At 38.8% G+C, this 129565-nt stretch overlaps 4 protein-coding genes across 7 annotated transcripts; 2 read left to right on the top strand and 2 right to left on the bottom strand.

Annotated features, from left to right (window-relative positions):
- Positions 1-10898: 10898 nt before the first annotated feature.
- On the bottom strand, positions 10899-32744 carry TRAF6 (TNF receptor associated factor 6). Of its 3 annotated transcripts, XR_009958619.1 has the most exons (8): positions 32701-32744; positions 25024-25350; positions 19133-19283; positions 18391-18549; positions 17383-17454; positions 16518-16595; positions 12803-15620; positions 10899-11098 (listed from the first exon to the last, which is right to left on the bottom strand). XR_009958619.1 is itself a non-coding variant. In XM_062577645.1 (7 exons), exons 2-7 carry the CDS (start codon positions 25317-25319, stop codon positions 14739-14741), a joined length of 1638 nt encoding a protein of 545 aa, XP_062433629.1. In that variant the 5' UTR covers positions 25320-25350; positions 32701-32744; the 3' UTR covers positions 10899-14738. The 3 variants fall into 3 exon arrangements, 2 of the variants coding, with proteins under 2 accessions (XP_062433629.1, XP_062433630.1); XM_062577645.1 differs by having other exon boundaries at positions 10899-15620; XM_062577646.1 differs by lacking the exon at positions 32701-32744 and adding an exon at positions 26233-26293 and having other exon boundaries at positions 10899-15620.
- Positions 32745-38832: 6088 nt separating this feature from the next.
- RAG1 (recombination activating 1) lies at positions 38833-42006 on the top strand. Its single transcript, XM_062576280.1, has one exon. It carries the CDS (start codon positions 38833-38835, stop codon positions 42004-42006), a length of 3174 nt encoding a protein of 1057 aa, XP_062432264.1.
- A 7369-nt stretch (positions 42007-49375) lies between these two features.
- Positions 49376-52467, bottom strand: RAG2 (recombination activating 2). Its single transcript, XM_062577284.1, has 2 exons — positions 52402-52467; positions 49376-51735 (listed from the first exon to the last, which is right to left on the bottom strand). Exon 2 carries the CDS (start codon positions 51719-51721, stop codon positions 50123-50125), a length of 1599 nt encoding a protein of 532 aa, XP_062433268.1. The 5' UTR covers positions 51722-51735; positions 52402-52467; the 3' UTR covers positions 49376-50122.
- A 62-nt stretch (positions 52468-52529) lies between these two features.
- Positions 52530-93528, top strand: IFTAP (intraflagellar transport associated protein). Of its 2 annotated transcripts, XM_062576898.1 has the most exons (9): positions 52530-52584; positions 55202-55323; positions 60282-60360; positions 63701-63851; positions 76840-77000; positions 78443-78514; positions 80024-80078; positions 86612-86742; positions 91865-93528. In XM_062576898.1, the coding sequence occupies exons 4-9, from the start codon at positions 63749-63751 to the stop codon at positions 92027-92029; spliced, it is 687 nt and encodes a 228-aa protein (XP_062432882.1). In that variant the 5' UTR covers positions 52530-52584; positions 55202-55323; positions 60282-60360; positions 63701-63748; the 3' UTR covers positions 92030-93528. The 2 variants fall into 2 exon arrangements, with proteins under 2 accessions (XP_062432882.1, XP_062432881.1); XM_062576897.1 differs by lacking the exon at positions 60282-60360.
- The last annotated feature ends 36037 nt before the right edge of the window (positions 93529-129565 follow it).

Raw genomic sequence — 129565 nt, 5'->3', positions numbered from 1 at the left:
TGGGTAAGCTGTCAGGATGGGGAGAAAGGATTTCTCTCACCACCTCCAAAAGCCTGCATGTTACCTTCTAATTAGATGATTTTCTAGATTAAGTCACTTTCCATTGTATCAAATCTGTCTTCCTTCTGCCAGTTTTAGTACTATCTTCTCTTTTTAAAATAAGTGAGTTATTCTCTATGTTCTTACAAATCTGTCATTAACTTACTGAGGGATCTCAGCAGATTTGAGCAAGTGGTGTGATTTTGTTGCTGACAAGCCAAGCTTCTTCAGTTCCCTACTGGGTGGGCAGCAACTTGGTTTATTTTTAAATTTTCTGTCTGAAGAAATCCAGTAAATCTTGCTGTGATTTGGGTGCTGGTGCTGCTGCCTGCATGGAACAGCAGTAGGGTTTGGAATGACTCTCATGTAGCATGTTACCCTTTCTTTTTAGGTCCTGATGGCAGTGGGTTCCCCAGGAGGAATGCTTTTTTGATGCTTGCAATCTCAAGTCTACAAACTGGAAGCTCTGACTTTTTCAGACTGCCTGTGTGTTTACAGAAATAGTTCCTCCCTAAACATACATTTTATACTAAAACTGTTGCATTTATGTAACAGTTATATGAACTTAAAAAAAAAAAAAAAAAGTTCTGATGTAAACCCAAAGTAGCCTCTGTTCATTGTGGCATTATCTGTTTAACTTTGCGTGGTACAGAGTAACCTTCACACTGGCTCTCATGCTTCCTCCTCCATGCTCCTCAGTCAGCCTGGTGCAGTGGTGATGTGCCAGCCTCCCTCCCGTGAGCCACACGCTGATCACGGCTGATCAGCCTGAGCACTGATTCATGGAGCAGCTGCCCCAGGCGTTGCCACAGCCAGCGCGAGGCCACGGTGCAGTCACGCAGCCGAGGAGCTGCTTCCCTAACTGGACTCCCTGCTCCTTCCTGACTCAACACGCAGCTCTTCTCCCATGCTGGTGACCGGGGTTATAGGCCACGGACACATCTCGCTTATCTGATAACACATTACATGGAGGGGAGTTCCAGCAAGAGAAGGGATTTGAGCAGTGTCGTAACTTGGTGAAAGTTGGTGGCATGGATTTGCACTGCCCTTGCCAGAGCCGGGAGTACCTGTCCTATGTTAAGAGTAAAGCATACTGCCCATGCAGGATGCCCGTGCAGGATGCTGCAGGGCCCCCCAAAGCTGACCTGCAGAAAGCAGCACACTGCCTATGGGTCTTTCTCGCACTTAGGGAAGGCTGAAGATGGACAGTTTTTAGGCACTGAAGCAATGTAAGTGAAAGCAAGCTTCTTTGCTCCTTCACAACTGTGAAACTTCGTGGCAGATGGAGATTTGTTCGGCTGTGGAAATTCCAGACAGCAAAAGCAAGTTGCCTTTCCTTCCTATCCCTTCCTGCTCCTGTATTTTCACACCCTCTTGCTTTTCAAAAATCAGGATTGGAGCCATGATCCCCCCCACCTCACCTTGTGCTGGAAACGCCACCACACCACCAAAGGGCGTTCGTTGCCTTCGCCCCTCCTACGTCCGTCTCCAGCCCTGCCTGCCCTTCCCGACGAGGGAAGTTTTCAGCATGAGGTTATTTCGTACAAAAATGAATCGTGATGCCTGCATCGGAGCTGCCACCAGCACCCTCAGCGGGGCAAATTACAGGGTATCTCTTGCTCTTTCCTCTTCTGTAGGTGCTGTGTGATTGAAAACCCTCCCAGGCAGTGAGCGGGAGCAGGAGGTGGTCATTCGTCCCGCGGTGGCGGGCAGCAGCTCGCTCCCGCTTGCTGCAGACCGCAACCTCCTGCTGCCCTGAGTGAGCATCTTCCGTGGGATGGAGAGCAAAAAAACCTGAACAGCTGGAGAAAGGGACGGAGACAGAGCGGAGGTCTGAAAGAAAGAAAGGAAGGGAAAGGAAACGACCTCACAGCTCCTTACGGACCAGCGGCCGCGCTGGCGTGCGTGAGGCGCCCGGCCCGAGTCGGCAGGCCGAGCGGGCTCCCGAGGGGCGCCGCGGAGCCCCGGGCGGGGCGCGGGCGAGCAGCTCTGTGCTGCTCCGAGGCCTCGGCGCGGCGCTTCGCCCTCGCCGTCGCCGGGCAGCCGCGCTGCCGCGGGGAGGACGCGGCGCCTCGCGCTCCCGCGGGCGAGCGCCAGCCGTGGCCGCCGCGGTCGGCGAGCGCGTACTTGGAGCTGCAGCCCGGCTGCAGTCGCCGCTTCCTGCGCAGAGCGACCTGGCAGCAGAGTTGAGGAAACGCGTGACAGAACAAGTGAGAAAACAAGATTTATTCAAGCGCAGAACGTGGCAGGAAAGTCCTTGAACCTCGGCATGCCGTCCAAATTTCCCAACTTCTGTCGCTTAACTCACAAGTCGCTAGCTAAGGAAATCGCTACGGCGCACAGCCAGCCGCTGCGGCGTCCAGGGAGTTTCCCAGAGGGAAGCGTACCTCCGGCAGAGTACGGGAAATTCGGCACGTAAAGTCGGCTTGCTTCTTTCCCACAAACTCTCGGGCTCCCTAGGAAGTCTGCAAATTCTGCTCTTAGTTCAGAGCGGGCAGAGCGTGGTTAGCATTTGGTCTTTCCCCGAGCAAAGAGGAGATGATTCGTCATCTTACTCATTTTCCAAACGCCGAAGGCACGGCTGAAGTGGGATTCTGTTGCTCATCCAGCCTTTAGAGAACGCTTGCTGCCCCCTCGCTATCACAACAGCTTGTGTGGGGGACCAAGCGCTTAACTATATCCACAAAAGCTTCAAAACATAAATGCTAGTTTTTAAAGCAGCTGGAGCAGTGACGGAACAGCGCAGTCTCTATAATACAGTGTTCAGCCTGCATGCGGTAACTGCCGCTTCCCACCTGCGAGCTGGCTGCCCTTCATTCGTTACACGCCAGAGCAAGCACAGCTGGAGACGCAGCGACCTTGAGCACCTGTGTGAGTTACAGTCGATCATCATTTCCACCTGGGAGAGGAAAGGTGTCTGCCAGCTGTGTCAGTTTACATCTCCTCTATATCGAAGTTAAATCCTGCCTGAAGCACCTCACCAGGCCTACTGGAAGCTGCCTGAAGCACCAGATGGAGCAGAGAGGTGAGGTACATTAGCAGTTTGGGGCTGTATTTCTCAAGTCCCAGTGATAAAAGGAAATAGTGATTCCAGTGAAGAAATAAGTGAATTGGAAATCCTCCTTGCTAACTCATGGGGACGAGCTGTACATGGCCAGCACGCTCCCCAGGCCGCTAACAGGGGTGAGCGTGTATAGGAGACACATCTGTGTACAAGTCAACGTATGGGAGAGGGCAACGAAGAAGAAAACGCACAGGCAAAGGAAATCGCTGACTAGATGAATCTCTTCAGTGAGAATTGCTGTAATGTGAGGTGAGGTAAAGCATTAATTATAGCCTGGTCATCAGATTGCTCATTAAACAAAGAGAAAGCAAGCTCCTTAAAAAAAACAACCAACCGAAAACCCAGCTTGAAGGGTCTTTTCTGCCCCAACCTTTCACTGCAGCCTACAGCAGCTCTGCAGTAGCTATAAATTGTAGCAATATTCAGGGAATCACTTTTGAAGTATCTGTCATTAGGCTTCAGAGCTAACTCCCAGTTATGCCAAGAGCTAGTTTGATAATTCTTACCGAGTAATTATTATAGACCGAATAGTAATAGTAACAACCCCTGTTATATTGAAGAATAGATCGGAGTCACAGGATCAGGCTTGCTGGGCTTGAAATTTATGAAGCCAGCTGCACGAGCTCACATCCAAATGTTTCCCTCCGTTGCCATCACCACTGAAAATTACTTTTTAAACATGAAAGTGTGAATTCTGTGAGAATTGCTGAGGCTCCTGAAGACCAGAGAGGCCGGGCATGAGATATGGCGGGTTAAAGTCCGAAGCCGCAGCGGTACCAGCGGGAAGGTAACAGAATGAAATTGATGCATTTAATATACGTTAAATGTCAGCGCAAACCCACCAAACCTGGGCCGCAGATTGCCTTCCCTATGAGACTCCTAGTGTGATTTACAACCACTGTTGCTAAAACCAGCCCTCTTTTCCAATGGGGGTTTTTACTTTGCTACACTAGGCAGCTGTTGACTAATTTATATTAACGGTTCTTGGAGCAGAAGCAAGAAGCCCCCTTCTCTCCTGCGTGTCTGAGAGGGGCTGGCTCACTTTTAGAAAGAGATTGCTCAGCCCCCGTTGTCCTCTGGGCTCATCTCGGCCCCACGAGTTACCATTGGTTTGCGGCTCGTTGCACGTGCGAGAGGCCCCGCGCCAGAGCGTTGCTGCTGCAGGGCGACCGGCCCCCCGGCCGCTCGCTGCATCCCGAGTGCCTGTGGCTGTGATCCCAGTTAGACGTAGTGGTTGTCCTGCAGAGACCCGAGCTAACAGCGCCCGCTGTTGTCGGGTCGTTCCCCTGTCGAAGGAGGACTGTGCTGTGGTCTACGACAGCCCGGCGCTTTGAAATAAAAGTAAATATTGAAGTAAATGATGCCTGGTGGCATTTGTTACAAGCAAACTGGACCCTCCTCCCCGACTCAGCCGAACCTGCCGAAAAGCCCAGCTTCATCCACTCGCTTCGTTAGCTTCCCCGGTCCCAGGTCCAGCTGCCTGCAGAAGCGCTCAGCGCTGGCCCTGCTGGAGACTGGAGAAGCCCCGCTGGCCCCAGGTTTGCCTTTTCCAGTGTTAGTGCCCTCAGAAGCGTGTGAAGCTGGTGAGAGCCAGTCCAGGCAGCAGCCCTCTGCCCACGCGGCCTCGGGGACAGCAGTTGTTGTGAGGACTTGGCTGGCTTTTAAGTAAAAAGCGTGCGTGCAGCCAGTGCTGTGCATCTGTGCCTCGCAGACTGCGTGGGCAGGCAGAGCGGGTATTTGCTTTGCAGCCGTGTTGTTCCCGCTGCACGGGTGTGTTGTTCCTACATTGCTTTCTTGGGGGGGGGGGGGGTTGCCCTTAGTATGGGACACTCGGACAAGTTTCTGAGGGTCTTGAAGGAAAGCAACTTTGTTGCCTGCCCTATGTCACCGAGGCCCTATGCAGCAAAACCCGTACGCCTGCTGGCCCTGCACCCCTCGTGTGCATCGATGTGCCATGGTGCATCTATTAAAGAGCTGTTCCCCACCTGTGGCGTTTGTAGAGCTGCAAAGTGACTCTGAAGGCAGGTGAGTTCATTTTGTGTATGTTGTACAGGGTGCAACATGTTGCTATTGCTGCAGAAAATTGATTTTTAGGGGGAGGAAGGGCCAAGCCCCAGAGGCCTCAGCACCACACGGACACTTGCACAGCTTGTGGCAAAAGCCCAGTGTGCATGCAGAAGGTAATGCTTTCTGGTTAGAGCCGTCATGCTGCTACTCTGTGTATCCGCGCAACTCTTCTCCTGTCCTCCACCCTCCTGGGAGTGCTACATAGGGGTCTGTCTTCTTGCTGAAGTTGATAAAGCCACATTTAACTAAGTAAGTGTTACAGCTCAGCTCTAAACAGCGCAGTGCCAGAGCTGTAAAAGCAGCCAGCGGCTAACACTGATCACAAGTTTCGTGTTGAGCCCCACGTGACTGCCTCCAGGCTCATGACCAGAAAAGATTCCCCAGCCATAACGGTGTGAACTCAGAACTGGGAGACCTAAACCAGCGCAGGTATTGGGTGTGCCTTTAAGTCATGAGAAGTCACCTTACATTAGTATCCAATGCTATCGGCGGGCTCTGCAATAATCCCCTCATAAAACAGAGGATTGCATCAAAACGCTGCCTGACGCTAGGCATCTCTAGCGTTGAAGCAGGCTGAAACCTAATGGGAAAGGCAGTCTTTGGTCAGGGGGCACCTGCCTGTGAAAGCAGCTCTGATGTGATCCTACCATTAAATCTTACTTTTGCTTCAGACTCAGGTAATAGCTACAAAAAACTGGAGGTCTAGTTGGCTGGTCATGAGAAGCCTCCAGCTGAAAGCGTGGATGGGGGGGGGCAGTCAATTATTTAGGACACTGGTCAGCAGGGGATTCTCTTGTGAGAGAAAGTTGCCCATTGACCCTTTCTGAGAATTCAGTGCACAGCTGAATGTGATCATATCTTGCAACTTCGAAGGGAAGCAAGCAAATATAATAGTTAAATGAGCTGTAACTGATCGGTTTGCATGTTTGAAGGGCAATCAGCAGATCATAAAAGCAGGCAAAGGTAGCTCTAAAGGCTGAAGGAAAGATTTGTTGCAATTCCGCTTGGAATCAGAACTGCTTGTTTAGAGAGATTGTTTTCTGTGCCACTTACCATCACTGAGTGCTGAACCAAACACCCATAGGATCAGGGTCCAGGACTGAGAAATGTGTCTGGGAGACCTACAAAGCAGAGTCATTGAGGGCTGGGGGAAAGGGCAGGTTTTGTACTCATTTATGTTGCAAAGTAAGTGTGAAGGTGGAAGAAGATGATAGATCAAAAGCAATGAGAAAGAGTCCTGAGTTCATGGCTTTTCTTTCTCAGACTAATATGACACCACTTCTTGAAAGAGATGGGGAGGAAGGAGTGGGGAAGGAGTTCTCATCTGTGAAAAATTTCACTCAATAAAGAAATTCTGCCAAGAAAAGAGATCTCCCTGCTGGGTGCCAGATTATTCTGATCAGCTAGTAAATATTGCCTCTTGAAACTGGGATTGGTTGATGCTGTTGATACTGAACTGGTAATATTGCTGTTGCACCTTTCAGAAGTGGCAGGAAAAAAAAATGACAAAAGTGTGGCCTACAAAATTATGGAAGCAGAAGACAAGCAGTGCAGTGAACTGAGACAGACTCATATGGAAGGTCTCAGCTGATAATAAAGATTTGATATGATGGGCCCCAAACAGCAAAAGGCTGTTGCAACTGGGGCCAAAATAAAAAAGCTTCACAAATCAAACCTTATGCGAGGTTGAGGCCAAAATGACAGACAGAAAACCTATCATCTCTGTTGAATGCATGAGTTATTGAGAAGACTTGCAACAAATGAGACAACCATCAAACCCTCAGCAATTCCACGAGGACTGCTAAGAAAGTGGTAACTTTTGACAAGGAAGTTTTGTATGTCCTTAAATTAGGTCACTAAATAGTTCTCTGAAGAGATAGACATTCAGTAAGCATTACAGTGCTGGAAGAAGTACAGGCAGAGGACATGTTGCTGGTAATGTGCATTTCCTAATGACTGTCAGCTGGATCTATTGATGCTTTGGTATGTTGGGAGACTTGAATTTGTGGAAAAATAGCAAGAAGAAAAAAAATAAAATTAAAAAAAGCATTGACCATGACAGTTCTGTCAGAGGCAGTGTGAGTGGTCTGTAATGTTTGCCATGTGACTAGCAGGATGAATGTATACTGGTTTGTAGTCTTGCACATTAAGTCCTGCCTAATACTGCAGAAAATTGTTCGAGGAGGCGGGGGGGGGGGTGTGTCTTTGCCTTGTTACAGGTAACTGTGTTTTGCTGGTGGCCCTTAGGAGCTTGCGATGCCAATTTGGAAGCTAGTTCTTCTTTCTGGAAAGGCCTTGGTACTTTAACTCAATTTAATGTCATGATCGGACTCCCAGACCAAAACAGGTGCAAATACATTGGCAAGAAGTAACTGAGAGAGCGTGCGTGAGAGGCTTAGGTGCGTCGTCCTGTACACGCAGGTGTGTGTTCATTCTCGCATTCCTTGTAGTGGGCTATTTAAGGGAAATCATCCTCCCTTTTGCCTGGGCTGCTGAACTTTCGGGGAGCTACAAGCCTTGTCCAGTGATTACAATTAAATTGAGAGAGATAATTAATTTAGCCATAGGATCTTCGATTGCATTTTGATGCTCACCAGCACTCCAACTCTGTTATTCTTGTAAAATATGGTAACACAGCTGTTAAAAAAGAAACAAAATGGCTTATCCTCTCTTGGCTGTCTGCTTTCAGATGTGGATGTGAAGGTGTGGGGGGCACAGATCCGGTTTAAGGAGAGACAGACCTGGGGATGGTTTGGTTTGGACCGAGGGCTGGACTGAGACCATCTTCATTAGGGTAAGAAATAGGCAAAGTTTAATATGCAGCTCCTTTCCACTCGCACTGTTGTCTGAAATGGTCCTGGTCTTTAGCCCCAAACCTAAGGACACCTAAATCTCTCTTCTCAAAAGATACCATCACCTTCTTGATTTGACAAATAAAATTCACCAACTTTGCATTTAAGAACAGAATTAATTGTAGGCACTTCAGTGGCTTGACACAACTGATCCCAAGAGTTTAGGGTAACAGTCACAGGGAGGACTACGTTTGTCTGAAGGCAGAAGAAAATAACAGCAGCTACCCATCACTATGTGCATGGCCTGTAACAGAATCGTCCTGAGTCTGCAGAAAACTCTCTTCTTCAAAGAGCAGGTGAGACAAGATTCATCTCATTGTTTTTTATAGTAGATTAATAATCAATCAGCTAAGTTACATGGAGATTGGTTTCTGTCTGGAAAGTGTAAAAAATAATCCTGAAGATTCACATTTGTATACAGGTCATTATGGGATTTTTTAGCAAGGAGTATCACTTGTGCTTTTACTACGTGGAGAGAATGTAAGAGGTTTTTTTTGTTGTTGTTTTGTTTTATTTTTTTTTTTTGGCCAAACCTGTCAGCATCCCACTGTATTTTGGTGTTAGCCTCTTGCTGCCTTTGATCTTTCACTTCTCAATGTGGTAAAGCCCCCTTCCCCCCAAAAAAAAATTACCAGAAAATGTTTGTATAGCCTATGCGTTCCTTTTGCTACAGGCTGGCATCTCGCTGAGGCAGCTGAGCTGGGGCAGAGTGGCTGGCACCTCAGTGGTAAGCGGTCAGCTCACTCCCAGGGAGCTTTAGAGGAACATGAGGTGCCGAGGGCCTCCCCCCAGCAGCGAAGGACCGGCTTGGCAGGGGCTGCGTGGCAACCTAAATTAACCACGGCCGCATTAGCGAGTGGCTAGTGCCAGCCTGCAATTAAGAGGTGAACAGGACAAAAGAGCAGGCAAGAACAAGCTCCAGCTGTCTTCTGCTGCTACGATGAAACCACTAAACTCGGAAGACTTCACGTGTTGTATTGGCTCAGGGGTCAGAGCACCAGCTGGAAGGGAGGCTCATGAGCCAAGGGCTGGACAGAAGCTAGTAAGGAAATGAAACTCTGGTTTCACAATCTCCGCCTCTCACACAGTTTCAGGTGTTGGTTCCCAGTCCAGCTGAAAGAGAAGAAAAACAAACCACCACCACAGCTTTCAGAGCTATAAAACCAGTGTTTATTGAACAGAACAAATGGCTTCAGACAGCTTCATCGCCAGACAACTAGACAGTGAAGTAAGGCTCCAGGTTTTGAGTGGAAAGATGAGCTTCACGATGCTATAGATCTTAACCTTTATCTGCCCCCTACCCCCAAATACAAAATAGCAAGGTAATTTCATTTCAGCAATATCTTGTATTCTTTCCAACTAGAGAAAATGTGCAGTCTTGAAGGAGGAATGAAAAGTAGAGATGATAATGCTTCTACTAAAACATCAGTGAGGGTAGGCTCAAGCTATGATTACTGCATTAGACCATCTTCTGCTTTCTTGCAGAGAGGGGAGGAAATGGAGTGAATTGAAGAAACACACAATTCTGACTGGATTTTTAAAAAAGCCTTATTCACAAACTGCAAAAGACAGAAGAAATAGCAGAGTCTTCAGGCATTTTAAGACATGACAAGCTTACAGTAAATATGTGCCTCTGTGCTCACAGACATGTAATTTTAGCAAATATGTGAGCAGTTTAACGAAGAGAAATTAAAACTAGAAAAAATCATGAAGCACAGATTCTGAAATTTTGTCTTCCAGGTCACTGAGCTTGTCAGAGCTTGTGAAGGCTGTGGAGTCACCAGGGTCCACTTAGTGCCCAGGCCAGGCTTCCCTTGAAGATGAAGATGACAAGGGCTCCGTGGTGGAAACTGAAGAGGGTAAGGCAGTGGTGATTGTGAAGTGGGTTCCTTCAGTCAGTCTTCCTGCAAGCGTGACCATTTCCTCTGTGAACAGCCTGGGGGAGGTGAGGTGTTTTCTGGCATTTTGGCCTCTCTTTTCTCCCCCCCCCCCCCCCCCCAAAGATACAATAGGCACACTCCATCAACCATTTTACTCATTTCATCCAAACAGGCCTAGTTTCCCTAACCATTGAGTCTGGTCCATTAACCTCCGGTTCTATTGCCTTTTATTTTTTGCACATGGCAATAGCACTCCCAACCCTAATCTGAGATAAAAAGTTCTCTTGACTTTTGTAAAGTGTCTTGAAACAGGCTGAACAGACACTGAATCAAAGGATGCTGAACAAGAGCTTCCGCCCAAACCAGGTAAAGTTTAGCACTGAGTGTATTCACTGGTGATATTATAGCAAGGACTTACCTCCAGGTAAATATCATGAGATTTCCTGATAATTTGAAGGTTTTCAAGATTATACACTTCTAGATTCCTCTTCCCTCCAATGCTGTTAAAAACAAATCCAGAAGCAAGCTGTGGCTGAAAGAAATTAGCAGACTGCCCTGAAGCAAGAACAGCTGTCATCTGAGAGAGGAACTCAAACTCCTGATGATTTCTGATCAGATCCTCTTGCAAAAAGCTTCAACAAATAGTTGTTTTTGTGGCCAACATAATAAGGAAGCAGGATGTGGCCAGATAGGTGACAATGCGGGGTGTTTTTCAGAGCTGTATCTTAAATGACAGCATTGTCACAAGAATACTTACGTTATTGCCATTTACACTAGCTTTGTCTTCTCCTGGTAATGAATAAAGCTAACACTACCCATTATTAAACTACAGTTTTTAATCTTGATAGTATTTGACGGCTGTATGAAACATGATCTCCTTCAGTATAAACCAGTCAACTCTGAAACGCCCAAGACTGAAAAATTATTGGACAGGTCCTGTAGTAGTTCATCTTTCTGAACAGCCCCTGATATGAATGAAGATGCAACATACACTACACAGTTTAATTAGTTTATTTTTCAAAATCCTGTCAGAAATACAGCTGTGCATAATTATAAAATATATTAAACAATCTATTGATACTTCCCAGAGAACAGGAGCACTTCCATTCTGTTCAAATGCAACCAACGCAAACCTTTAATAGTGACCCCAGAATAACCTTTTGTATCAGCCATCAATATATTTGATGAGAAAATATCTGTAAATAAGAACAGGAAGGCCATTTTATTTCATTAGAAGGTTTAACCCCTTGATAGAAAACATGACCAGGCATATCATGAGACCACCGAAACACAAGTCTATACATCTCATGTATCTGATCTTTCGTATATACATGACATAGCAACATTTTCAGTAAAATAAGTTTCCCTGCCCTGCAGGGGAAGACATTCAGAGGCAAAAAGAAAACAGATTTGCAATATATTATACTTGGAAAACTTGTGTCATAGCATCTCTGCAAATACATACACTAAGAATGTCTGACTTTAAATATGTTCAAGACAATAAAAACTTGAAAGATAAAGCTAAGCTACCTTCTAAAATACCTTGAGATCCAATAATGCAGCAAAGTATTACAGTTACAGAGCTAAGGCACTCCATTCCTGAAAAAATGAAACTGGTTCAATCCCCGTATTACTCCAGATTTGCTTTAGGGCTGCATACCCTTCTGCTCAATACACCATAGTATAATGATTTCTCAGAAGAAGAGATAAGATTGGAGGAAAGGAGGAAAAAGAGGCTACTTCACTGAAAGTAAATTTTCACACAGAAACAGAAGCTAGTCTTAAAGTTCAATTAAAGGACAGTAGGATTACATCTGAGATGGTAACAATCTAGACTCAGAAGTTCTTCTGTTAGCTAGAAATGATATTTGTAAGAGAAAGCTCTGGCACTGCACTTCCAGAGTAGTCTGGAAGGCAGAGGAGAAAGAGGAGAGTCAAGTAAAAAAGATGAATAAGCCTTTCATTAACATTTACAATTCATCAAAACAGAAAACTTTATATTTAGTGAATTAGCTGTAAAGGTTTTTCCTGTAGAACTCTGGCATTATAGTAATTTGGCATCAGAGTTTTTCCTGGTAATATTAAGATACAAAACTGGTAAAGTAGCAGCAGTGACTACAGCATTCATATTACTGTGGGTAATACAGTATTATACATGCGCTAGCTTTCTATTTCCCATTGGGTTGTGCTATTGTACAATATTAACCTGATTCACTTAAACCCCTAAACCTGTCACCAAACTGAGTTTCCTCCCAAGTGAGAATCCCATTAGAACTAAAATAAAGCTCAAATCAAACATTCAGCTTCTTGTACTTGCAGGTTTATGATGCAAAACTTCCAAAGGATTAATGCTCTTAGTGGATCTTGGTTATAAACTCTTAGAACACAGAATAGGAGTATTTTTGTTAGTATCACTGAGGCTGAGAGAGGAACTGAGGCAGGAAGAAACTCTCAAATTACAAATCTTTTTCTTACCTTTCTCCTGAAAAAGAGAGAACATTAGTAGTCTTTGAACATCTTCAGAAAAAACAAAAAAACAAAAACAAAACAAAAAAAAAAAAAACAAAAAAGGAGAGAACTATCAGCCTGATAAAGTTTGGAGAACTAAGGTACAGTGTCAAGAACTGACTTCTGTATTTATTGGATCTGGGTTTACATACATTAAAAGTCCTTGGTTAAGAATGGTTTAATTGCTAAGAATGCTTAACTGTAACACTCTCAAACAATTCTGCTAATAGGTTGAGGCTATTCCATGTAACAAACTACTTAAAGAGAGCTTAAAAGACAGTTCTAAAGCATCATCTTTTTGTATTTTGAGTAATATACGCTCACCTGTCCTCTAAGTGCATATAATTAGTCTAAGTAAAATGACTAAAGTCAATGAGACTGTCTGCATTTACCATTAGCCAGGAAGTTCAGGTTTCAGTAGTGGCAATACTCCATTGAACATAATCCCTCTTCAATTAATAGGCTCCATCTGCAAAATAAACTTTATTCAGCTGGATATGATGAAAAAAGTGGTATGTTGCATCCTGGAATTTTTGACCTCATGCAGGTAAGCAGAGAAACCCCCAAATCAATAATATTACAGTGCTCTTTCATTGGCCTTCTATGTATTAAGTATGCACTTTCCCGACATGATGATCCTTTCTGGATTGCTTAGGTGGGTTAGATACCCAGGATGCTTTCAGTATCTTTTCAGTGGCAGTGTCTTAAGTCTTTATGTTGTTTCACTATTTGGATATATAATGGAGTACATATGCTTATGTGTGGCTTAGTTCTTTTTCTGTATCTGTCCGTGTACTTAAGACGTGGAATGAACAATTCCCCCCCCCCCTTTTTTAAGGGCAAAATCCAGAACTTTACCAGCACCATGATAAATTAAAAACTTTTGTTAGCACCAGTGAAATTGAACTACTCAGGTTTGACTGGTCAAAGCTAATTTATATAGCATACACTCAGTATAGAAAACAGTAATACATGCAATTTTAAGAAGCTCATGAATTCTTTAAATAGCACATCTAGTGTTTGGTACATGGGTCAGTATAGAAGCCAGAATTTTCTTCTGGAGAGCAAACAGAACTGCACTCTTACCCTCCCACTAACTGGAAGGCTTTTCTTCCCCTCCAAAATGTTGAGGGTGGCCAGCTCCTATTGTCTAATGTGACAGAGAAATACCTATGACTCCTGGATGTTGATATGGCCAGCTGTCCACTGAGAATTAACAGGAGACCATTGTATGTCCCCAGAATACCATGGACTCACTCGAACAGATGCAATTTTAGGTCACAAGTTCAACTTTGGTGCAAATTCAGGTTTGACCAACCAGGGTTGGGGGAGAAGAGTCTGGAACACTTCATCTAGTTAGTACACACCTTTGCTTGTGTATCCACTCATAACCTGAAAAATGTCTAGCACTAGAAGGAGGTCCTACCAGCACAGAAATATCCCATTCTAATGCTAAACAGTCTCTCTAGCAACACTGATTGATACTGTTGGCCTGGAATACAAACTTACAAAAAGATTGCTCAAATGAAGAGAATGCTTTCAGGAGTGCTTTCAGACCATCCTACATGTTTCTTCAGTAAACTCAACTCAGAGTCATTTAGCCTTCTCCACAACACTACCACACCTTTCAGAAATTCTAATATCAACTCTACATCAACATGCAACTTCCTGAAGCTAGCTTCACAGGAGAGAAGGGTCACAGCATATCTCACTTTAGGTGATGTTGGCAAAGCCTTAATCTGATTTAAGATTTCAAGAGAAGCACAGCCAATTCAAAATTCTTGATGAGTCAATACAGAAACCATCTCAACCCCAAGGCAAATCTTCCCTGGGTCCTGTAAAAAAAAAAACAACCGCCCCTCCCTAAACCCTCAACATTATTAATTTAGCTATTTCCCTGCTACAGCATAGGTACAGCTATACCAAGGCACGGAGGCACAAAAGTTTATAGGTCTTCTCTGATATGACTTTTGTTTCACCAAGCAGAGATGTCCAGGTACGTCAGCAGGATTCTTCTGCGGACAATTAAGCTTTGATTATTAACAACACTTCATTTAGTTAGCTTGCTCCAGAAGTAGCTTACTACATTAAGAGACGATAAGTAATATTTAAACACATGACCCCAGAGGAGAAAAAATACTGTGTACCAGCAACATCAAGTTCTATTCAGGTGAAGGTCAACTACGTTAGCTTGCAAACTGACACTGATTCAGACACTGAATTTTATGATCTTTACACATTCTGTCTACATAAACCAGGAAATATGTTTGTAATCCATGGCTGAAGAACATGACCAGAGGCTCCATTCCTTTGGTTAAGACTTTCAGGTTAAACAGCCCCATCAGTACTGCGAGCTTGAAATCCTTCTCTGCGGAGACTATTCAAGTCCAGACGTGTTAGAACCTCACAACGCACCAGAAGAGTATCATCCTTTACAAAGGTTCTTTGCTTCAAGGTTTGCAGGTGCATGAAAGTCACATAACCAAAACCTTTTGGATTGCGGTGAATTGTTGGTCTCTGGAAGGCTAGTAACTCTGGCTTGGCTTCCATTACTTCTTCATGATTCTGCCTTTCAGGTCCTTCTGATTGATCCAAAATGGAAAGTCGTATTGTGCCTTGGAAAGGCCAAGGCAGATGGCTGTCATATTCTCCTTGCATAGTGTGAACAAACAGAGATATAAAGTTAGCACAACGCTGAGCATTTGGTAATTGGATGTGTAGACGCAAACACAGCTTATAACCTGGTTTTCCAGTATAGAAGCCAGGACTGTGCATCACAACAGGTCGCTCCTCTTCCTGGGCTTTCTGAAGTCCACTGAAGTTCTCAATCTTCCAGATATAAATACCATTACATTGTTGCGCCTCCATTTCAGTAATTCTTCCCTCCAAATTTCTGATAGTACGTTTGAGTTCTGCCATGTGAGTATTCTGAGTCTCCATTTTAGCAATCAGTTCTCTGATTTGGTGATCTTGTCTTACCAGACGACCTTCCAACTGCTGAATAGTTTCTTTGAAGTTTTCGACTTCTGGATTACAATCGTATGGGGCATGTGAGCCTTGGGAGAAGAGAGTAGGCTCAAAGGGTAGGCCATTAATAAAGGGTACAGGATTCGTAGCTGTAACACTGATACTTTGAAAACTCTGAGCCATCATTCTCATGTGAACCTGAGTGAACTCTTGCATATGTCGTGCCAGTTCATTCCTCTGCATCTAGAATTTAATGAGATATAGTATTAGGACTATGTGAAACATTATCTTCAATCATAACTTAAAAACTGGCTCTAAAGAAAACTAAACTACTGTTTGTTTCTCACTTCTATTATGGGAGAGAAATTGCATTGCAAATCAAGGACAGACAATGTGATGAAGTAGCATTTTACCAGTGGAAGGTGCCAAATTTAAGATTACTAAATAAAACAAACTGACAAATGAAAAGAGAAGTGCAAATTCCAGCACACAATTACTCTTTAACTCAGAATAGTGGCATGGTGAAAAAGTGTTAAGATTCCTTCAGTGATAAACTTATATTCAGTATTTCTTCTGTGTTCTAAATCAGCATTGTATTCCCTTCATTGAACTGCTGAAGTGACTTCAGAATACCAAATATAAAGGCTTATGAGAACTGAAGGGGAAAGGATGAATTAAAAAATTCACTCTTAGAAAATGAACAACCACAATGAAGAACATCCAAATAAAATAATTTTACAATTCCATCAAATATTGAGCATTCTCAAGTTTCCTTCATGGAACTCTAAGAACAATGAATGTATTTGGTCACAACTTTACAAGAAATGTTAGAAGAAGCTACTTTATTGGCATGAAAGCTGAGAATATACTCACAGATTACCAAAATTAGTACATCAAACTAATCATCAACAGAGACTTTTTTTAAAATTTGAGAAGGACTTTTGGAAAGCACTATATCAGGCCAAGGGGGAGTGTTTCAGAATTAAAAAACAACAACAACAAAAAACCTCAAACCACCTAACCAGACAAAATACCCCACCACTCATCAGCCCAAATACTGATTTGTAAATGACAAAACAATAGGAAAAACATTTTTAAAATGCAGAAATCTGCAATTAATGATTCTGATAAAAAGCTTACCTTTTCAGGACATCCAAAGGCACTGTAAAAACATGGTACGGGAGCAGTAGGACAATCATTATCATAATGGTTTGGCATCTAGAACAGATCAGACTTAGAGTTAATTTTTGCATCAAGAGTATTCTCTTACAACATTCTAAAAGAATAGCTGCATGGACACTGAATAAGCATCTGAAGTCAGATCAGTTTATTCTGGTATCGTTTCTCAAAGACATATGGAAGTTTTGAACAAAAAGATTAGCTAATGAAAATAATAAGCTTTAACACTTCATTGCCTTTGTTCTCACATTAGGGATCAGCAAGTATTCAGGTTTTCTTGCTGTGATACAAGCCTTTTGTTTCTAGCTTATCCTCAAGCTAGATCACAGTTCATTTCCTTCCTGTCTGTAGCTCTATTTTCATATATTTTAAACTAGCTGTCTCTCGTAATTATCCTCTTCCCTCAAAAGCCCAAGTTAGTTCAATAGCTCTTAAAGACTGCGTTTTCCAGACCCAATTATCTCATTGCTCTGTTTTTGCCTTTGTCTTTACTGAACTCAATCCTGTTTTTTCAGATTAGCTTTCCAATTTCACCATATCATTCTTTATCCTAACTCAGGTCATTAGCTTGGCTTCTATCCTATCCAAACAGAGCATGAATGAGAGCACATGTGAACAAGAGCGTGTGAGCACGTGTGAGAGACCAAGTGAGGGCGAGCACGAGAGCATGAGTGTGTGCGAATGAGAGTATGCACAAAGAACAGAGCAAACGAGGTATGTTTACTAGTAAATGAACTGTTTCTTCAAGTTTAATCTGAGGTTAAATAAGCAAGGTAGATATAAAACATCTGACTCAAATAAGGCCTAGAGAAAGGTAGTTTCTTACCTGCTCTCTGATGAGCACAGTATTGCAATATTCGCAAAAGACATTGGCTAGTGGACAGGTTTGGTCATGAAGCTTAATCATCAAACAGAAAAAAAGAAAGAAAATAAAGAATTAATAATATTACCTCCAGATAACTTAAAAGAATGCTGATCATCTCTGATGAGATGATCAATTTTTATTTAAATTTCAAATTTTGTATTTTGCTGAATTTAACTGTGGAGAAAAAAAAAAAAAAAGACAATCCCTTATTCTGTGTAGCACGTTTCCTATACCTCCTGTTTTTGTCCTGGTCTCAATACTAGAAATTCATAAAGATGCAGAAATTTTACTTCCTAAAGGTCTTATGTTCCAAAGGTGTCCACACATTTCTGAATTTCACATTCAATGCCAAGTGAAATATATTAAAGGATTTTTTTTTCCTGGTATTGCTGGAATGTATGAGGTATCTTTGAGAATTCACAAACATGATACCATATACTTACAATAATCTTAAGAATGCTCGTGATAAAACACATCCATTTATGGATAAAGAAACGGAAGTTAAAAAGGGGACAGGCTGTGCCCAGCCTCACCCAGGTAAAAATATAGAGCTAGGAGAATTCAGAAGTGATTCTTGTCTTGTGTGTTAGCAGATTCCCCCCAAAAGATGCATTCCTTAACGCATTCTTTCTACCTGCAGAGAGGTGGAACAAACTGTAAATGCAGGATATTGTCCTGTTATTTTGGGAGTAGATATTGCCCTCTCTGATGATCAGGCCAAAAATCAATGGTTCTTACACCACAGCCTCTGGACACCACAGGGTTCCCGAGAGCGATGTGTTCTCTCTCATAGTTCTCTCCCCAGATTTCACCTGTTCTAGCCAAACACCCTGGAACTCACAGCTTCTCACTTGTGCAGCACAGAAAGTTCTGCTAGACAAAAAACTTTTTTTTTTTTTTTTTTTAACTGATGTTGCATTTAAAGCAAAAACACATGAAAGGAGATGAATGACACACTTGCTTAAGTACCTCTTTAGCTTCGTAAGCCATCGATGTAGCACAGTTTGGACAACAGACTTGACGCCTAGGACACTCTTGTGTCATGTGCTCTTTTAGGTGGTTCTTCTGGAAGGATCCTTGGCACTGTGGGCACTCCACAGTGGAGAAATCGCACTGCAGCTGGTGGTCCTGAACATGGGCAAAAGAAGGATTTGATACTACAGACAGGTACTAGCCTCTCAGCTGTCTAAAAGAAATTTAAACAACTTGGAATCTTTCCTTCTTGCAAGCAATCTTTATGGTGACTTTACTAACTAATGGCCTGGAACTGCCCCACTACTAAGATGAGGACCTTATTCAGAGCTTTAACAATGCTCTCAGGTAAATTCCATTGTATGATTACCATTATAACAATGTATTATTTTCCAAAACAAGTAATTATTTCATCTAATATATCTGACTGCTTTGAGGGACTATTAAACTGACTTTACGGAACTTGTGTGCAGTACAGATAAAGTTGATGAAAGGCAAACAAGAATGACCTGAAAGACTAAGCTGTATTAATATAATTTTTCATGCACTATGATGTTCACTTGAGAATGACCTAACTACAGGTTACACTAGTCTTAAAAAACAAACAGTTGTAGGCTTGAAAGGACCATATATTGAATCAGATAAACAGGTATCAGGTATGACTACCTATACTAAGTTACTTGGATTTTTACTTTGCCTAAGAAAACATGGTTCCATATTTTTCAAAACTAATTCTCACCTCTAAATGCCTCAACTCCATCTTCATACAGCAGCCCTTGTTGGGACACCTCACCGTTAATGAAAGGATTTCTCGTTTAGCGAAGTTGTCAGGAAAAAGTTGATTTTCAAGCAGAATTTCATTGTCTACTGGACATTTATGACCAGCATCTCTACAACGCAGAAAACAAAAAGATGGAGACAAGGAGAAAGAGAATCCAATTTTTCTTTGCCCATAATTTAAAATGATTTCATACAATCAAGACATTCATGGTCAATTTGTAACACATGAAGATAATATTTGAAAATAATGGCATGTATGCAGCAACTATCAGAAATTATTCAAAATAAATCAGAGAAATTGCTAATACTCACGTTTCACTTGAGGCAGTACTACTGTGATCGCAGTACTGTTCTAATTTAGTAATTTCTAATTGGACAAATGTCCTGCTGGATACTCCAGAAATAAAATGGAGGATGATAGAGAAAAGCTGAGAACTTAGGGTCCCTTTTCAGTAAATACTTTACACAGCTCAGACATCAGAGAAACAGCCCTTTAAAGATTCTTGGACCTTCTCTCCTTTCTTTTGCACTTTACATATATTTCATTTTTTTACAACAGCCAAGCCATTCATACCTGAGAGAGAAGGCAGAGAAGTCTTCTCTTTTCCAGATTAATTTAATCTATTTGACAGAACTTTCTATAAAACCGATTTCCCTGTCTCTGTTTTAAAACTATTGGATCAATTGGTTCCCACTCCAATCTGTGTATTTCTGCACAGTAAGAATGACTAAGAAGGTGACATTAAAACTATGAAATGGCACTGGATATGGGATCAGGTACAGTATCTGATGCCATCTTAACAGCAAACAGACTGGATGTTCAATGCTAACTGGTGAAAGTCTGGAATCTGATGGTGAAGCATAGGTGCATGCAGCTCACACAAAGGAAGTAACAGCGTGTGGCGCTTTGTCGAGTTCTGTTGGCCTGCACAAAAACACGATAATCATCAGAAATGGAAGCAAAAAGGGACCCTCCCCAAATTTTTCTTAAAAAATATCATCACATATTAGCTCATTTCTGAAAGCAGTAAGTCAACATACACAACTAAATCATATAGTTAAGGTGCATAAGGGATCAAAGTTTCTGAGCTACAGTACTAAGTGGAAAATAGCAATAATATGGAAAAATATATGGGGTGGAAAAAACTCAGAGAGCACTTGTGGTGCAAAGATCAAAGGCCAGATCATTGTTTCTGCTTGCAATGGTGGAGGGAAGCAGAACCTAGTGGGCTGCGGAGGACAGGAGGGAATTTGTGTTCTCTGTTGGATAAGGAAATAATTGCTCAGCAAATACTTTATTAGCAATGCTGAGAGAGGAAGTGGGGGGAAATGTTAGACTTTAGAAAGAGACAATGAACTTCCTTTCCAAGGCTTTGCTCTTAAGAGCTAGTTTACCACAAACCTGAGAGTCACTCTCCTAAACAAATGGAAAAAAGAAAATGCTAGCACACCATTTCATCTTGTAGCTCCCTCAGCAGCATGCTGATCTTTGCTACAACCCAGAAACCTTCCCCCAAGTCTCAGGCAAACTTCAGGAAAGCAGTTGTTACAAGTATAATTTGGTTACAAATATCCTACTCAGAAAAGTTTAAGAATAGTTCAGTATGCCTCTTGATAAGAAGACAGCAGCCTTACTTCTACATGCAGAAGTTAACTACATTTAATAACAGCCAACAATAGATTAATTTTAAATAAAGATAACTAGATCCCTAATTTAAATGACTAGCAGTCTGGGGTTAAAACAAGAATGTTTAAGGCTGCTTAGATCTAACCACAAAGAAGATGCTATAAATTTCCTCATCACAGAATTGAGTTTATGCACTTCAGTTCTAATTTATATTGCATATTGTTATTCCTCAGTGAAGGCTTTTCTATGCTGGAATTATTCAACAGGGTTAGCTGTGTCATCCTCAATGGCACCTGTGAAACAACGATAACTTACTCTGAAATACAAAGAATACTCAAGTAATTCCACTGGCAATTAAATTATAGATATGGAAAGTAAAGCCAGAATAATCCTCTTTGAAAAAGTCTGTTCCATGTTTTTAGCAGCTGAGCAGTTTAACCTAGAAACAAAACAGTAGGCATACACCTTAACCGCAGTCATGCAGGTTGTCTGATGAACTGCTCACACCCAAGGCTCTCTTGGCTGTCCCTCCTCAGCTCATAACTCTGCTCATCTGATAACGAAGGGTCTGACACTTTGTGAGCCCTGCTACATGCTCTAGGTTAACGTTGATGTAAGACACAAGAGAAGAAAGACTAGACAGAAATTTAGTTAGCTATTGCATCTGAACTTAGTTCTTCTAAATTTCCAACAAAATATTTTGCAGATAGAAATGCATGTAAACTATTACTTGCAGTTACTTAGGTAGGCAAGCATCTTTGCTACTGTGACTGGTTGAGTTTTACAGAAAGCTTTACTTAAAAAGATGCCAAGGCTTTCTAAGAAGCAATCACTTACTGTGATCAAGTCCATCTGGACTAATCATGCCCTGCATGTGACAAGATAAAAGCTTAAAAAAGCTTTTTTGGCAATTAAAAACATTTAAAAAAATACTTCCTAGTTGCAGGCACAACTTCCTTCAGTTTGGACAATTACAGCCAATACAACTGTGTGCCCAAGCCACAAGAAGGCTGAACAATTAGTCAACAATTACTTGTCCAGTCTGTTACCATTTAAATTTTTCAATCTTGGTGTTCATTCAGAGCAGACAGTGAGAAAATGAGGAAGAAAAACAAGCAATTTTCTTCTTGATCAAACAAAGGCTGTGACAAACCCTTAATAAACAAATACTACTTAACAATGCAAAAACCATTCTCCATTCTCATTTTATTTCTGCACAAGCTTCTCAATGACATATGTCAATATTGTACTATAGACACTATATACCCCAAATTAACAGCCCAACCCATGGATCCCAATTAAGCATCCAATTCAGCCCTTCCATTCAGAGGAGTCTGGCACTTTAAGCACCCTGCTCTACTTTCAACAAGCACTCACTCAAACTGCACTCCAAAGACTGATTTCAGTGGGGGATGAGGCAAAATACTAATTAAACATCTGAAATATTACAGTGATGATTTATAGTCTTCAAGATGGGGGAAAAAAAAAAAAAAAAAAAAAAAAAACTTGCCACCTGGTTCAGTATTCACTGAAGTAGTTAACAATATCCATAGAAAAAGTGAAGTAGAAAGAGGAAAAGGCTAATTCAAGTAAAAGCTTCTGGTTATTAACACTGTTGCAGACTTGCAAATGCTCTGGTAATTTAAAGCGGAAGATCAACCATTTCCCATGCCTGAGGTTTAAGAAGGAAGCTTTTCTACTTATGAGATATGTTACGTTAGCAGCACAAACTTACTGTGGTTCCTCACTAAGTACTGTGGTAAATTCTAACTCATGAGCATAATTTTTCAGCTCATCATCAGAAGCAGTATTAGAAAACATTCTCACTTTAGACACTAAGGTTATGAAAGGGGACATAAGGTTACCTTTGTTGGTAACCTTAAGTTTAGTTATTCTCTCCACCTCCTTTTAAATCTAGGAATTTGGTCGTCTTTGAAGTGTCTGGTAACTAGACATTTCTAAAACTCAACATAGTAAAGCACTGACTAATTTACTTTTAGAATTTACAGATATCATGCTCTTATGGGAACATGAGTTTAAAGATTTCTTACTTTTTCTTTCTGCCACAAATTCCTAAGTTAGAGAAACAGATAAAAATCACTATTGCCAAGAAATACTGCAAGCTCAGAGACAGTAATTAGGGTCTTCTAAAGTTAATGGCCTTCATCAGTACAAAACCTACTTCTATGCTTACAAGCGCATAATATTCTGTCTAATAAGCTCTTGAAAGAATTTAGGTTGGAACATACAAAACAACAGCTAGAAAGGGAAGCCTTAGTTTAAGCTGCTTGTGCCTAGGCAATAGGATACACACAGTCTTGGCTGACAGGTTTAGTGTTCCTTTCATCTTATTTTGTGCACCAAGCTGACTTGCAATGCAATTGGGCAAGGCCTGACTATTTCTTGCAGAAGTAGTAATGTCGTGAATGGGGGGGTGGGGGAAGGGTGATTTCATGATACGGTTAGTGGAGTCCTGAGCATGTCTCAGCTTCCTTAGCAGATCCATGGGACAGTCACTTTTCACAGATAAAATGTCCTACATTTTCTGGATAACCAACTTGCACCCTTTTCTCAAAAACGTTGATTAATTTAATGTCAACAAGAACTGCGCTTGCAAACAAATGCAATCAAGTTTTGCATTTTCTAGAGAGGAAAACAATCTGCTTTTTTGCTATCCTAAGTAGGAATGTAAAATTAAGTTCATCTTTCTGTACTCAGCTCTAACGCTTTCCTTCTTGATCTAAATGGGATGCCATGAAGAAACATTATCAGCGTCAGATACAACAATGACAGAAGCTACAAAGAAACCCACAAAACCACAAAATACTATATTCAGAGACAACATTTGCCAGCAGGCAATTAATTTATGTGAACAGATTCTGAACTAAGGGTAAATGGAAGTTGAAAACAACTACAGACAAATGGAATGGAAAACCGATCAAGAAAGCACTATCCATTCTGCATGCTAAAAAAAAAGTGCCTGGGGAAAACAATGCTATAAAGGCAGTGCTGAAAATAATTTCATGATATTATGCACAAAAGTATGAAAAATAAAGATGAAAATTAACTAATTTTGGCATTTGCTGATTTAAGTATGCAGCTTCAGAGCTCTAAGAACTGCAATGATCTTATAAATATAGCACAGTAGGAGTATTTGAAAACAAACAAACAAACAAAAAACTCTTAATTTCATTATGATGGCCTTGCACAGAATTCAAACTTTAGGTTCATACCAAAGAATGCGACATTTGAGCTAAGGGAGAAACTGGTAAGACAAAATCTGGCTTATGCTGAGGAGAAGAGTCTTACAGCATAATATATAAGCTGTCAATGTGTTCTATTTCTTCCTGACACTAGTGAGACGATGACTACTGTATTCCAGGTTTGTGGGGAGCACATTCTATCTGCTACTGAACCTTCTTTCAAACTCTTTCAACCACTCATTTTCACCAGCTCAGCCTCTTCTTGTCTTCCAAAACTCATTCCCACTCCCCTGCCTGCCACCTAAGTAGCTTTTAAGTAAAGCTACTTTCTTTCCTTCAGCCCAGCAAGCAAGTACGTGATTACTAGGGGAGAACAGAAAGCAGGAATTGCTGCATCTGCACCAAGAAACCTTGCTGTCTGTGGTTACCAAAAGCAGCAATCATAAAGAAAGGCCAGCTTTTATAAACCTGGGTTAAGGTGGAATTCATCTGGAGGATTTGGCTACCAGATTAATTTTTTTAATTTAAGATTTGCTCAGTCAAAATTTTATACTCATAACCTGGGTGAGTTTGTATAAATGGCAAAATAACCAATGCTCTTGCAACCTCCACTGTGTCAAGAACTTGCTTTTTGGGTCCTTCATAGTAAGATTCCACAGTGTGCTGTCCCAAAAGGATTCTTTTATGAATTTGCTTGTAATCCCTTAGATAAAACAACTTATTTACTCTTAAACAAGTTTTTAAGAAAGAACACTAACATACTTATTTTCAGGTAGACACTTGGCCAAAGTAAGTCTGGCAAAATGACAGATATTACTGTTTTATTAAAACTCATGATGTTTTGACTATACATGGTGCTTATTAGACAGCATATTTAATGAATTATAAATTGAAGGAGCAGCATCACAATTCACTGATGTGCACCTTAAGAAGTTCTGTTCAGTTTACACTGCCTTTAAACTGTCTTTCTTTGGCAAGTGAATTTCTTCTTAAAAGCAATTTCTGCAAGTTTTTCTTTACCTTATTGATTTGACAATGCAGCCTTTGCAAAAGCGGTGTCCACATGGTGTCTGCACTGCTTCCCGAAGAGCCATCAAACAGATTGGACATTCATATTTGCTTTCCAAGGGCGGATCAAACTCCACATCATATCCTTGAGTTTCCTCTGAGAAAGAGCTTGGAGGGTTTCCAGTCCCACTGCTGACACTTACACTATCTTCTTTCACTCCAACACTGCAGGCACTGGCCATGGCTGCACAGCAGCCACTTTCCAAGTCTCGGGCTCCACAACTGTTACCACTGTGTAGCAGGCTCATAGTAGCTAATCAAGTATCACTCAGAAATGCTCTGCAAGATGACAAAAAGATGCATTAATTTCAAATATTCTAAGATCTTGCTTTCCAATGAAGAACAAGTCATTTCTACTTCTGACTAGAAACACTGGAACATAGCATGTGCTGCAGATATGGTTCTACTTAGGATCAATGGTTTTGTTTTGCCCCGGTTCCTCTGTTATATATCTTTTTATGTATCTTATGATACATAAGAAAGAGCACTGCATCGTGTCAGCCAAGTTCAAACACAAACATACATACCTTTCTGTGATCTCCTTCACCTGACTACCTAATTTCAATAAATTAAGGAATATTCTCTTTCCTGGCTATGTTTACTCAAAATGTCTCTTTTCCCTTTCAGTATTATTTACTTCTACAGCATTCAAAGATATTTGCATGAAAAACATTGTACAAAGACAAGTTTTATTGAATGAAAATAGCTCAATTCATATTTTCCTTGCAACGAATAAATGTTATTTAACATTTTTTGTATAGAGGGATTTGTGGTACAGGTTTCAAGTTATTTGATAAAACTGGTGTAGGCGCAAGCCCCCAAATAAAACACCACTCCAGATAGCCAAAACAAGTAGATGCTGTGCTGTAAATACAATTCAAATATATAGCAATGCTGACAACATTTTAAAACTGTCAACAGGACTTCGAACTGAGTCAGAGAGAAAGGTAATATTTCTACAGCTCAAAAAACTATCTCCAAATTAATAGTATGCAGATGACTTTCTTGCTCTCCTGTCTTTCTTTCAGTATAGTTTGGAGGGTGGATAGGGGCCATGTCTACAAGAACAGAACACAGAGGTCACGTTTCCCTGAACAGGAGTGAATGGCATAGCAAGGCTAGTTTTTAAAAAATTGCTTACAAAGCAGATTGAACCCATACCTGTGAAATGAGTAAGTGCTGGTGTCCCAAAACTAATGGTTCTACACAGAATGAGGGAACTGTAGAGAAAAATTTAAACAACAATTTTGTCATTTTCATAAACATTTTCTTAGTTGAGCCTCCTGCAGTCAGTTTTCTACAAATGACACTACCCCGAAACACAGAGGCTATCTGGAGGCAAAGCGCCAGGACTGAGGGCACTGTGAGACGACTGAGGGTTACACAGTCAGGCACACAAAACTAGCTGCCCATCAAGCTCAAATTTGATCTTTTGCACAGACAGTGGGAAAATATGATTAATCAAGAACTGATCTGTAAGAGTTGCTGTCCTGCAACATTACTACCTGCAACTTACAGGAAGGTGGGCAGGGAGGGGGCGTAGAGCTGAAGGAGGAAGGGTTAAGGTGATCACAGCCTCAGGGAAGTGACTTTCTTCTTCCTTTATCAGAACTCTAACATAATAAATCATTTTAAGAAAATATTCACAAATAGAAGGATGATTTGTAGGTTGTTTTATCTGGCTATTCATTGTAAGATACCCCAAAGATTAAAACAACAGAAATGCTGATCACGCAAAGCCTCGACTAGTACTTACTGGAAATATACTTTGAACATATGCATAACTACAGAAATGCGCTTTAGACCACCTTCAGGCTAAATAACTTTAATTATAGCAATACCACCCAAGCATGTTTGAGTTGTTTTTTCTTTCTAGTTAACCAGGAAAAAATGTAGATCTATCAAACAAAAAACAGGCGAAGTTACTACATTTAGGTCACTTAAGAGCTAGAATCATTACAGAACTTTTATTGTATGGTGTAAATATGTAACTTTGCATTTTGTAGAGGTAGGCAAAGCCATGAGAAATGGCTTGCGGAAGTGCTGTGTTCCTAACAAATACCATTGAGATACAGAGTCACAACCCACAGTCTGATAATTTGGGGTTGTATTGAAGCAGTCAGCAATGCTTACTTTATACAGAAATAATTCTAGAGCAGAGCCGTCCAGAACTTTATCCAAGGTGTAAAGTTACTTCTGTTCTTTTTCTCTGTCACCCATATATTATCCCTACACGTTATCTAGCATAGTAGGCTTTATAGTCAAGGCTCCTAAGTACAACAGCAATACAAACTAAACATCAAATAACTTCTCAGCAGCTGCTTGAATCACAACCCAAGAACTATGAACTTAGTCCCATGGACCTGAGCAGCCCTGAAAATTACTTAGAACGGAAACAGAAGAATCAAGAGAGAGAAATATTTAGAAAGATGCTCTGTGAAAGAAAAGATTTTTGAGATTGCCATAGGTAGGTCTTCTTTCTCTGGAGAAAAAACTGTTTCCATGATTAAACTAACATAATTTTTAGCCGACAGCAGCTGCAGACAATGATCAATCCACAAGCTATATTTCATGAAAAAAATCACAGGAACTCAATTGGGGCCAACGGAGTAAGAATGCTGGTATGCAGGATACCAGAATCCACAGGTCAATCCAGGCCTGAAAAATGCACATTATTCTATGCCACAAGGGGGTACTTAGTGAGACTAAGAAAGAGAAATACATATCTCATTAGCACAAAGGAATTCAGGAAGTAGCAAGGAGGAAAATATCATAACTTTCCCCAAATTCAGCTGTTATGTTAATTGCAAAGTGCACTGATTGCAAGTCTCTCCCCTTGGACTCCTTCTGGAAAAAAAAATATCCTATCTGAAATACCATTCTTATAAGGAAGAAAACAGGATCTGACTCAGTATACTCTTAATAGCTAAACACTCTTGTAGATTTAAGTGCTGTGCAAGTGGTGTTCTCTTTTCCCATTTACACTGTTCCTACAGACAGGAGCAGCTATGTATATTCAGTTTATGGAAACAAAACTCATACCAGACTCATTTTAATGAATGAGTCAGTGCAACCAGTCAGCATCCCACTCTCATGCAAAAATCCCCTTATTCAGTGATGTACTACACTCTAATGTGGAGCTTTTTGTCTGTATATAAGCAATGGATTCACAAAAATGAGTGTGAGCATCAGTCTCCTCTTTATAGATAGGGAAATGCAGGGACAAAGATGCAATTTAAGCAAGATGATTAAGAGACGAATTTTGAATTCTGCTCACATTTTAAATGGAATTGATAATAGGATTCCTCCTGCTACTCAGCTCTATTTCACCTTATCTATGAGGGAAATTCTCCTCTCCCCAAACATATTTATCAGTGTGGGGCAAGGCACACGTTTCCAAATCAAAATCCACAATGCTGTTGCTCAGACTAATAACCAAAGCCTGATTACTCCACCATAGCTTAAAACAATTCACTCACAAGTTGTAATTATTTTAGTAGGAATTTTCTGTTTCTTGTTGCATTTATTTTTTTTTCTCCAAGTGCAGAAGCACAGATTCAATCTTCACGTACAGAGCAGAGATACAGCAAAACTAACTACTGAAGAGTGTAATTTTAATGTAGATGACAGGCCTTCCACTTGACTCAAGGGAAACAGACACAGGCAGAGCAGGCAATCTGTGAGCCTACTGTAGCAGTTTTACATGTTCTCCTCCTGGGGAATTTAAAATATTTTCAGGCTAGAGGAGGGTCAATTTAAGAATAAAACCTGCTTGGTTTTGTATATCCCAAATTTCATGTCAACTCGCTGCACTTTCTTTTTGATTACAGATTATCAGTAAAGTAAAACTTAACAAATATCCCCTGAAAACCACATCAGTTTTTCTTCCTACTGATAATAGTTATTCCTCTTAGTCTGTGCTGAACAAAGCTGGTCTAGTTAAACACAACTATATCTATACACAAATATTAATTTATAACATCTTGCCATGGCAGAGGCTTTAGAATTTATCCATTTCTTTGACATGGGTGGTGTGATACATTAAGCACTTCAGTAGCCTGTTCTATGACCTTTTATGTCTGGACAACATCAAACCAAAGAGCCTTCACTTCAAAAAACCCTGAAATTAAACTGGAGCATTACATGGTGATTTTTCCCTTTTTTACTGTAAAGCTTTGCAGACAGAGCACATCTGAAAATTAAGTTTGCTAATGCACCTGAAATGCCCTTTCCTTGAGTTAGGAGTGGTTGAGGAGGCAAACAGAGAGTTTGAGTTTGCAAGTACGGTGCTTACATTCCTCTCCCCAAGTCCCGGGGCCCCCAAACGCTGGTGCCTCTTCCCAAAGCAGTAGCTTTGTATTGTGTGACAGCAGAAAGGAAGGTGCTTTCCAGGCCAAATGGCAACAGTCAGTATTTGTTTGATTATCATAAATTCTGCAGAAACCTGGAACACTCCATCTCTAAGGATTCAAAAACCAGACAGGACACAGTTAAGACTATAAGGAGCTTCCATGCTCCTCCTCCAACTTTTAAGATCAAATCAAAATAAAACATTTCTTCAGCAAGTAGCCTGTGCTATGGTGCTATTTATTGTGTTGCATTACAAAGTGATTAGGTTAATCAGGCCAGAACAGCAAACTCTTGCAAGAAAAATGTACCTCGTGATTCACAGACACACACACACACACAAAAAAAAAATCAAACCAGAATCTCACTAAGAAAAAAAAAATCTGTATTTTAAATTACTGTGTGCAGTGCAAGTCCACACTCTGGCTTGTAAAGTCTCATGGTATAACAAAGTTTAAATGAAACTTTTACAGATTTTCATGCTCCACCTAGGAGTTACAGTATTAATCCATAATTTTTCTAAATCGAAAACTTATCACTGGTTCCAGAAGATACCTTCTGACTGCCTGGGGAGTTAGACTTTAATTAGAATAAAAGGAAAGGGCTAGGAGTACACAATTTATTCTGTTTACACTGAAATACAAAGTGATATTTTTATGCACTTGGCAAGGGTGAGGGAACACCATACAGAGTACATTAGCTGCTGTAAAACAGAACTTTTTGAATAACAATGGGTAATATTAAATACAGTTGATTTCCACATTATCTCTTTCTAATGAAATTCATACTGAGTAGCCATATAAATAAGAAAATTAATACAGAAGACTACTCCAAGTCCCTGTCCTTATTTAAGTTCCTAATTAAACTGCTCTCAGCCTGGCTGCTCAGAGCCAGCAGGGGGCAGTGTCTTCAACACCACAGTAACGGAACTGGCAACATTTTTCTTTTTCCTTCTCCTGCCTCATTAAGAACAGCTTTGCACACACAGATTTCTGGGTCATGAGACTGACAGACCAGTGTAGTGACTTTGGATGATTTATTTATGAAGCACTCTTGCAATGCTTATTCCCAAGCATATTAGCCAATACTCTATTGACATCTGATAAGCACCATGCCCAGCGGTATCTGCACAAGCTACATAACTATCATCAGCTTGGCCCCATCTGGGGAGAACCTATAAAGTGACGCAAGTTCACGTTAATTAATATGCATAAAATATTTTCATTTCAATGCTATCAAAAGGTTAGACAAGTAAATGCAATAGGAGATTCAAGCAGAATTGATAATTGCAAAACAACAAATTGTTTTCTTGTAAATGTCTACAAGCATGTTTCAAACATTTTGTTGAGCTATCAACTTTTTTTAACGCAGTAACTGTTAAGACTTCCATGTCTTTTGGCTAACCACTACAATTACTAGTTTTACATGTGACCTCAAAGACTTTAAATAAGAATTCGCCATTTGCTTGGAGAGCATATTGTCAGTCTTATCACATACACATTTATGCGCTTAAGCTTTACTTAAGAGACTAGATGGTGGTATATTCCCAGTTACATATATCCCTTTTAAGTTCTCCTTAAGTATTTCAAAAGGACTTTAACTGTATTGAGCACTAAAAGTGCTATATATTCTATTTAACACAAAAATATTCCATGAATTTTTCCTTGCTAAAAAAAAAGAAAAAAAGGAAAGCCCAAATCCTTTTTTCAATTAAACTTCTAGAGACATTTCATTAAAAACTGTTCAGTCAGCAAATACAAGGGAAGTGCTATTAGTGAGAAGAACAATCCTCTCCTCTTTACTTTGGCAGAGACTTTTGCACAGTGGGCCTGTGTAGCAAACCGGGAACACTTAGGCACATTGTGCCTTTCCACACGCCTCAATAGATCTGCTGAGAATTTAAGATGCTGCCATAATGGGGACAAAGCAATCATTAGGAGAGAAAGCAGTTCAAACAGAAGCAGGGAGCCTTCCTCAGACACAGGGTGACTCAAACTAGATGTACTGATTTCAGCAGGACTAGACATACAATCCAGTTTGAGCACACATGCATTGCGGGACAAGAGTCAAAGCTGGAACTTGATAAAAACCTTGGTGGCTCTGCTTCACCTTCAGAAAAGCAGTATGGCAATGGACAAATGTCATTTCAGTAAAGCAAGGCACAATCTCTTGACTGGAATTAATTACTACATGTCTCAACAAGTAGTCAGCTTGTACCTGGCATTAGTAAAATAATCTGACATCCTGGGAAAATAAATAGTGAACTAAGCACACAGGCCAAAACTGAGTTATTTCTCCTTTTCTGTTTACCTTATACTTACTTTTATTTTCTCTTTGACATGTATGACACTTAGCATCTTGTATGATCACAGCCCTGATTTTTTTTAAAAACATTTGCTTATCTGAGCAGCACACAATAGCTACAGAAAGTTATTTTTCTTGACATACTATATTCATGGAAGTTCAACACATGAAGAAAAAGCATGTTCATCTTCTGACTTTTTAATTGTGAAGCTCTAGCAGCACAACTATTTAACATGTGTGTTTTCCTTTTTAAAGGTAGTAGCACATTTTAAAATAGTTACATTGCTTTAGCTGTTTGCCTTCAATGGCACTTGACTGAGCTCTACGGATCTGCAGCTGCTGCAAAAGGAAACATGGGAAGTGCGATGCCTGCCATGAAAGTTACCCGAGTGCCGCGATAAGCACGCACTTGGGGCTCTCTTCTCCCCACCACAGCAGGGGAGCGAGCTCTGTGGGCCTCTCCCACTGCGCAAAGGCAGCGCTGCTTGTTCGTAGGTGTCACGCAGCGAGCGGCGCCGGCCAGCGCGCACTGGGGACTGCGCTACACGAGCCGACCCCAGGGCAGGGGTCACTCTGCCGCCCTCGCCGCTCCCTTTCCTGCCCCTCTCTCGCTGCAAGCCGCAGCTCGCTCCTTTCCTGACCGTCCTCTCGGCAGCAGCGCGCACACCACCGCGTCCGCGCAGCTCCTGGGCAGCTCCGCCGCGCCGGAGCTTCCGAGGCCGCGGAGAAGCCTCTGCTCGGCCGCAGGGGCCGCCCGCCCCGCCATCTCCGCCGCAAGCCCGAGGGGCTCGGCGCCACCTACCCAGAACCGAGCGGGCCGCGGGCTGCTTCGGGGCGGCGCCGCGCGGCTCCCGCCCCCCGCGCGCCGTTTCGGTTGCGGGGCAGCTCCCGCCGGCCCGGCCCGGCCCGGCCCGGCCCGGCCGCCCTCCCCTCTCCTCCCCAGCGGCGCGGCGCAGCCCGGGCCCAGCCCGCACTCACCGCCAGTCCCGCCGTCGCCGCCCGACGCCACTTCCGCCTTCCGCGCGGCGGGGCGGGGCGGGGCGGGGCGGGGCGGAGCGGCGGCGGCGGCGGCAGCGCCCCCTGGCGGCGCGGCGGGCGGCGGCGGCGCCGCGCGTCCGCGCTGCGGGAAAAGCCTCTCGGGGCGGGGTTAGCTGCGGGCGATTTTCCACTCCGGAGAATTATCCCACCTGGGAATGAAGCCCCGGTGCTGGGGGGAGGGGGGGAGTGTGTGCCTGGAGCCCCCGGCCCGGCCTTCTCGCGCGGATCCGTGTTTGGGACGTCTTCACCGCCTCCGCGCTTCGTCGGGAGAGCGGCTGGTCGGGGCTGCGCGCGGCGGGAGCGCGGAGCGGCCTCGCGGGAGGCGGCGGCGGGGCCGCGGCTCGGAGCCGTCTGGGTGGAGAAGGCGGGACGGTGTGAACGCGCGCCCAGCGTCTGCGTTTCACAGCTCGCCTTCCCCTTGTCCTGGAAATGAACTGTTTGAACGTTTCCTTTGTTATCTGTAAAATGAAAAAAAAAAAAATCATATAAATCCTTACATAGCTTTGTAAAACAGATACCCTTAGCTGGAGAGTTATCCATGGCTGAAAAATACTTTTTTTGTAACAATGTGTAAGGTAGTCAGAGCACTGACCTCCAGTTTATTTTGATTGTGAATCCAAGGAACTTACCAGGGGAGTTTATTGCAAATCTTAATGAAATGACTTTCTTCAGTGTAGTTTCCAAATCTTCATGGTTTATGGGATGCTTAGGCCCATAGTCATATGTCTTAATATCTGCATCATAACATAAAATAATGCAGAAAAGCTTTCTTCCACTTGGTGGTGCCAGTTGCACAGGGAAAAAAATTCCAGCAGTGAATCCGTGCCACTCAAATTATTGGTCAATCATGCTCTTATGGATATAAAGCACAGCTGAAGCTGTAGCAACCTAAGATCAATTAAAACCTTTACTTGCCTGTGGTATCCCTAGAAGATAATAATTCTTCAAGGTGATTTCCTAGGTTGAAATAAAGCATTTGACTATGCTTACATACGCTCAAGTGGCTTCTCTGATAACTGGGTTGCTGCCGCTGTAGTGCTGGCTTGTTTGCACGGGAGCTCTCGCTCCTGGGAAAGGTGGCAAGTAGCCAGCCATTTGGCTGAAGTTTCAAATAAACACCTCAGAGGGAGAAATTTGTTAAACTACTTCTCACAGAGCCCCAAATCCCTCAAACCAAACAATGCATATTGTCAGTGAATTGCATCTGCTCTTTCAAGATAAGAGAAGATGTGATTTGCAGACAGCGATTTTGATTGATATCTGCTATTGCAGCCTGATCTGAGATGTTTTTGAAAAGGTCTCTCCAAATGCTAGTGAGTGAATAGTAAAAATAATCAGGTTGTTAGGAAGTCCAGGCAAAACAGGAAGAGCAGAAGAACTGGGTTCAGGAGTCATCAGATGCTTTCAGAGGTCAATACATACTTTACTCATGGGATGTTTGGCCTCAACTGTCTTAACAGAGAATAACGTCTTATGATTTCTGTTCCCTCTTATGCTGACACTCACGATCAGTTGTTAGTAGCGCTACACACTGCTCGGGATTTTGCCCGAGTCGAAGTTTCAATTTGAGCAAGGATATCAGGGTTTGGCCCTGAACTTGGTTTGTGTTCACCGAGCATTGCTTGTTTTGGTATGAATCATGAGGAGCTGTTGGCTGCTTGGGAGGTACGCAGCACAGCTCAAGCTACTGACTCAGGACTAACCTCATTTCTTTAAGTCTCAACATCTTATGGAAACTGGAAGCAAAGAGTTAATAATAGGAAGGGAATCCCCTCACTCTTTTTTAACCTCTAGCAAGTGCCAAATACTGGAACTTTTACTGCCCTTTCGCTAGTGTCACTTGGGCTGCTGCAGCATCAGTGCTGTGTAGGATGCTGCCAGGCATCCCTGTGTCATCTGAGCAAGCCAGGGCTGCAGCGAAGCACAGCAGCTCCCCGATGGCCTCCTTGTCAGGGCAGGGTGCTTAATAGATTTGGAAATCAAATTGGAATACATTCAGAAATAGTTTTCAATCCTGTAGAATCACAGAGTCTCTTGAGAAAGAACTAGATGATTTCCAGAGGTGCCTCCCAACTTCAGCCATTCTGTGACTCTGTGATTCTGCCCAAAATGCTCAGGTAGGTGTTTATGCTGTTATTGTCGCTACTGCTGGTTCCTATTTTTGGAGTGTGAACTTACATTCACTTTTGGGAAGACTTGATCAATAGCTAAAATTTGCTGCACAGTACTGTGTGTGGAGACTAAAATCTTTCATGTTGCTGTTTTGTGACAGAATTTTGTTTCTTTTTCACTTTGAGGCAGTTTCTGAGTCAGCTGATCTGTAGAAAACAACAGCCTTACATCTGTGCTTCGCCTGAACAGGGACTCTGCTGCTCACCGTCTGTGGCCGCTTGTGGCCCATAGTTGGTGTGTTATGTAAATAAGATACAAGTTATGCAAAATATGTAGCTAGTTTTCATATTTTTGATTTTTCCTCCTTGTCCAGGCTCTTCAAGACCCTGGACATACATCACCAGAGAGGTAGCATCCTTGAAAATGAGATACTGGTATCTGAAGAAAGGACATTTTGTGATCCCCATTGTCAGTTCATCCAAAAGCTGGAAGCTTGGCTGCAGGTGACCTGAGGAGCAGGACAGGGGGACAGTGGCCTTCAAGGAAATAGCTTTGGTGAGTGACAGTGATGTGACCGGACACCAGGTTCTCCTCTCTGATAGATAAGAGTAAAGAAACTTGCTCTGAAACTAGAAAGAAGAAAGCCAAATACAAAACTTTGCTTAAAATGCAGTGCAGGTGTTCCTCAGACAATAGTGTGTACTCATCTCAGAGCTCAGGGGTCTCACACAAGACATTGTTTTTTATGAATTTTGTGGTTAAGCCTCATAAATTGCCAGGTGCCACCTGGATCTGAGAGCTCCGTATTGTGCTGCATTGAAGCAACCTGTGGTTAGCACCAGGGTGGTGCTGGGAGCTGGGAGGGACAAGGATAAATGAGAAAAGCAGCACTGCAGTGACTTTGAAAAGCAGCGGGAACAAAGGAGGAGAGAGAGCACACACAAGAGCGAGCAGGTGAGCTTGGCATTTGGAACAAGCTGAACAGACGTTTCAGCAGCTCTGCAAGCTGACAGTGAGCTCAAGGTAGGCTGGCAGTACTAATGACAGCATCCCAGATGCTTGTAAGACAGCCGAGTGTTGATTCATTTTCCTGTTTTAATGTGCAGCTTGATGATTTTATTTTATATGTGCATCTTCACCTCAGAGGTTGTTTTGTTCACTTCAGTGAGTGTAAGTCTTCTTTGACATGAGTAAAAGTATTACAATCTTGCTCTTGTTCTGAAATAAATGAAATATTGTGAGCTGGAAAGAAAAGCGATTTCTTTTTCCTTTTCAAGATAAAAAAGAGGTGATATTAAACACAGACACAGCTGTCAGAGCCAACTAAATTGCCGTGGCTGGGGTTCCTGGCTGGGAGTCACTCTGTAAGGATCTGAACGGGGTGAACAGTGAGGAGGAAGATTGTTCGGTGTAACCCTCAATGACCCCGCGTTATAATTACAGACCAGAGGCAAATTTGGAATGAGTCACAGGAAATATTCCTGGCACTGGGAATATTTCTAGCTCTCCCAGGAGAGCTGCTGGAAACATTGCTGCCTGGGAGCTAGGCAATTCAAAGCGTTTGATGAACAGCCCATTGGCAACAATTATCTACTGCAAGAGGCGAAGGTTGGGTGACCGGAAGGGACTTCTTTGTCATTTATTTCTTCCAGGGGATATTCAATGAAAGAGGGGCGAAAAAAAAAAGACGTTTGGATTATTCTTTAGCAGAGGTAAACTCTGTCTGATTAGAACTGGAGACTAATAGCAAGAGTTACGCCATGGGCTTGGAGATAAGTGTGGCACGAAGATGACACTTAGTCACAAGTCTGGATGAGGAGAGAAAGTATTAAATGCTGTGCTCAAAATGTGCTCAGTGGTGGCTGTTTCTTTACAGTGAATTAGTCAGCAGCTCTGCTGAGGCACTGCTTGTGGTTTGGGAGATGCTGAAGATGCTGCTGCAGGCGGTGAAACTACACAAAATGGCATAGGGTATTATGCTGAAGGAAAAGATCTGTGGACAGCACAGGGCAACTAGATATCCAATTAGTTTGTAGGTAATCGAGTACATGTCTGTAGGAAAGCAGGACGATTCTGGGGCAAGCTGGTTATTGCTCCAGGGACAGACTTTACCAAGTCTGCTATGGGATGCTGCCATGAAAGGGAAACAGAGCACAGCTCTGAACACATCTGGGCACAACTGCCCATCACAGGTCTATGGAGAGCAGGATGCAGGCAAGCACGTTGCCACGCTTGATCTGCAAAGGATGGCAGGGGACCGCAGTGCAGACAGTGATATTTAGCAATATAGGCAGCTGGACAGAGCCACGCAGGCAGATGGGGACAGCAGTATGGGCAGCTTGTTCTCAGTGGGATGAAATGAAGAGAAGCTGGGAAGAAAATAAACCTTGATTTTTGTTGCCAAGGCCTAACGAACAATTTTGAAGTTAAACACAGCTCTTAAGGCAAGAGCTGAGCGGGCTGATACGTCATTCTGGAGCTGGAACTTATCAAAGCATGCAGTCCTTTCCTGATGGTCTCTGAAAGATGTGCTGAAATGTTGCTTTATGGAAAGGTTATAAATGAAATAATCTCAGAAGCATCCTGAGCATCATCCCTTTAGACCATGGACTGCATGTACGAAGGACACCTTCAGAAAAGACACAGAATAGACATTTCTAGCAGGTTAAGTGAAGTGCTGAGCAGGGATATAATCAGTTAAAGAAACCAAAACCGTACCACATAACTTCTGGTTAAAATTGTATAGCCTTAAAGTATAGTATATATTTGCAGCTCATACTAACCAGATTAGTAAACAAGAAAATACATTAGAAAAGGTAATTGAATCTTCTCTATACTATTTGTTTATTTTTGCACTTCTCATAGCTAGGTAGTGAAAAGTAGATTAGTCAGTTTTGGTTTTGTTTCTGCACAGAATTTTTTTTTTATAAGTTCTGCACAGATTTTTTTTTTTATAAGTCTGATGCAGTAGCACAAAGTTGCAGTGTTGAGGGTGAAAGTCTTGTATTTATACAATACCATATTCCCATGGCAACCACATTGTTATTATTTTTAGTTCTTTTTCTGTGAAAGCTAAAATTGTGGTCAAAAATGAACAATTATTTCAGCTTTCCAATATAAGTAATTCTTAAAAATAGAGTTCTCAGCAGGGTCCTTAAGCAGATGACTAACTTAAAATGTATAAATATTTTCTCTAGAGCAAATCTGCAGCTAGTATAAGTTGCTGTATCTCCTTTAAATTCAAGGGAACTATAGCATTTTGCATCAACAGAGGATACATTCCTCCAGCTTTAATGGAGCTACTCACATTCAGCAAGCATATGCTAGAGCACTTTGCAAAACTGAGGCCTGAAAAAGTCTACATTGGGATTAAGTAGCATGTGCTGCTCTGCCTGTATAGAATGGTGTGTGGGAGACACATTCAGAATCAAGGACCAAAGAGTGGTGAGAGAGTAGTGAAGAGTTAAAGATTTAAATAATATGGCATGAGACAGACAAAAATTTATCTTCCAGCCAACAGTCTCATTCAGTTTTGTATAAACTGAACTGCAAGTCATCAAACTTGCAGCCTGTAATTCTGTTGCCTGTAGTGGATTTACTTGTGGTAAGCTGAGTCAGGTGTGAGTAGAATGGAGCAGATTTGGATATTGGCACCTGATGACTACTCGCTGTATGTGCCTTGGTGTCCTAATAGATAGGTGCATGCCTCAGGGTCAAAGTCAAAATACATTCAAGTACTTACATGAGGTACTGAGCGGATGGCCCTCTCTGGACCTCTCAATTCGGTAGGTGCCATGGGTAAAGTAACTTACATTCAAAGCATTTTTCAGTCAAAGTGATTAGAATTGTTCTCTAAAAAAAAAGTGCTTTATGCACAGGCATCATTATTCATTTTGGAACATAAACTAACTTACAACTTTTCTCTCTTTCTCAAGTGACCTGGTTTCTACCAGACTGGATATGTCAGTAGCATCAGTCCATCAAAATCCAGTCCATCAGTCCAGTAGTATCAGTCCATCAAAAATGGACCTGCCTGAAGAAATTCAGCATCCATATACAAAATTTTCTGAATGGAAATTCAAGCTGTTTAAACTGCGATCATTTGAAAAAATACCTTCTGATGACTCCCAACGCGTAAGTAAGGATCAAGTAGAAGAGGTAGCTTCTTCAGACAAAAGCATTATAGTGCAAAAAGATGAAACAATTCAAAGAGGAGAAAAGTCAGTTTGGACACATATAGACTTAATGGGCAATAGACAGACACTTGAGAAAGATGCCAATGACATGAAAATACGAGACAATGAAGTTCATCAGAATAATCTGAAGCAACTTTGCCGCATCTGTGGAGTTTCATTTAAAACAGATTGCCACAAGAGAAGTCATCCAGTACATGGGCCAGTGGACAATGAAACTCTGTGGCTTCTGAGAAAGAAAGAGAAAAAAGCAACCTCTTGGCCAGATCTTATTGCTAAAGTTTTTAAGATTGATGTGCGAGGGGATGTTGACACAATCCATCCCACTCAATTTTGTCACAACTGCTGGAGTATTATCCACAGAAAATTCAGTAATGCCCTATGTGAAGTATATTTCCCTAGGAACACCACAATGGAGTGGCAACCTCACTCCCCAAACTGTGCTGTGTGCCACACTACCCACCGGGGTGTCAAGAGAAAAAGCCAACCATCCAGTGTACAGCTTGGCAAACGGCTGAAGACCATTGCAGAACGCACTCGAATAAACAAAGGCCTAAAGAACCAAGCACAGATAAAAAACAAAAACTTAATGAAAGAGATTGCCAATTGCAAGAAGATGCATCTCAGCACAAAGCTCCTTGCAGTTGACTACCCAATAGACTTCATTAAATCCATTTCTTGCCAGATTTGTGAGCACATTTTGGCAGATCCAGTGGAAACGACATGTAGACACTTGTTTTGCAGAACTTGCATTCTTAAATGTATCAAAGTTATGGGCAGCTATTGTCCCTCCTGCTGGTATCCTTGCTTTCCTACTGATTTGGTTAGCCCAGTGAAATCCTTCCTGAACATCCTTGATAGCCTGGGAATAAGATGCCCTGTAAAGGAATGTGATGAAGAGATTTTGCTGGGTAAATATGGCCAACACCTTTCCAGCCACAAGCTGATAAAAGAGCGAGAGCTTTACAGTCACATAAATAAAGGTGGCCGACCAAGGCAGCATCTCCTGTCTTTGACCAGGAGAGCTCAAAAACATCGTCTGAGAGAGCTAAAATCTCAAGTCAAGGCTTTTGCTGAGAAAGAAGAAGGAGGTGACATAAAGGCTGTATGCATGACTTTGTTCCTGCTAGCTTTAAGAGCAAAAAATGAACACAAACAAGCAGATGAACTGGAGGCTATAATGCAAGGGAGGGGATCTGGACTTCACCCTGCTGTCTGCCTGGCAATCCGAGTCAACACATTTCTTAGCTGTAGCCAATACCATAAAATGTATAGGACTGTAAAAGCTGTCACTGGCAGGCAGATCTTCCAGCCATTGCATGCTCTTCGTACTGCTGAGAAAGCCCTCCTACCTGGTTATCATCCATTCGAGTGGAGACCTCCCTTGAAAAATGTATCCACTAACACAGAAGTGGGTATTATAGATGGACTATCAGGGCTGCCACTCTCAATTGATGACTACCCCATGGACACAATTGCAAAGAGATTTCGATATGATGCAGCTTTGGTTTCTGCCTTGATGGACATGGAGGAAGACATCTTGGAAGGCATGAAAGCAAAAAAACTGGATGACTATTTGAATGGTCCCTTCACTGTGGTGGTAAAAGAGTCCTGTGATGGAATGGGAGATGTCAGCGAGAAGCACGGAAATGGTCCAGCTGTCCCAGAGAAGGCTGTTCGCTTTTCTTTCACAGTCATGAACATTGCTATAGTCCATGGGAATGAAAACATAAGGATCTTTGAGGAAGCAAAGCCCAATTCAGAGTTGTGTTGCAAGCCCTTGTGCCTCATGCTGGCTGATGAATCAGATCATGAAACTCTGACAGCGATCCTGAGCCCTCTCATTGCAGAAAGAGAGGCTATGAAAAACAGTGAACTGCTGCTTGAAATTGGAGGCATCCTGAGAACGTTCAAATTCATCTTTAGGGGTACAGGATATGATGAGAAACTTGTCCGTGAAGTGGAAGGGCTGGAGGCCTCTGGTTCTACTTATATCTGTACTCTCTGTGATGCCACACGCCTGGAAGCATCCCAGAATTTGGTTTTCCACTCCATAACAAGGAGCCACACTGAAAATTTGGAGCGATATGAAGTATGGAGGTCCAACCCCTATCATGAGTCTGTTGATGAGCTCCGTGACAGAGTGAAGGGTGTTTCAGCCAAACCTTTTATTGAGACAGTTCCCTCCATAGATGCATTGCATTGTGACATTGGCAATGCAACCGAATTCTACAGGATTTTCCAGCTGGAGATAGGTGAAGTTTATAAGAATCCTGATGCATCTAAAGAGGAGAGGAAGAGATGGCAATTGACTCTTGACAAACACCTCAGGAAGAAGATGAACTTAAAGCCTATGATGAGGATGAGTGGAAATTTTGCTAGAAAGCTCATGTCCAAAGAGACAGTAGAGGCTGTATGTGAATTAATAAAGTGTGAGGAAAGGCATGAAGCCCTGAAAGAACTGATGGACCTTTATCTGAAAATGAAGCCAGTGTGGCGGTCTTCATGCCCTGCCAAGGAGTGTCCAGAACTGCTGTGCCAGTATAGTTACAACTCACAGCGTTTTGCTGAGCTCCTGTCTACAAAGTTCAAGTATAGATATGAAGGCAAGATTACAAATTATTTCCACAAAACTCTTGCTCATGTTCCTGAAATCATTGAAAGAGATGGATCCATTGGTGCCTGGGCCAGTGAAGGAAATGAGTCTGGAAACAAACTGTTTAGGCGGTTCCGAAAAATGAATGCCAGGCAGTCCAAATGCTATGAAATGGAGGATGTCTTGAAGCATCACTGGCTATATACCTCTAAGTACCTCCAGAAGTTCATGAATGCTCATAAAACGTTAAAAAGCCAAGGCTTCACAGTTGATCCAGAGGATAGTTTAGGTGATTCCCTACCACTGGAAGGCTCCTTGGAAAGCCATGATTCAGGGGAATTTTAAATGTAATGAGTATTCAGAATTGAGTTCATGATGGTGTCTTCCTGTAAGGAGGCAGTTTCTTTTTCAGGCCTGTGGAGGTACGGGGAAGGTTGAAACTATCGTTTTTGTACTCCCTGTTAAAGATGCTGAGTGGAGTTTAATAAACATCCACTTCTGTTTGTGGTTTCCAGGAAAGGCAGCGCAGTGGAGCATTCACCAGGTGTTAGGTGAGGTGAAAGGGGAAGCAAATGGGAAAGAAGAGTCTTCCGTTTTTTATTGTGGTTTTAGGTTGTTGTTTGTAAGTGGAAAAGCCAAAGTAAAGAAGGTTTTATACAAAGCTGTATTGTGGAATATGATTGTGGATATGATTATGGAGAGTTACAACAGCTGATGAAAAAGTGAGCGTGGCTATACCTTCTGTTTGCATTTTATTTACTATTTTACTATTTACTTTTTAAGAGGGTATGATTATTTTATTGATGGTCCTCTGACTTTTATAAGTAAAGATTCAGCAGTGAGACTCTAGGATAATTGTTTTGAGATAAAGTTCAGGTATTTATATAAAATACTGACTAAAGATGCAAACTTTGATCTCAAAAGCTTTTAAAAATGCTATTTAACATTTACATTGGAGTACTGCCTAGGAGCAGTTAGTGGTCTCACCATACTAGTTTGCTATATGAAGATACAGGAAAGGTAGCTAGAATTTTTTAGAGATATTTTTACTGTAGTCCATTAAACTAAAATGCAAACCATTTTGTGCTCCTAAATCTGAATTTACAATATCTTGTTCTTATCTCGCTATACAAAGTACATTCAAACTCTGCTGTGTACCTTATGGTTTGACAAGCATTATAGATTTATATGGTATATTGTATAATTTTTATTAGTGCAATTTTATTGGGTGAATTCCTGGTGAATTAAGTGTATTGTATACTATGTTTTTTCTCATCAGGGAGATGTCACTTACTCTCACTGTCTCATTTTCCAGATCTGTAAAATGGGAATGATATTTATTAACCTCAAAGACAGTTTGCGTGAAAGATTAGTTAAAAGGTAATGCAGTGCCTTGAAATTACTCAATAGTGTGTTTCACATTATTACGGCAATGTTTAGTTAGCATTGCTCCAAACATCTTATGCTGTATTAAGCGCACTGTTATGTTGGTGGTATTTGCCTTTTCAAAGTGTAATGATATGACTGACAACTGCTTAGATCAGATGAGTTTGCACTTGTAATTCTTGCAGATAGTTAATGTAGATTTTTAGATAAAAATCTATAGATACAGATAAAAGGACTTACACACACACAGTTTACTTGCGAAGATGTGAGATTTGGCCACTAAATTATTCCTGCACGCATTATCTACATATAAGGGGCAAATCTAGACTTTGAATCTGCAAAGCGTTCCAGTGAAAACTTAAATTGAAGTTTGTGAGTTGACCACTGACTGCAAGCATGCTTACAGTTCGTTACACGGACCTGAACACACACTTAGGTGCTCTTGCTGGGTAAAACTCTATAGCCAAGTTTTGTTTTAAAATTTTTTTTAAATATGAAAATTATGAATTTCATTCAATCAAATATTTATGAAATACACTTAAAAGTACCTGACAGACTGGGAGCTATACCTCTAAATCACCTAGCCTTTTAGAACTGTACCTGTAGCTAAGGCATTATGCTGTCTGGAGAAATATTTTTGAAACAAGATTAAATAGACAGACCTAAAAGAATCCTTTTTTTTTTTTTTTGATGTGGCAGGAATTGATTTGTGAGTGTAAGTGAATAACAAACTTAAAGACATAGGATCTGAGGCTTTCTGTAGTAGTAGTCTCTGTTTCATGTTATTTACTGTATCTTTGAGAGTCTGATATTTACTCTTTATGGACAATGAAAAAATAGAGGTAAGTGTTAGTAATTGATATAAATATTAGTATTATGTCTTTCTTTTGATTTTTTAACTGAAATATTATTTTTTAAAGTCTTCTATAATTTAGAATTTATGTTTTAATACAGTTTCTTTAAACATAGTGTAATACTATGTCACAATTCTGGATTGGAAATAGTTAATGCTCTTTACTTAAAACATATATCCTAACACTTATTCATAAGAACTACAGTGCCTTTTGTATGGTTCACTATGTACATCTCCATTTACTGAGTGTTTATTTCCAGATTAAATGATTTCTTTCAACTGTTTGAATAAAACAAGTATTTCCCATAGAGTATAAATACCAGGCTTACATAAATAACATTCTTTACCAATAAATGGAGACAACAAGTACAGCTGTTTCCCATGGAGTATAAATATCAGGTATTCACTAAAGAGCATCCTTTATCAGTAAGGGCAGACATGGTTTGCATTTTTGTTTAGCACATACCTCATCATGCAAATAGTTGCACATATTCTTTTTTTTCCCTCTGTACGTCAATTTGGAATAACTGTATTACCACATGTTTTATCCTGGACTCTGCTTGAATAATATAAGGCCCAGTTTAACCATCCTTACTCACCTCATGGTGATTTTCACTCTAATTAAGTGGTATATACAGTTTACGCTGCCTTTGCACAGGAGTGAATGTCAGCCCCAAGTAATTCCACCCTGTTTATTGCATTACACACATGCCATTGAAGTGACAGACCAGACTCTTCATTTTATGCAAATAATTTCACTGACTTCACTGACATTTTCAAATTTCAAATTAACTTCAACAAGCTGCTTATGCAAAAGCAAGTGATTTTTTCTGACTGTCTTTAAAAGGATTGAGTAAACTTTTATCCACAGATGTATAATTTCTCAAGACTGCATTTATATTCTGGGGTAACTCATCAGACTAAATAGTATATGGATGGGGATGCAGGAGTGCGGTGGCATGTGGAAGCATTCTTGTGTGAAATTTTATTAAGCCATCAAGATGCATTTTACATTCTACAAGCTATGGATGGAATAGCTGACATAAAAAGCTAATACTATCTTTTTCTTTTCTTTAGACTTGAATCTTGTTTAATCTTTTTCCCCATTGTTGACATTTTCTTTGAATCAAGAGACTCTCTTTGAGAGTTTTGAACTCATTAAAACAAACAGCATTGAAACGCTAGGCACCTGCAAGTGAAGCTTTTGTAAACAACAAATAAAATAGAAATGCTGCATGTACACAGGCATGCCTATGAAGGCAAGCAAATTTTGACTGCAGACAGGCACATCATTTGTTTACTTAGTCTACTGTTAAGCTTTTTGATTTTGAAGAGGCTTTAGAAAAGTGGAGATGCTTTTATTCATTTTACTCTTGTGACTCTTCACATTTCCTTTTTAATTTAATACTTGGTACCAAACCTTGCAGTTATTATTTCATGGAGAATAATTTTCTTGCTTTGAAATTGTACTGAACTGTGTTTTTATACAATCATATTATGCATCTTGGTTTGTTTGATTTTATTCAAGGGCTTCAAATTGTTACAAAATGATGTTAACTATGCTAGAAGCCATGATTCTGTCTCACTTTTTTTTGCCTTACAGAAATATTTTTATTGACTGTAAACAAATTAGCCTTGACTTTTAGTCAGGTAGTTCAGAAACAGATTCTGGATGTTTACAGCACTCTACTTTCTGACTTTACTGAGTTTTATTTTGTCTCACAGCACTTCTTTATAATTTTACTTTGTCTTACTGTGTATCAGTTTCTGTATTCATAAAATCTATTTAAAATAAAGGATTTAAGTTCCTGGATTTGTATTTCTTATTATTTTTTCAACCATGCACATTTCATGCTAACAGTCTTACTTTCCATTCAAACTGAGGCTACTTTTCATGTTTAGATTTGTTCTAATATCCAGAGACTACAGCTGTGATTAGAGGCCCATGCTGGAAGCTCCTCTGTTAACAGAAATGAAGATTTCTCTGTGAATCCCAACAGTCCTTTCAGCACCTTACCTCTTAGGCAAGTGTTTGTCAGAAAACTAAAACACTTTTAAAACCAGGTTTCTTTATTCTGTAAATTCCTTTTGCTTCATTCATAAATACCAGCCCAGGGTTTGTTTAAAATCAGCCTTGCACTGTTATATCCAGCCTATTACATTAAGTCTCTTTATTGGCTTCTGTGCATTTGCTGCATCAAATTTTGGCTGCTCATGTTGACTTCAAAGTTAACTGCAAAAATTTCCATCAACTTTTTAGTTAACAATTTCTAGTTTCCATTTTTTTCCACTTAAGAAAATCTTTCTTTCTTCCATGCAATGATATTTCAGGGTCAAAAAAATTATGTAAACCAACTAGTTTGGATGGAATTAATGATGTGTGAACTGAGCATTTAGATGATTAGCTACCTGATTTTTTTTTTTTTTTTTTTTTTTGCAATCAGGTAATTAGACATCTAAATTCTAGACTTTATATTGCCAGCTTAATTCTTTCAGCTGACCTTGAATAAAAAATGTTGGATGAAAAAAGAGAAACTATATAAAAGAAAAAACAAGCCCTGGAAAGTTTAATAGTAAATTAAGATGGTTTAATTCCTTTACTACAAAATCCCTAATAACTGACTGAATTTCACCTCTCAGATATTGTTATTAGAATTAGACTCAGATATAATAAGGCTTACCACCACTCTTACTCAGAGTTCTGTTTCAGGTGACTGAATACGCCATAGTTTTCAAGTGGCCACCCACCTGCAACTCTCAACAATGTGGGTGCTTTTTTACCTTCTGTATCAAACTGAATTTGTTGTTCTTAATACTGATCACAATGTGACAGGACAAATCATAAAGGATATGAATTAGCATCTTTTGTAGCAGCCGCAAGAGAGAGGTCAAGAGGTAATGCATTTTCAAAGCCCCGCTCTTCCTCTAAAGATGGGCACTGTGAGCCAGTTGACTAGGCAGCATACAATAACCACCAAATGGTAGAGGTCCCCCACACACATGGTTGTGGCCAGTGTTCCCGTCTTCGTATGTATGTGTATGTGACGAGAAATCTGAAGGCTTATAAGCTGACTGGCCTGCTTTTTAAAGAAAAAAGCAGGCGCTTCTTTGTGTCACAGTTTTCAAAGGTCAAAAAGAGACACCAAACTGGAGTTTGATTTTCAGAGGCTGTTGCTCAAGCCCTTCTCAGAAGTTAGTCTTCTCTGAAATGGCTTTGGGTAGGTAGTCAAATATGGAAGCACCTATAGCCACCAATCATTTAAAAAATGTAAGCCAGTCCTTCTGTCTTTAATGCATTGGATCTATCAGTAATTAACTCTGAAGATTTCTTTTCAATCTGAATTCAATCTTTCCCTTTTGCTTTGGGCTCCCAGCTGCATTATTTCCCCTCCTTTCAATGCTCCATTGGTGCAATGAGTCACCCTGAGTCACGTCACAAGGCTTAGTGCCACCACTAAAGTTTGTGCTGTGCCCTTCCTTTAGATTAATCCAATACTTCAGGGTCCCTCTCCCAAGCATAAAAATCCAGATATTATTCTCTTAAAAGCTGATAATGACAATACAATGTCCCTAAAATATGACTGAGAACTGACGTGCTGCTTGTTATAGTTCCAAAACACCAAGGTCAGATAAAAAAGAGATTTTCTTGTACTCAAATCTACTTCACTTTACCTTCTAATTCTAATCTGCCTGAAGAAGAAACATCTTTTTTTGATTAGCTGACTTTGAAGACAATCAATGCTCTAACAAGTACATGCCCCCAAAGCATCATCAGAATTATCATGGAATTAATTATTTTCTGCAATCTTTCAAATGCTATGACAAGTGTCATATAATTCATTACAAACTGATGATCATATATCTCATATACATTTCAATCTTATGGAATATTACATTTTATTTTGATTATGGCCACCTTCCCGTTCCTGCAATGACTGTAGTCTCCAAAGTGTGATTTAATGCTTATTAAAGCATTTCTCTTTAGGCCGGGACATGGCTTGACTAAGCAGTTTCTCCCTCCTTCTGAAATAAAACATATGTTTTAAAAAGGTACAGTCCAACGCACAATATACTAATGTCATGGTGTGACCAGGATCATGGTAAAGTTAGACTGTGAACTGCTCTTTTCAGGAGCCTTAAAATAAAGGATAACAATTTAGCTAAGAATCTGAGATGGTTACAAGCTTTAGTCTGGAAACTCAGGGACTATCTTAACATATTGCAACCATGACACCAATAACTGAGCCACCAGCCATTATCTCATGTCACTTCCGCTACCCAGGGTCGAGCTTTTCCTTTGGAAAATGTTTCCATCTTTTTGTTTGTCTACATTAACACTTCTTTAGGACCCATGATTAACCTTCAAAAGGGGATATTGACTATTTAGTTTCACCAGGTTGAAGGGACTTTACATGGGTATGATCTTCATTCATTCCTTGGAAAAACATATAGTGCTAGACTCTGAGCTCAAATAAAATAGCATGACAAAGGAAACTTGAAGGTAGCATTGAAATCCATGAATTTATATCAATATCAAACTGTTGAGAGAGAAGTTAGAAAGTTCCCACTTACAAGCTCTGCACAACCTACAACCTTTCTCAGCATATGACAAGGTTTGAAACTGAAACTTTGTACTGTCAACATTTTTTCCTCTACTGTTTACTTGTGTTGTAAATGTTTTAAGAGGAGTAGTGCACATACACACTTCTGATGATAGGAACACTTAGCTGCATGTGCTGCTTGATAAACGAGTAGCTGCTCAGGACCTGCATGTACTGATCAGCTTGCTGATGGCTGCTCCTGTTTTTTTGGTTTTTTTTTATTCAGGGGTCCAGCATGAGAACTAGACTATGAATACTGAGCTATTATTATAGGATCACAAATGTGGAGCTGATGATATTGATTTTTTGAAAAGATGTTTGGAACAGTAATAAAAATAAAAAATAAAGTCAAGGATGATGAGGCTTTACAAATAGCCAATAAAATATCCGCAAGAAAGTTAGTAAACTCTTGAGCTATTCAACCTTGACAATGTCCTTTTCAATCTGAATCCAATCTCCTTGCACTTTTAGCAGCCAGCTGCACTTGTTTCTACACCTCATGATGCTCCACTGGCTCAATGAGTCATTCTGAGCTACGGTATACACTTTCAGACTCTGACACTCTACTGTCACCCTAGGGGAGCAGAGAAAGAAATGTGAAGCAGAGGATCCAAAGTAAATGATAAGTCTTGCTCATCGGAAGGAACTTCTTCTGAAGTCATTGGGAATTCACAGCATGGAGAAGCTGTGAAGTCAGATCCCGTATCAGAGCTGAGACGGACCTCCCAAGCACACACGCTGTCCTTTCATGGACTTTGGGGTTTATAGTATTCGATTTACCTCACGAATATATGAAAAAAAAGCAAAGTCATTTTTATAATAAACTTTATTAGCTTAGTACTTAAAAAATACACACAAGGCATTTTTTGAGCATAGTGGTTTAAAATAGCAATTTGATTTTCATTATGAGATGATATATTCCACAACTCTAACCAACACTGACATATAACTATTCAGTGTCTCTTAAAATCAAAAACTAATTAACCAGAATTAAATGCTTCATATGTAAACTTTCCATAATGGGAGTCCCTTAATAAAACTGACCCTCAGTGTTTGAATATTTCATTATTTCTGATACCAAGGACTTAAATCATCACTTTTGATTAAAAACAGCTTAATTTCTCTAATATCAGTTCATTACACCAATATAAATGTGGAGTAATGCAGTTATAAATTAGCCCAGTATTTCTAGAACTACTCACTACGACAAAAAATTAAAATGGGTCATATGGTGCTTTTTATGGACAGATGCTAAGACCCGTGAGTACATTGAATAAAGCTTTGTTCTACAAGCAGTTCCTTTAAACTCGCTGGGTATAGCTGGAGAGTGAGTTATAGCATAAGATACAGCATAAATTTATCCATATTGGGCTGTCTGCTTGCACAATGCCCTGTATCAGTGGAGTTCCTATCTTTGTTTTAAGATCTGGATGTTACTAAAACATATATAAGAAGCAAAAGAAATTCTTGAGCTTTGAAATTCACCTGAAATATCGAGATAATTAAAATCAATTAAAAAGATCTCTATGAGCCCAGACATCCATTCTCCTACAACAAATACTAACAATTTTAGACAGTGATTTCACTTTCTCCGAGCCAAGTACTAATCAGTGATTTAAATCTATTCAAATAATCTCCGAAGAAAGGACTTTTTCACTGGCGTTAACTTCATGGCTTTCTTTTTGCGCAGTGGTTTCATGGGTTGTTTTTGCAGTTGCCCCACCTTCTTGGGAGTTTTGAGCCCTTTATTAAGGTCAACATGCTCATTGCAGAAGTACTTGACATTTGCTTCTGAGAGACGCAGAAGCATGGTCTCTGACAGATCCATACACTGTGCGTGGACCCAGTGGCCATCCCCACTGGAACACAGGATCATTGCAGGCTTGTTGAGTTCTGTTGAATAGAAAGGGACCCAGGTGTTAATGTCAACATTGCAGCTGGCAGAGCAGGTGATCCAGTAGCCTGTTTCTGATTCATCTTCTTCATCATCTTCATTGTAAGTGTCAGTATCATCAACATCAAAGCTACTGGCTTCAGCACTAAAACAAAACTCTTCTGAATCTTCAAATGGAGTGGAGTCACCTGGGTCTTCAGCAGAAGTCTGACTGCAAGTTTGGGTTGTCAGTTCTTCCTCCTCTTCTGCTCCTCTACATTTCAAAACGTAGAAGTAGTTTCCATCTGAGATCACCTGTTTGCTGTCCCCTGGAATGCCCAGCAATACGGACCCTTTGCCCATATCACAACCAAACCACATCCTGCAGTGTTTAATATCTGGTGTCCATTGTGGGCTCTCCCTTTCAACAATCTCTATCTTGTTATCTTCTAAAACTATGGTGTTACAAATCAACCTTTTCTGGTTGTCAGACTGATAGCCCCCAACAAGGACAAATTCGGTATCACCAATTTGAGTCACAACAGCGCTTGACACAGATATCCCCCCTGGCAAGATAGTGCAAGTCACAGCTGGGCTGCCCAGTGGGAGATCAACTTTTAGCTTGTATAAGCTGGGGGCCCTGATATTATTTTGAAGGGAATGACCACCCAAAATGTAGACTGTATCATTTCTGGCAACTGAAACATGGAAAGAAAGTCCATCTTGAAGCTCTGGGAGTACGTATGATGTACAGCATCCAAACTCAAAATCAACCAGAAACACAGAAGGAAAACAGTCAACTACGCTATTCCACTTTTCAGTGGTCCTTTGTCCAAGAGGAATATATGATCTACCTCCAAAAATAACACTCATGCTTTTTCCTCGGCTATGAACGACATTAATTGTATGCCCATATCTTGCTTCGGGTACATCACCAGCCAGATCTTTCTCAATGCACTGAAACGTGGTTTTCTTGCTATTTTTGCTTATGAGACTCATAATGTAAATCTTATCAGAAAGATCATTGTTAGGTGTTTTTCCACCATGAATGATATATTGGTACTTATCAGGATCTGCGTTGCCTCTGAGAGTGCAAATAGCAGGGTAGCGGAGAGGAGGGAGATAACAGGAATCCTTAGAGAAGACAGCAGGTTTCATTTTGAGCTCATTCTGTTTTATATCAAGGAGGAAAACACCTGTGGGACAGGATCTCTTTGGCCATCCTTTCTGCCCAAAAAAGAAAATATGCCCATCAAAATTCAGCAGAGAAAAGCCTGGCTGAATCAAGGACGAGTTACTGATGGATGACACCATCTGCAATGACATTACACCTGGTGACTCGGTCATAGTATGATCAGTATCTGCAAAAGAAACACATGAACATGTTTTAAAAACTATGTGAGAATTTAAATTTATAGAAGACTGACTGCATTTCTTGTGTAGGTTTTATCAAATTGGCAACTCAGATTCCCGATCAGTTAGATGGGAATATTGGTATGTACTAAACTTTGTAGGATACTCAGATACCTAAAAAGAGAGAGGCTTCTACCATTTAAGGTATAAATTAAGCAAGAATTGTGCGTCGTTTCTGGAGAATTTTGTAAAAATTACAGATTGTTGGAACTGCAAAGCAAAAATGCCTCGTGCTGGGGATCCTTTACTGCTGACTCGTCAGCCGGTACATGTAGCACAGCAGGAAAGAAGGAATATGCCCAGGAAAGAAGAAGAAACTGGCAGAACAGTCCCAGACACGAGACCATGCTTTTCTGTTTTTTTTTTCATGCTTTCCTGATTTTTTTTTCTTCAAATAGTAGAGCAAGGAGCACGCTCGGCGTCTGCAAACTTGCCACTTGGTGACAACTCTGCAGCTCTAATGTCCGAGCAGGAACAGGGAGTTATTCTCAGGACTTAGTCGGCTTGTTTTGAAAAGAAAAGAAAAGAAAAGAAAAGAAAAGAAAAGAAAAGAAAAGAAAAGAAAAGAAAAGAAAAGAAAAGAAAAGAAAGTAAAAGCCCTCCGAGGAGGTTACCGAGCGGACGCCCGCGGAGGCGCTTAGGCCGCGGAGCCTCCCGCTCGCGCCGCGACGGCCCCGTGGCAACGGCGGCGCCATGGCAACGGCGGCCGCGGGGCCTGGTGGGGCCGGTAGTTCTGGCGGGCGGCTGGGCCCGGCGCTCCGCGCGGCCTCCGGGCAGCGGCCGCCGCGGGAGCGGAGGTGAGTGGGGCCCGTGGGCTGCGGGCGCGGGCGGGGGGGCCGCGGCGCGGCTTGCGCAGGGCCTCCACCCCCCCACCCCCACCCCGGGCAGCGCTTCGTCCCGGCGCCGCCGCGGGCCGCGCGGCCGCCGCCCTGTCCCCGCCGCCCTCGCCTCCCCTGTGGGAAGGGTGGGAGCTCTGCTCCCGCCTGGCTGAGCAGGCGCGAGCGGCGCGGGGAGCGCGGGAACGGAGGGACGCGAACGTTAAGGGCGTTTAGGAGCAGTCCGTCCCAGCCGCACCTCTGCCCGTACACTGTACCGCATCCCTGTACTGCCTGTCTGCGCCCCTTTCTGGGACGTGTACTGCTGGGCTAATACGGATATCTGCCATTAAATGCTTTGAGTCTCGTTTGGGCATTCATCTTAATCTTACATATTCTTCAAAAATCTTCAGATATGAGTATTATTATAGTCTCCATGATGTCATGAAGTATTTTTCAGATACTGAACAGCACTCAGTTCCAAAACTGATGCTATCTGAGGAGACTGAGGTACAAATGGAGTGGGGAAAGACTGACGATAATGATTAAAAGTGAGATTGATAGACACACAAAACTTACTGGTTGAATAAACACACTTAACTCTTTTCGTCCCTGTCATCCCTTAGCACTCTGTGAACTTTAGATAAGTAAGCGGTTCAATAACTAAAAGAATATTTCTCCTGGATTCTGCGACAAGAGTCACTCCTTAGGTGTGTGGTTGGATTGCTTTGGCTTTCCAGGTTGCCCCCAACTAATTGCCATGCATTAGCCCTCAGCATGGCTCGTTGTAGGCTACGCTGGCCTCCACCTCTGCTCGTCCACCACCACTGATTCCTGTGGGCCAGCACTCACTCTTACCTCACCCGGAGCAGTTTCAGGGAGCTAAAGCGGTAAAAACCTTACTTTGTAACAAAGATTTTTCTGTGCCTTTATGGTAATAGAAGCTTCATCTGTTTTGATGACAGTTATCCATTATTTCGTTGTAATGGTTATATCAGATGTAACTCTCAGTCTACTGCAAATTTGACATAAAACTGCTTGAATTTTCTTCAGTGAGCTTATATTTAGGCAGTGCTTGCAGCTCAGCAACTACTTGCAAGGAAGTACTTCTAGTAGCTCCTTTGCTTTGGTTGCTCAATCGCATGCATGAGCCCCGAGTGATCAGATACACTTCAAATGACTATATCCAAATTTTACTCAGATCGATAGACTTTGTACTAAGTGTTAGAATTAGAGAGGATGACGATTCAGGAATGTTACATGAAAACAGCCCCTGTAAACAGGAAGAAAGGGAAAGGAAACTTGGAGAAGTTGGTAGAGGGAAACACAAGTGCCTGTGTTGTGGTGCAGCACCCAGATGGAAGGCAAAAGACACCACAAGAAATAAAGATGGATAGATGGAGATGGGTGGAGTTATATAAACAATTACCAGTTATGATGACCTGACTGCTTCATCATATTTGGTGTTTTCCTAAAAGACGGAGCTTCAAGGATCAGACAAATAAGTGAGAATCTCAGCATTAATTTTAACAAGAATACATTTTCTAATCCCTGTATTTGAGAAATGAACTGTAGAGATCTGAGCTAGAAGCTAAATGAAAGAAGGAAACTCACATTCTACCCTATATTTTTAAAACTAAACTTATGATTCTGTGAGCACTTTTTTTTTTAGTTAGCAGTCGTCTGTACAGCAAAAAGGAATTCAGATTTAGATAGTTTTAATAGGAGAGTTATTTACAGGAGGACCAAATGAAGAGAGAACGTGCTTTTTAAATGCACTAGCTAATATGATTTCAAATGTCTTATAGTGATTAGTATGGAAACAGATAGACATATTTAAAATTATGATAGGTTATTTTAGAAACTTGCTTACCAGTATGTCAGCTCATATGTTTCCATTTTTAATAAATGTTCACTAGAAATTATGGGATGAATGGATTTTAGCAATAAAGAGTAGATTCAGGTGCCTAAACATCAAGTGTCCTTTCATATACCTTCTTGTCTTCAAGCAGCTGCTATGGAAAGCTGCAAATTTCCCATAGGACCTGTGTCCTAGGTTCTAGTCTATCTAGGGTTTATGAATTATCCTTAGGTACCTATGTTTAGGCACTGAGTGACTCCCAAAATGTTTTCTCTTTGATCCTGTATAGTAATTGTTTAGTCTTCAATGTGCTATGCCTATTCTTTGATTAGGCAGTAAAAGCATTTTAAACAGGAAAACAGAATAACGGAATATTGTTATTTAATCTAACTTTTCATATTAGTGTTTATTTTGTGAACATTTTAAAAAAATCATATTCATGACAATTTCACAGCTACTAGAATGCTACCATATAGTGTATGATTTGATCTTACGAACTGTAGCAAACCAAAAGTACCTTTCAGTTAGAAAAAGATATGGTATTTGAACAACTCTGATTAGATACTTTAAGTGAATGGATTCCAAGATAACATGGAGTCTTAATTGCTAAGTGCTCACTGCTGTCTATCAAATTCTGTCAGCAGTGAGCAGTTACAAGTAACTTGGCATGAACACATTGCAGAATTAAATTTATTTTGCAAAATTATATTTTTTTCTTTTTCTTTGATTGTTCTACAGGGTCTCCTTTTGCAAAAGGAAGAGAACATATCCCTGAAAAGCAGCTCCCAAATTCTTCACAGTCAGAATCCTATCCAGATATCTAAAGAGCTTTGAAGTCCTCCATAAAGAGGGTTAAGAATGTGAGTTTTTATATAGTATTTCTCAAAACATTTGCTAACTATCAATCAAGTTTGCTTTGAGCAAAACAATAAGTTAGACGTACCTGGCTGATAGAGGGTTTTTGCGTCCTCTGAAATCTTTCTATGTAATTGGGATTCAAATGTGAGCACTTTGAGGAATCTTCTCTGACTGCACAGGGGGTTTGTGGCATAGAGAGGCAGCCTGATGGAGAGGAATCTGTTTGCTTAATTTGCAGATGTCCTCCTGAGAACTCAATCTACTGTGGCTAACTGGCTGTGACCGTTTTTTTTTTCTTTCCTTCCTTGTCTTCAGATGGCATAACAAGGAACCCACTACCAGCTTTAGAAGCTTTAACTCTTTGAGGTAGAGCCAGAGCAGAGTGAAAGTAGGTGTCTGTTACTTAGATTGTAAATGGCTTGCAGCTTGCACTTCTTTTTGTTTTAATTCTACTCATTGCTAAGCTTGGCAAGCTCCCAATCTTTTTTAGATTTTTTCAGTGGCACTGTAATATAAAAATAAAACCTGAAGTAATTTGTGAGTTTAAAAAAAAGTAATTCTAATATCTAGTAAAGAAAAATAAACCCATGCTGTACAGATTGTTGTATGCTTTCCTCAGAAATCCTCACTGATAAGTAGATTGTGACATTAAAGCAAAGGAGCAAAGGAATTGACAAATGTATGCAACCCAATGAGTAAGGGCTGACTAAAAGTCTAATTCAAAGTCCACTGAAATCATTAGAAATGTTTTTTTTTCTATTTCAGTGGCCCTCTGATCCAACCTGAAAAGAATAATAATACTTTGCACCTTTCTGTGTCATTTTTCATCAATTTCACAGAGCTTTTCCAACAAAAATAATTAGACTCTTCAGTCCTCTTGGAACATACCCTTTGGACAGCTAGTAGTGTAGGGTACAGAGGATAATTTACTTGCATAACAAAGCACAGCAAATAAATGGAAGAAGCTGGAAAACAGCTCGCTCTTCATAGCTCCCTGCTTTTGGTGTCTTGGCCTTGCTTTACCTACCCTTGAATTACATCTGCTGCATAGGATTTTAGAAAGATCTTATCTCCTATTTGAAACTGCAGTGAGAATATAATTAGGAAGATCTTGAAGTGAAATTTGATTAGTAAAGGAAAGCAAACATACCAAATGTTTGTGGAACTTGTCTGGAGACCTTTAAAAACTGTAATATAGATACGATGTGGTGATGTTTCTCATCTGAAATACAATAGCTCCAAGGCACTGTGTCCTGTAACATTCATATGGACCTGTTACTTTATTACTGAAACAAGGATAAAAGTAGACTCTATTGCAGGGTTCAGAGCTAAAGAACTTCACTTCCTCCAAATTTAAGAGTGTTCAGATCAGGTTTATTTCTATCTCTAGTAGTGCCTAGATGATATTTGACAGTTTCCTATCCAAGTGCTTGACATAATCTGGTCCTTGTTACTGTGTGTGATGAAAGGATCTACTGGCAGAAGACACAGAAATATTTAAAAGAAAAATTTCTCCTCCCTTATGTCTCATTTAATATTTTAGATTTATTTTATTCTTCTTCTGCCAGCTAACATGTCTTATCTTTAGAAATTCTTTTTCCAATTACTTTAGATGAGAAGACAGAGAAATTGAAGTTTGTTGGCAACAGCATGTCAGTTCTGGATGAGGAAGTAGTCTGTCCAAGCTGGTCTTCTATAACTGTCAGTGACAAACTGCTTTGGAGGAGCTGCAGCAAGTAGTTTTGGAATAATATATCTGTAAGGTAGAAAAATCATGTTTGGAACTATCCAGTTTATAGCAATAACACCTAGAATTTGCACCCTGAATTTATTTGGCAGCTAACGCATGCAAAAATGTATAAATAGTCGTCTTCTTTACAAATTCTATTTTGATAACATTGACATAGGTAGTCTATTTCCAACAGATTCCTCACTGTCGTTCAAATGCTTTATTTCACTTGATTTTCTTCTGCAGTTAATTACTAAAAATAATACGTAGTTTACATCTTCTTCATTCCAAATCTTATATGTTTGCATAAGTTTAGCCAGCCAGAATGCAAATGCTCTGCTGGAAACATAGCCAAGACCCACAGGCTGAAACCTGTGATAAAACGGCACAGGGAGTCCAATGTCCTAGAGTCTTCAATTTTCTGTCTCACCCCAAAACATTAGTATACAGTATTTAACATGTGAGTGACTGGGTTTTATTTGGATGCCTCATCTAAAAGAGCTGATTAAATTCAGCTGTATTATGGACACTGGGGACTCCTGCAGAGAGTGGCTACTGTGTTTCAGAACAGTGTTTGGTCCACAGAAAATGCTATTCTTGTCGTAGGCCCTTCTGGAGGTCTTTAAAATGAGCAGTGTTCTTGAAGCAATTGGAAATTCATAAAAAACAACTGTCTGATCATGCACAGGACTGAGATAATAGCACTGAAATCAAACAGGATCAATGTGCTTGCTTGCAATTAAAGCCCTTAGATATATCCCTTAAAAGCCCATTCTAGTTGTGTATGAAAGGTGCATGTTTTTGACCATCACAGAGGTCAGCTTTGAGGCTCAGTAATGCACTTATGTAAGCAGATGCAGCTCCTATTCAAGCAAATTGCTGATGCATTAAGTGTGTGCCCTTAAGACCTTCTCCTGCTGAAGGCAGTGGCAAACATCCAGTTGATTTAAACAGGATTAGAGTTTGGCCTTTAGCTATTGCAGATCACATTGAATTGAGAGATGCTGCAAGAAACATCTCTTGAAAGTTTTTGTTCTTTGTAACTGAAACATCTTTTTCATCCTTTAAAAAAAAAAAAAAAAAAAACAGTGGTTCCCATCATTCAATTGACCCACACCTGCTCATAACCAGAGCTTTCTACTGCAAGGTTAGCTCTAGGAGTTGCTGTTGAGTTGCAGGTGGTGGGTAAGGGGAAAGATAAGGGAGAGAAGTAGGGCAGGATTGTATAGCAGGGGGGCTTTGCTTTTGCAGCTGTAGCTTTGCAGATGTCAGGAAGACAAGAGTGCTGGCAGGAAATAGAGTTACCTGCCTGTTAGAAGGTGGCACTTTCTGTGTTGCCCCATAGAGGCATTTACTCCTTGCTCAAGGCAGTTGGGAACCCCTCAGCTCACTCCTTCTGCTTGATCAGCTTCCAAAGTGCTAGCCTGAACTGTTTGTTAAGATACGCGATCACAGCCCATACTCAACAAAAAAAAATTATGAAAGACTGGCTTCCACGTAGTCCAAGTTCCAGCTTTGTATACTTCTTTTCTCCATGGTGCTGAAGAGCTGCACAGTAGCAGCTGTAGTGGTAACACAGGTATTAGTGCCCTGGTAACAGCTGCTGTTGCTAGTGTGGAAGAAACATGGCTTTCTTGGCCGTTTGTGAGTGGTGTTTCTGATGAAGATCTATTTTCACAATTGCATAGACACGACCTGCTGCCAAAAGGGGCAGTCTTACATCTTTCTCTTGATACCACTGCATGTTCTCACTGTCCCCTTGTGCAGGCACTAGTGATTTTGTGGCTGTACAGAAGATCAGAAAACACATGTGTTTAAAACAAGACATACCTATTTACTCTGTTTAGTTTCAGTTTTAGATGGGTTGTTATTTTATCTGACACAAGAAGGGCAATTAATTGCCAGGGGATGGAGAAGGAAAGAGGGTGGTGCTGTCCTTTTCTGGAGCAGCCAACACTTAGATAGGCTTAAGAAGATTTTGACCTCATCACTGGTGATAGCTTACTTTCTTTTATGCCGCTAAATTATCCAGGCCAAAAGAGTCTCTCCAATCAAGGTATTTCTGGTTGAGACCGAAGTGTAAAATCTTTATAGATCAGACGTGTTGAAGAAATGTTTGTTGCTAGTTGGATATTGTGGGTTTTAAGAGTAGGGTTGCTTTTATGTGATGTTAGTTAGATCTAAGGTATTAAAGATTCCTTTGAAGAAAGTAATTGTGACAGGTATAGTCACTGTACTAGCTGTGTAAAGAAAAGGATCAGGCATTGTCCAGTGGTAGCACAGCGTGAGATGTCACAATCATGTAGTTGTGTTGAATATAATTTATACAGACATAGATTACAAAATCTTGGGAACACCAGCTCTGTTTAGTGATCTTTTATATGCACCAACATAATCATCTCAATATAAATATTTCTGAATAACCTTATTTTTACTGAGAATGACTTTTAATAGAACAAGTTCATAGTATGGAAACCTGACTTTAACTTATGCCAGAAATCTCGGTGTTTTTTTTAATGAATAAAACTATCATGTAAGATTTCAGTGAGTTTGTAGAGATGGGTAGCTTACTGCTCTTTCAGTTTAAAAATTCAAAACCTTGATTTTCATTATTTTCATTTTAAGTATTTTATTTAAAAGAAACATAATAAAGGACTCAAAAATGCATTGTAAAACAGGAAGTTGATGTTCCGCCACATTTTTCATTGTTTAATAGAAGTAATAACTGTGTAATTGAAATCATGCTAATATGCAGTTGACCTGCCTCTGTGATTCAGTGCAGGGATTTCTGGTTTGGCTTAAACTGCTGGGAAGATGACTGCATTTTGGGAAATAAAATAGATTTTGCACAATCTGCTGATGATCAGCCAAGCTTAATGAATGATTGCCTCAAGAAACCTCATTACAGTAATTTGGATGGATGATCAGGATTTACATGCAAAAAGAAGAAAGTATACTTGCTGCATGAATGCATCATTTACTGATATTTGACTCTAAAACTATTCAGAGTCAACACAGGGAAAGGATCAGATATCCCTGCCATACTTTCTGTGAAGCCTTTGAGTTACTTTGATACCTCTTGGGAAAAGTATCAGTGGTAGTTACTCCCTAGCAGAAGAACACAGTCATTTCATTCTTAGGTATGGTTTTGTCCAGTTCATAGGTTATGGGTGATTCTAATCCATTATTGTAAATTAAAAGAACCTATTTTTTTTTTTCCTTTTTGTAAAGTTCAAAGAAGTCGTTGCCTTGATGTGGTGAACTAGATGATTGCTGTAGCCTTTTACTTTTGTGGAGCTCTCTAGGAAAGGTGAGAGTCTTCTGGTCAGCCTGGTTTCAGTTGTTCATGTCACAATCCTTCTCTGCAGCTAACACAGTATGGTGTTCATTTAAAACGGGCTCAGGAATCAAGTAGGTGGGAAACAGCAAAAAATCAAGTTGGAATGAAAATGAAAAATGCCAAAACCTTGATAGGCCGAGATAAGTTACTGAACACATCTCTAGTACTATCCAGTCTAAGCATATGTTCAGTTTCAGGAATAGTGGATGTTCTCCAAATACCATTCTCTGTGCTTGCTTTCATCTAGACTGACAAAATAGCACCCTGCAGTTCTTCAAAGTAACTGAAAATAGTTGAGACAGATAGTTGCAGCTCTCTGTCTCTCCTGTCCATTGTATGAGTAAATGGGTGTTATTCTGATAAAACCTCACCTTTTATTAAGATCTGTTTGGTTCTTCCTGTTCGTGGTCTCCTGATTTCTGCAGCCATAGATTAGAGCCTTATGGCAGTGCAAGAGAAGATTAGACCTGTGTTGGGCTTTCACCTCTTTGGTTGCAACAGCGAAGAAACGAGCAGGCAGATGCCAGTAACAATCGGATTTTTCTCCCCTCTTTTCTAATTTAGGATATGTCAGAGTATGAATAGCTAAGTGAGCTCATGTTTGGCAATGTGTTATTTGTGTGTTTCAGAACAGAAACTGAGCAACTGTTGTCTTTAGATTATATGTTATTTCCTTAACCAAGATGGATGCCTTGACATAATTGATAGCAGACCTCATATGCAAGTGTTAGCCTATAACAACTACATTGACCTTAGGGGAGCTACTCAGGGTGGAGTGCTTTAACTTGGATAAAAATTTGATCCATTCCTTTGCAAAAGAGCTGCTAGTCTTCAGAAAGTGATCTTTTCCCATGCTTGGAAATCCAGGGAATTTTCTCAACTTTTTTTTTTTTTTTTTTTTTTTTTTTTTTTTTTTTTTTAAGTAGCACTGTTTTGGTGAAGTTTTTCCCAATGCTTATATATTGAGTGCATGCTAGAGGAAAATACATAGGCTCAGTGAAATACATTAGTGTAAACCTGTAGGGATAACTTCCTCTTTAAAGTACATCATGAGATTTCAGATATTAAATGTTAGATTATATTCTAAGGACATCCAGTACTGCTTTTTTTTATGACGCTGATGTTCAAGATTTTACAAGTGTAGTTTGGTTACACTTTGTCAAGCTGAATTCAGCACTGCACATCCTAGCTAACTATAAGAAGTCAAAATATGGTGTTTTTCCAAAGTCTTGTTGTACTATTTCTCCCCTACAGCTTAACTAAGAGAGGATGTTAAAACCTGAAGTAAAGTTTCCCAAATGCTGTAGAAAGTAGACTGGGCAGCTGAGTAAAAATTCAGCTGTAGCATTTTGCTAAAACCTTAATCTGGACACTTAATCTCAAAGGGATGTTCAGGTGTGTTCAGGTGGCTGTAAAACACAGCATTTACTGAGAAAGCTGGTGTAGTGTTTGCTTAATGATGTAAATCCCCCAAATTGCTTATCAATTTTCTAGCTTACTAGAACATTCTAGAATAAAGAAATCTAAGCTGTATTGCCAACCCTCCTCTGATTTGTTAATAAGTCATTTAAACTCTCTGTGATTCAGTTTTATCAGCTATAATTGAGAATAATATTTGTTTGCTCTTCCTCACAAGACTGCTGTGTTGTTTCAGTAGTGTTTATAGAACACTTGGAGATCCTACATGCCAGGTGCCAAAGAAAAACAAGAGGTTGTTATTACCATTACTCTTGGTTAAATGGATGTATATTTATTTTTCTTTTTAACAGTGGGCTTACAAATCACCACAGTCATTCATACAATGAAATTTATCTCAAACAATGATTGTGATAACTGAGCAATAATGAGGAATAGAAGAGCATTGCTTCCCTCTGAAACCACTACAATTTGCATAAACCACTCTGAGTGTCTAGTAAATGATATTTTGCTTGGTCACTCCACAGAGGGATTAATACTGGCTTGTTTTTAGTAAAACATTAAAAACTTTTTAAACATTCGATCGTGTGGGTGTGCATATGTTTTTATATCTTCAGAACATTAGCTTTCTTTATGAGCTGGCAGTCCAACACAATTAGAGTTTGACATTAGAAACCATGCTTTCTTTTCCTGATAGGCTCTGAACATTTCTTGTTCAATCTTACTTAAATTCTTAAATAAGGTTGACAGATGTTTCTTACTGTAGTTGATCTAAATTTTTGCCACAGAATTAAACTTTTATTCCTAAAAGATGCTTTTTAATGCTGTGATAAATCAAGGGAAGAAACATGGGGCCACATGAAAAGCAACCACTAACTGTATAATGTATTCTTGCACCTTTATCATGATTAATGTGTGCAAACTGGTCATTTACATTTTTTAGTTAATCTGCCACTGTATGAGAGATACCTCAGTTTTAATGAGACCTGTGTTTTAATAATGTGCCAATTATGTATGTTCCTGCCCTGGGCTTTCTACCAGTAGCCTGGTCATATATATATATATATCAAAAATCAGAAATATTATTAAGTATTTAACAATGTTAACAACAGCATTTACACAGTTTTTACAAGCATTGGGCAATGTTAACTTCGACATACTTCACTGACAGCTGTTTCAGGGCCATTACTTCCCTGATAGTTTGCTGAAGTAATTAAGATCAACTGGAAAGCTGTTGCTGACTGACTGAAGAGCTCTCAAGTGAAGAAAAGCATCCAGTGTTCCTTCAGCTCTCTGTATTCTTTCCCTTTGTAGGATGGGATCCATGCTTTCCTCTGTGACTGCCTCATTCCATCAAACCCTCTGTCCTGTGGCCTGTCTCGGTACACATACATCAGCATGATTTAATGTGCCCCTCCAAAACTTAGGTTTAGTGGCTTTGGTGGTAGAGTGAGCAGTGCACCTGCAAAATAATGGATTCAGTCCAAACTCTGAACGTACATGTGTCCCAGTCATAAAATCCAACGTGTTGGTGAGTGGTGTCACTGTTTTGGCAAAGAAGGCAGGGATTGACAGGTTGTAAAACTGAACAACTTAAAATTAGGGGGGAGGAACACTGTTGAGAGAGCTCAGCACTTCTGTGGTCCAGATGCTACTTGAGAACATAAATTTTAGTCAAGCATGAGGCCAGTCTCTCCCTTTACACTTAAAATAACTATGTTCCCTTGAATTTGGGGGGAATTGTTGAGTAAAATTCCAATGAGAGAGATCAGGCCTTCACAAGGAGGGAAGAAAAATCTGCACATTCTGATGCTCATCTCTGTGAGTTAGGGACTCTTCAGTTAATTTGTTTTCTGCCTGCAAAAATATATGGCTCTTTGTTTTTTTATTGCAGAAGCCTGATAAAGCAGATATATCTGTTTGACTATCAAGGTTGTGGATCATGGAAGAACAACTACTAAACAACAGCATCCTTGACCAATTTATTAATAGCCATGAACAGTCATATGAAGAGTTTCTAAATTCATTCACTTACCTTTTGAAAGGTATGTAACCTTCAGAACATACCATTAGAAATTGCAGAAGGAAGGGAAAGTAAAAAGAGAAGCAATGTTATTTACTGCCATTCTGCTATTTACTTGCTCTGTGACCTTAGGCAAATCCTTCTCATGTCTTTGCTTTTCCTATCAGCAGTGGAATCTCTAACAACAAGTTTCCTTGATTTGGTGAACAGACTGCTAAAGTGTAGCTTTAGAGGTGGTTAACAGCAAATTCTGAATCCTTGTGATCCACATTTTGCTTGGGAAGATGGAGCACTATAGACTATCTAGAAGGATAGGTTTGGCTCTTCCTAAATAAATCTTGCATCATCTTTCTAAGGAAGCCTCCATGAAAGGGGAAGAGCGTAGTGAATGTGTATCATTGCAGTACAAGATGGCCTATGGTTGGGGTTGTGCAGTTTGAATGCTTTTGCTGGTTTATTAACACTGGGCTGCTGTGCTATGCTGTGGTACGCACCAAGCTGCCTATACAGATAACTTCGATGAAGGGACATCAGATTAGGGTGATTAGGCTGAAAAGGTCTCATGCTTTGCAGATGAAATGAAAGCATTAGAGGTGGGGCTTGATGCTGATGTGAACATTGCTGAACTATAGGAAGTTCAGATCAGTACCCAAATTCTGCAACTCAGGTTCATTTCTGCTGGCCACGTTAAGTCAAATGCCGTAAAAATGAATGTGAGTTGCATATTACTCAGTTATAATTCTCTTGACTGCAGCTTTCCACTAGGAATGATATCCTCATTTTATTCCAGAAGTACTGTATTTCCCAATTACCTGATGTTGCATGCTCCACTGATTGCTACGCTGAAGTCCTGTCCTTGTCCTTCAGGCAGAACTAAGTGTCAGTCACAGGCACTGAGCAGAAAAACAGTGGGGGAGTGGAAGCTGCCATAGAAATAATCTTATGGCAGCCTTCTGTCTCTACTCTCAATAAAAATAGAAAAGAAAGGAGGCACTGAGGGATGAGATAAGAGGATTGAAAATTAGGTTCTAGTCATCTTTATGTATGATTGATACACTGGGGATAGCTCCTATCTTAAAAGCATGCTGCACATCATGATGCAACTTGCAAAAAGCCTCAGCATGTAGTTCAGTCACTTTGAAAGTCACTACAGCATTTGCCGCCAAGAGTGTATGTATAAAAAAAGGTGGAATTTTAGCTGAATTAAATGCTTAGAAATGCACTTTTCTATGCAAAACTCAGGTTGTTTTTCTCCCATCTTAATTTTCCTTTAAAAATAGCCAAAGGCTCTGGTTTGCTTTATAAAGTAATGACCTGCAAGAATTCCACTTAAAGCACAAGGCATTTTAGCATCAGAACAGTGCAAAAGTACTTTTAAAAATATCACAGTCTTAGTTTCTGTATTTTGCATTTGAAAAATAGTCATTTGACTTTCAACAAAAAATGAAAAAAAACCCTGTGATATCTTAATAAGACTGTCTGTTAGTAGTCTCCAGAACTTTTCGCTTTCATGTCATGAGTTCAGCTATCTACTGTGGAGATAGATTCATGGTTACTATCAGTATATTAAGAAGCAAAAGTAAAATCTGACCATTTTCAGGCTGCCTTTTTGAATTTGACCTGATAATGATCCGTAGACTACATCTTTGCACAATGGGCATTAGTGTTAGAATTTGCACTTGTGCATAATTAAATATTGAGAGATCTATTTGTGTGCACAGATAACCAACGAATCTGTTCAGTTTTGTTTGTAAACATATATGAGATCTTTAAAATAATTCCTTGAATATCATCACCATCTGACAGATTTCTGGCTGTCGTAGCAGTGGAAACAGAAAAAACACATATAATTAACTAGATCCCCTGGATTTCACAGGCTATCATGTTTATAAATGGTGATTTTTACTTCTGCATGACTTTGTATTAGCTCCCTTGCTAGGGATTGCTGGGGTATCTGCACCAGGAGTTTCTTCTTTATTCTGGCAAGTATGTCATAGAAATCTGAGTTCTGAACTAATGTTTAATTTTTCTGCATTTGTTAAATTCACACAGAGTGAAAAGAATAAGTATTTCAAGTATAAAAAACCAAACATCTTTGACTCTTCTGGGATATCTAGAAAGAGCTGTTTGAGACTATGAATGTCAGCCTGGAATATCCCCCTGTGAGCACATTAAGATCTTTTACTAATAGAATATTCCCATTCTTTTAAATATGGAAAACTGAGTTTTAATGCATTTTGGCATCCCTGGCTTTATAGGCTTTTTAAGAATTGCTAATACCCTATTAAAGAAAATTGCATTTTTATAATGTTGTCTTTGTATATCTGAATGTGTAATATTACCTTTGACCTTTGAGTTGGAATAGAGATCCTATTCTTCCTTGTGTTAGTTAAGAGAACTTTTTTTAGCTCTAGTAGAACAAGATTTGGAGACAAAATAAGGTAATTCAAATCTGTATAATTTATTTAGTGATATGTGTGTGGTTTAAATACCACACAGATACACTAAAACTTAGTTGAACCATAAAACCGTATCTTTGATATAATACTTTGATCTTCCTGACTTTGGTATTACTTTGATTCTACTTGTTTTAAAGTGTACTTGTTGCTGTGACAAAATGATAGACTGATTAATGGGTAGATCTCATAGGAAATCTTTTACCTCACTTCTATCAGATGTTAGTGATAGGACATGAATAAACTTACTTAATGTCATTTTAAAACTGAGACAGCATTTAAAGCATTTATATTCCAACAGAAAATGCTTTGCATGTTTTAAATGCATAATATTTAAAGAATATGGCAGCACTCCTTACATAATTGGTAAGAATTTTAATAATTTTTATTGATCCTGTAGTGGATGGACACTTGAGGCTTAGATTGAAATTCTAGTAAGTCTCCTAGTTTTCCTATGCAGAGCCTCGAAAGTGTGTTTTTTGTTGAAAAGGATAACACTGACAAGATGCATAGATAGATGAAAGGGCTGGAAAACCTACTGTAATATAATTTACTAGTTACAGCACAAGACCGGAGGACTGAAATTTTCAGGCTATCTGTAAAGCTTTGCAGAAGCTTTCAGTTTCTGGAAAAAAAATGGCCATCTCTTCTGTGCAAAGCCGGAACAAGGACATTCCACAAGAGGAATCATTTTATTAGTCATTGATTTTAATACATTCGTGTTGCCCTTAGAATCACTGTACCCCTTATGCTTATGTCAAGTTATGTATTTAGTTTTGTTGGTTTGTTCTTTTAGCTTTGAACAATTTGATAATAAAACAGATGGTTGGCATTTACTTTAAGGCTGTACAACTCTACTATGCTGCTTAAGTCAAAAGAAAAATCTTCAAAGTGACATCTTGACTGTGCAGTTGGATTTATCTGTTGACACTTCAGTTCTGTGAGTCCTAAAAAGCCTCATAAGAGTTGAATTTACAAAGAAATTGATGATACAGATTTGTATAGATGTGATCAATGAGTGGGCTCCTCTAGTACTAAACACTTCTTAGAGCTACTTTGGGTACCAAATCCATTTGAAATAGACCCAGTCTCCCCTTAAAAAAGAAAAAAGAAAAATTGCCACACAGGCAAGGAGCTCTTTCAAATCGTAGAAAGAGTGTTTGAAATGTGGTGAGAGAACTGTGAGATCCAGAATTAGCAGGCAGCATCTGCTTGTTTTTCTAAATTCAGAGGAAGATTGGGAAATTCACTGGAGCATAAAATATCTCCGTTGATCTTCTACAGGAAATAACAGTGAAAAATAAAAAAAATGGCCTAAGCAATTACTCCTCTCCTGCTTCTAAAAATATGGGATCCTGAAGTCAGTCAGCTGAATAGAGAAATGCTTCCAGGAACAAAATTCTTATCCAAATCCAAGTTTAAGTTCAGAGTTTTTCCATGGTGCTGGGCATTTAACTGCCGGGATTAATTTCAGTCCCTGCAGCTGTTTAGCTTTTTTCTGCTTAAAATACCTCTTACTGCCTGCCACTGAGTTTGGGTCTTGGGACTATAGTCAGACCCATCTCTAAGTAAACTGAACTGTGGATAGGTATTTTGTAGGCTCAGTGCTGATCTGATACTTTTGTACCTAGCAGGCTGACAAGCAAAGGAAGCTGGAAAGTGACTGACCACTTCCCTGCTTCCAGGTGGCATGCAAGAGCCAGACTCTGTGTTGTTGTGATCAAATTAATTTAATTCCCCAGTGAAGGCTGGGCAATGTATTTAGTTCACAGTCCATTTGACAGTAGCTGTCTGCTTCCTTTTTTCGTTAACCACGTTTAGTAAAAACAACAACTTTAAACTTCCAACATAAGTGCCAGTGAAGGCACTTTACAAATACGAGCTTAACAGCAGAAAGCACAGCAGAAAACTATACAAGAAATGACAGTAAATTCCCTTTAATTTTAAAAATGGACCAATAGGACAGTGCTAACCCCAAGAGAAATTTGCAGCCTTCTTCATATGAGTGGATTTGCCAATAAAAGCAACTAGGCAGTTCAATAAAACTAATTAAATTAATCTGTCATCCCCAGGGAACTTAAACAGGGCATGAAATAGGGAAACAGCATCAATTCAGAGCTTTTTATTGATGTATTTTGCTGGATCATTGGAAAGAATTGGTTAGGAGAAAAAAATGCAATTTTCTATTGATCATAAATTCAGTAGCCATCTCTATGTAACCTTCATTCAATATAGTATAAAATCAATTACTATACAGAACCCCTAAATGAAGATAAACACAAGGATGCAGACAATATATTATTTTTGAAATAATGACAGGGAATCTGTTCTGTGGATATTTTTTGTCCTTAGATCTCAGTGGTATTTACTATATAAAGTCCTTCAGCTCCATTTTATAGACAGAAAAACTAAGGCATGAAGAGGGGAGATGACTAGTGTAAGTTTGCACAGCAGCTCGCTGGCAGCAGCAGATAAGGACAGAGGGACTCTGATGCCCTGAAACTCTGACAGTCCTTGAAAACTGGTGCTTCCCTGACAGCAATTGTTTGTTCTTTTTTGTGATGCCTATATTATTAAGCAGTTTATAAAGATTGTTTCAAATGGATAAAAATTTATTTTTATTCTGTTGCATTTTCTTTTTCTAGAAAATAGAGAAAAGAGAAATCTATAAAAATATCAACAACAACACTACTAAAAATTTCTTTCTACTGTGGTTTACTGGCTATGGATGAATTATATAGTACTATATAAAACAGTAACACAGAATGAACCCTTGTTCTACCTCATCACCTTTCCTTGAAAGACACCAAAGTTCGCTAAATGCAGCAGTTGGCTGTTTCATGACCTTGCAGGGAGGTGAGAAAAACCTGTTATCCTTCCTTCTCAGATTTGGAACTGACACAGAGAAAATATTGTCAGAGATCAGAGCCGTTTAGTGGCTCTGTAGGAAAATCAGAAAAAATTCAGGGGACTTCAAGTTTGCGCAGAACTCTTTATAGAAAGTACTGGGAAGGTTTTCTAAACCTGTGTGCTTTTCTACATTCAGGATGAAATCACACAGAAATACCTAATTTGAAGAAAGTAGATATTTGCCAATCTGTGTCCTTTAAACATTTTCATTGTTTCTTTCAGTGCTCATCTCTGTATCTGCTAGTGCTGAATTGTTCCTGAATGCAACTACAAAGGTTTTCAAACCAATTCCATACTGATTTATTAGTATATCACCTGCTCTTTTAAAGTGTTCCCAATGTATGTGTTTCATGTAGTTTCCTTATGCTAAGGAGAAATTCAAGCACATCTGTGCTTCCTTTGATAGTGAAACAGAAAAACAACTGTAACAAATGCTGTTTCCTTTGGTAATAAACCCAAATACATTCTGTTTCTTTTAGCTAAGTTCAAAGTATGGCTCACTGCAGCCAGGATTCAGAAAGAAGTATGAAGTTCCTGTACACTAAGCTAGGATTTTCCTATTAGTTGCTGTCAAACTTAAAGCTATTCCTAAACTATCTCCCAAATATAATTTCTAAACTGTACTATTTTTTGCATTCAGCAAAAGATAAGGTAGATTTTCTGAAGCCATCAGAGGAAGGCCTACCTTTCTTTATTAACTACTGCAAAAAAATCTTTACTTGTACCTCCTATATCCTGATAAACTCTCAATTTAAAACTGTGAAATGGCACTACTCGGACCTCATCCCCGGTAGATATTAATAGATTTAGCTCTCTTAATAGGAATTTTCCGGTTAATATCCGCTGTGGATCTACCTAAGATTTCTGTCATAGGCTCTTTGAATTTTTTTAAAGATTATTTTCAGTTACTGTCTGTTGGAGGAAGAAGGATTTTGGTCTTCAGCAGGATGGTGAAATGGTCAAATGAACATGTGCTTTGTTATTTAACTGCCTGCATTAAAATATTCAAATGTAGGTTTCTGGCAACAACACTATTGAACCATGGCAGAATAGTATATGTTTTTAAATGATCAGCTGGGCTGAATATGGTATAAACAGAAAATACTACCACTTTTTCTAACACAATACGTAAAGCACAACACAGACATATATATTGATATAGATAAACAACACATAAAACCACAACATATAGGTTACATTAAGGAAGAAAGAAGAGATACTGATACAGTAAAAGAGCAGTTATACTCTTGAAAATCTAGAGCTGAGTTAGTTATGTGACTGAAATACACTTGAGAGTAGTAGTCTTTCTTCTTTCCCCTGAAGGAGGAAAGTCCTTTCCTTCATGGTTTTTAAACATATTGCAGGGAAGTATACAAAAATGGCAGTAAAAAATAGTAATAGTTTGCCCTAAGTCAATAACAGTCCAACTGAAATGACATGCCTCAGTCCATATATTTATTTATCCTAGCTGAGTATATGGCTTAGTGAACCTTTTGCAGTAAATTGGTACTAGTGAGGGAAGAATCAGGCCTATATTACTGAATATAGTAAAAGTTGAATGAAAAAATACAGATAAACAATACTTTTTGCTAAATATTTGTCCTTTAATCAGGGCAAGATCAAAGACATTCAGGGAGAAGGTTGTAATAGCTGAATCTCTGCTCTGGTGTAAACTCTGCAGATACTAATGAGTTACACAAGAGAAAAACTACAGTGAGGGAAAGGGGATGCAGCAGCATAAATGTCATTGTTAATTGAAAAGGAGGTGAAGTATAGAAAAGGAAGACCACCATGTTTGACATTTTGTGCTTCCAAGATGTGATATGTGTATTAATTCACACTCTTGGGCAAGTAAGTTGTTATTTTCTCTGCTTTATAGATAGAGTTGCTTTGACAAAGGAGTTTTGCTTTCCTAGTGCCACTGTGAAATCCCTGTCGCTGAAATTAGTGAGGGTTTTCGCTGAGTAAGATTAGAATTTGGATAGTTAGGGGATAGGTAATTCAGATGGTAAGGGTTAGCAGATATTATATTAGATTTATGGAAAATCCACAGCCTTCTTGCATGCCAGCAGAAGGGCAGGTAGGATACCCCTAGAACACATAAAGCAGCACTAGATGACTATATTTAGGCATCTGAATTGCACCTGGATTACTCTTATTTATTGACAAATATACAGGCCCCTAATATTGAATTCCTCCAGGTATTTACTGTAGGGGGTACTTGGGCTTTTTGTTTGTCACAGAGAGGCAGACAAACTCAGTGTCGATTTACAGTGATTTGTACATTTAAATACATGAAAATAGGAAGGTAGCTCAAGAATGTAAATCAGAACAGATTTTATAGGCTAAGTAAATTTAAAATAAAACACTAAGTGCTGTTCTTAGCTGTATAATACACAGAGGGAGGCTCTACATTTTGACGGAGTTAGTGTAGAACTATGTGAGGGAGCAGGTTTGACTAAATTATTAAAAAAAAAAAAAAAGAAAAGAAAAAAGAAGAAGAAGCTTTAAAATTGTCCTCCCAACAAATTGTTTTTTCAGGCTTGGGAATTTTTGTTTTCTTACGGCTTGGCATTTAGGGTAAACTACCTCAGCACAGTAAAACAGTTTGCATAGTTGCAAATAGGTAAATACAGGTACTTCTCCTGTGCTTACCTATGTCATCTTCTGTTTTGAACGTCCAAAATAATATTTTATGGAAACATTTCAGTGACAAGCTTTAGTCATGTTTTAAAATATGTCTCTTAACACCTTTGGTTCACAGCATCTTTTTGCTGAGGATGTGTTTGAAGAATGGAGATGGTAAATGAACATGAAAGTTGTACTTTTGATCTCTGCAAAAGACAGATACCATGTTACTATGAGTAAAATTATTTTTTTGTTCAGAAGTCCTGTGCAAAGTCATCCTATCATTTGAATCCCAATTGTTCCATTAAAGCATGGCTTAGAAGGGATTTAATGGATTCACAGGCCTTCCACTGGCCAGCAATTTGAGGACAAAGAAGTAAATCAGAACTTATGATAATAGCTTTGCTATGTTATATTTTATAGTTAAATGGGACTGTTTGTCACCCTCACCCAATTTTTATTAAGATTTTTGGAATGAATTCATAGAGGGAAATAACCTGGTAGTTTATATTGTGTAGTCCAGCATTTTTTGCCAAGCCAGGTTTTCCACACTATATTATTGAGTGCTGTGTCTGCTCTTGTTTTGCAGTGTTTCAAATCGGAGGACTTTCATCATTCTTCTGGGGCTAGTATTTCATCTGATAGATTTCACTGTCAGGAAGTTTTTCCTGATAATCCTGATAGCTCTCTTCTCTGGCTGTGTGATAAATGACTCCATTATTCTTTGAAATATGTGCGTGATCACTGAACGTTTTCAAGAGATTCTATTCCAAATTGGAAGACAAAAAGAATTTTAAGCAATATAGAGAATAGATAGATGGACAGAAAGAAGGTATCAAGTGGGATATACTTTCTGATAGAAATATGTTTCTGAAGTCTGCAACATACTTTTCAGTGACACACAGTTACGATGAATATTTCTCTTGAGAGGCTCAGATTTACTTTTCTAGAGACTTAAGCTTGTTATGTCATTGTTAAGGTACAGACAGTGGAATGTCTCGAAAGTAAAACTGAAAACTTTCTGCAGAGTGAATATGTGAGTATGGAGGAACCTTCTTCCTCTGATACTTTTGTTGTGTTTGTATCCTTTAATTAGGGCTTTTGTCAGATGTTTTTAGGCCAGTGTTGTACGTTTGGGTCTTGGCAAGTTGAGAACTGTGACTGTGAATAATGAGTCAGTTATCAGGCTGGGGGAAGGCAGAGTGGTCCTTGCTAGCCGAGACGAGGACGAGAAAGGTTGGAATTCAGAATGTTGTCAGAGGCATGGCATCTTTCTGCAAAATGTAGCTTCTTCAGATTTAGAACAATTTGTGTGAGTTTTTTTAATATAATTTTGATTTAATTCATAGCTCTGACTGCTTGAAGGGAGCCAGTTACTTAGATGCACATGTTGAGAAACTAGAGTTGTCAGTAGTTACTTTGGACATCTGAAGAGTGGACCTCATGGCCCTGAACAATTGTGCTTGAGGCTAGCAATATAATCCTTGTTTCATCCCCCAATTTGTGCGACATAGCCTCATTATGCACGTGATTACTTATCTCTTATTGTGCCTGCAGTGTGCATTTTCAAAACTGCTTTTGGTTGCTTAGATTTTTTTTCTCTTTTCTTTGTGAATTTTTCTCCACTTGCAGTCATGCATCTAGTATCACATTGTATTTGTGACTGTTTCATCAAATATAATATTTGATATTATATAATCCAACAACTCTGCAAAGATCTTAACCAAAAAAAGTTTGACAGCAATTTATGACTGATCTCTTAGGAACAGGGACAGTGCTTCTAGATATAGCCTGGGATGGGAGAATGGCATATAAATACAGAAAATACACTTGATTTCTTATTGGTTCATTTAATCTATCTAGCTTTTTATCTGTGACAATAACTCAGCTGACCAAAAGTATATATACTCTATTAAAATAAGTTTGTGGGCTTATGTGTGTACATCTAGTTATAACTATCCAACTCTGAGTCATAGATATTTTGATGCTAAAAATGATATTCTTTTATTTGGGGTATTCAGAATCTGCATTTTGGAGCAAGGTGGTCTGATTTATATCTCAGTGGAATGTCCACTGGAATATCCAAGATTGGCATGGGTTTGTGCAGAAATATCATTTTTATTCAGAGAATACCAGCTGTATGAATTATGATTCTGATCATTCCAGTTGATGCTTTTTGTCTCCTCGTTGACCTTGCTGAGAAAAGTATGTCTTCCAGAACCTTCTTCCTAGTTCACATACATAAAGCTCCCTGAAGTGTGTACAGTGAGGACACTGGTTCCTCGGTACCTATAATTACACTCTATAGATCTGCTCGTATTTGGCTACATAACTTGCTAATGCAGATATATCCTGAAAGACATCAATATCCTTTTGTGGCTTCTCAGTCTTTCATATGAAACTTTTACATTCTTAGGATAAAACAGGAAGTTCATCCTGTTATTATCTCTATAATAATAAAAGATTGAAGCTTTGTGAGCAGCTTGTCTGATTCTTCCTGTTAAGTTGAGAGGACAATAAGAATATCTTCAAATAGTGGGTGATTATTTTACCTGTCAAGAGTTTCAAAGAGGGCTTCTGGTGTGATACGTCATTTCCACAGCTTGAAAAAGAGAGTGTGTAGGAAGAAGTGATTGCCCATATGTAGTGCTGTTTCCAAATATTGTTTTAAGAAAGTACTTGTTAAAAAAGCAGGGAGAAGCCAGATGTCATATCAAAAGACCTGGGATTTAGGAATTATATCTGGTCTAAGAGTTAAAATCAGTTTTCTAGGTTGTTCTGATTGGTGCAATTTACTTTTTGTGAACCTTAACTCTTATGAGTATAGACCTCAGGTTGTGTCCAGAATGCCAGCCCTTTCAGTATCATAATAACTCGGGCATGGAGCTGTCCATGGGGATTAATAACTCCTTGGGAAAGTGGGCTGCTGAATATACTAACCCTGAGGGCATCATTAAGACTATCCACAAGAACAACTTCAGTGCCCATAACATATAATTATGCCTTCAAAATGTACTGCAGTGTTTCTTATTGTTGTGAAGCAGATTTTTCAAATTAAAAGCAAGAAACTTGTTAAATTCAGCATTTATTTTTCATTAAGAACAGGTGGTGTGAAGTCCATTTGAATTTATTGTCCTGTAGCTGTTCCATATTTGATAACGGAATTTTTAAAACAGAAAAGTTGTGCAGTTTTGTTTTGACCATGATTAATATATCTTCTTACCATGTTGTAAGGAAAAACTATTCAGTATGAGGTCAGAAATCCATACTTCATCCACATACTTGTCCTGATCTCTAATGAGCTCTTATATCCAGTCTTCACTGTTGAGATTTGGTTGGATGATCAGCTAGCCATTTCCTAATTCTGCTGGCTGCTGTGTGCCCTGTGGATTTGATAGGACAGTCAGCAGAGCTAACAGTTGTCCTAACTTTGCTCTTATTGTCAAGAGAATTGTTAAAGGTCTGAGAGATGTCCCAAGCTATCACTGAAAGCCCCACTTTTGTTTTGGAATACTTTCATATTTTCTTTGAGGGCCCAATTAACTATTACTGATGAATAAAATAAACATAAGAGAAGGTATTCCAATCTTTTGTCAATGTACTGTCAAAATGTTTTTCCAGTCTGTCTTTCAAGATCAGAGGAATACCCTAAGGAAACCAACCCTGCTTAAACTTCTGCATTTAATCTTTCATCTCAAGAACTAAACCTCTGGCAACCAAATATCACTGACATGCTGCTGTTTGTTAGTCTGGACAAAAAATAAATACTTACTGACAATTTCTTTCCCCACACAGTAATGTTGCAGGTATAGTGGGGCAAATCAAATAAATGATGCTCTAAGTGAAGATCATACTACAGCTGTTAAAATACTGAAAGCTGCAGTGCCTAGTGATCCCAGTACATCCAGCTAAAACGAGAGGATGTTCTACCAAATAAAGATACAAGGGCTAGATACAGTGCGGGAAGAGGAAAGTAAATCCTTGCTCAGTGTCAGCTGCGGTGTAGGAAGCCAACCTCTGCAATTTGCTTTCTTCTCCATTCCTATACAGATACACATCAGTGTATCTGTTACATGGTCCAAGACTGGTCGAGGTGCTGACAGTGCTGCCTGCAGAAGCATGACGGTTCTGCAGGGGTTGCAGCTGGGCGGATTCAAAGCCGCGATTAATAAGAGCCGTGACAAAGGAACTGCCAAGGCACACTTCCCTGCCAGACAACATGGGCATCTGCCCTGATGGTTTTGAGATTCACACACACAATGGCATGTATTTGGACTGATTGTCAGTTTAAACACAATGATATCAATATATTGAGGTAGAGAATATTAAAACTATCAAGTTGATAATTTGATCAAGCTATCAAGTGATTTTTGTGAATGTAGATCTTGCATAAGCACAGTTGGACTTTCAAAACTAGACATGTAAGTGGTGGAGCATATACTAGTTTTAGGGAATGAGGAGCATTTGGTCTGATCTGGTTTTAATTCAAACAATATACATCTAAGATATAGCAACTGCAGGTGCTCAGTAGCACTGGGTTTTATACTGGTATCGCAAAGAAAAGTATGTGTCTTCATACGTGCTGGTGTTTGTGGTGCTAAATGTAGGCATGAACACAGGATGTGCCATTTTGCATAGCAATCAGGTAATTTTTATACAAAGTATTTAAATAAAAACAAAACTGCAACCTTTCTTATTGTCTTGCTTGTTGTTATTTTCAGCCTTTGGATTATTTTATCAAGCTTTCCATATATTACATAAGGTTTTAAGACAATGAATTCTTCAGTATCAAGGCATAGGTGATACTCTATGCTCTTTAAGTTCAAATTCCATATTCTGCTTTATGATAAAGACTGCAAGATAGATGTCTATGCATCATGTGATGTTTATGGAAGCTTAGAGGGAGAGTGGAAAAACAGCTATGTAAAAGTCAATATTAGATCTAACAAGGTTCATATTTTTCTTTTTTCCTGGATGGTGTATTATGTTATCTATCTGGTGTGAGTCTCCTTGCAGAAGAAGAGGGGAAGCCAATACAAGGATATAAAGTGGATTCCCTAAGAAAAACATTTTCTACATCTGAGTTACCAAACAGAAATAAAGAGGATGATAGCTCACCTGAAAGAAGCAAAGAACTGTCTGTGCCCCTCCCGCCAAAGATGCCAAATGGGAATGAGGTAATGAGTTAACATTTGTCCATGTGAACAAGCATCACATTAAAAAAGATAAAAATATGGGGAGATACACAATCCAAATGCTAGAGGCTGATGGTATTATCCCATCTGAGGCAAATATTTAAAGTACTACTGTAGTGTGTAACACAGAAGTACCTGCAGGGATCACATTTGGCAGTGGCATTTGCTCTACTGAAGAGCTGTCACAATCTGACTGATAAAAAAGGAATCCTGTAAAGAGCATTTTAATGTTTTCACTGCAGGCTGCTGTTAACAGTGGAGGTTGGCATGGCAAGAACGGAGAAAGTCTTGAGAGTGTAGTTAGTGTGGACAGAGTGTGCATAGATTTACTTTGCTTCTTGGGGATATTAGCAAGGATGGAATTCTGTGTTACTGGAACTAGATTGCTTCAGCTACCTAAAGTAAACAGTATGCAGTCAGGAAGCATTTTTAACCTTCTCAAACCCACAAGATTATGGATTTAATGTGTAGGGACAGGAAAACAGTAGACATCATCTAGAAAGAGAAAGGTGGAAATCTGTGAGTTTTCTTGTTAAGAACTTCTGCCTTCCTGCCTGAAAAACAAATGATGGGCTGTGATCAAAAATTCCCTTCATTAAACATTTTATTATAAAAGAAGTAGAGGATCATATTGTATAATGTACAGAGCAACACACTTAAGTGACCTGAAAAGCTGTGGCTACCACGTCAGTCAAAGAGCAAAAACTGTCATTTTTCCTCTGTACTAGCACACGCTTTTGAGGTTGAATTAAGCACAGTTTTTAAAACAATCACTTTCTTTCAGTTGATTATATAATAACAGTGACGAGGATCTTTCTGCCATTTTTTTCATGAAGAATGTGATTGTCTCGTTGGGATAGGCTGCTTTGGGGTCTCTTACTGTAACCATTTGGATGTGAATTTCTGACCCATAAAGCAATGTGCAGCTTCCATTATCCATTCCATTATTTATTTAATGGAACATCTTCATTTTTTGTCTTTGTTGCTACAGAACAAAAGTTGCAGCCACTGCATGTTTTTGTTCAATTAGCAATTTGAGAAACAAATACAGTAATAGTACAATGCATTAGAAAGATTGCTGGCGTAGTAGCAGGAGGAGTTTATAATGCAATAGATTGGCCACTGTAACATTTAAACCTGCCCTGAGGAAAGGAGAGGGAAAAACTACTACGGAAAACAGTGCTTTTGTTCTAAACACTGTTTTTTAGGTATACTGTGATAATACATACTGTTGTTCCAGTGGATTCAGTCTGAACCTGTGTAGTATTACCTATGTATATTCTATTTTAAGGAGTATTGCACTCACTTTTTTTTTACATTTTAAATACAGTGTAAAGAGTCCGTATGTGTAAATCAGTAGGAGCTTTGATTGTGATTTTGGTTCTGTTTCATGCATATAAATATTTTTGCTTGCCTACGTACAGATGGAGATGACTGAGTGCTGGAAAGCTGGTGGCCCTGATGGAAACAATCTCAGTCTGTCTGAAAGAGTGAAGGTGAGGTTTTCTTTGATGTCCTTCAAGGTGGGGATTATGAGGAAAACATGACTAATTTTTGTCTCATTCATTTACGAAGTATTCACAATTTGGGGTTTTTTCTCCACCAGCAGGAAAGAGGAATGACAGCATCACTATACAACGTTTTTTGAAATGTTAATGAATGTGTACTTTTATACTATAAGGGTTGTGTAAGTGTGAATGAGAACAGTGTCAAATCAGTTTGGAAAAAAAGATCTACGAGCATCTGTAACTACTGCATAGAAACACAGAAAATTGTGTGGTGCATGTAGTAAATCCTCCATGGCAAAACTGTTCACAGAGCCCATAACTTTTCTTCACTCTCTGTAAAGGCTTCCAGTTTGAAGATGCTAATTCTGACTTTAAAAAATTGTTGTTTGTGCTCTTCCCCTGTTTTAGCTCAATAAACTAGATCTTTTAGGGCTTTTGGGGGATACTTTTTAGGGAGAATGAGAATTGTCTCAATTTGTGTTCTTTAAATTACTCTCCCATTTGTTCCAAGTCATTATGTTCTAGTCTCTTCTGCAAGGACGGTCTGTTTTCCTAGGCTTTAGCTAAAGTGATCAGAGTTGTGGGATAAGTGAAAAAGAACTCTAGTTTTTGAGTCAGACAGAATCCTTTTAAGACTTTCCATATTTTACAGGTAGCAAGATTGCAGAGTTCCAAAGTTTACAATTTGTAGATGATTATCTCAGCTTTCTACAAACTGAAAACAGCAAAAGAAAACCCAAACTCAAAAAAGAAAAGATGCCATTTTACTTATAGACATTTTTTATGCTTAATTGATCAGGTCAGCTGTGGCTTTGTTTAGCTAAGCCTTCAAAGCCTCAAAGTGGGGAGATTCCACAAACTTCTGGGAAAACTGTTCAAGTGCTGCACGACCCACTTAGGGAAGGAGCTGAAGGAAATCTTTGCTCTGTTTCTCTTCACAGTTTGCTGTTAAGAGTCTCTTTTGAATATTTGTAAGATTCTGCCAGCTTTTTACATTGATCATAAAGGCTAGGAAGGACTTTCGCTCTTACCCAATGCATCTATGCAGAGTGCTTCCTCAAGTAAGAGAGGCGTATTCTGGACATTTTCCATTCAGTTCATCATTAGTATCAAAATAGAAGGATCAGGGTCTCCTTTGCTTATAGCATTTACTGTGTCTGTTTCACATGCAATGAGCTTGCAAAACTGCCGACTAACTTATCATGTAACTCCTTTCTATGAAACTGCTTTATTCTTCCATCTTCCCACAAAGTTCCTGAAAGTTCACTGCAGTTGATATGCCAACTCTGGCAACAATTTGTTGGCTATACTTAAAAATATTTTCATTGGGTTATACATTTCAAAAAGAGCTGTCTTGGAAAAATTCAGGAGGAAATGGAGAAGATGGAGACAATTTAATGATTTTTCCTTTGCTCTAGTTTATATAGAAAGGAATGGAATTCTACTTTCTGATTTTGTCAAAAAAGTCAAAAGTCTGATTTTGGACTTTTCCTGCAGGTGGACAAGTACTTAGATTTGCAAGACATTGACACAGATGAAGAGACATACAGTGGTAGGTTTTTCCTTCATAATCATTGTCTGCCTTTGTATTCAAGTGTATTGATTTTCCTTTTTTTTCATGGCTCTGAGACATTGTTTAGCAGAACACTTTCCCCTCTAAAAAGGATATATTCCCTCAGTTTTTCCAATGCTAGAAAATTCCCAACACCTCAAAATTAAACCATGACTTACTCTAACAGGTAATGAGAAAATGTTTCGAACAGTCTTTATTATACTGTGTCTTGGTAAGAAGCGATTTTTTTCCCAAGATTTTTCAAAATTACAAAATACTTTTTAATAACGTTTCTACATTTTTCCATACTTCTATTTAGTATTGAACTTATTTTGATTATAAAGGGTTTCTCCAAATAGTAATGTTGTTTCTAAGAGAAAGGTCTGTAAAGTGGAAATATTTAATGAATATATTGTCCTTACTCATTAAAATGATTTCATCCTGGGCTTAATATAGATTAGATTAATTTTGAAAGCACAGTGAAGTTCTCCAGGAACTCCAATTGTAGGGATTTCAAGTTTTGTTAAACTATTCCACACATCTATAATAATTTGAACTCTCGTAACTCTAAAAAAGTAAATAGTTTATCACCACCAAAATTGAAGATCTTTTCACGATTAAATCTATTTTCCTCATAGATACCTGTGAGTGCACAAGGAAACCAAGACATACAGATAAAGGGATTTGTCTAAGGTCACTGAAAAAAGCTGTGTCGGAGCAGGATTTTGTTCCTTGGGTCCTTGGTTATTGCCATTTGATTAGTCTGTCTAATCTGTTAACTGTTTGATTAATCTTTGCTTTCTGTATGTCCAGAATTCCCATACAGAAAGTTTACAGGTTTCCAATTGACAAATATTTAGAGCTTGGCTGTAACTCGCAAGACAGCAATAAAACAACCTAAATCAAGTTTACAGCATTCTTTCCTCTAACCCGGGCATTTCAAAATGCAGGGATTAAGATAGAGGTCCTGTATCAAGTACAGAAATCAAGGATTTCTTTTCCACATAGAAGCATGTGCAGCATTTTTTCCCTTTGTAGGACACTATTCTGAGTTCATTTTATAATTTTTATTGGTTAAAAAATGGGGCTTACTGATGGAAACTTAACCTTAAATTTCACTTGTATCATAATGAAATGAGGCTTGTGGTCCTATCTAGTTCAGTGAAAAAATTCCCAGATATCTGTAGTTCAGAACAGGCCACAAAGTTGAATGGTATGTCCAACACCAAAATAGCAAGCAGGACAATGAGTCAAAAAGAGCTCTGATAGAGCTTGATGATAGTTTACAATGCCACTTTCCACACCATGCCTGACTCTTTTCAATCATTTATGTTTATTTGTGCATATGTGTATGTATTTATGCCTGAGACTCAATGTTAATCAGAAATATTTGGAAACACATAGTAAAACAGATTGCATTTAAACAAGTTGAGAATTACAAAAATGATCATCTGCTTGTACTGTCTGAATATCACTTTATGCCAGTATATTTGGAAAATCTTTCAGTTACTGCTTTTATTGGTGATTATAAAAATAATAATCATAACATTATACCATCACTACTGTAGATTATCATTGTGCTAACTACCAGTTTTTTATGTGATACTTGATTTGGCTTTCAGTATCTGCTCTCCTCAGCTCCTCCCATCAGAGAGCATTCTCTGCACAAACTGTCTCAGTGCAGAAGGAAGCCATATCCACCCCAAGCAATCTACAGTGCCCGTAATAACAACATTAAGCATTTATATTGTATTTTATAACCCTGAAACACTGCACAGCCAGGAGCTAATTATTCCTGTAAGCTCTGTAAGGAAAGCAAACAGCATCCAAATTTATACCTGGAAAACACACAGCCTGGGTCTTGCCCAGGGCTTCACTGGAGATAGTTATTGAGTCAAGATGAAAAATTTCCCCTAGCCTCCTAAGTTAGCATGCAGAAAATAGGCCTCATAGTTCGATATTTGTCTTAAATGATAAAATTAACTTGATAGGCTTCATGATTACAGAGGTATAATCCTCACTCCTGTAGACAGCAATGTAACAAAATGCAAATTAAAAAAATGGTATCTCTATTATTGTTTGTAATAATAAAGTTATATAAAATAATATTCCTAATGACCACCTTAATGAAGGATTCATTCTGAAGGACTCTAAGTAGTTTATAAATAAGGCAAAGTGTTACACAAATCTGTAAGGCATTCTGCTGCAGGCTTTTTTATATGCTGCCACCAATATTCAAAGCAAACAGTAGTCTTAGCGTTATATTGGCAAAACAAGCTAGGGCATCCAGTAAGGAATACCACACCTTGCTAATATAATTGCAACAAGATTTTATCTCTACTTTTCTCTCTTCTATTCTGGCAACATCTCAGTATCTCTACTTCATTTAGCTTTAAGAACAGACCAGTTAGCCTAGTTAGCAACTGTACCTCAGTACAATAAATATTCACAGTTAGGGGGAAGTGGCTCAAAGTTGGCAGTGTCAAAAGCATGATAGAAAATAGGTGTTAAAACATCCCATCTAAACCAGTGCTTTGGGGGGAGGCCCTAGGAGAATCACTCTAGTAGGTTTTCCTTTTTTTCTTCTTTTTCTTTTTTTGTTTGTCCTATATGCAATGTCTTTTAAGGTATGAACAGCTGCTTCTTATGAACAAAACAGCCCATAGATTCAGCCAGTGTGCAAGTATACTGTAGCTGTTTTCTGTAGACAGCACTGGGCCGTATGCCTGAAACCAAGGGAGAGCTTTGCATCGTGGGACTTTGGCACAATAAACCCTGACTGGCGAAGTAAAATTGCTTCCCTAAGCCATAGCTTTAACCCGTAGTGTAGAGACAGCATGTGGATGGTGGGCTGTTTAATCTCTCTTTCTCATTAAATTTAATCTCCAACTATAAGTAGCTTAAGGCAATAATACAAATCATCAGGCTTTCTCTTGGGAGAAGGCTTAGGACTAATGTTTTGGCAATAGATTTCCTTTTCAAGACTGCTGACAGATCACCTTCTGCAGGCTCAAAGAATGGTTGGTTAATAATATGGAATATTTGCATAAAACACAAAATATATAAGATGCATATGTGGAGACCTTGAGTGTGGTATTTGTTAAATACAGAGGCAAGTAACAATAGGACTGATAGAATGTTACATGGGTGAGGATACATAGGCAAGGATACCGCAGTCTTGTCTGATCTGGCTTGGAAGCTTCAAATACTGCAAACTTGTTTTTAGAAAGTCCCTATTATCTATAACCTCACAGAAGTTGTAGAGAATCTGGGTGACTTAGTTACTTTGAAGCAGAGGCCAAGCACTACTATTTGATTGTTTAACTAAGCAAATGGTTCTTTGGGCAAATTATATCCATATCTGTTGTTTACCTAATCTGTGTTTTCCCATTTGTATTTTGGACCCATATTTGCATTCAGGAAGATAAGCTTGGGGAACAGGATTCAGAATTAAATTCTGTGGATTTTTTCAAATATGGAGCTCTTCCCCCGCCTGTGAATCTCCTTCTTTTTTTTTCCCCTTCAGTCTCTGCAACCAATTTAACACTGCTTTGAGATGATTTCACACAAGGCAGCTCTTTGGGGCTAACAGCCTGAAGCCTGAGAATCACAGGAGATGGCAAAACCTAGCTTTCAAGCTTTTTCCTTTAGCACTTCCTATCTCCTCGGCTTCCATCAATGCTATTTTTGTCAAATGTAGCATCTGAAAGTGAAAGCCTGAGCTGGTCTATCTATAGCTACACATTGTCTGGGATGCAGTAAAGATGAAGGCATAAAGACTTTAAACTTCTTGACTCTTGTGAGTTTAAATCAGATTTGTACCAACATCTTTCATTCTATAATTTTAATTATTATTGCAATGGTATTAAACGAGCAAAGAAACCAACACAGCAGTGGTCACAGATGCAGTAATCAGTTTCTGTAGATCCATCATGGGGGGGAGGGAGGAGACTAAAATTAAGAGCTCTGTTTCCAAACCTGCCCTGCTACCCCGTGGTGGTCTTGAGTAAGATCCCAGGATGTCACTGCTACATCAGCCAGGGGGCTGATTCTTGCAGCATTAGGAGAGACATTCCAAAACCTCTTCTCAGGATTTTGATATCACTGCCTCCTCAATTATCTCTATATATGGTGCCATTGGCAATATCCAAGGCATTCCTGTTGCTAATTAATCACCTCCACAGAGAACATAATTAGCAGCTTAATTAGGATCATCATCCACTAGTGATGTAGCATCAGCCTGAACCAGCTGTGAGGTACTGGCTGGAACTTACTATAGCCTACAGTTCCTTTGGGAGTCCCACCGAGAAGGAGGACTGTCAAAACTCCCTAATTTTTCTCTCTGAAGGAGTTTCTTGATTAAACATTATCAGGGAAAGCAGCATTTACCGATTAGACTTTCATATGCTGTCACACAGCCAGAATAGAGAGACAAAGCTCATTTCTGGCATGTCTACTGGCAAACAAAGGTTGATTACCATGTTCTTATGGGGTGATTGAAGGAAATTTGAAACATTGTTTGCATTACTAACAAGCCTTAAAAAATTGGAACTGACATTCTGAGTATGACAAGCACTTCTTGCTAAAAGCAAAAATAAATTTCCTTCTGTTGTCCTAATTTTAAGAGTTTTCTTTTTGAGCCACTGCCAAGACTGTTACATAAGATTGCTTCCTGCTCATCTTCTTTCCACAGATTGGCCTGTTGGGGTGGAGCAATGGGAATTAGCTCCTACTACAGAAATAATGACCATTCGGGAGGTGGTACAAACATTTTGATCTCCAGGCCTGCCTTCCTTCATTGAGAGTATATGTTTAGGATGCAGGTTTGCAACAATAGCAGAAGATCCCCATTGCCTTTGGATGAGCACTCACATCTTGTGTCCTGTACAAATAGTTTTGGATTCCAATCATGAAAGAATGAAACTCGCAGTTGCAGAGCATGTGAAGACATGACATATACCTATAGACTGGACTCTGTTTTTCAGAAAGCTTTCTCAAATAACTGAAACAGAGTGAGCTCAGCTACTATGTTGAGAACAAGTACTGCAAGTGCATAAATGGCTAGAGATAGATATAAGTAACCAAGAGAATAGGGCTGAAAGTTGGAAACCACTTGATGTGAATTGTGAGCCAAAAGATGAAAATTTGGGAATAAGATGAGATCTCAAGGGTGTGAACTTCAGCTCTTTATTAAACAACATTCTACTTTAGAAATTAAAAGTGGTTAGCCCTACTGGCTTTGAAATTATATACAAATACCAGAAGAAAAATTGAATGAAGAATTTGATCATGGATTTTTCAGAAGGGCCTAGCTAGGAAATCATTTTTTTCAAATTCAAATTTACAGGAGTATGACAGATCTATAACTCAGCTACTGTTGTGAAGGTGTGCATGTAGAGACACAGGGCCACTTCTTTCTTTTCACACTGGATCTGTGTCCACTCCTGTTATTTCCATTTTTTGACAGTTAGGCAACACTTTGAAAGTTTATTCTGAGATTTCAAGAGGGAATCAAGCTACTAAAATCTAGTATAAAGCTGTAAAGAAACTTGTACATCAGCTAGAAAAAATAGGAGGTATATTTACCTAGTCCTTCAACTAAATTGTGAGACATACTTTCCTTAAATTTCTTCAGAAAAACATTATTGTGAGAAGATGGACACATTCATGCTATAGCAGTGCTGAGATTGATTCATGTTAAAAGATATTTCTAAACCTAAGGCATCTCCTTCAGCACTGCCACAGAAAGCAAACTGTTGTTCCCAGTGGGAAGATTTAGCTTAAGAAAATGTCATTCAGAAGGTCTATGCATTTGTGAATTGTGGACCAAATCCTGCTAGCGTAGAAAGGCATATGTGTCCTCCTATCCCAGGTGTAAGGAAGTCTTCTCAAGTGCCTCTTTTTGGAAAGCTGAGAGAGGAACAAATACCCATGAAATATCCTTAAAAAACAGGGACATCTGGCACTGTATAGTCAAATGGGGGATATTATTACTTTTATCAAGTATTTTTACTTAAAATTTCAGAGGAATGTGGTAAAAGCTTTTAAAAGATTCTTTATGCCCAATGTACAGGTGTTGAAACTCTAGCAAAAGAGAATTGAAATAAACTGCCCTGCTAATCAATAGCAAGATGAGGGTTCAGTTTAGCATTTTGTAACTCCTACTGCAGATGTGTCTGCTCAGGACTTTCTTTCCTTGTTATGAAAGGGATTAATCTAATCCCACATTTTATCTGAATTTAGGAGTTTCTTGATCCAGGGTTTTAGTTCAGCATCCTCAAGAAAGAGGAGTTAGCTATCTATTTTTGATCAAATTTGTTTTTTCTTTAGTATAGTCTATTTTATGATCTAGATTTTAGCCCAAGACTGCATCTGTTTTAAAGAGAACTACCTATATTATATATTAAACAACAATAAGAGTACAGCACCCTTTGACTAACAAGCTCCTGGCTCTGAGCATTGCAGGACTTTAGACATAATTTTGCTTATTTAGATATTGAATGGAAAGATAAAGTTGTGTATTTTGTATTCAGCAGGGTCATTAGTTCTTCCAGGAGAAGTGGAACAGACAGTGACTTGCTGCCCACTTTCTTTTGATCAGCCTATTCTACGGAAGTTCAGGACCTTGCCAGTTATACAACCAGTGGACAACAAAACACAAGAGGTATGAGGTCAGAATTATTTACACACTTTTTTTTTTAACCTTATTTCCCCATAAGAACAGGGGAATATAGATAGAGTATGTGCTGTAAGTTAACAGCAGATTTTAAAATTAATTATGAATTCTTAAATACATTAAAAGACATGAGATAAATACTCTGATAGAAAAGTTACTGTTTTGTGTTGCACACTGCTATTATATAAGCCTACATTTTTTCTTATTTCTGACTTTAAACTTTGTGTAGACTTTTTTATATTTGATTGATGTAACTCACAGAGTACTGAAGTAAACTTTTGCAGTTCCTGACCTTTTAACAATTCATACCTTACATAGAATGATGGACCATTTAATTCCCAGTGATTTCATGATTTTACAACATACTGCCATTCTCATTGGGCTGAATGTAGGAATCATCTTCTGCAACAAACAGTTAATGAATAGTACATCTAATGTGACATTTAAAAGAAAAAAGATTTTAGAATACACTGTGATCAGAATTGGGATTAGTCCTCATGGAAATGTGTGGTCGCAAGGTGCTGCTGAGGAACAGCATTGTCTAGGTCTGTTGTTGAGAGGTTTGCATTATGGAGTCTCAGTCTATTAATCAGAAACAGTCAATAAAAACTTTAATTTAAAATTGCCATTTTCCCTCAGAATTTCAGTTCTATTCAAACTAGGAAAAAAAGGTATGGACTGCTCACAGGCTTATTTTAAGTCATTAAGCTTCCTATCCAAATAGCTGGTATGAGCATTAACTTTCAGGGATGTTTCTGTTGAAAAGAATTCGTTACTGCTCTTTCCCTTGCCTGATCATTATAATAGAATCTGCAGCTAGCTTCTGGCTAAAACTGGGCAATTTTGATAGTTTCATATGTTTATTGATGTCCCATGGGACTTAAATTAAGTTTATAAATGATGTGTGACCAATAAAGAATTGATGTTTTTGCAGTGCATATGATGCCTCCTTTCCTGAGTTCAATTGTGTTTGGCTCTTTGCAATAAACTCTTAAAAACTGACTGTAAAGAACAAGCCTGCTTTGGGAAAAAGTAAATGTTTTGAAATGACCTTTCAAACTGTAATACTCACAAATCTATGAATAAGAATACTCACTGTTTTCTCTAAGCATGGAAGTAATTCACGGAAGTTTTTGCCTTTAGAAATATCCATTGGTACACAAAAAGATCTAGAATGAGGTATTACAGTTTGCTCATCTGGTAACTTTTCTATATTAGAACTGCAAAGGAAAGAGGATTGTAGGAGCCTGCCGTGTTCATAAAGCTATAATTTGTGAGAAATGGATGAAGATCCCACTGCATGCAAAATTCATTTCCATTTGAGAAAAACTTGAGTTAGGCAAGAGAAATTGGGTATTCTTAGACTGACAAAGGGCTTATTGCATTTTTCAAGAATAAAGATGTGTGATTACCACAACTATTTGTTTGGTGTCAGGCTGCTCAATACTTAAGATGAAGGCACTCTTTCCCCTAAATTATACACATATGTGTACCTTCATTTAGACATTATAACTGTGGCCTGATTTTCAGAACTGTCAAGGCTGAACAGGTCCATTTAAAAATCCCTAAATATTCCAAATTGTCACAGCTTTGAAAATTAAGACTTATGTTGCTTATGGCAGGACTTGTTTAGGATGGGAAAAAGATATTCCCTAGAGACATCCCCACTTTGAAATGACACAGTTCTCTATCCATCAAAACAAGCCCATTATGGAAAGGCAAAAGAATGTGACTGCCTAGTCTGTAGTTTGGTTTTCCATGTCCTGTGAAAAATAAACAAAATTTAATAGTGCAATGTAGATATAGGAGAGTCTGTGCTATGGATGTATTTATGAGAAACTTCAGAGGAATGTGTATATTTCTTAATGTATTGCTAGTGAAAGTTTAATATACAAAAATAAGCTCTATTAAGATCCAATGTAATTTGCCTAATTGTTAAAGAAAAACTCCTCTCCCTGAAAATGATTCCTCTATCAAATGCTGTTGGGAAGAGGCTTTCAATAAGAAAAGAGGCTTAGTGAATGACTCAGTAAACTGTCTGTTTTGGCTAGCAGCTTTGCTTTGTATCTCTTCCCTGGTTTTTGGCATAGATATATTCCTGGATTTTGATATATACAGTGCAGCATACATGAACTCCCACAGACCACTGCAAACTGAAATTGCACTCACTCTGTGGTTGAAGTACATTATCACAGCACATTTACCTCCCCTACCCAGATATTTATGCCCTCATCTATTTCTGCTTAATAATTTATTTCATAAAAAATAGTTTTTTAAATTTAACTGTATTGACCGAGTCAGTTTTCTCTTGAGTAGACAATGAATTCATCAGTGTGTGTGTATCCTTTACATAATTTGAATAAGTGAATCATAGAGTGCCCATAATTACACAGAAATACAGGTTTTAGAAGGACAGAATCAAGCTGGTCAGTTAACTGTAACTCCACACATTAATAAAAAGAACCAAGTTGCTTGGTTCTTAATTAATAGACTTTTGAAAGTCTCAACTTTAAGGTATTTTATTTACAAGATTACTTTATAAAACAGCCTTAGGCAAAATACTTCAGTTATTAATATGAACATTACATTCTTTTCTTCTTTAATTTGGACATGCAGGGGCTGTGAATGAAAATGATTCTTTCTTCAGATGTGTCTCTGAGTAAATTACATGGGCAATCTTAAGCAAACTGGCAGTTTTTTAATAGAGCAAAATTCTATTCCCAGAGAGCTTCCAAAAAGATTTCAATTAGATGTTAAATGAGACACCTGGAATTCACATATTTCTTTCATCTCCTTAGGCAACAATAACAAGATAATAACTTGATCAGCTCAGAGGATTCAGTTGTCTTTCTTTTTGCAAAAATGTCTTTCTTTTGAAGTAGATCAGAATTGCAGTTTGCAGTCTAAAAATTTTAGATTGCTTGTCTGCGTGGAAGGTTGAGATGAATGGCTTTTTGGGAGAAGAAGAAAAGAATCCTCAGTGCTTTGAGAGCACACAGATAAATATACAATGTGAATAAACTTTTTTGAATGTGCAATGAATGGGTAACAATATTTTTTTTAACAAAAGTTTTTCCAGTCTTTCTCTACCTCTGCATGAAATATTACTGGAATGAAATGAAGGTCAAGACAAAGGCACAATGAATAAATGTATACTTTCCATTACTATGCTGGTGCAGGAAGGATAGATTTGATTTTGTAGAATCCCAATGAAGGTTTACTGTAATTTAAATTACTATGATTTAAGTTACTTACAGATGAGGCAACAAGCACTGTTACAACCAAAGTAACTGAAAAATATTTGTATATTACATCATATTTTAGAAGGATGTTCTGGCCTTCAGCAAAGGAAATACAAGTATTAATGAAACCCAATTGCTGGTACCCTTTCTGACATGGAGTTTTAGTAAGCTATGCCCACGGGGAAGATGAAACTGGACGTGACTATGGTGAGCAGGTGGAGGAACTGACCATAGCCTTGATGGGAAAAGAGAGCTTACGTGCATGTTTTGCCCCATGTAAGCTTTTTTGAACGTGCTATTTATAAAAATTAACTATGATTTACCTGTGATCATCTGTGGATATAAACAAGACAATGTTTGCATGCTGTATTAATACCTTCTGCTAGACCAGTTCTGTTCACAAAGGTTGATTGCTTATTTATAAATGCATATGGTCTACAGGTCTGTACCTAGGATGATTTATATGCTACAGTACCTATTGAAGCCAGTGTAAGCCAGATCCCTAAAATATTGAACAATATAGACACTTAATGAAAATTCAGCAAAATCAGACAAATATTGCCTGGTGACTCAGACTGTATTACAATTTACTTGTAGTAACAGTAGATTTAACAAGAATGTAGACACTTGCAGAATATTCACTGCCACATCTAACCATCAGGTGCCCAGCCACTGGAGAAGAATCTAGCTACCACCTCTATCACTTACTAGATAGCATTAACTGTATCCACGGACCTTTCAAAACGTTACCAGAAATTGTGTGGGTTATTGCGTTTCTAAATTGAGTAGTAACTGTCAGATGTGGAGTGTTTTTCCTCGTGTTCAACAAAGCAAGTAAATGTATGCTTAACTTCAGACACACAGTCACTGGTTTGAATATAAGGATTCATCAGACATTTGAAAATAAGCATGTGTTTAATTGTTTGGCTGATTTGGGACTGTCGTTGAAACACAGAGCCCTTCAGATCTGCTATCTTTCATGGCTGAAATTTCTAGACATTTTCTACTAACGTCCTCAAAGCACAGGGAGCATTCCTGTACTGCCTGGATAGCGAATACACCTCTCCTGTAGTTCTGGAATTCATTTTCTGTAGCTACTTACCATACCCCTTTTGTGCTGTGGCCCTCTGCAGTTTCTTATCAGTGTACAGCTTGTCATAGTTACTAATTTAAATTATTTTATAAGCAAAGAGTTTCTTCTAAGATATTGCAATGAGAAATTATAGAATTGATATACAATATGTCAACTAAGCAAATATTGGCAAATGCAACAAGACTTTCTGTTCATCATCCAAGAAATCTAAACTAGTCAATCTCACATACCTGAGATAGTTAAAAGAAATTATTAGAACCGAAAATCAGTTAGGTGTCATTCTGCTCATTTTATGCATTTCCTTTGCTGAAACTGTGTTTTGGGAAACATATTGTATTAGTATCAAATGCAAGTACACTCACATTTTATGTAATACTAGCCCAAATTTTAAAAGATATGGAATCTGTCTTTGAAATTTGACATGGTCATATATAACTTGTCCATATCCCTTCAGCCCTGCAGCCCTGTTGCTACAAGTGCTAGAAATGTAATAGATGTGTGCAAAGGAGGTTTTTAGATTCCTTGCCTCAGGCAAAATTAGCTAATGATATTCATTCAGAAACAGTACAGTACAAATGGGGCACATTAAATGGCTTAAATTAGGTCAAATTGAATAATTGAATTTATTCTTTTACTTAAAAACAACTTAATCAGCTGAGAGTGCTGGAGTCTGAAAAAATAGTTTAATTAAATATTAATTAAAAGTTTATACTTTGAGCTTCCTTATCATTACTTGCAGCAATATTATTTATGTATCTGTTTTTCCTCATTGCAGCTACTAGGGGATGATGTTCAGCCATTCTCACTTGATGAAGAATTTGATTACGACAATGTGGCTTTGACTCCTAAGTTTTCTGAAGCTGAGCTGAAGTCCATTACAGGCTTGTCTGAAGAGAAGAAAATGGAGACAGATGTAAAGTCAGCAGGAGCTGAAGACTGAGTCAGAGGCACCTTGCATGGCATTCTGTGCAGTGCTGTTGAATAATGTTTTTAGGGGGTAAATCTAGCTCCCTATTGTACCCTTATTTAATCTTTTTATCTGTGTGGTCTGTAAATAACATCTTCAAGATTGTTTTGTGTGTTCCACCAAAGTGTCTTGGAGCCCTGAGGTTGTTTTCTAGTCCTACTACATGCACAGAACAGAAGGAAGAGTTGCTTGTGTAGTAGCCCTTCAGCCAGCGAGGAAGTATTTCCTTCCCTTTTATACATACGTACATGGACTTGTGCATTCAGGTTGGCTAAGGAGGTCTGGATTTGTCCCTAAATCCAATAGGATTTTTGTATACATCTGTGGCCTTATTTATTCTTAGGCTCCAGTCGTCAGCTACTTTGTTATTTTCCAGGTTGTACAAGGCAGTTGGAAGGATGTCTCAAATGACAGCCATGAATTCCCTTTTCTAGAAGAATCCTTGAGTAGGCTGATGCCTGTATTGCCTCAGGCTAGGCATGCTGGAATAATTACTCCTTAAGACCAACGCAAGCTGATGCAATTCAGAATAGGTGTATGGCTACTTTAACTTGTATTTGATACTGACTCCAGTTCCTGACTAACTCAAGGCTCGTCCTAAAACTGCCTTTCCCTATTTTGTTCATCAGTGCAGGTAAGAACTTCATGCAGCTGAGGAATCAGCCTCTCCTTATCTTTCTATCTATTCAAAGATAAACAATTATACCAGCAAATAAATCTGGGAAATGTGTTTTGTCCCTTCTGGGTTGCTTCAGTTCTGCAGAGAAATAAATATTCGTATTTCCAATAAACTTTTTAAAACAGATGATCAAAATTAACTCTGTGTAACTGCTGATAATTAAAAAATTAACTGCTACTAAAAGTCTTCCAGAAAGAGAATAAAATAGTGATCTAATCTGTTATAGAAATTGGCATTGAAATGCTGTCAGATTTTACATTTTTTTCACAGGGGATGATTTCAGATAGCAGTTTAGGACTTAAGCTTAGCATTGCTCAATACAGGAAGATCTAGAGTTGAGTAAATTATGCATAGTATAGGTGAGAGAGAAGAATCTGCATCTCTAACAAGATAGTATGTACTCTTGCCATGGGATGTTTAGAAACAGCTTTTCTCAGCTTACTAAAGAAACATTGCTAGTGAGGCTTGGTTTAACATTACATTACTGAATTGTATTATTGGTCTTTTTCATTCTGATGTAACTCCATTAGTTAAAGTTGATTGACCAGCATTTTCTCCTTGGCCTATCTCCATTATCGCCGACGTAGGGGACTAACATGATGAATATAGTAAGAGAGCCTGAGCAGGTAGATTAGAGACTGAACCACATGTTGTTTAAATGCTTTGGACGAAATCCATAAGGCCAGGTGCTCCATTGTCAGCAATTTAAAAGAAGAAAAAAAATGCTTTGTTGTTCCAAAGGAAATTATTTGGATTGGTCATTTTGTAGATTAAAAACCCAATTTAAAACCCAAATTTATTTTGAGGAATTTTATTAGAAGGATATAATTTAAGGTTGAGATTATCAAACAACAAAAAAGCAAGCAGTCTTAGCTAAAATGTTTAAGGAGAGAGTTATAAAATTAGAAGTATGTTGAGTAGCAAAGCTGGTTTGTACAGGATCTTGCTGGTAGAAGGTAATGAGAAAGTATTTTTAACATCTACACTCATACTGGTTCTGTAGTTAAAACAGATTTTGATAGAATTGACTTTGTAGCAGATTTTGCTGTTGTTTGAGAAACATCTTTTTGTTTTAATTTGGACTGAATTGAATTGAATGAAGAATTTTGTTGAACCTAGCATATTTTCAGTGAAGATCTTCAGACCTAACTAACTGCAAGTTTTTAGTGAAACATTCAGATAAAAATTCCTAAGTGGATCTATTTATTAATTCATCTTATTCTGTAGAACATAGATGTTGTGTATGAAACATCTGAAATCAGAGGGATAGGAAAGAAGTTCTTCCAAGGGGAAGAAATTGAGCACCACTATACGAAGTGGTTCTCAAAGATCAAAGAACAAAGATACTCAAGTCAGCCTTTAAGAACCTTGGCAGAGATTCCTCTGCCCACAAGAACAACCTTCTTATATACATGGCACAGATACAATAAGGAACCCTAAGTCTAAGAGGCCACTATGTACAGAGATTACAGACAAAGAATCGGCCATAAAAAGAGATAGGCTTTTGTGGGTATGTTGAATGATTCACTGATGATAAATTTGGTACGCTTTTTTATGTGTTTTATAGAAAGGTACAGATCAGTTCTATTGGAATGCTATTCCCACTACAGTCAATGACAGAACTTGTCCAAAGGTTCATAATGATCTTCAGGTCAAATCAACTCTGGAATCTCTAAGTGTACTTTCTATTCATTTCATTAACAATTTTTCCCTGTACATTAGGGATACATTAAGCCATTCAGTTCCTTCTCTCATAGGCAGATGATTCTCTTACCAAATGTTCAGACTATATATTATGCTCTGTAAGTGTTGTTCAGTATATTCATTATATGGTTCTGTTTGATTCGCCACTGCAGAATATCCCCCCAAAATTGGAACCCTTTAATGACATCCATCTTATGCAGAGAAACAGGGATAATCTACTTAGTATTAACACCACTGAGTTATATTTTCACTCTTTTTGAGTATCACAGTGGAGCTGTTTCCTTTCACAGTCTTGATGGATCCTGGGCCATGGAGAGGAGCTTCCTGAGTTCTGTGGTGAATGAAACAGGTATCTGAAGGGCTGTTTCCTTGGCTGGCCGTGATGCAGGCACAGGTATTAATACTCAGAGTTATTCCTCATGGATTTAAGATGAAGAGTCATTATTTGCTGAGTTAATGATAGTAAAAAGAAAACAATAGCAATTAAGAAAATGAAAAGAGGTGCAGACATATCTATCTGACTCAGACTTTAAAGTTTTAAATATATTTCTATTAATGCATGAAGGTATGATTATATACAGTTATTTACACACAGTACCAATGAAAGCAACTAATTCTAGTGCAGAGAGCACTCACCAGATAATTCAGAACACTATGAAGAAGGTGGCATGGAAACAAATACCTGCTCTTACAGAATAGACCCTTTGATCCTCTGGCCTTGATTTTGTGCTGCTATGAATTGGCAGAACTCCACTGAGCCCATTTATATTCATGCAGAGCAGACAGGACTCTGGTATTTACAGTTGTAGCTGAAAGAATATAGAGCCAAATCAATTCCTGATTTAACTTTACTGAATATAAAGCTATGTATATGACCCATTATCTTTATGGGAAAGCATTTAAATGCAGAGCCAATGCAAATGAAATGTAAAAACCGTATCTTAAATTTTCAGTTACTAATCTCATACAGGCCATTTTAGAGTGTTTCTCTAGTGTTGTGTGTTCAGAACATCATCTTTTTGCTTTAACAAAAATATCAGCTATATTTTCTAGTCATGTTCAAATCACAAAACTTGAGCATATACATAGATGCTAATAATTTCTTTCTCTCTTTTTTTTTTTTCCTCTTCATCTTGGCAAGGCTCAAAATGGACTTTGCTTTATCTTGGAATTGTTTTAAAAAGAACTCATATTCTTTATAAAAACACATACTTCATTACAAAGGAGGATTCTCTTAGTGATGGAACTGAGCTTAGATTAGCTCTTCTTGTTGCAGAAACCAAAATAGAAATAAATTCTTAATTATTCAGCAACCCAGGTATGGCATGGCTTGGCTAAACAGCCACTTGGTATCAAATGGTCTACTGGAATAGCAGGCTGACACATATCGTATTGTCTTCTATACCCTTATTTTTACTCAGCAGTCTAAGTGATAGCTTTGTTCCACTTAGGTATGAATTCTTACAGCCCTATAAACAGTTGAACTGACCAAAAAAGCTGAACCAGCAGTCTTGTACTGGGGCTTCATGTACTCTCCAACCTGCTTAACAGCTGAATGTGGCTATTCACCTCTGCTCTGCAGTGCTGCATATGTAAGGACTTGTGTCACAACTGCTGTGAACATATACTTCTGAGGATGCCAAGCTGAAAAGTGATAATTGACACGGGTGAGACATAGATTCATTGGACCTGCTTGCTCCTTTGGGCTGCATGCTGAGCAGAAGGCTTACCACCTAATTCACATCTATGGTTCGGCTTAGGATCACTGAAGTTGCACAGTGAAGTGGAGGAAACCCTTGATGAGAGTTCAGGCTGGCCTCACAAGATGAGTTCCCCTTACCACAGAGATGGGCTGTTGTGATAGCTGAGGGCATTCCCACCACCCTGGCCTTTCTTGTGGCACGGCGTCAGTTAGCACAGGTGGGTGTGAGGTGCTGCATGTGTCCTGGGACTCCTCGCAGAGGCCACGGACCCCTTTGCTGAAAAACAGGTTGGCTGGGCCGGTCCCTGGCACGTGAAATTCTCCCAGATGCTAAATGTCTGCCTGTCCCTTGTGAAAGCAAGAACGACTGTTTTCTCTGAAATACTGACCTGAACTCACCAAATTACTACGAGTTTGGTGAATTTGTCATTGCTGGTCGTTGGAGGTGACATCTTGGTCTGTGTTGGCAAGGTGCCATAAGGCAAAGTTGCATGCATATGAGCTGTGAAATGCCATGGAGTTAAACTGGAGATAGCTTTAGTCCTGGTTTATAAGAAATTTGCAAGAAGAAAAGCAAGTGTTAAAAGGTACTGTCATTTTTATAGACAGGCTAGTTTATTTGCAATTGCAGTGCCCCACAGGCCAGTGGAAATCAATTTTAATGCCTTATGAAAATGTAGAAATATTTGTCTCATTTACAGCACTTCCAAAAAGGACAGAAAATAAAATTCCTCTGATTAATGATCTATAATTTTATGTGCTTTGTGGTGTCTTTTTCAGTACATCTATCTGTATAAACATGTTTCAAAATAATAAGTAAAGATGGATCCGAAAAGATCCCTAAATCTAACTTCACACTGAATTTCGGCTGTAACAACTCTGTGTATTCAAAGCCCTCTTTGATATATTTGGGAATATTCAGATATTTCCAAACTTTGGGGAAGTAGAAATTACTCTAAAACTCTCTAACCAAACATTTCTCAAGCAACCATTTAGTACCTATCCAGACAGCAAAAAGCAAAGGAGTCAGGGACATGCCTGTATAAAAAAACACCTACTGGATCTAACAATTAGAATAACTACATCCTACAGGATGGTAATAATGTTCTATAAAATAACTCTAAATATGGTAGAATTAAATGGAAAACCATATTTTTTTTAGAGAGTGAACCGAATACAAGCACTAAAATACTCTGTTGACTTGACACAAATCTCAAAAATGTTTCAGTGCCCTATTGAAAAATTAATTTAATCATTTAGTAGTTTACTGGATTTACAACTCATTGATCTCTTGACCCATTAAAAAGATAAAAAATTGTGTGGGATTCTTCAGTGTATTTTGTGGCACTGCTAATACCATAAATTAAAGTTTAAGCCTCATCATTTTGAGTGTTATAACAGAATTTGCTCTTTTGTAGTTGTTGTGGTTAGGCATGCTGACACCACTGTTTCTAGAATCAAGGTGTGTACTTGTAGAAAGTATGCCTTAAGTTTACTAGTTGTTTTTGGAACTCATATGCTTTTCTGGTCATACGTATAAAATCGTGTAATAAGTAATATTGTATGCATAATTCTTAAAGGCAAGTGTCATTTATTATGTTGCTTATGCGCCTCAGAATAATATAGCTAGAGGACAAATTCTACCCATTACTTGGAAGTGTTGATTCTGCCATTTAGATTTGCTGCAGATTGCACATTTGTTTTTCAAGAGAGAAATGTTGAAATGCATATTTTCCTCTTCCTTTTTTTTTAATTTTTTTTTGTCTTTCCTATGTCAGATTTACAACTAGCGTCCCTAAACATGACAAGACACTACATTAATCCAATGAGCTATTTTCCTGCTGGATGAAATTCTACAGTAAAAAAGATGGAAGGCTAGTGTCCAGGCCAGGAAAAATCAAAGCACTGTTAGCATTTCATGCACAAGCTTAGCATTTGCAAAGCTTTCAAAAACAATTAGGAAAAATACAAATGATCGTCAGCCTGCTTACTGAATGAAACTGTAATTCCAGACTGCCTTTCTTTAAGTCAGCTGCTCACACTTCAGTTCCTCTGCCCACCAAGAATTGTTAACTAGTGTATGTCAAAAGACAGACTGTCAAAAACACTGACAGCTAGCACAAGCTGAATAACATTTCCTCCATGCGATCCATTTAAGGCTTTTGTTTTGGTTTGCAAAACACTTCTCAAATTCCACAGATATATTTGTCATTCATGAATGCTCATTAAGCAGATTGTATAAAAAATAATGGCCCAGCAGGTATCTTTCTGCTTAAAGCAGGAAGAAGGGCGATAATGGGGAGAGAGGCTGGCTGGACAGCAGAATATCGACTGCGCTCTGTAGGTGATATTTGCTGTCTTGTTTTTGATTCTTTTGCAATATTAGTGTAAGAATTCTGGTTGTCAAAAAGAGCTGGCTGAATTGCAGTTCTGCTCCCCTAAGAAAAAACCCAGATGCATGAATGTGCTGGCAAGGAAGCTATCCAAATTCAACTGGCTACTATTGCAAGGGTAACATTACTCCTTATGGGCCATGTTTTACAAGTTGCTTGAAACTGACGGAATTTATCAATTCACAGGATTAGACCCTGATCACAGATGTCCAAATGAGTGTTTATCTGGTACTGCTTGTAATTTCATACTTCACAAAATTTTGTTTTTGGAATGTATATTTTTTCGATACTTTTCACTTCATTAAGGCTGCCCTATCACCAACAGACCAAGGTCATCTTTCAAAAGTGGAACTGAAAACAAATAACTTGGAGTGCTCTGAACAGAAAGATGGAAAAAAAGAATAAAATCTGCTAGACAAATGAGCTAGAAGAAATGTAAGGGAAGCGGGGAGATGATTTGCTAAGGTCAATTAAAAGAAGCCTGGAAAAGTATTGGAGAATATGCTACAGGGTCAAAATACTGAACCAGCTAGGAGATGGATTTGATTAATATTCTCCCTCTAAGTTTAACTTACATGAGAATGAATGATTGAAATCTGAAGAATTTTACATACGATGGCTATCATTTTGGGATTCCAATTTTTGTAACTGAAAAAAGTATGGTTTAGTTTGGTAGTGCAGGTTCAGCTGAACTGTTCTAGCTCCAGAGTGTCTTTACAAACTGTTGATTCATTCAGAGGCTGGACAATCCATTTATGAACTATCACTGCAGCATTTGCAAAATGTGAAATAGTCCATTATTTAAATACTCTGATTTTCTGAACAGTCTGATTGCATTACAACTGCATAGTAAGAAAGGAGAGAAGGCTTTTTTTCTGCTCTTAAAAAAGCAGTAATGTTTAAGTAAGTTAGAAGTGAGCTTGAAGTGGAACATCAGATCAGAGCCACATTAAGGCTTTGAGAAAAATTGTATTTGCATATGGATCTTGACTGTGTCAAGCATATGGATCTTGAAAGTGTCATGACTTTGTGGCTCAGTCTTATCTCTCTACTTAAATAAATGACGTCACCTTTGATTTAACTTTGGAATATGTGAAAACTTTCTCCAAAAACACTGTCAAATTTATATTTGCAGGGCATGCTTCCTTTACTGTTTATTCTTCTTACCTTTATCGGTCTTTTCTGCCACTTTAGACAGCAATCAAGATAAGATTAACATAGGACAGGATATGGCACTTCTACGTTTTTTCAACACAAGTCAGGAATCTTATCCTTGTTGAGAGCTGAAGAGGCCATTGAAACACCTTTGGTTGGCCACTCATCAATTTGAATAGATGTGTATTCAGTTAAGCCTGTATTTCTTTGCTATTACCCAAATGGGGGTGCTGCTGCAGATTTAAGTTATTCAGAACAGAGCTCAGTTCTATTAACTCAAAAAACATTCTATCTTTTGCTCACTACAAATTCCTCTTGGTACTTCCACTCCGTTGCAGCTGCATCAGAAGCAACAACCAAACATTTGTGTATTAGTCTCTCATATATGATTCCAATTCAGTGGGCATTTCCAGTGAACTGCAGCTTACTAAAAGGCTCCCTCAGAAAAGAAAGTATTTTTTATTTTTCTTTATGTTCCAAAATACACCTTTGTGTAAGCCTGCCTCACCCTATCCTCCCAAAAGCTATGGCTAAGAGGTGCTATCAGTACCTAGACCATTTACCACTTGTTAGTTTAAACTGAATTTTCAATTTTGTTTTTCAGTTCACCTTTGCTAACTTCTATTTTCCAGATGGAATTTTATTTGTAGTGCCAGACACTGAGGAAACAAAATCCATGTCTCTTCAGACCAGTGCCATCCTATTAACATTCAGAAAGACGTTTGCTCATGTGTTCAATAAGAGAGGAAACTGATTGCTGCCTCACAACGAAGCTTCTCTGGTTTAAATGTTAATTGTTTTAAGCACTCTGGAGTTTTCTGTGGCCTCTCGGTCATTTTTTTTATAATGGTTGATACAATCTCTCACAAGAAGGGAGAAAAAAGTACTTTGCTGGCCTAGTTTCAGGTAACCTCTAAAAAGCTCAAGTGGACCAATTACACATAAAAGAACAACAACTTTTGTGAAGCTTCATTTGAATCCTAGAGGAACAAAATGATAGAAAATCAATTAACTTTCCACATGAAAAAATAGCTCATATTGCTAAGCTTTCCTTCTTGATTATGTTTGGAAGCAAATTGCCTTGATTATACCTTTGACGGGGAGGAAAGCCTTTTAATTAATTTAATACATACTATAGCACTGCTAAATTGTATCATGGAACTATTAAGTGGGCCTACACCGATATTTTTGCCCTGTTGAAAATGGATATTGCTCACTTAGTGAGTCATGCTCTTGCTGGGTTGACGCAATTATCTGTTCATTACAGAGCATGTGACATAAAAGCTATTAGGGCGTTTTATGTATAAGGGAGGCTAAATGGAGTAAACAAAAAGCCAATTTAGGTAGAGAGCCTGAAACAAGTTTCCCCTGGTCAGAATTTGGGAGAAATACAAGCTAAACTTCATAGCCTGTACCCACGTTAGAGATTGAACCAGAGGCCAAATTCCAACACAGCCCTTATTTTGGGAATATTCATGCTTCACATCTAATTTGTATTGATCCTGGATTGAAATGAGAAGTGGGTGTGATTCTCCATCACTTCACAGATGACAGGCAAACAGTTGTTCAGCTAGGAACTATTGACATTAAATTTATATAACATTTACAGAAAGTAGCTGCTTCTTAAACCGTAATTTTTCCTCAAGCTCTTAGCTGAAAACAATTTTACTTGCTGTGTTTGCTAAGAATAAGATTTTTAAATGACATTATTAATTCACATATTCAAAATACAACATATATAAAGAAATAATGTAATCTATGTTTTTATGAATAATGTATGTACTTGTATCATTAATAATATACTGTAGCGTTGAAATAATACTAAAGATCATCTTGGTTTGTCTCTGCTGATAATGCAGATTATCTTGTCATGCTGAACTAGTATGACTAGGTCAGTTTAGCTTCTTTGATGGATTTTGCCTATTAAGAATATAATGAAGTGCACAGTGGCTTCTATCCTGAGGTCTGTTGGCCCTTTCCCAGTGAGCTGTAGAATGAAGTATCCAAAAACTAATAAAGGAAAGAAAGAGTCTCCACCAGAGGCTGTTTTTTATGAAATCGCTAATAGCTGTCTAAATTCAGATAAAATATCACACATATTTTTATATCCCAAGGCATAAACAATGAAATTCTGAATTCTTAGAAAAGAGCAAACTGGTCAGGGACCTGTTTGTAAAAGGAGATTAGCATGGATGGTTAGGGAAGGAATCAGGATGGGAGAGGAAGCTCTCCTGCAGCTGTGTGAAAGTGAATCTATGCTAGAAATGAAACTTAGAGTTGAAGAAGCATAGCGATGGATGCTCTACAACAAGACTTGCATATTGTGTGCTAGTGGGTCCTACATTATTTAGAGCTTTGAGTTAATAACGACCATTTTGAATTGTGACAGAATTCGACTGGTAAATGTTCGTGTGCAAGGAGCACTGTCAGATGCACTCTCTAGGCTCGTGTACCATTTAGTTTTGACAAAAACTTAGAGATGAGCAAAGCCAGCAACTAGAATGGCTGCATGACATTCATCTGACATTAGACAGAGAGATGCAATTCGCACCATTTAATTCAGTAACAGTTCACTTTTCTTGAGGACAGTTTCAAATCCACTTGTGGCTCACTTAAGGGATCTATTTGTTGAAAGTATTGATCCAGTAACTGTCCCCTCGCTCTAATCCCAAATGGCTGTCAACAGTCTTTTGGACCAACTGGGGACTGTAGCTTCAGTGAACTAGACTGTGATGAATAGGCTGGATTGACTGAGTGCAATCACTGAATGTACTTGAGAAAAATAAATGTATTTTTTCCACACTGCTGGTATAAGCATATATTTGCTTCTTGCATCTGTGACATAAATGGTCCAATGCAGCCCTGTAACTTCCCATCAGTAGGCATTAGGACAAAAAGATTTTTTTTTTTCAAATTCTTTCCTGTTATCACAGATGCCATACTAATATGTATTGTCTTTAGTTATACCAAGTTAAAAATAGTAAAAATATAATACGCATTCACATTACTGTATTTTGATTGCATTTAGGTTCTATTTTTAATGCTTAGCATTCTTCATCAAGAGAGAATATGTACATTCCCTTCTTATTAAAAGACAAATATAGATGGTTTAGGAACTCTCTTCGTTCTGAGATCAAAAATTACAGTTAACTAAGACCTGATTAACTAAGACCTCATCCCTCCATGAGACAGAAGCGTGGATGAAAGATGGAAACTCTACAAAAGCATAAAGGCAATCATGTATGTCTAACCATTCCTACTATAACTGGAATGTGATTTTCATTTGGTTGCTCTAGGAATGAAACTGCCTCACAATTTCAGCAAAAATATTAAGGCTAATACCTTTCTAAAAAATAATGTGATATATTTCAGTTCTTTAGTTTTCCACTTAGACCAGGGATCATTAGTTAATAACACAAATTGTGCCCCATGAATGTAGCAGACCAATAAGAGAATCCAGGTGTGCTGCTAACTGATTGGAATTGCTTAAGAGATTAATGGTTGTTGGGCAGGGTTCAAGAGAAAGCTGACAAAAGAAGAGAAATATAGACACTAACTAAAAAGTCTTCCCCCCCCCCTAAGAAAAGAAAGATTAAAGGTGTGAGAGCAAATACATGATTCAGTTTGGGAAACTGGATTAGAAAATTGATATTGTGCTCTCTGAGCATTGTGTATGAGTTCCAAAATTCTTTGGTTGGGCACCATTTTCCAGTACCTAAGTCCAAATAAAAAACTATTTTGTTAGGGAGAAAATACTCAGTTATTTTTTTAAAAAAATCTTTTTCTAAAATAACATGGAAAGGAATGTAACTGTATAGATACCACAAAAATAATTCTCAGATTACAACGCATGGTGGCAATGTTGCATCACTTCTGAACTACATTGTGTAGTACTTACCCAGCCAATATTCATTTACTAAACAATAACTAGGTAGATGCAGTAGAGTGGTGCTTTACCCAGGGAATATTATACTTGTACTTGGCAGCACTGATTGTGTTTTCTATTAAAATATAGAGTAAGATTTAGGAAAAATATTGTATTTTTTTTCCCTTTTAGTACTATTGTGTAATTTGAATGTGTGCTAAGCACTGATCCAGTTTAAATTTTGCAGCAATAACAAAGCTGGTATCGCAAAAAGATCTAATTAGCTTTATTGCACAGAACCAACTGTACCTACCTGAGAATAATGCTTAGGTTAGAAAAGAAAACCTCACCCATCAGGCACACAGAGAAATCAGGAACTATGTCACACTGACATTAAAAGGTTTCTCCCTCTCAGAAGAAAGCTTTACTGTTCCAACATGCTAACCATGAACTCTCACTTACAAAAAGATCTCTAGTCTAAATATAAGCTTCCATAAATGCGTACAAAGACATGGTGGCATTGCGAAAGCACTGCATGTATCTTAATAGGAAAAGTTTCCAGTGTAAATGAGTGTGAGTTTCTGGGTTCAGTGAGATGTAGGTGGCTACGGGCACAACAAAACCCATCTGAGCTGGTGCGGTTTGGCTGAACCCTTTTGGTGATCATTTCAGCAGAGGAGCCAAAGGTTCATTCATTTGTGCACCTTCCTCCTCTCTCCTGCCTGACAGGAGGTCTCTTCAGAGGGAAGACTTAGTAAGGGAAGACTTATACTATAGAGACAATACTGACTTCAGAGTATTTCATGTCTGGGGGTTGTCATCTTTCATATTTATCCTGTTTTTGGTGTGCTGTGGCAGTTTCACTGGTTCCATTCGCAAGCCACATTCTTTCGTGTTTATCTCTATATTTGTTGATCTCTGTCTCCTGGCAGACATGCCCTTTTCTGTGCTTCTGCCTAGGCTCAGCTGAATCCTTTTACCCAGTGTGGAATTGATGATTTTCCTTCTATTTTTCAGCCTTTTAGGCCTACACCTGTTATCAGTCATTACTGGGTTATTCCAATTGTCCTTAGCTCTAGGAATCTGGGAGCAAACCCAGCTTTTGCCTTACTCTGAGTGGGAGAGGCCTAGGCAAACAGTGAAGCTGCAAAGGCTTAAAATGACAAAGGCTGAAAGTACCATGCAAAGAGAAAAATGTAACTTGCTTTAGTTAACAAATAAAGCTGTGCTGTCTTTACCCCTTTCTCCTCATTCTATCAGAACAAATGAAAAATAAAATAGAAAAAAAAAATGAAAGCATGAGAGCCATCACTCAAAGCAAGCCATACTAAACCAACTGGTTAGATTTATGCTTGGAAGATTAGCAGTTTCAGATCGGTTGATTCTTATGAGCAAGGCATCCACACAGGCTAGCAAAAAATAAAGATTAGGAATTAAACAAGTATTAAACAAGAAACAAGTCACATCTCTGTTAGTGTTGCTGTAAACAGCAGCTGGCTAGAAACACTGAAAATGTACTGAAATAATTGATACAGTAGTAGTGATGAAACTGATATAACCTTGTGGGGTTTTTTTAAGTCTAAAGTCCTTTATAGGTGTGTATTTCTAGGTTGAAAATCAAGAGACCTATAATTCCATGTCTTTTTATTGATGGGAGGTACAGCTTAAGCAGCAGTGGAGAAAAACTGAATGGAAATTTGCCTTCAACTGCTAATCATGAGCTTGGTATGCAGGTAGTTCCTACACTTAATAAAGTATAAAAACCAAGACCAAGGCCTTCAGAAATAGTCAGGCAGGGAATGTGTTATACCATCCTTTCCAAATGCACTAAATAACCTCTATGTTATGATAACATATTTCTAATGCCAGTAATTTTCAACAAGAGAGATGAATGAAGTGCCTTTGGTATTGTAATTTCTCGAAATATGTTGCTCTTGAGATTCACCTAGAGCAGGAGAGATCCCACTTCAATCCCTGCAGGTTTAAAAATACATTCCAATCTCTTCCATGTTATTTTTTGACAAATATTTTCTCCAGTCATATTAATCTATTGCCTTGACAATCAGTTCATATTAAAGAAAATGCCTGATCTCAATTGATAGATATTTCACTTGTCAACCCTTCTCCCTTCTCCCCGCCTCAAATAATCTGTTCTGATGCTTTATGGAGTCAGCATGACGGACCAGCAGTTGCCTGCATCTATTTTTCCCCCATCCACAAATGCGTTTTATTTCTATTCTGTCTTATAATACTATTCTAATGGGAAAATTTATTGAAAAACTTTACTACTAAGTTTGAGATCTGTCAGCTCCCTTACAGTTCTGGTGTGAAGATTATCTGGTTCCCTTTACTAACAACATTAAGGTCCTGGAGGTTTGCTTCTTCCTCATAGCATAATTTTAGTCTTCAGACCCTCAGTTCCATTAGCTATTATACTTTTCCCACATGCTCAACATAATTGTCACTACTAAAAACAAAAGTGGGTTTTAGTCTGTGGGCTTTATTTTTTTTAGCATCTTTCTTCTTTCTCCATACTCTTTTCTTCCTGTTTAATTATCTGTTTTCTTCTTTCATTAATATCTGTGACACAAAAAGGATGAGTCTGCCAATAAAATTTATTAGTGACAGTGCTGGGAAGTGTTTTCAGTATAGACAAGGGCCAGAATACTGCTCAGGGGTCACTGGTTTCTCTTGAGAATAGGAACAACATGAATTAGACAGAATTCAGTAATATAAAGTGAAAGGAAATTTACTTGGATTTGCCAATAACCAGACCTACTGCTTCTAGTAGGGGATTCATCAGGCTTCTGGTAACAATAATGGGAAGAGTACTTGGAGACTTTAAATGCAACAGAAATACACACCATCTGCTAGTCCCATCTTCTGTCCTGTGCTTTTGAAAACTAGGTTTACTTAGCAAGGAACATCTTGGACAATAACAAGGAATTAATTTTTTTTCCCCATGATATGATAAAAGCATATATCTGATAGTTTATTTTATTAATGATTAGATGATGTCTTTGCAATAGAGGATTTTTGCTGTTCCAAACATTTGAAAGGCAGAGGGAAAGAAAAGGCTATTGTCTAACATTTTGTTTTCTTTAAATGTTATCCCTGAAGGTGCATGTATTCATTTGAAAATAATTGCAAATGTCACCACTCTGCTTTCAGCTTACGTGTTGCCTGGCTTTCAGGGATAAGGCCACTTAAGTTGCTAGTAAACTCGAGCCTAGAAATACTCTGGCCTTTTCAGTTCCTAAAACCTATTTCATAAACAGCATTTCTTTTCTAGCCTGCAGCAACAGGACTTGACATTTCTATATTGCCCCACACATATATCACATAATGTTGTCAGATTCTTTATGATTAACTTATGTAATTGACTTTTGAGACAAAAAGAAATTTATGTGGGAGAATCCACAGAATAAAGTAAAGTTTGGATTTTATTCCGAAGTTCAACTAAGAAAAGGAAAAAAATAGATCTTTCTTGAGGACAACCATTCCTTCAGGAAAAACAAGCATATGAAAAGAGATTACACCAGAACAGGTAAGAAGCAAGGGCAGTCCAAATTTATCCTACACCTGGACAGTGTATCAGATCCAGATATCAAAGGAAATGCAGGAAAACTGAGAACAAACAATTTATCAAAGAAGTTAGAGTTCATAAATAACAATCTCAAAGTTTACAGTAAGTCTTCTGTCTTTAGGAAGGACTGAATCACAGTAATTTTTTTTGACTATCCTTATACTCAAATATTGCTCAAATATTAAGCTTCGTGGTAGCATTCCATTCAATATCTGTCTAAATGCCTCACAAATGGGTGTATTCCTAGTGTTCTTTAAAAAAAGACTCCAAAATTTACAATGGATATGAATATCACCAAACTTGCATCTGAAATTGCAGAGCAGCAGGTCTCAAATGACATTCTTTTTCTACCTGATACTTTAGGTGGTTACCTACAAATGTTACTACAATATTTGACAATTAAAGCATTCAGTGGTTAACTTAATTGTTAGTTTAGTCAGCCACTTCCAACAAACATATTTATAATGTGATTTGAAACCATCTGAGAATCTCTGAGCTCCAGAACTGCAGATTTCTGCAGGAGCTATATTAATTCAAAAAAAATTTTTTGTCAGAATTCAACAAAATGAGAAAGAGCAACAGCAGCATTGAAATAGCAGTGTAAATCTTATTGGAACTATCATGAAAAGAAGAGGCTTTTGTTAATGTCCTGAAGGCTTTATATATTAGCCTGCATCTCTTGCTTTTTACCACTGCACCACCTGGGTAAATGACTACTAGGATGAATATCATTTTCTGTTTCCTTGATGATGAAAAGACGTCAGATTAATCAGACTGATAGAAAAAAAGGCTCCTGTTGATTTATTTATTTTTATTAGAATGCAATGTCATTCTAGGAAATTTATCTTTCTGAGGAGGGCAAACCATTAGAGTCCACAACTCAAGAGGGACCATTAGTGATGCTAGGGTAATTTGTAACTAGGCAGTGGTACACTGTATCTCCTATTTGAAGAGCTTAGGATATCTATCTAATCTTCCTTACTGCATATATTAGGAGCTCCTCTTTTTGTTTCATACCACAGCACCAAATCACAAAGAGCAATAGACACTGAGTAAACCCCTAGCTAGTTAGTTTTTCACTACAGAATTGAACTTCAGCAATGGGAAATAAATAAGAATACTTCAAGACCTAAAGAAAACTGTTGTTCTTGTGTTAATAAAAGAAAATTGAACAGAGGACAGAATAATACAGAGAAGATTAAATGACTCCTTATCTCATAGCGCAGTGACATTTTCTTATCCTTCTTAGAATTTGTGGCCAGCTCTAGGAGTTGTGTTAGTAAACTTGTATATTAAAATTCAAACTACTTGCTGAACTTTAAAATATTTTCCCTAATGCCCATTAGATTGAAAAGAAATCTTCATTGTTTCTCTATTTGAGTGGCTTCCTTCTGTCAGCACTGTTCTGTGAGTCATCAGTAGCTGATGCATCTCTTTTTTACCCTTACTTAGAGTGGCTAGAAATGCAGAGTTACACATTATTATGAGTTAGGTAATAATTTATGACAAGGTGTACAGTATGCAAAATGTCATATAGTTTGTAGAGATTAATGCATGAGCCAAGTGCAAATACATTAGCTTAACCAACTCTCTGGAAGGCAAGCTTAATGAAAGAGAGAAATGAATACAACATAGGAAAAAAGAGACCTTGTGGTGACAGAACATTGTACATAGAATATGTATTCAAAATATTATCATATATTACCTGTATGAATTAATATCTCATCTCTGAGCTCACATACATGGATACTCATCACTGGCAGGGATGGGCATATTTATAATTGGCCATTTATGTCTGATACCACTGATCCAAACTCTAGTGCTGGAGTTGACTTTAGCAAACATTAGTCTTCAAAAAGCTTGTTCCAGGGCAACATGATGTCATACTCCCAGGTACCGCATTTCAAAGCATGTCTTTTGGACCATTTTAAAGCAAATATCCATGCCTCGCTTTGCTATGTGCAAAAGGGAAGACTAAATTTCAGTGTCTGCAAGTCTGAGTATTTCTAATAAACTGCTGCACGTTGCTATCTTTGGGAAAAATCTGCTTACATGCTCAGGCATATATGTGAAGGTATGACTGTATCTGTGGCCCATATTGAAGTCGGCTTCAAAAGACTCTAGGTTTCTTGGTTACTCTCCAAACCTGGAATATTTTCTACAATACTGCCAGAATTTACATTGTAAAGCTTGACCTTCAAGTCAGGCTTTTTTTCCTGGAGTCTTTGGTGTTGACACTACTTACAGATTGGCACAGTCTAATTTGAACCTTTATAGATACTAGTAAGCTTAGGCTTGATAGAGACTTTAAGAATCTTAAAAAACTACCATCAGAAATGTGTGACCTGCCATCTTGCACTTTCTTCTCATAGTGGCAGACTCTATCTTACAATACTTTTGGCATCAAGCGTTACAGTCAGTTAAGCTATAGGAGAAGGCAGTCTATAGTTCAGCATCTTTTTACAGTTGCAAGTCCAGGACTCCGAGACTTTCATGTCAAAGTAGGGGAGATATGAAAACAAGTGAGTTCAAAGAAACAGGTTTAGAAAGAAACATTCATTCTAGGTGATGTCCTTCTGTCCTAAAGGCTGTGACTCTCTCCACATGCTCACTGCAGACCCTGCCTTCCACGGTTTCCGCAGCTCATTACAGATTGCCATAGGTGATAAAGATGACTAGCTGCGTATTTACTCCTGCATTGTGGGCTACAATGTGAAATTTAAGAGCCCCTCAATACATAGAAGTCCAACTAGATGATTGAATGGACCTTTCTAGCACCATGAATCTGTCTACAGATATATAACTATTAGGATTCTGTTTTCTGTAGACAGCACCATTAAATTTATGGGACTTGGCAGCCTGCAGAGGTAGCTGCCATTCTGTGAGACAGAACAGATGCTGCCTGTTACACAGAAATGCACAATACGTTGTTCGGATAGTCTTTGTGGTTCATATTAATCTAAAATAGATCAAATGCATTTAAAATATAGATTAACTTCAGGGCCAAGGACAAATATAGCATAAACCTGTTTGACTTCTCTCCATATGGAATTTAGAGCAGAAATAATAAAATAATAACCAGTGGATTTCCATTAGAAATAAAGATTTCCTCCCATGGTATTCTGTCTTTGCTCATAAGTTTCATTTGGAGTGAAATCTTACATTTAGCCATTCAGATATAGCCTCTCTTCATAGAAAATGTTCTCAAAGATCCCTCATAGAAGACTACTACAAATGTACTGTGATAATGTTAAGGCACTGTGAGTTTGAATATGCATAAATAAATAGTGAATCTTCACACAGTGATTATCCATATGTTTCAGGAAAATATGAGTTTAAATTTTTATATGTTTGATTTACAAAAAAAGACACTAAAGAATTAAAATATTTCCTGTTTTAATTCCGAATTTTTACTAACAGTAAACAGAATTGCTGACAGCAGGAACTATTTTCCCACATAAGTAGCAAAACAGTGGGTGCTACATATGAAATACCAGAATGTATTATAGAATGGAATTTGTATGTTTTTTAGCAAAACATACTTTGTGAAACATTATTGACAATTATTTCTCAGTCACTAAAAATACGTGTGGTCTACATTTAACCAGCTTTTTCACAATTTTCTTAAATTGTTTCTTGGTTAATATGGTAACATAAGAAAGATCTTCAAGTTTCTTTAATTATTTTATTCTTGTAAACCACATGTATACAGCATGCATTTGATTCTGAAACCAGTTGGGGAAGAAATTTTTTTTTTTTGCTTGTGGACATGACTTAAAGACAGTGAGCATTACCAGAAGAAAAAATAATAGAAAAAGCCATGTCTTCTGCTCTGTATTTGCTTCAGGGGATTATATGGTATCAAGAGAGCACAATAGCAGCTATTGTACTGGTTTGCATAGGAATGAATAGGAACAAAAGTAGCTTTTGCGAGGTCAGATAGTGGGCTGAAAGTTTCAAATCAGCCCATTTCTGGGCTCAAGATTTGGGTAAGTCTATTCAGTGAAAGTTATCTGAATATCAACTTTTGTCCTCACAAATGAGTTTAGGAAGGACAGGTATCCTGCACTTACAGCTGTCATTAAGCTGATGTATCTCAAATGCTTTTGTGTGTATTAGAGCAAAAAGAGAGGTCATATTCATCTTAAATATGTGCTGAAGGCTATCTTCTGGCTGGCTGTTATAAAATGCGTTAATTAGCTTCCTCTTAACAATGTTTTCTCTCCTGCCTTTTGTTGTGTATATGTTTTTTTTTTGTTGTTGTAAGACTCATACATGATTGTATCTAATCATAATTTTCAAGTGTTATTCACTCTGTGAGGGAGAAACCGTACTGACAGTAGTGCTAAGCATTGTTTGCTTCCAGTAACCTGGAAAGGTTTGTTGGTTCATTTCTTTTCCTCACAGTAATCTCATGATATCCATACTGCCTGATAGTTCTCTAAAGAAATGTATTAAAAAGTACCTATTTTTTATTACTTGAACCTAGAGCCTGTTTATCTCATTATTTCTTTTTGTACCTTTCTCCTTGGAATAACTCTTAAACTGGCTTTAAACTCTTTTCAGTTTTTATGATTCCATAAATAATCTTGTTTATGTGTAGAATATATAAGTCCATTCAGAGAACTTACTCCTGACTCACACAGAGAGGTATCTAAAGGTAATTAAGCCCTATATATTTACAGGGTGAAAATTCATAAGATATCTTTTATTAGTATATTTCTATTGATGTTCTATTCTTTGTTCCGTTTTGTGAAACAAACTCGATATACTGAATTCTGTCACTATTAATTATACTGATTACACTTTCTATGCCTTTTGTTGAGGCTTACCCTGAAGACTCTCTCAAAATGAGATTTGCTATCCATATGGAGAATATCCCTGAAAGCACTGCCCAAGGGTGATACCTGAGACATCAAAGATACTCTCTCTGTGCCTGGGCACTTCTAACAGTGTAGCTGCAGCCACGTATGCCCAGTCACACAGTTGATGTGACCTGTTCACTGTTTGAATGTGAAGTGAATCAGAAAGTATCCTAATGGCTGCTCCTGAAACTACTCTAAAATAGTCCCCTTATTTAAGGGGTCATGTAAAGATACACACCGTAAAGTTAGGCTGTAGCCAGGGTGAATGGAGAAGAATTATCCTCAGGAGAACCTTTAAAGGTGGGGGGGGGGGGGGGGGGGGAGAATTCAAAATGAGGAGTGGGGACTCATTCTCCAGCAGGATGCTTCCAGTGTCTTGGTCCAAGTCACTGGGGTGGAACCACTGGGTCCTCCCAAGGAGAGAAAACCCTCCAAAGACTACTCAGACAAGAGTTGTTAAAGGGATTCAACCCTATTTTGTTTGCATGGTTTGAGTTTTTCTGAAGTCACTTAAAAATACCAAAAGGCCTTATATTCAGCCTCAGTGGATGGACTGTCTCCTTTGCTCTACCTGGGCACACCACACAGATGATCTCCATGTACAGGGAGATCAAGATATGTATGAGATCAGTATATACATTCATCAAAGAAGATACAGCTCAGCAGATGCAATTTAAAGATCACTGAGGTATTTCTGCTGAGTAAGTTTTAAATCAACCTCTGGGTTTGGTTATACAGATACATGTTTTTTGTATCTATTTCCTTCTTACATTTCATGAAATTATATATCATTCATAGAAGGTACACCAGCAATGACCAAAACTGCTAGTTTATTTTATCTCCTACTCACTAAATGTCCTGTGATTTCTCCCTATTTAATTGACCGATCAATGATATAGCTTTATTAATTTTGCTAATTTTCCAATGTGTAGCCTTTTGATCTCATTATGTTTAACCATGTCCATTATAAATTTGAATCAGCATGCACAATAGCATCATTACACACTAAGCCTGCATAGTATTCCATAATCTGTGGCTCATTTGAATTTTCAGGTATCATTATCTATCAGTTCACAGACTTACAGAATCACAGAATTGGTAAGGTTGGAAGGGATGTCTGGAGATCATCTAGTCCAACCTCCCTGCTCAAGCAGGGTCACCTGGACCATTTTAGACAGAATTACATCCAGGAGGGTTTTGAATAAAGTTCTTTCTGTTTCTTAGGAAATGATAGTGAAATGTACTCAAATAAAACTTTATTCCATGAAATTTTATTTCAATTATCTCTATTTTGTCTGCTGAGAAAACAGCAAACCACTTCAGGTAAATATTTTATTACTTAATGAATTTCCTTCAATTTCTTTAATGTTAGTCTTTGAGAGATGACTATGTACCTCAGTTCCTTTTGCTTCTGTTCAAATATATCCAGAGTACCAATACTGTCTATACTCCTTGCACTTAGCTTCACGATTTTTGTTTCCTGTCATTTATCTTACAGCCAGAAATAGAGCCATATTCCCTTATTATTTGGAACAGTTCTGGGATTGATTTTGAATGGATTGAAATATACTATAAAGCATCATCTGCATAAAAAGGATTTTTTATGAAAGACATTCCTTCTTTCTATCCCCCTGGGTTTTTTTTCTCCTCTCTCTGTCAATGGTTCTGCTGACAGCGCAGAGAGGAAACAAGTCTGCCAATATACACCTCATTGTGGACAGAGTACAGAATAAATAACTTGTCTGCAGGTAAACCATCCCTGCTTCTTCTTTCATTGTCTTTTCTTCTTTCTTTCCAAATGAAAAATCGGAGGAATGTGTAGGGGATGCTGGGAGTCATGTTTCTGAAGGACAGGGGTGGTAACAGAGGGGATGATTTTCCCCATGTATGAGGCGCAGTGGGTATTGGAAAGGGGGCTAGCCTCTAATCTTTCCTACAGTCTTCTAATCATAAAAATAAAGTATGGGACACAGAACAGAAATCTTACTCTCAGAAGTTACCCTGGAAAGTACATTTCTGTGCTTATTCTACACAAGTGGGTGGTAAAATATGTTAAATCACAACTCTTTTTCACCATGGGATTCTGTTCTCTCTTTTTAGGTGAATCCAGCAGCTAGCAAAAAATCTGCCTTCTTTTAAGGAGTAAGAAAATCAAATATGCAGAGTCTGCTCTTTTCAAAAAGTGTGCAAAATATGCAGAAACTCCAGGATTGTGGGTAGGCTGTGAAACAGATTTCAGAATCCAATGTATATCTTTATTGCTATATTTCTCTCTCTGCTCCCTCCCAAATTGTACAGAACAGAATACTAGAAAAATCACTGCAAAATCTTTCTGGCTCAAAGAAGAATCAAGCAGTTATGAATACAGACACAAACTGTGATCCAAGTAGGTGTCAGAACAGCTGGTTTCTTATGTGTTTTGTAATATATTGCAGTACAGTGTCCTTTCCTGTAAGAGTGCAAAAGAATTGCCTCTGTGATAGTTCTTGAATGCTGTGTTTTTCTTCAGTGTATCACAATTATTGAAAAACGTCTGGCTAAATAATCATTTTCAGGACCTTCAGATTTTTAACTCCGTATCTCCTGTGTGACAGCTTAATTGACATAGTAGACTGCTGTATAATTCATGAAGAAAAATGTAAATAATGATATTTGAAATAATGATAATGAAATGTAAATGATAATATACTAAAATCATGTTTTCATTAAGCTACTGGTTAGATCAGAAACCTCTTTCTTTGCCACTTCTCTATGGCCCACTGTAAATTATAATGACGTGAGATTATCATTTCCTTGACCATCCAAAACCGACTGACTGTTGAAAATCACCAGCAAGTATCTTCACAGCACCCTTTAGATTGCATCTTAGCGATCAATAAGGAAGCCAGGGGCTGTAAATGTGAAACACTAGATAAGTGTGCACAGTTATGTCCCTCTCTGCGGCTTGCTAACCCACAGTATGTAAGAATTGCTTACACTGTTTATTAGATATATTCCTTTAGATGACATGGTAGAGACCTATGACAAAGAATGCATATGTGTCACTCACAGACTACTCAAGAGTAAATGTTATTTCAGAGGGCAAAGTATGAAGTTGGAATTTACTACATGCATTTGACAAAGAATATCTGAAAGTATTCCTCCCTTTACAGCCAAACCATCAATCAAGATTCCTACCCCTCCTTTTAGAAAATAGTCTTATACATTAATCACCACTGAATACAAGGCACGATTTTACTATTCAGAAATGGTCTGTTTATCAAATTATTCAGTAGATGTAACAGACATCTAGCAAAGATACAGGTACTTAGAAATGTATTCTGTGTAGTCTAGCTTTGTTACTGTACTTTGTGGAATACATTATCATTAAAAAAGTGCCTGTCAGCTATGTTTTCAGTCATTATCTCTTATCAAGATCTAACATTAGAGAAAGGTCACACTCACAAAAGAAAAGAGATTTTGGTTACTGCAGTTATAGTCACATAACTGATAATCTGGACAACTGAAATTCAGTCCTGTTCATTACTGGAAACAGTGACATTTGGTATGGTCTGATGAAAGGCATGATGGCACAAGGACAGACGGGTACAAAGATTACAGTAGAGCTGGTGGACGGGTAGAGCAGATGGAAGCCTCAGTAAAAAACATGACTGGAAAACAGCACTGCTGGGTAAGGCAAATGTGGAAACGGAAGAGGCTGTGACAACCAAACACAAGAGGTTTTGTGTTGTCTAGTTTTGGTCATCCAGTTTCCAACTGATGTATTATAATTTGCACTCCTGCTCACCTCACAGTCCAGCCAGTATCACTGGATGATCCAGAAAAAGTATGTGAAAATGTGTGTTGTTTGAATAGTTGCTCCTGTTCACATACAGTCCACTGACAAGACTGGGACTGGCTCATCATTTTGACTGCCTTCTCCAAAAGGTTAAGCTGCCAGACGACATATGAATGTCCCACCCGAGAAGACCGCAATACAGGTTTGAGATAGGAAAGTGAGACAAGGGTGGGGGGGGCTGAATTGAGTGACCATTTTGTTGCCCTGGAAGTTACACTGCAGCCAAATGGAACAAGAAGCAAGAAGGTGGGCAGTGATATCCCTCTGCCCTGATGCAAGAACAAAATTGGCTGAGAAGGAAGGCAGGTCTTTGTACTAGCACCATCTTTGTACTGTAATATGTGTCAAAGTACAGCCAAATACGCAAAAACCTTGATAATCAACAACAGCCTATTTTATAAGGGAACCCAAGCGCTACTTCTGTGAAGAGGGCTGTTCCCTTTCTGGAAGTGAAAAAAGTTTATTTTATGTTTAATGTTTAATATTAAAATTCAAGAAAAGTGTAGCTGTAGTGAAGGCATTTAGGAAGGATGGTGAAAGGAATATTTTGGAGGGAAGATCCTTAGTGTGCTGTTCAGAGAGCAGGCAACGTGCTTTCTAATCTATTGTCAGACTTGTCTTCACACATGGTTCCTCTTTGTCTTACCCAGCACAGCACTATTCCTTCTGAAAGTTACTGCTTCAATGAAACAGGTTATGTTTCAGATGATATAGTCTCTGCTTGTCCTGAGGAACGGACATAAGTTAGGCCTGGTTTGCAGGTAACGAGACGAGAGGAGCAGATGGGCTTGTTGCAGTGGACAAGACAAGTGTGTTTCCCAGTACTGAACCAAAGAAACACATATTGCAATTGTCTTTTCAGGAACACAGTAACTGCTTATCTCTGCATGTGTACTGTCTAATGACATGACATGAAAATACAGGATAAATACTGGAATCTATTATTTTGAAAACCGGGGAAACCTCTTTGCTCTCTTCCTGTATAATATGTAGCATGAGAAGCTTATGAGAACTTGAGTATGACGAAAAGCACATTAGTTCTAAATGGCTCCCTTTCAGCATGACAATTTTGGAACTTATGACAGTGTCTGGCCAGATATACTTGTAGAAATCAGTGCTAAGGCCTGTTTTTCTGAAATGAAGTAAGGACTTCTCAAGATGTAACTTGTTTCAGTGAGGTTTTGTGTTTCCTGATTGGTGGGATTCATGACAAGAGAAGCTGAGGATGAACTAATTCTTGCAACCAGGAAAATGGCCTGAAAAATGCACAATTGGTTGTGACTGTGATTAACAACCTGGGAAGCCTGTACATTGGGCATTCTTCTACTGTGTTTGTCTCCAGGTGGGAGGCATCCAGATCTGAAAATCGTTTCAACATGCAAGATGCCTAGCTGGTTTTCTATGCAGTTTGCCTATGCAGTCTGAAAGATCAAGACGGATGGTCTGAATTGACCAGCAGCAGCTATTTAGACATCCAGTTTCTGGGTGCCATTGTGTAATTCTTTTCCCCCTTACACCACACTCCAATGTCCAGAGGAACTGACTGAATATTAAGGGCAAATAAGCCGAGGCAACAACAGGGACAAGGGGTATACCTGGGCCTAAAGACTGCAATCAATAGTTTGTGGCTGATTCAAAGCACCTATAGAAACCAATTTAGGAACCAAGCAGTTTTTGACTGGACAGGAGAAAAAAAGTCTATTTCTATACAGTTGAGGAGGAGATGGAAAGAATTTTTAATTATAGATGTATTTATTCCACCTGCTTGGTAATATTGCTAAATTGAGTTAATTTAACTGGGCTTCTTAGGAAAAGCTATCAAAAAGTTTAACTGTGGTAAAGGATTAAGGACATCTGGGTAAGCAACATCAGGAAAACAAAAAAGAAGTATTTGCTATTTGTTTTATTAATTATCAGGGCAAAGCTCAAATAAGCTCCTTAAACAAACTAACAAAGTACATCACATCCCTCTGGCAGCTCAGCGTTGCTGTAAATACACTAGTCCTGGTACTGATTTGCTCATTTAAGTGTGCTCTGGTGTGTCTCTACTTTATACTTGTGTCTGTAATGCGGATATACAGCCTAACTGGGAAGTTTAACCACAAGATAGTAGAAACCTATCACCTGCAGACGAAGTTAGAAATATTAAAGAGGTATAACACCAGTTTGCACCATAGGTGCCACAGTGTAATGAAAGTGGCAGGAGTTATGGCTTCGTACTGAGGCAATAGTGGAGTGAGCACTGAAGCTGCACTCTTGAGGAGCTGCGGTTAAGGGCTGATCTCTTGAAGTGAATGTATATGAAAGGAGAAAATCTGCGTGCAGTTTGCCACTAGCTATTACTTTAGGATAAGGGGACTGCGGTAAAAACATGCTAGACTTTGCTCTCAAGCATGATCCACCCACAGCTAGGCTTCAAAGCCTTTTAAAACTAGTTTTAGCACTGGACAAATACCAGATGCTTGGTCTTTTATTCAGTATCCATTTATCTTGACATCTGGAGAGTCAAGTGAGTTGTTTAGGTCAGCTAGAACTTTGTATGAAGATGTACATACAAGGCCATTAATACCCTTTCAGTAGCTGCACATCAGTATGCCCTGCCGCGTTAATGTTTTCAATTCATTCAAAGGCTCTCAAGGGCACATGTTGAAACATAAGAACTCAACAGGCAGTGAAGTAGCGAATCTGAAAAGATGAGATGCAGTGAGCATTAGACAGTAAATGCGCTTCATCTCTAGTTTCCTGGGTAATCACAGCTTGGAACAGAGCTGCTGAAATATTTTAAACCATTCTGTAGACTGAAAGCAGAGCTCGTGAAGCACAGAAAATCACATCTAAAGAGGTCTCAGAGATCTGTCATTTTTAACAGCAAAAGGTATTTTTACAGAGTGAAGCCCTTATGCCACCTTAAAAGAAAGGCAGCAATGCAAAAAAAAAAAAAAAAAAAAAAAAAAAAAAAAAAAGAAGAAGATACAAAGATACAATGGTTTTCTGCATAAGGAGATGTCTGTAAAATGATAAATTCATCACTGGTTTATTACTCTTCATAAGTCATGCAAAATGAGCTACTGAACATGGGACTATTACTTGATCTTGCAAAAAAACAAGAGTATGTGAGAAATGCATTGAGATTGTGCACAGAACCAGCAGAATTCATTAATCCAATACACTCATTTCAGAAGGCCATGCATTTTTATCACCAAGTTAATGCATTAGTTCTCCACAATGCAAAATGGAACTGAACATGTCAAGGAACACAATAGTATTTTGACATACAGTTAGCAGATCCCTATTAATAATATAATAGGCTCATATCCCAAGGCAGATTTACTCTGTTCTTTTTTTTGTTTGTTTGTTTTTGTTTCGTTTTTTGCAAAGCAGAGGTTAAACCTAGGTACATTATTAAGCAGATAGAACAACTTTTTATACATGGCTTATCAGTTCCTGGGAGAATTGTCATACTGCACAGACAAACCACATGTTTTCAAACTGGACTAGTCTTATTAGCTAGAGGTGGGCATATTTTTTTCTCTGTAAATACTACATCTGAAAAATAAGAATTTCAGCCATCTCAATATCAATCCAAAATTTTGTTTTCGTTAAATATTTCCTTTTTGCAATTTTCAAGCAGGTGAGGAGAGGGAGAAGGGGAGAGCAAACTAAACAGCTGTTGTGCTGTGAGAGTCCTGCAGTAGGAGATCACTCCCTGGGGTTCAGTTCCTTCCCGAATCTGCAGGCATTCAGATCTGTACCTTGAACCCCTTGGTGTGCCTCCACTACCAAGGACAGATAGATGGACAGAAGGAGTAGTCTGCACTCCCTGAGTCAGGATCATTCAAATGTATTTCAGAGGAGGAGAAATAGACAGCTGAATACCTACTCATTGACATGACATCACTTATAAGGATATTACGCCTGACTTGAAACACTGAAGTTAAAACAAAATTAGGCCCTTTTTCGTGCCATCGCAGTAAACTGAATATATACCAACAGATATAAAACAAACTTTGTGGCAGAAATCAGGGAGTTCAATCCAGATCCATGTCCTGGAAGTTGGAAGCAGAAGTAGTAATGTAGATTCCTTTTAAAAGCTCAGGATCTTGTTCACTGAATATATTATGACTATTTGGATAATAAACTGTATAATACACTGGTTTGGTGTGCAGTATTCTCCAGTGCATAGTACAGTAGTAGATAGTTGGAGCAATTTTGGGGAAGAGAGCTGTAATGCCCTTTCAACTTACTTGTTCCCCAGGTAACAGCAATATAGTTTGCTGATCTTGATCTTTCCCAAGGCAAAGTTCACTTTTATCTGTTTTTGGAGCTGAGCTGAACTATAAGCTCTCAGAGATTAAATTTGCTGCCTATAAGCATAAATATTTAGTCTGAGCCCGCAAAGTATTTCCTACTTTCATACTGACATCCAGGTACCAGTAGCACAGATGAATCTAAAAATACAGCGTTAATCTATTCTGTCTTCTTATATCTTTCAAGATTTTTAATTATTCCTTAGTAGACAGGAACTATTCTGTATTTCTGTATGTTTCTAGGAAGCTGAAAGATGGCTGTTATCTGTGGCTTGATAAAGTTTATGTCAGATTGTTATACTTTATTTTTCAAAGTTGCTTAGCTTGTGACATCCACAGGGCTCAGAATAAATACACAGTCTTCTCTTGAAGTGCAAGAGCAGAGCTTGCCAAAATACAGAGTTTATTGTCTCTACAGTGTGCACATCTAGCTTCTCTTTGATGCTGCGGGAGATGAAGACACATATCAAAGGGGTGGACTGATGTCCTATGATTTCACAAGGCCTGGGGTCAAAGACAGAACAGTATCAGAAGTGACTGTGTTGTAAATAAACAAACAGCATCCTTGACCTTCAATGTACATTGAACTGTGCACTTCAGCCTGTGAGAAAGAGTATGAAAAAATCAATTTGCATTAAAGCTACTACACGGTTTCATAAAACCTATATATGGTACAACTTTTGAAGTATGCATTGATATGCATAGCAAAAACCACCAACCACTAAACAAAGGCAAATTTGAAATATATCTGTCTTTTGTGACTTCTCATATAAGTAGACTCTATTCCTTAAAATAAACAAATACATTTTTTGATAGTACTAACAGTTCAATATTAATGCTGCTAAGGGCAAGGCCCTGAGAATGAGAGCTACAGTAGGAAATGAGTTCCCCAAGTTACCTCCAAGTTTGTGGCAGATTATGGGAAGTGTTGATCTAGTGACTTCTTTATGTGCATCTATTTCTACATGGTTTGTTAGATCTTTAAAGGACTTTTTAGTAGGACGGCACCCTGCACTTCTTCTAGATATGGAATGTTGGCGGCTGAAATACTACAACTTCCAAAATGCCTTGTCATTTTAGAAATGCAGGCCATTTGGCCTTCTTGCAAGAGACATAGTTCCTTCTTGTCATACTGTATTACAAAGTTATGACATCATTATATTTTGTATCTCTCTCTATAAGTAAAATCAGACACAAAACACAGGAGAATTCCTTTTGCTTCTGCCTCATTTTATTACAGTGCTGTTAGCAGGTAGTTTACAGCAGTGTAAACGGTCCTTATTTCTACTCCATGTAGCCTACATTATTCAGGTGTGGAGTCTTGTTCATTAACGTATGCCCTTTTGAAGTTTAGTGTGGCTCAGCTTCTTTGCGAGACTTTGAAAAATCCAAAAAAGAAAAAGTAATATGGGTCTTTAAATTTCCTTCTTCCCTCTAAAATGAGGGGAGCATAGGATACACGGAAGGCCCACCAAACTCTGATTGCTATAAAAGTAAAGATTTTATTTCTATAATCCTCAGGGACAGACTGGAAGGAGTAAATCCCACGACAGTATCCATTTAATGGTATGTATTTCAAAAGCCATAAAACTAAAGTGAGAGAGAGAGACACTAGTGTATGTGATAGAGGTGAATTTGGAGGAATAGGAAGAACTTGGTAGCAATATATTAAGTGACAGAAAAGTCCAATATTGACTGCTCTGCAGTAGGGCTATTCAGAAATTGCATTTCAAAGTCCTAAACTTGGAAATGAATGGCTTATAGGTAAAAATAAGACTGGATGGCAACGTACTGCATGGTTGTCAACACTGCACAGACAAAATTCATGCAAGATATGCTTATTTTGTGCATGTTTTATAGGGAAAGGCAGGAGTTTGTGTAGAGACAGTCTAATAAAAGGGATATTGCAAATGTTTTTGGTAAGTTGTTTGCCATCATTCAGTACTCAGAAAACACCTCAGGCTTAGGGACGTAAGAAGTGATTTTTCTTGCCCTAAGATTGAGGAGTCAGAGATGGATAAGGAACTTGGTCAAAGAGCCCTAGGAGAGTCTGAAGTTTTTCTCACCCCAGTGCCTGCCAAGAAGGCCTTGGCACTAGGCTTTGAGGCAAAAAATGTAGCTTCCAGTACAGGCAGCACTGTTAGCCCGACCTGTGTCCCACATCAGCTCCATCGCCCCTCAGGAGAGGCACCAGCCAGTTTGGCTTTCCAGGACTATGCTAAACTAACAAAGCAGGTCAGGTCACTCCTATGCTGCTGCCTTTTCAGGGGAGCATTGCAGAGAGCTGTCTTCTTTGCCTATATCCTAAGGTTTAATTATACAATTATTAAGATAGAAAGAATTGATTTACAAGTAGGAAAAAGAAACAAAAAATATGGGAGTACTATTTCTTTTCCTCTTTAAATTTTAAGAGCTAGCTTGGCCAGAAGGACCAGCCATTTGTAACACTGAAGAAATGACACTGTAAGGTTGACAGCGCTTATAAGTGGAGAAGGGGGGAAGGAAAGAAATATACTGCTCCAGAGATGTTAAACTATTAACAAGAAAGACCTCTTTGGTTATTCTAGTCAGAGAGTATATCTGCCAAATTCAGCATAATAAATTCTGGTAATTAATCCACAGGGACACTTACGCAGCTGATCAGATTTGAGATACCTGTGTTCTTGGCACAGGTAATGTTTCATCATTACTTAAGACTGGTATAAACTGGCATTTAGCTGAAGATAGCACCTGCACAGAACATGTGAATTTTTGCTTGTCAGTAAACTACCTCAGACTTTTTTGATAAAGAAGCAGAGAAGAAGATACAAGAAAGAACTGGGAGATGCTGAAACCTTAGATCCCACTGGTAAGAGCAGACAGTTTTACAGACTGTATTTTACCCTCTTTCCACAAAAGCCCCATTCAGAAACAATTGCCAAGCCCAAACTCTAATCAAATAGTTCTCACGCCATCTCAGTACATAAGGCAAAGAAAAGCTGATTTGAACTTTGAGTGCTACAGTAATCATTACCCTGCAATCTGAGATGTGCTTGCAGCACTGTGGCTATATTAACGTGAGCGGTAATCTAGCTAGCCCAGACTCTATTGAAAACAAAAAGCATGGTCTTCAGTGGGAGGGTGGACTGTGGGTAGGTGAAGATGCTTTTGCTAGATCTTCACTACTGCTGTTAGCCACATTAGACAGCTACCAGTTTGCCTGCTGTCCTTCTGCGACTGCACATCTTGCTGCAGGGGAGACACTCCTCTGCGCACAACGGAGTCTCCAGCAGACCCAGGAATTTAACCTGCTTTCCTGAGGCATAGCTCAGTCTCTTAAAAATAGTTAAGCTGTTTTCATCCTCTTCAGAGAAGATGCAAGTACAACAGTTGGGACTCATTGCACTTCACCTTTAGGTGTCTTACGCTAGGAATATAGTCGTCATAGCAACTTGTATAGTCAGTGGAAAAAGGGAAATTCTGTCCATCTGACACCACTGGAGCTGCCTTATTTCTTTTTGTTGAGTAAAGGGAAATTTAGACATTTATGCTTCCAATTTAGGGACTTTGTGCCTGAAGTTAGAGGGGGGGGAAATGTGTTCACTATAGCCAGATGGCTCTGAACAGGTGCTGTGATTTTTTCTCAATCTCAAAATAAGTTCTAGCTTTGTGGCTCTGCTGTGGAGTTACTATATCCGTAAATACCGGAAGATCAATACTCTTTTAAAGAACAGTTTCAGTGCTCAGCAGTTGGCAGGGATTATCAAAAAGCAACTAAAACATGTTCATAACCACTGATGACTGGCAGGACTTTGAATGTGGACTACCACTGACCTCTTTGGAATGTTTTAATTGTGCCAAATAATATCTATAGTGCAATCCTTATAGCTATGGGGAAGTTTTAGTAAATGAGCTTCCAAGTGGTGACTTTGTCCAATGATGTCAAATAAATATTGAAACTAATCCTTTCTTAAGGCAATAGTCCGATGTGATTGTTTAAATAATATCTTCACATGATTCACTATCCATAACATATTCTGACAATGGGGAATTCTGAAATTAAAAGGACACTGGCCTCAACTAAATCATTTCAATTTATATCAGTCAGAAGATTCTCTGTACTTTATAAGGCACTAAAAATAGACTGGAAAAAAGATTTCTCTATATAAACTTAATACTTACAGCTGAAAATAGACTACTGTTGCAAGGCATATTTAATATTGTCACTTGTTTGCTCTCAGCAGCACAGGTTTTATTTCCTTCAAGAGCTAGAAGTGAGTGAATATTAAAAAAAAGTATATATGATATTCTTATGAATCAAATTCAGTTAGATCATATTAATTTGGATGGAATTCAGGATCCTTTCATCACCTATCCAGGACCATCTAGTAAACAAATCTTCTAAAGCCAAAACATCACTAATATTATCATCAAAAATACTGGAACAGTAATGTCTGACATTTTAAAGAAAGCAATTTATTATTCTTGCATACAGAAGAACTATCACTAGTGATTTGTAGAAATGGTAAAAATATTTCTCATCAAATTTAGATTATCAAACCTAGGAAGCAAAAGCTACTGTGTGAGTTTGAGGACTGACAACATGGTGTGAATTATATTTTAAAAATGATCACTGTAGTGAAACAACAAGTTGGTCTCAAAAAGTTGTAAAACACTGTTTATTGTTGATGATTGTCAATTCTTGTCTTCAGAGAAAAACGTTAATCAAGTAGGAGAGCAAAATGAGGGGGTTCAGATTAGGAATTCAGTGAAAATCACAACCCTGACGAAAAAATGGACCTCTGGATTTATGTGATAGGTTTTAAAAACAGCAGCAATACAAAGCTTCCTGTAGTCACAAAAAATGCTTTTCTTTCTTGAATGCAGACAGATTTTCAGGGAGAAGCTGCAGTAGTACTAAGTGATTTACATATAAATTAATCCATATTAGACCATATGAATCAGTCACTCCTTCAAGGGAATGATCACCATCCCGTTGGTCTGTGCACCTAAGCCAAGGGAACGCATCACATTAGTTGTGGTACACATGCCATCCACAATCAGCAGATTTAAATAATTAAGTGGACACTACTGTTAAAGAGTCTTGCATTTCAGTTCTACCGGAGATGGGCCTAAGTAACAAAGTCCTGTGCTACAGGACTTCAAATTTCCACAGTTATTTGGCAAAATCAAGAGTGATATTTAAATCTATGATTTCTTTCAGACCTGCAGACACGGTCTGACACATGGTAACGCTAGAGAAAGTCTGGACTTAGTTCATTGGCCTCAGTTACAGAACCTGGGTAAAGATAGCAAGGCTGAATGCCCTTGTTACACGACATTAGCCAATCTTCACTGATGCCAGTATCTTCTTTAACAAGGACATGCTCTAATTTCTGCTAAAGAAACTGCTCAGTTACTGCCCTGGCACTAGGAGTTTAATTTTATTGGCAGATCTTCCTTTCTCTGACGTGGATGTGCTTAGGTTAAGGAGTGAAGGTGTTTTGAGAAACAGAAATTGCTGAGTACTAGAGCTATGAGCCCAACAGTGCCTAAATTCTCCCCCATCCTCCTGTGAGTTCCATGCTGGTTTCTATCATACAAGACAGTATTTCAGAATTAAAAAAAATAATAATAATAAAATAAAAACCAACAACAACAAAAAAAGAAAACTAATCAACCAAACTGGTCTTCACTAATTTGCTGCAGTAGAAACAACATGAAAAATGCATAGAATTAAGGTAGGACCTTTTCTTTCTTTTTTTTTCTCTCTCTGGAGTCAAGCTAAAATGGAACACAGTCATTAAAAGGTTATCTAGTGTAAAAACCTAGGCAGCAAAAGGCAGATGCAGAAGGCTATATTCCTCTGTGAATTGTTTTATGAAGTATCTCATGGCTGACAATCAGTGAACTAAATCCTTCGACAAGGAGAGATTTACAAGGACTTGTCTAGAGAGACAAAGTGTTTCCACAGACTTTAAGCAGTCCTGGGACCACAGATTAGCAAAACTGCACATAAATACAGCTTAGAGCTACAGAATGCCACAACTGGGAGCCTTCAATAGGAAACTATTTGTAAATATGCCTATGGAAACAGGTTTTAAATACTGATCACAAAATGTATAGGTTTATAACAGCTTTACAGACCTTTGCATTGGACTTTGAAAATGTGTTTTCTTTGATGAACTCGAACTGTGTGATTTATGTCTCTAGAATTTTGCAATCAGACATTATCTGATTCCCAGCTACTTCAAAGTCTCCCACTTGGAAAATCCCAAACTGCAATACTCCTATTTGGACCATGATTGAAGGTTATTCCCTACATAGCACTGTCTTCTTAAGGGGCTGGGTGTTTTTTTGTTTGTTTGTTTGTTTTGTTTTTGTTAACTGAGTGAGAAGCATTAGAAGATGGATTAGATAGATTTTAAATATCACAAGCTGTTAAATATTAAACACTTAAGCAATACTTAATTAAGCAGTTGTACTCAGCAGGTAGTCTGGTTCTGAATGGCGATTTCATGCCTGGGATGGTATTATGCTGGAAAAGACCATGTCTGATTACCTTTACTAACCACCTCAGAGGGGTAGTAATCAACACCTGCAGAAATTTACTGCCTAAAAAGCACATTGTTATCAATGAAATGAACAAAAATGATCACAACACTGCACTTAATGGGCATTACTGCCACACACACAATACTGGCAAATCATTTTGCATCTCATTTGTGTTAAGATAGTATTAAATGTGCTACTTAATACTGATTTTAAGTGGGATTAACTTGGATAAATAAGTGGAATACAGATTGCTGGTACCTGTGTCATGCTGGTAAATCTGTGACTAGCGTTCGAGAAGCAAAACTTAAATATAGCCTTCAGAGAGTGTGTGTATGTCCACCTTATGAAATCGTATTCTTATGGCTCGACGGTACTTTGACATTAACTGTCAAAACTACAGCCACGGTGAACTTGAAATGGCTACACATACCATTACAACACAAAATTCAATCAAGAATCATCATGTCAGGGCAGCATAAACACACATTTGGGGTACTGCTGAAAGTGCTGAAATTTGTTTCCGAGCAAGGGCAACTGTCAGACACCAACAACTAATGGTCACTTTAGTCATCACATCTTTTGTCACATGCTGGTGCTGTTAACCCCATGTGATCAACAACTGGCAAGTTACTTTCCACATAGCTAATTCCCCAGAAGAAGCAAGGGATGATGAACATCAGTGTATCTCAGCTACTGATTAAACACTTCTCTGCATCAGAATCGTAAATTGCCTCATTCTTTTCTAGCTGGATGTAGGATCTTTTTTCACTTCTTGCCCTAAGCTGCTAAGTATAATATGTCTGTGCACTGTAAAACAGTTACTACATGTACCTCATAGATGATTGCTGGGCAATCTCTCCATTTACTTAGCTCTGTCTCTCTAGGATACATTTGTATGCCGATGAATGAGTCTACTATTCCAATGCCCTGAGCAGCTTCAAGGACCCACCATTTCCTTTAAAATTCATCTGACAGAAAATATGTCTTTCTTCTTTCCTCAAAGGGGAACGATTACCCAAGTTGTCCAGACTGAGCCCAGGGCCAGTGATGGGCTTCCTATCCATAAAAATGACATGACTTTGAAGCCTATTGTCTCACTGCCTTGGTGGGCTGGAAAGAGTTTTATCCTTCTTGAAAGGGGAGAATTGCAACTTTGCTACCAATTGCTTTTAAACTCTGGTATAGGATGAAACAACAAACATAATGTCATGACACTGCTATAGTTAAAAAAGGAATTCAGAAATGATGTGGCGACATATGCTGAACCTGGTGCAGTTTGAGCCAAAGTAATGAAAACATCTAACTTTACTAGATGGCTAAGAAAAAGTCTCACAGAATTACTTAATCTGAAATGTTCCTAAAATGTAACATCTGTAATGAAATGGCAAAGGATGGAAAGGGTACACATTTGCATTATGACGATTTCAAATTAATACTGATCATCTCTTTGTGTCATACTTCATCAACACGTATTCCTTGTATATCAGATTAGTAAAATACTTCAGGATCCTTCAGGATTATAATCCTCATATCACGGTATTATTTAATAATATCTTTCATACACCAGCTACCAAATATATCAGTGCTGTTATTAATACCTGTTATTTCATATACACAATGCTTCCTAAGGATTTAATATCAACTCATTCATGCAAGTGGTGTGAAAGAGACAAAAAGCAAAGACAGTAACTTGGGAACTGGGAAATATTCTAAAGATGTCTTTAAATGATATTGCTACTTTTTAACATCTACCTTTGGCAGCCTTCCCTCTCTCAGCACAATTACTAAGTCAAGACATTATTATTATTGCATATGTGATGAGGATGCAAGATACTTTATAAAAGTCTTGATTTAAAACAGATAAAACTTGTAAGCATTCCCATTCCCAACAGCAGAGTGGAGATATGTAATAGAAAGATAGCAACAAAGTTCTAGGGATCAGAGTATGAAAAAACAGCAGTTCAAGCTCACATTCATTCTTCTTACATAGTTCCATCTTTGCTTTCTGTTCTATTTATTTCTCTTATTATGAAGAAAAAGTTTGCGTCTCCGAAGTGGGATAATTTACAGATTCTAAATTCAAAAGTCATTATAAAAATAGATTGATACTAAAAATAGCAATGGGTAACTTGACTGACACTTGGGAGGAATTTTGGAGGGGAGTGGCTGATACACCAGACTGTGCTGCCATTCAGAGAGAACTGGAGAGGCTGGAAAGTTGGGTGGAGAAGAAGCTCATGAAGCTCAACAAAAGGAAGTGCAGTGTCCTGCACCTAGGGAGGAATAACTCCATGCACCAGTACAGGCTGGGGGCTGATGTGCTGGAAAGTAGCTCTGTGGAGAAACACCTGAGAGTCCTGGTTGACAACAAATTGACCATGAGCCAGCAACGTGCCCTTGTGGCTAAGAAGACCAATGGTATCCAGGGGTGCATTACGAAGAGTGCCGCTAGCAGGTCAAGGGAGGTCTTCCCCCTCTACTCAGCCCTGGTGAGGCCACATCCGGCTACATATGTGTCCAGTTCTGGGCTCCCCAGTACAATAGAGACATGGCACTACTGCGAGAGTCCAGTGTAGGGCTATAAGATGATTAGGAGACTGGGGCATCTGCCCTATGAGGAACGGCTGCGCGAGCTGGACCTGTTTAGCCTGGAGAAGAGGTTTGAGAGGGGATCTTATCAATATCTACAAATATCTTAAGGAAGAGTGTCAAGGGGATGGGGCTGGACCCTTTTCAGCGCTGCCTCATGACAGGATAAGAGGTAACAGGCACAAACTGAAACACGGGAAGTTCCATCTGAATATGAAGAAAAAATTTTTAACTGTGAGGATGACAGAGCACTGGGACAGGTTGCCCAGAGACGCTGTGGAGTCTCCTTCTC

The sequence above is a fragment of the Rhea pennata genome, chromosome 5 (genome assembly GCF_028389875.1).
Source record: "Rhea pennata isolate bPtePen1 chromosome 5, bPtePen1.pri, whole genome shotgun sequence".
NCBI classification, from domain to species: Eukaryota; Metazoa; Chordata; class Aves; order Rheiformes; family Rheidae; genus Rhea; species Rhea pennata.
Note: the sequence above shows the minus strand (reverse complement) of the source record. Positions and strands in the feature narration are given on the sequence as shown.

What these genes read in the sequence shown, in the direction of transcription:
- TRAF6 (XM_062577645.1), bottom strand. Translation starts at nt 25,319, where the DNA reads ATGAGCCTGCTACACAGTGGTAACAGTTGTGGAGCCCGAGACTTGGAA. An exon ending in TGGCTTACGAAGCTAAAGAG is followed by an intron (nt 17,455 to 18,390) that starts GTACTTAAGCAA and finishes TTGATGATTAAG; the next exon opens with CTTCATGACCAAACCTGTCC. An exon ending in CCTTTGGATGTCCTGAAAAG is followed by an intron (nt 15,621 to 16,517) that starts GTAAGCTTTTTA and finishes ATTAAATTCTAG; the next exon opens with ATGCAGAGGAATGAACTGGC.
- RAG1 (XM_062576280.1), top strand. Translation starts at nt 38,833, where the DNA reads ATGTCAGTAGCATCAGTCCATCAAAATCCAGTCCATCAGTCCAGTAGT.
- RAG2 (XM_062577284.1), bottom strand. Translation starts at nt 51,721, where the DNA reads ATGACCGAGTCACCAGGTGTAATGTCATTGCAGATGGTGTCATCCATC.
- IFTAP (XM_062576897.1), top strand. Translation starts at nt 63,749, where the DNA reads ATGGAAGAACAACTACTAAACAACAGCATCCTTGACCAATTTATTAAT. An exon ending in GTCTGTCTGAAAGAGTGAAG is followed by an intron (nt 78,515 to 80,023) that starts GTGAGGTTTTCT and finishes CTTTTCCTGCAG; the next exon opens with GTGGACAAGTACTTAGATTT. An exon ending in TGGACAACAAAACACAAGAG is followed by an intron (nt 86,743 to 91,864) that starts GTATGAGGTCAG and finishes TCCTCATTGCAG; the next exon opens with CTACTAGGGGATGATGTTCA.